This window comes from Schistocerca americana, chromosome 1 (assembly GCF_021461395.2).
Source record: "Schistocerca americana isolate TAMUIC-IGC-003095 chromosome 1, iqSchAmer2.1, whole genome shotgun sequence".
Taxonomy (NCBI): domain Eukaryota; kingdom Metazoa; phylum Arthropoda; class Insecta; order Orthoptera; family Acrididae; genus Schistocerca; species Schistocerca americana.
The window spans coordinates 858071895-858181583 of NC_060119.1; the positions used below are offsets into that span (position 1 = coordinate 858071895).

The 109689-nt window shown below is 39.8% G+C and overlaps 1 protein-coding gene across 5 annotated transcripts; it reads left to right on the forward strand.

The window, feature by feature from the left end:
* Window positions 1–15218: 15218 nt before the first annotated feature.
* On the forward strand, window positions 15219–107685 carry LOC124613648 (glutamine amidotransferase-like class 1 domain-containing protein 1). Of its 5 annotated transcripts, none has more exons than XR_006979640.1 (8): window positions 15281–15415; window positions 29487–29563; window positions 39979–40084; window positions 65207–65314; window positions 65390–65487; window positions 66146–66351; window positions 83074–83196; window positions 107476–107685. XR_006979640.1 is itself a non-coding variant. In XM_047142382.1 (7 exons), the coding sequence occupies exons 1-7, from the start codon at window positions 15233–15235 to the stop codon at window positions 83099–83101; spliced, it is 690 nt and encodes a 229-aa protein (XP_046998338.1). In that variant the 5' UTR covers window positions 15219–15232; the 3' UTR covers window positions 83102–83916. The 5 variants fall into 5 exon arrangements, 3 of the variants coding, with proteins under 3 accessions (XP_046998338.1, XP_046998344.1, XP_046998322.1); XR_006979639.1 differs by lacking the exon at window positions 107476–107685 and adding an exon at window positions 85023–85136; XM_047142382.1 differs by lacking the exon at window positions 107476–107685 and having other exon boundaries at window positions 15219–15299; window positions 83074–83916.
* Window positions 107686–109689: the final 2004 nt, after the last annotated feature.

Consider the following 109689-nt stretch of genomic DNA (forward strand, 5'->3'; position numbering starts at 1 on the left):
CACGTCGTCCCTAAACAGCCCTTTTCAATCCATCCCAGGCATGTTCGATAGGGCTCACGTCTGGAGAACATGCTGGCCACTCTAGTCGAGCGATGTCGTTATCCTGACCGAAGTCGTTCACAAGATGTGATCGATGTGGGTGCGAATTGTCGTCCATGAAGTTGAATGCCTCACCAATATGCTGCCGATATGAATGCACTATCAGTCGGAGGATGGCATTCACGTATCATACAGCCGCTATGGTACCTTCCACGACCACCAGCGGCGTACATCGGCCCCACATAATGCCATCTCAAAACAGCAGGGAATCTCCACCTTGCTGCACTCGCTGACCGTGTGTCTAAGGCGTTCAGCCTGACCGGGTTGCCTCCAAATACGTCTCCAATGGTTGTCTGGCTGAAGGCATATACGACACTCATCAGTAAAGAGACCGTGATGCCAATGTTGAGCGGTCCATTCGGCATGTTGTTGGGTCCATCTGTACCTTGCGGCATGATGTCGTGGTTGTAAAGATGGACCTCGCCACGGACGTTGGGAGTGAAGTTGCGCATCATGCAGCCTATTGCGCGCAGTTTGAATCGTGACACGACGTCCTGTGGCTGCACGAAAAGCATTATTCAACATGGTGGCGTTGCTGTTAGGGTTCCTCCGAGCCATCATCCGTAGGTAGCTGTCATCCACTGCATGAGTAGCCCTTGGGTGGCCTGAGCAAGGCATGTCATCGAGCGTTCCTATCTCACTGTATCTCTTCCATGTCTGAACAACATCGCTTTGGTTCACTCCGAGACGCCTGGACACTTCCCTTGTTGATAGTCTTTCCTGGCACAAAGTAGCAATGCGGACTTAAGAGCAAACAAGGCAGAGGGGATAGATAACATTCCATCAGAATTTCTACAATTATTGGGGGAAGTGGCAACAAAACGACTATTCACGTTGGTGTGTAGAATGTATGAGTCTGGCGACATATCTGACTTTCGGAAAAACATTATCCACACAATTCCGAAGACTGCAAGAGCTGAAAAGTACGAGAATTATCGCACAACCAGCTTAACAGCTCAAGCATCCAAGTTGCTGACAAGAATACACAGAATATATGGAAGAATGGGAAAGAAAATTGAGGGTGAGTTAGATGATGATCAATTTGGCTTTAGGAAAGGCAGCAAAAGTAAAGTCACCAGAGAGGGATTTCTGACGTTGTGGTTGATAATAGAAACAAGACTAAAGAAAAGCTAAGTCATAGTCATAGTATTTGTCAACCTGGAAAAAGCATTCGACAATGTAAACTGGTGCAAGACGTTCGAAATTCTGAGAAAAATAGAGGCAAGCTATAGGGAGATGCGGGTAATATACAATATGTACAAGAACCAAGAGGGAATAATAAGAGTAGATGACCAAGAAGGAAGTGTTCGGATTAAAAGAGTGTAAGACAGGCATGTAGTCTTTCGCCCTTACTGTTCAATCTGTACATCGAAGAAGCAATGATGCTAGTAAAAGAATGGTTCAGGAGTGGAATTAAAATTCCAGGTGAAAGGATATCAATGATGCGATATGCTGATTACATTGCTATCCTGAGTGAAAGTGAAGAAGAGTTACATGATACGCTGAACTGAATGAGCACTGAATATGGATTGAGAATAATTCGAAGAAAGACGATAGCAATGAGAAGCAGCAGAAACGAGAACAGTGAGAAACTTAACATCAGGATTAATGCTCACAAAGTAAATGATGTTAAGGAATTTCACTACCTACTTCCTAGGTAGAAAAATAAACAATGACGGATGGAGCAAGGAGGACGTCAAAAACAGACTAGCAGTGGCAAAAACGGCGTTCCTGGTCAAGAGAAGGCTACTAATATCAAACATAGACCTTAATTTGAGGAACAAATTTCTGAGAATGTACATTTGAAGCACAGCATTGCATGGTAGTGAAACATGGTCTGTGGGATAACTGGAACAGAAGGGAATCAAGCATTTGAGATATGCTGCTACAGACGAATTTTGAAGATTAAGTGGACTGATAAAGTAAAGAATGAGTGGTTCTGCACAGAATCGGAGAGAAAAGGAAAATGTGTGAAACACTGACAAGGAAAAGAGACAAGGTAATAGGACATCTGTTAAGATATTAGGGAATCACTTCCATGGTACAAGGTGGAGCTGTAAAGGGCAAAAACTGTAGAAGAAGACAGAGATTGGAATACATCCACCAAATAACTGAGGACGTACGTTGCAAGTGAAACTCTCAGAAGAAGAGGTTGGCATAGGAGAGGAATTCGTGGCAGGCCTTATCAAACCAGTCACAAGACCAATGACTCAAAAAAAAAAAAAAAGTAGAGGTACAGGCAATGCTGGATGAAAGAAAATCTTTCCTGGGAATCTTCTGCAAAGAGAGATATGCTCTAATTAAATGAGAGTATCACTGCCCTAATAATTTACTGGGTTAAGATTACTATTTTAAATTAATGACTTAGTCAATCCAACGAAAAGATTCTAGAGTGAGATTACTGACATGTAATTCTGTTTATCTTTATAGGTTTAATTTATTAAATGACAACATCTCGTAAAGAATTATACTGCACTTACATTGTGATAACACTAAACATTGTGGGTTTTGTGTGGAGGGAATATCTACTGTTTTGTGTTTACCCAATGATATGGTTTGGTTTGTGTCACTTTTATTAACCTGTTATTTAACATTGCCCCTTATTTCGGACACGAATGTGTTATTTACAGGGCTATTTCAAATGATTGAAGCGATTTCATACATTCACTGTAGCTCCATTCATTGACATATGGTCACGACACACTACAGATACGTAGAATAACTCATAAAGTTTTGTTCGGCTGAAGCCGCACTTCAGGTTTCTGCCGCTCGAGAGCGCAGTGAGACAAAATGGCGACAGGAGCCGAGAAAGCGTATGTCGTGCTTGAAATGCACTCACATCAGTCAGTCATAACAGTGCAACGACACTTCAGGACGAAGTTCAACAAAGATCCACCAACTGCTAACTCCATTCGGCGATGGTATGCGCAGTTTAAAGCTTCTGTAAGGGGAAATCAACGGGTCGGCCTGCAGTGAGCGAAGAAACGGTTGAACGCCTGCGGGCAAGTTTCACGCGTAGCCCGCGGAAGTCGACGAATAAAGCAAGCAGGGAGCTAAACGTACCACTGCCGACGTTTTGGAAAATCTTACGGAAAAGGCTAAAGCAGAAGCCTTACCGTTTACAATTGCTACAAGCCCTGACACCCGATGACAAAGTCAAACGCTTTGAATTTTCGGCGCGGTTGCAACAGCTCATGGAAGAGGATGCGTTCAGTGCGAAACTTGTTTTCAGTGATGAAGCAACATTTTTTCTTAATGGTGAAGTGAACAGACACAATGTGCGAATCTGGACGGTAGAGAATCCTCACGGATTCGTGCAGCAAATTCGCAATTCACCAAAAGTTAACGTGTTTTGTGCAATCTCACGGTTTAAAGTTTACGGCCCGTTTTTCTTCTGCGGAAAAAACGTTACAGGACACGTGTATCTGGACATGCTGGAAAATTGGCTCATGCCACAACTGGAGACTGACAGCGCCGACTTCATCTTTCAACAGGAAGGTGCTCCACCGCACTTCCATCATGATGTTCGGCATTTCTTAAACATGAGATTGGAAAACCGATGGATCGGTCGTGGTGGAGATCATGATCAGCAATTCATGTCATGGCCTCCACGCCCTCCCGACTTAACCCCATGCGATTTCTTTCTGTGGGGTTATGTGAAAGATTCAGTGTTTAAACCTCCTCTACCAAGAAACGTGCCAGAACTGCGAAATCGCATCAACGATGCTTTCGAACTCATTGATGGGGCCATGCTGCGCCGAATCACTAAAGGGGCACATATCGAACATTTGTGAATGCCTAAAAAAACTTTTTGAGTTTTTGTATGTGTGTGCAAGGCATTGTGAAAATATCTCAAATAATAAAGTTATTGTAGAGCTGTGAAATTGCTTCAATCATTTGTAATAACCCTGTATTTCTGCCAAAGCAATGAAACTTTCAGCTTCGATTGTTGTATCTAAAGGTTGAAATGACTGCTGTAATGCCTGCAAATTGTAAAGAAACACTTTTCCTCTAATTAGATTACTTTAAGAACCGAATTAATTTGCCTATTTTCTATATTCGCACTTTGCTGCACTGTACGCCTGCTGGTAGATTCTGCATGACAATGAACAGTGATTTAATTGTCTGGGTGCGTTTGCTATGAATGTACAGATGCCCATGTCCAGTGTATTTCAGATTTCCTGAAGTAAGTGCAATATCAATTTGTTTTATACGTCCCAGTAATGGAACAATGGCATGTTTTATTATCACTTCTATGTAGATGCCCCTATTTGCACACATCTTACATACCAAAATTATTATTTACATTGTTAAGATCTGTTTTCTTTATGTGGTATGACACTTTCTTCAGGCTTAAGTAATAGAATGGAATATACCATTTCCATTTTACAATTTCAGTTGGATACAAAATACGCAGTGTGGACATACAACTGACGAAGTTCTAGCAGAACTGCAGAGCTATGAAGTGAGTGAAGACCATGTTGATGGCTTAAAATTGGTGATTTTTCTACTCAGTGTAGATGAAATAACAGACAAAGGAGACACTGAAGAAAATCCACTGAACTATGACTGTACTGTATGGGATGTAGCAGGTACTTTACAACTTATAACCAGAAGGGATGAAGCTAACGTCACCGATTTACCTCCAGATGCTACGCAATGAAAAACATTAGGACACAGACTGGAAAACACAAAACACACCAAAAAACGCAAATATGAGTGCTATTCATGTGAACCAACGTACACAGATACTAATGATCCAGGTAAGAGCAACGAAAATTACGTTGCAAAATGTCTAGCAAATAAGACATCACCTCAGGAGTTTGAGGATTTTTTCCTCAGCAATTAGTGAATATTATAAGCGACCAATGGAAAATCTATGCATTGTCAAACAGAACAACATAACTTTTCTTCTAGCCAAAGAAGAGCTAGCATCCTTTATAGACATACTATTTCTGAATGGTTATCATAAGCTTTCCCATAAGAGTATGTACTGGGAACATACTTTGATCTACTGGGCAACCAGATATTGCTTTATAGGTTGGGTACAATATCAAAGAAGCTGTGGTGGCCATTATTCACCCAGATGAGTGATAATCGCCGAGTAAACACATCGCACAGATATCAGATTGTTAATTCAGATGAGAAACTCTCACTTTTGGATGTCCAAGGGAGAACAGTGATGCAAAAAGGGCGTTCAAAAATTTTGCACAGTCATCTCCAATTTTTTTATTTTTTGCAGTAGGAGAATGAAATTTTTTGTGAATATACTCGGCCCATTTAGCTATAAGCTGGTATATAATAGTATTTTCTTTTATTAACAGATGAGCCATAATGGACCGTGAAGATGTTTGGTTGCAACAATGGTCTGTGATTGAGTTCCTCTTCAAGGCTGGCGATGAATCTGCCACATCAATTCATAGGAAGTTGCTCCCTGTTTATGGGGAGGACACAGACCACAGCTTCAGGGTCAGCTCATCATACTACACCATCAAAATGCCAAACCCCATACATCCCTTATGACGCCGGAGAAAATCAAGAAAATGTGTTGGAAAATTGTTCCTCATCCTCTCTACAGTCCAGATTTGACTCCGTCTGACGTACCTCTTTGGTCGCCTGAAGGCCCACCTGCGTGGTAAAACATTTCATAGTGAGAAAGACCTTATTTCCTGTGTCAAACGATGGTGTAAAAGTCAATCCCCAGAAGTTTATCAAAGTGCATTTACATCATGAAAAGAACGTTGGGCCAGATGTGTCACAGCTGATGTAAGCTGCAACGAGTGGGTTCAATGTATAGCTATATGTTCCAAGTATGTTCCCAAAACATTTCTTTCTCCTCCTGGAAAAAACAAAAAAAATTGCTAACGACTGTGCAAAACTTTTTGAATGCCTTTTGTACCTTTCAAAGAAAACAGGATAAACACCAAAATGCAGAGGACAACAAGGAAGCTAACTGATGGGAGTACCAGTGAGGAAAGAATTATGTTTAGATTCAGGAAACCACTCTGATGTCCCAATTACAACACAGAATAGACGTGCATACTGCAAGAAAAAAACGACAAAATGTGTAATAGGTATAAAGCTGTGTTTTGTTTTATTTCATACTGAATAGACACTCAATACTATTAAAATAGTACTTTTATTTTGTTTGTAATGTGTTTCATACTTTTCTACACCAACATTAATATTTGCGTTTTGATAGCTAAATTTTCCAATGTTCAAAAAACGGGACAGCCTATAGTTACAGTACTAATATACTGAAATTATATAAAAAACACTATTTTTTAATTTATCATCAGAGTATCACATTAATGTCGAAAAAGTTTAAAAAATAAACTAATAAAGTTTTGGCCACTAATGGATTAAGGGTTGTTAGCTTAACATAATATATGTCATCATGCACATTATTATTTGGCAATACTTAATGAATTTGAGAAGGGATTAAATGAGTGACTGTTTGGAGCAATGTCAAAGTAGCTTCCAGTCGTTATTTTTTTGTTTTTTGGCTCTAAAATGAACTTTTATGGAGGTTTACTGAATACCATACATGAACGAAATGTATAATGCATTAATGTAAATGAAGTGAATCGAGTAAATACACTATGGTATGCTCACTTAAAGGGCAGTAGACACTGTTGTTATAACAAATGGAAGAGTGTCATAAATCAGATCCCTCTCAGTGAAGCCTAGTTGCATTGGCTTACTTTAACGAACACTTTTGAAGCAAGAATAACAGTGCATGAATATATAGAAATATTATAATATTAACAGAAATTACCCCAATATAAAAATATTTTGACATTAACTGAACTGTTTCCATTAATTACCAGAACTGATTTCATTGGAGTCCTTATGGTTATTTGACTTTGAATAAATAAAGAATAATAATGACTATGGACAGTAATACAAAGAAGAATGTTTATGATTACATGAGGTAATTCATAAAATAGTCGTTTTCTAATGCAAAATCAAGCATTTATGAATGTTTTGAGTAGAAGAATAATTAATTAATTAAAGAAAAGTCAAATATGATTTATGTTCAAATATTGTTGTATATACATGAAATGATTGTAATATGTATTATTTGAATTAGAGTACTTAAAAATAGTATCATATTTACTCACTTATATGGCGTGCCTTGTGGGAGGTTACAGAATTTTTGCTGAATTAAATACAGGATATTTCCCTGGAATGCCAGACTGAGAATTTTTCTGTATCCTCTCCATCTGTAAATGAGCACATACATTAGCAGTTAATTTTATGTTAAACATTATAATTTTTAAATCATTTGCATGTGCATTATTTCTAGGTACTGTACACTCCTTGGGTGGAATGTGGCAGTTGGAGTTACCCAGCAGACACCATTATGTTAAACAGCAAATGCAGCATAGAGCTCCCAACACTGTATGGGCTGTTTAAGTAGAGTCATGGGATTGGCAACAACAAGAGTCATCAGTGAAGGACCAAGAAAAGAACAATTTGTAAAAAGACTTTAGTATAAATTCATTTGAATTAAGTCTTCACTCAAAATACATGTCTGTAGTTGGTAAATGTTTGTTGTTAATATGAACTACTTGAAAGTCATTTCAGGAGTAAAGATATATATATATAAGGCAGTGGTATACAGGGAAACAGCTAGCTGTATTAGTCAGCTTCCCTGTCTAACAAGGTATATTATTCGTTCACAATGGAAAATGATACTGAGAACAAACAGACAACATTATCTGTCACGGAAAATAAGTGGATAAGTTATGTATAAATATACGCAGATGGCACCAAAACACCAGAAGGAACAGAGTATATGTTCTATTGCCCATAACAAACACTGTGGAGAGATATTCAATTCCTTGTGAAGCCTCCATTTATACAGCAAAAAAATTAGCAATTCGTGAAGTGGATCAAGGAAAGAATGTCTTGAAGTATATGCCATCGAAATGGAGCTCCACAACACCTCAAATCACAGAAAAGGTGTTGTGTTCTTGTAGAGATCTGGTAGACATGCCTGAGGAGAAACTGAAAGATGAGTGGACTCAAGAAGGGATCATCGATGTGCAGAATATATTGAAAAGGATAAATGGGGATTTGGTAAAATCTGACTCCTTCATTTTTATCTTCAATTGCAGAAAACTCATGTAGAACATCAAGGCAGGTTTCCTTCACGTAAGTGTTTGGCCCTATGTTCCCAACTCAATGTGCTGTTTTAAATTCCAGCATTTGGGGTACGCCACCTTAGAATGTAAGGGTAAAGCTACTTTTGGCAAAGGTAGTAAGGCTGGCCATGATGGAGTTGGTTGCTCCTCACCTGGGAAGTTTGCACTGGGATGACCGTGCCTGCAGTAGTGACTGAAGTGTCTTCCTTGAATAAGGGAAGATGCAGAAAATTAAAACATGAAATTGCATCCCATATGGTGAGGCAAAGAAGATCTAAAAGGCCATACGGCCTCCCACATTCACTACATCTTTTGCATTGGCCTTTAAGAGGACTATTTCTACAGCCAATGCTTCTATGCAAATGGAGGTTGCTAGTGTCAGCAGTAATACCTGCGTTTGTCAATATACTTGTCAGGCTGCAGTTGTTTCAGAGCCTGTAGCTCCTCTGAGAACATCAGAGAAAGCCATAGTTACCATAGTTGTGGAGGTCCCAGTATCTCCAAAGGCAGAGTCTTGTAAAAAATCCACCATAACTTCTGTCACTGCTCCAGCAGTTCCCACAAAGCCATCCCAGGCCAAGAAAGCAAATGGGAAGTTTCCACCACAGACCAAAACAGGCAGTAGACTGTCACACATTGTCGATGTCATGACTGTTCTGGTGTTCCTGCCTCAGAGCCAAAAGAATTCGAAGTCAGCCCAGGGCAACCATGTTGCAGTACGCTAACCCTCGACCTGTTGTGGGCTCCCCACTATAGTGGGAAGACAGGGTGTAGGTGCGACCCCTGTGATAAAGGGCTCCCAGACTACAGAGTAACATGAATGGGTTCAGGGTTCACATGTTGGAGAAACTTCTGGCACAGGCACAAGCCCTGTGCTTGTGTTTACAGGTAACACGTTTTAAAGGAACTGATGCCCCTGTGCTACCCAGAAATACTGTCCACTGTAAGGATGACCTGACTAGCGAAAGAGCCAAGGGAGATGTTGCTGTGTTTGTCAATACCACACACCACCTTCTGCTCTGACCTTGGTTACTGACCTATAAGCTGTAGCCATTGAAGTTCACACGAATCACAGGATCACTATCTGCTCCCTGTACTTACCTCCATCGGATCCAATAAACTCTGAGGCACTTGCAGTCCTTATTGAACAACTTCCCCGCCCATTTATCCTAATGAATGATTTCTGTGCTCAAGCTATACTTTCCCCAGTGGTCGAGTCTTGGAGAACCTCGTGATGTCTCAGGAGCTGTGCACTTACTTTACAAAAGTATGGGAAGTCATCTGGAGGGTTTCCAGTAAACACAGTTGTGTACCAATAGCTGCAATTCTGAACCAGGGGTGTCTCCAATCAATGCCCAGAGACATTGTTCAGATGCTGGGTGGTCATTTTGCAACAACTACAGACAATGAAAGCTAGGCACTGGTGTTTCTTCCAAAAAACGCCCAGGGACATTGCTCAGATGATGGGCAGTCATTTTGCAAAAACTACAGCCAATGAAAGCCAGGCTCTGGCGCTTCTTCGCTACCATGCGACTGAAGATATGGGCAATTCCGAATCTTACGACTACCCTTTCTCCATGTTGGAGCTTGAACTGGAGCTGTCTGAGATTTGTGATACTGCACCTAGTCAAGATCTGATCCAGTACGGCATGCTTCGATATTTGCCAGCAGTGTCAAAGGAAACCCTCCTCGAATGTTTTAATTTAATATGACAAACGGGTAATTTCCCCAGTTCTTGAAGAAAGGCAATTTCAATACCTCTCCTCAAACCTGGAAAGGACCACAGATATCCCAGTAGTTACCAGAGTACTCACTTAACGAGTTGTGTGGGAAAGACCCTGGAGCGAATGGTTCACTGGCGTCTGGTCTGGGTGTTGGAAAACAAACCACTTCTTAGCCACTCTCAGTGTGCGTTCTGGAGACTTTGGTCCACTATCGAGAACCTGAGCCCACTAGAGGCGGCTATTCAACGGTCTTTCCTACGTAAACATCACTGTATTGCCATATTCTTCTTTATCAGTAATGCGTACAGCACTACTTGGAGACATATTTTACTTGTCCAACTGTGGGCTACCGCCTTATCTTCATATGGTTCTTCCCTTTTTAGGACCTGAGTTGGTGACATGCTATCAGATAGATTTGAGCAGGAGAATGGTGTCCTCAAGGCAGTATTTTAACCATAAACAATATCACATCTGCAGTAAGGAGTCCTGTATGGTGGTCCTTGTTTGTGGATGGTTTTGCTGTTTCCTGTTCCTCCTCCAATATTGTAACAGCGACCCATCAGACGCAACTTGCGGTGCAGAGGTTAGAGAAGTGGGCTGCAAAGACGGCTTTTCAGTTTTCTGCTAGTAATTGTGTGTGTGTTCATTTGAATCGTTTTTAATCGTTCTCATCGTATTGCTAATTTACCCGACTTGCATTGGAGGGACTCCGTTCTACATTTTAAACAGTGAGATTTCTGGGCCTCATTTCAAGTTATCATGGTTATCACACCTGAAGGATCCGAAAGCCAGAACCCAGAAGGGGCTGAATAACGTAAAGTGCGTTTTCCACAGGCCTTGGGGGGCAGACAGGGCACGTCTTCTCCAGTTTTATAGGGCTTTTGCGCGTTCACAGCTGGATTATGGATGCACAGTGTAGGGGTAAGTGAGGCCTTCTTACCCTTAAGGGTATTAGGCTGGCTAAGATTGCTTACAGGACCAGTCGCATACCCAGTTTCGGTGCTAAGACTGGGGAACTGGCTCTGACTTCACCCATGTACTGTACTGTTGCTCGTCCATGTCTGGAACGATTTTTCTCCAACAGTCCATGAGCCACAATGCCATTTGGGATCCACTAGCGGTGTGTGCTGGAGACACTCGGTGTGGAGCAAGTACAACCCCAAATCCACAGTTTAACTGTCTGCTGCCCTTGTTTCTGCAAAGGCCCAGAGTAATTTTAAATATGGTGCATTACAGGAGAGATTGCACTCCTTCTTCTGTTTTTAATGCGATATTTTCTGACATTTTATATGAGCACTACAACTATATGGCTTTCTTCAGGATTGGTCTAAACAGGTGGACTTTGCTCGTTGCTCTGCTGTTTTCCCAGATCGTGTCCTCAAAGTTCGACTGCCTCAAGACTTTACTGTCATCGATGCAGAATTACAAGCGATCTTTTGGGCTCTGGAGCTGGTGAGACATTCTTCCAAAGCTAAACTTCTTGTCTGTTTCGATTATCTGAGTGCCATGTCTTTTGTAAGTGATCAGCCACTGACATTTCCATGCGCCTTTCTTTTAGCTCCTTTGTTGTATTACTTGTATTTTATATTATGCATAACTGCTTTTACTCTTTCACCATTGGTTTAGCGCATGTAAGATGGAGTGGTCGTGTGGTCAATTAGAGTGCATGAGTGTGCAACAATTTTAGAGGTTTGATTCACGTTCGTTCGTTTTAATGAGAGTAATGACGCTGATAACCTCGCCACTGAGTGTCCATAAGCTCCAAGCTCCCCAACATAAAACTGTAATGATAGTAACTAGCTCTTGTTTCTTTTAAATTATCAACTGTATTATATTATGTGTGTAATGTTGTCTATTGCTATAATGGCCGAAAGACAATAAAGTTATTGTTATTATGTTCATATGTAATCCAAACTGACACGAAAACCATTGTTTACTGGAGTCAGAATAAGCAGATGGCACCAGAGCTCCATGGTAAAAATGCAGTTAGAACATTGATATTACCCCAGTCATCATTATAACATTAATGTTGTCTATTCCTTAATGCACAGTCAAGACAGTGAAGAAGAAGCCAATTTAAACAGTATAATTTAGGCATGCACCAAATACTGGCCACAGCAAATAAAATTATATCAAAAGTTGAACCAGGTAAAGACTTCCTTTATGACAACCACTACAGTGTTATTAAATATGAATGGTAAAAGGATTTATCACATTACTGGAGCGTATCTCAAAGAGACAGAGCTCAGTATAGGCCAATTCACACTAGCTATCACAGCACTGCCACATCAGATGTATTCGTAATGTCCATCACGTTACATCAATTCAACTTGCATGCCTGACCTCAACCGTTTTTTTTTCCTTGTTTACTGCAGTCTTTGCAAAACGACTGCTAACTATTTTTATGCACACAGTGCACATACACAATGCTGTTACTTATATATGTGGATGCTGGAGACCACATTTGAATGAAAACGACAATTATCTGACTCTTGTGATTTGTAGCTTGCAGGGAGAGCTTGTATATGAGAGAAGGAAGACAAGGATGCAAAACAATGCAAAAATATAGTGTGGGTCCACAAAATGTCATTGCATGATACAGAAGATAATTTCACACACTCTACAAAAATCTTCAGGAGGAGGAATCTGCATTGTATAAATATTTTAGAAAGTAATAGCACTAGTTTTTTCATATATTACATCAAATTACACACATAATTACTAAACTGGCCACAGAATTATGAGCTGCTATCACACCTCACAGAAAATTGTTTTCTGTAAGGTTAAGTTTAGTTGCCAGTCCAGTGCAAATTTTTGTGCGATAGTCATATCTTCCTCAATACCTTGCCCTTCAAGATGTATACGTTTTTAGTACCTTTTGTATTAGGTTTTTGATATTTCGAGTGTCTTATTTGTACTGGGATTAGATAGTGAAACCTCATATACATTGACCACTGGTGCTTGCAAAACTATTTGACACACAATCCAGGCAGCTGCATAACAATAAATAAGTCTGTCACAAATAAACAAACAGTTCCAATATGTTACTTGATGTATACCTTCAAAAGATAACTTGTCACTGTTGCAATGTCTGAATGTTTCTGTCACCTTTTTTTATCAAGCATTACAAATACCTGACAACATATAGATAAGGTCCATTTTCTTGTCAATCTGGTTCTACCCAAGGCACTTTTTTCACTTCAGGTTGGAGCCATGTTGCAATCTATTTCACTCTAAAATATATAATATGGTACTGGTATGTTTAAAAATCCTCTAAAATCCACTTTTAAAAATGTAAAGTACACTAATGCTGTACAGTTCAGACTGCTGCCTCACAGTTTCAATTAATCTTCTGCCATTAAGTATAAAATTATAAATTTTAACAAAAGAAACAATGAAATGAAAGAATTTGTAACACATAACAAAAATAACAAATGATGAAGTATTAGAAAAACAACTGATATCAACTGTGAAAAGCACAATGAAACAAAGTATGAAGATGCGTAGATACGATCAAGGCTGTGTATCAGGAGGGAATGAGCTTGGGGTCACGTGATCAACAATGTATGAAAACGTCAGCCATCAAAACTTTCTTTCCTACAATTCTTGACAGTACTGTGACATGATGTGATGACCAGTGTGAATGCTGACATTTGAAATGCATTGCGAAGTGCTTTAATGGGACGTAACGTGATGTTACAGCCAGACTGAATTGGCTTTATTCGGGTACATTTGACCAGAATGGTTATGTATGTGCATGTTTCGACATATCACATTGAGGCCAATTCATATTGACTGTTACATCACACACATCCCATCCATCAAAATATTCCGGAATGTATTTCAAACAGCTGCATCCACGCATACTGCCACATCACATTACATCACAGCACTCTCAATGTTTCTCGGGAAGAATGTTTTGACAGCTGATATCATTATCCATTGTTGACCACGTGACCCCAAGCTCATTTCCTCTCGATACGCGCGCTCATCCTCCAACTTTGCTTTGTCTTGTTTTTCGTGCTTGATATCAGTTGTTTTTCCGAGTCTTCGTAATTCGAGTATTTGTTGTAAATTGTTTAGCTTCGTTATTCCTTTTGTTAAAATCTATAATAAAATATTAATTGAAGCAGTCTGAATTGTACGACATGAGAGAGAGGAGGTACTCAAATCTGTTAGGAAAGAAGAAGTGTGGTACATACATATTAAACTTTCCCACATAGTGTTGTAATTATCATGTGTCAGACATGGATTTTCAGCAGTACTTGTAAATTACGTTACCTTTACAACATTTATAAAATGGATTTTAATATTTTACAATTAAATGGATTGCAATAGGGCCGTCGTTTTAAGTGAAAAAGGTACTTTTGGTAGAAACACATTGATTAGTAAGTGACAGTTATTTGCATGTTGTCAGGCATTTGTAATGTTTGATAAAGAAATCTTGAAAGGGGGGGGGGGGGAGAAGGATATTGGTTGAGATACGTCTACTGCACAAAAATTTGCCCTGGAATGACAACTAAACTTAAATGAACCCATTATTTATGGGGTGTGATAGCAGTGTGTAATACTGTCTTCCTTTTAGAAATTCTGGGAGCAATTTGACACAACAAATGAAAAAGTTGGTGCTTCTATCTTCTAAAATAATTATTAATGCAGATTCCTCTTTCTATAGCTCCTTGTAGTGTGTGTGAAATTCCCTTCTGGACCATGTAATGTTTTTATTTTCCGGAACCACACTCTTTTTTGCGTTGTTTCGCACTTCTGTCTTCCTCTTGTAATATACAGGCTGTTTCTGCAATCAGTGAACCATATGAGTCAGATAAATATCATTTTCGTGTAAGTATTAACTGCAACATCCCATTATATAATGGTACCACGTAGATGGACGGGACGGGTGTGATGTGACATCAGTGTGTCCTGCCCGCCCAAAAACAGTTAATAATCATATTTCGAAGACCACAGCTCCCCCGTGAGAACGGTTGAGGACAGCAATACGAGTTGAGATCGCGTGACCTGAATTGACTTATTGTGACGTGACGTGACTCGACGGACAGTGGGAATACACTCTGACGTGACAACCTTCGTGAATTGACCTTTAATGAATAATTTCAGTTTTGTTTTAGATAACTGTATCAGAATAGGTGGTTATCATAACAGGTGGATATCATACGAAACCTAATAAACAGAGTCTGCACCACAGTCTAACATAGACTGTGGTCTGCACTCCTTGGACGAAGTGACACTGCCGTCACATTTATGTTAGACTGTGCTGCCGTCTTGCTGCCAACACGCATTTCGATGCAGAATATCTTCCCCGTAGGCCGTAAGTGGTTTGGAGCTAAACAAAATTTAAAACCGTATAAATATTGAAAATGACAAGTACAAGTGCAGGGAGTGGGCGTATAAGTTGTTTAATTGTTTTACCAAGTTGTGCAGGAGGTATTGCCATATTTTGGTTATTTGTTCAAGTGAAACTTACTGCTCAACCGAACTGAACAATATGTGATATTGCAACTTGGTGTTTTAGCGAATATATGTTTGTAAATGTTTATGTGTTTATAGACCTGATGTGTTCTTATACATAATAGTTTGTGCACCTATATTAAACGCCATCAAGTATTACACGATATAATGGAACTGTTGATACGAGTTGCAGTATGTCCTGTAGCATAGCGTGGCAAGACTACAGTAATTTGTATTGGAATACATATCGTCATCTTACCTATTTAATTGATCATTGAACTTAATTAGGGAATATGTATTCAAACCATAACAGCTAAACTTAACATGAAGCTAAACTCAAGAAGGAAAAACCAAATTGGGTTCCAGAAAAGTGGATCTTGTAATAATTATTCTTATTCGGCGCCAACAATATAGAAGAAATTTAGAAAAGATATCAAAATTAGTGAAAAATTCAATCGATGCATGCACCATTGGCCATCTATGAGGGTTTTTTTTTTTTTTTCCCCAGGTTTTGTAGTTCACATAGTTCCGATGAGTCCATTGATGCCACCTTTAGTCAGATCATAAAAATAATAAATAAAATAAAAATAAATTTATACCTTTCCAGTTTAAGGATCAGCCACCTTAGAAGTGTATATAAAAGAATCAAAAATAACAACTTTTGACTTGTTTGGTCTGTATGAAAGTAAAGTTCGCGTTGAACCATACATTCTCTGTATGTACTGTGTTAAGAGAAAACTGTAAGGGATCTCAGTTTTACTTTTCTTCAAAGTTCCTACATCCATATGTGATGAAGCTCATTTACAAGCGAATTTGAACCGAACCATTTGTCTGTAGTGATATTTCAATGTCAGTCTTAATTACTGATTGTGATAGATCACTTTCTCACGTGGAGAAATGTTGTCTATCTCTGTCTTTCCTTGAATGAATGAAGGCACTGTTTAAGTATGAAGTTTTGACATATAACATTTATTCTATACCTTATAAGACCAGAAATCTACATACACTATTAAAAGGTAAAAGTGTTTTGTGAACACGCACACACACACTACAGCCTTGAAAATAACTGTTGATGTTAGAGACTGCATCATTTTGCATTTCCCCCCCTGTCAGATCAGTTTTCAAATTATACTGTTCCTGAAATAAACAACAACATTTTCTTTATCGTAGTGCCACTAAAAATGACCATTTCAGAGTAAAAATTATGATTTGTTGCTAGATTTGAAGATTGCTGTAAATATGAGTGAGCATATAGTGGTTCTCACATGAAGACCATATTTTTATGTGAAAATTGACTTCTTCAAGAGAGAGTAACTCGCATTTGATCATTCACAGTCCAGGAACCTGCAGCGCAATGTTATTTTGTTGCATTCTGGTATTAAGTAGCTCTTCCATTCTACATTAGATGTTACCTCTGCTGTAAGAGTAGCAGTCACTATCGTGGGAATTGCTCTGAGTTTCTCCATCAGATGTTACCAGTGCTGTAAAAGTAGCAGTCAGTGTGATGTGAATTTTCCACATTTAGGCCTTCTTCACCTCTTGTAGTGCCTCTCATCATTATCTTCTGTTTCCTGCTCGGAATCAGTGTCATCATTTTATCTTCTAGAGTCTGGGTCAATATAACTGTCACACAAAACTTCATTTATTTTACAGTAGGCTAATGACTTCTATGTTAGGAATCTCCACTTGCAACTGAATAATGGTAATATTTGTTTTACTGGATGTGTTTTGCCTTAATTTATGGAGCCATTATCAGTGGCTGTTTACACTGATTGATGTTACTTCATTAATAATTTTTCCATATGTTTTTAATAGTTCAGTGTATATGTTCTTGTTCAATCTGTCCTGAATGTGTGTATGGAACAGCACTGTCTATAGTAACAATATTACATTAATTCATAATATACACAAAATATAGATAAATATCTCGGGGTAATGGAAGCGTCCGATTCCACCCCTCTGCTTTGATCAGTGACGTCACCAGTATGGCGGAAACAACCTTTCACAACAACTGCCATACCGCTCCTTTGACGTCATCATGTACACATGACAACAAACACGAAATAGATCGAAAAACCACCAAACTCACTCACTCTCTCTCTCTCTCTCTCTCTCTCTCTCTCTCTCTCTCTCTCTCTCTCTCTCTCTCTCTCTCCCCCCCCCCCCCTTCTCCCCCCCCTCCCCTGCGTGCGTGCAAACAAACAAAAATATACAAACCAACAGAAAAAACTACAACCAAATAAAACTTCCACCCCCCCCCTCCCCCCCACAAGCCACAGCCACTGCCCCCCACTCAACACCTAACTAACCCACAACCTTCGGCCTATACATCCTACTAACCACCGATAAAAAAACACTAAAAATACAATAGCCCTCAGGGACGCTCTGCCGCCAACAGTACTCATCTAGATGAGACTGAAGGTTAGAAGAGCGCCTCTTCCCCCTCCCAATCGCTGACTTAACGGCTGCCCAAAACCCTTCTATAGTATTTATTCGTACGGGCCCCCGTCACATAATTCTTAAACTCAACACTGTGGTTCACTGCTAAATGATTGTACCCCTGCTGACCCAACCCCCTATAAGAAGAAAATGCGTCTGAAACTATAGTGGTACCTTCTTTAATAAAATCCTCAATCAATCCCACTAATTCCCTTTTTGTCCGGCCCTCCAAAACCCTAAATACCCATTCTGAAAACCCCCGATACCACAGCCCCCCCACACCCATAAATCAACCAAAGACTTACCCCTCCTATACTTTCTCTTCCCAAACTGTGACTCATGAATCTTCACAACACCAGGCCCACGCAACGTACCCCTGTACTTAATATGTTCAGAACACACCTGACGACAATAAGAATACCAATCAAGCACCGTTCTCTCACTCGCACCCACCTCATGCGCAGAGAAACTGTGAGAGGATTTATAACAAAAATGATACGTCATTAACACAATTTCTCGCATGCCCAACCTAGACTTCTTGAACCAGGAACCTCGCCTAATGGAGCGCCATAAGTTATCCTTACGACACCCCTGGTCCGAGACGCCGGAACTTTAGTAAGCCTCATTTCTTCATGACACACTGAACACTTCACAACTTCAGCCAATAGGCCGAATAGCTGAAGAAATTTTACTAGAGGTAATGCACTCTCCCCCATTATCGTCGACAACCGAAAACTGTTGACCTTGTCAGTCATATCCGTACCTACCAAGGACATAAACAAAACAATTTACCAAAGTTCACACACGACGAACAGAAAAAAAACCTACAATAATGTTGAAATAACAAAACCAAAATCGCTGAAAAATATTCCGCTGAAAGCACAGTCACCACCGATACCACACACGTGCAATGCTACCATGCAAATGAACCCCATACAGCACATGACACGCTACCTATAAATACACCACCAGAGAGAACCACCGACCGCAACAATATGCCACCTATAAACATGCCACACATGCAAACTAAACCAAAAAATCACCTTACACACAACACATAAACACACCACCAGAGAGCACCACCGATCCATCAAAACTACACCTACAAACACGCCACTCTCACAAACTAAAGTCCATGACGTCAGGCGCCACAACAGCCTTACGTCATAGGTCAAAGCTGACGGGTGGAATTGGACGCTTCCATTGAACCAGTATCTCTCAAGAACCATAACTGCTTAATTAGTGCATCAGTCAGTGTCAGGTTGACCAATTTTAACAACTATCCCCACCTCACTACCCCAGATTTGGCAAATGATATTTTGATGTCAAGAAAATCCTGTTGTACTTTGCTGAGCAAAAGTTACAGCTTTAAACACAATTGCAAAGTACTCTGTTCCACAGGTTATCTTAAAAATTGTTCCCATTATTTTGTGTTAGCTTGTAAATTCAACTCAATCTATCGTAAGCAAGGTTTCGTTGATGATTCTGGAGCTCTCTAAGAGCACCAACTTGAATTTGTCTACTACAGCTGTTTCCTCTTGCACTCTGAAGGGAGAGATAGCAATGCATGTCCACCCACAGTTGGGGAACATTCCCAAGCTACTCAAGCCTGTTATTGGGTTGCTAAAAAGATGTTTCCAAGCCACACAGATGAATTGCCTAATGAATCCAGAGCTGGACCTATATTGTCAGAATAACAATTTTAGCATTTTAAATTTTACCTCACTCTTTTGAATGAGTACATTTGGGGAACTAAAATGTTAATCCAAAGAGAATGCTTCAGGAATTGACAGGTTTCAAGAGTAAATTTTCATAGATCCAGGTATACCTACCGGGAAAAATAAACATCAAGGGTCACAAGTATGGCTGAAACTAATCAAAGCATCATGTTCTTCAAGTGAAATTTCACAAACCTTACCAAAGCAGCAGTTTTTTTTTTTTCATAAATGCAGGCAGTATACTGACCTGACTGTAAAACTGTAGCTTCAAGTTATTGCGTCTGAAACTATAGTGGTACCCTCTTTAATAAAATCCTCAATCAATCCCACTAATTTCCTTTTTGTCCGGCCCTCCAAAACCCTAAATACCCATTCTGAAAACCCCCGATACCACAGCCCCCCACACCCATAAATCAACCAAAGACTTAAGACAGAGTCTTAAATGTTGGCAAACAAAAAACAGCAAGTCTTCCGGGAATTCATGTAATTTGAATCAGTTGGAAGAAACACATGATTTTTGTCTTGTTATAGTGACTTTAAGTACAGAAGAAAACCACCTCCTTGCCCAGTCCCAGACAATTCTGAGACTTGTCAACAAAAATAAATTTGGTTTTTGTCAAGTTTAGGTGGTAAAATGCGTATAGATCAAATTTGGATTTCCATTGGCTGTTGCAAGGTAGCCCTTGCAGCCAGCAGTGTGGGAGTTCCTCCAATCTCATGACAAGCTGATTTACTATGGCTGGTACCAGAGGTTCCGTTGAGCTTTAATACCAGTATTTTAGTGATAATTGCATATACAAATAGAATTTTTGAAGTTTTTGTAGTGGGCAGCAAATCTATCACAAAAATGAACAATGTTTTGCATTTCAGTGATCATCTGTTTCATGAAGTTGACACATTTTGTTGTACCTTCTGTCACTTACAATGCAGGTGCTTCGTCACTATACTGTGTGTTTATTTGCAACAAAATGACTCGCTGTGAAGTACTTATTAGCTTGACTCTTTTGCCCATGAAAACATTGCACTGAATCCTGAAAATTGAATATTTTTTGCAAAATCTAATGGCACAGTTACTTCACTAGATTTCAGGCTTTCTTTTATAGGTTAAGGGTGCCTTCTTTTTTATTTTTATTTTAATGAAATGAAGACCTGTCAAGTTGGAGGTTATTTTGGATGATCTTAATTTTAAATTTTCAATTATATTTGCTTTCTTTTCCCCCCTGGCGTAGCCAAAATACTGGTGCCATTTTTCAATTTTCATGTTTTTTCACCGTTCTCTAAGGAACACCAAACTGATCGTCTACATCTACATACATGTTCCACAAGCTGGTGTGCGGTGCGTTATGGGGGGAACCCAGTACAGTGCCCACAGAATAATGTGGCCGGTGGACGTTAAGTTGTCAGCACACACATGTGTGTTTGTGTGCAGGGAGGAGGGGGGGGGGGGGGTTATGGAGGCGGTTGCGGTCAGATACTGTAAGGGAAATGTGGTGTGCTGGAGAGGAAGTGCCTTTCTAAACTGAAGCCTATGTTCAACTTTCTTTGTGTGTGTGTGTGTGTGTGTGTGTGTGTGTGTAAATATTAAGTGGAGCCCCTCCATGCCCACATTCGCACAGTGACCATCCAAAAAGATCTAGTGCCACCTCTGCTTTGGTTAGTATCTAAGAAGAATTCCACTGAAAATGCAACAAAAGCAATGATTTAGTTTTGCCTCTCTTGTTAACCATTTGTAACTTTCAGAGAAGTGTTGTGAGTGGAGAATTGTGATTGACATCTACACTTTTCTTTTTGCTGTGTTAAAATTTGCTTCTTTTGTCAAAATACAGCAGAATGTATACAGCTCCACCCAACCAACATGTTATACAGACGCAATTCGAGAGAATTCTGTAACAGTGGTTTATTAAATTAAGTGAGGAACTGAGGACGAGTAAGGTCAGTAGCTTATGAAGAAGTATATTCACGGTATAAAAGTAAACATGTAATGTCTTCATTTATGCTGTTCCAAAATTACATCATGTCTCATTTCACTAGTCATTGATGTCCCTTCAAAACTACAATCTTTCTTCAAAAGAGGTTTTAGCTAGTGGAGTAACATGGTAGGTAATGAAGTTTCACATAATAACGATGCGGCAAAATACTCTCCTCTTTGCGTGCTATCATTTGCCAGAATCTCATATTGATATCTCAAACCATTTATGAAATATGAGAAATGTTATGGACATTTCACTCTGGCCTCATCGCTGGTAGGCACGATCGCAAACTAGTGTGTTACATTGGATCAATTTTCTTGAGCTTGGTGCTATGTAGACCTCCACCCAACTCTAAGCAAAAATACAATATGTGAGCTAAATTTTATGTGCAGCAATGTGTGATGTAATATGCATCAGACGCAAAATCATAGTGACCCCTATTTTTCATTTTAAACTTTTTCAAATGTCGCGCAGTGTCTTACTTAATTGCATATATTACAATAACTGTAACCATTAACGAAATGATGAGCACCTGATCATCAAGCTGACACATAAAGCTATGCATAACGCAAAAATGAAATTTTTTTACTGAATAGTTTCTGCAAAATCATTTGAGAAAGATTTTAGGGTGTGCGCCTCGATTCTCACATTGCAGTGCGTCGGAAACAGGCTGAAAGTGGACAATGTCAACCTCCCTTTCTGAAGAAACGAATGAATTCACCCAGCACTTGGGACAAAAATTGGTCACCACACATCTGCCACCATATTCTGCACAGACTATATCACTAGTAGTTATTTTCTTTCCTGTTCCACTTGCAAATAGAGCAAGGGGAATATAACTGTTTATATGCCTCCATATAGGCCCTAATTTGTCGTATCTTATCTTCGTGATCCATACGCGACATGTATGAGGGTCATTTTTAAAGTAAGTACCGAAAGCGCATCATGTCACATGACGTCCATTCACAGTCGGCCACTCTAGGCTAGTCTCTCATTATGCCACCATTACGTTTCACATATCTGCTGCTGTTGGTTGTATGGTTATATTGTTTTGTTTGTCACCATGTTGATGAGTAATCCAACTGAATGTGGAGTGCGCTCAGACATTTGGTTCGTAAATGCAAAACAAGTTGGTCCTGCTGAATGATGGAAATGTGCATAAATGGCATGGGCAGTTTCATGAAGGGCAGACAGATGTTCATGATGAGCGATCTGGATGGCCTACTGTCATGAATGAAGACTTGACACAAAAAGTTGATGCAATTCGCCAAAACAGGCGCTTCGCTATTGACAAGCTGTATCAGAAATTTCCACAAATATCAAGAGCAATAGTTTCTCATTGATACTTACTAAAAAAAAAAGTGTGCGAGATGGATGCCGATAATGTTTTTGGAGTGCTATCACAAGAATGGTGACAAGTTCTTGAGTCACATTGTGTTGTGACGTGATGAAGTGTGGTTTGTGCACTACACTCCAGGGAATAAATGTCAATCCAGTGAGCTGCATCATTCAAACCCTCTGCCGAAACCTCGGAAAATTATGGCCACAGTTTTTTTTTTCAACGGGAAAGACATCCTTCTGCTTGACTACTTGCCAAGAGGAACGACAATAAATGCTAAGTGGTACTGCGAAACTTAGGAGCGCTACGGTACTCAAAATCACTAGTGGGGGCTGCTCTCTAACACCATTGTTCCGCTTCATGACAGTCGTCGGCCTCACGTTGCAGCAAAGATGCAACTGCACAAGTTTCATTTTGGAATTACTGGATCTTTCACCATACAGCCCTGACTTCACCATCAGACTTGTATCTGTTTCCAAAACTGAAGGAATTTCTCAGTGGGAAGTGCTTGGAAAATGATGGCATGTTGAAAGAAAGTGTTACTAACTGGTTGAACGGTCAGGTGGCAGAGTTCTTTATGCTGGGATCCAAAAGCTGGTACCAGAATTTGAGAAATGTTTAAATGTTCATGGTGACTATGTTTAAAAGTGGAAAAACTGTGCATACTGTAGTCTGTGATACAATTTATGTTCATAAATAAAGTTTTCCTTACTCCATTACAAATTGGTTCTTACTTTAAAAATGACCCTCGTATGTTGGCAGCAGCAGAATCGTTCTGCAATCAGCTTCAAATGCTGGTTCTCTACATTTTTTCAATAGTGTTCCTTGAAAAGAACAGCGCCTTCTCTCGAGGGATTTCCATTTGAGTTCTTGAAGCATCTCCATAACGCTTCTGTGTTGTTTGAATGTTTTGGTAACAAATCTAGCAGCCTGCCTCTGAATTGCTTTGATGTCTTCCTTTAATCGGGCTCGGTATGGATACCAAACCTCGAGCAGTGCTCAAGAATAGGTCAGACTACGACCCAATATGCTGTCTCCTTTACAGATAAATCACACTTTCATAACATTCTCCCAATAAACCAAAGTTGACCATTCACCTTCCCTATTACAATCATCGCATGCTTTTCTCATTTTGTATTACATTGCATCGTTGTGCCCAGATATTTAAATGACATGACTGTGTCAAACAGGACACTACCAATGCTGTACTTGAACATTATGGTTTTTTTTGTTACTCATCTGCATTCATTTACATTTTTCTACATTTAGAGCTAGCTGCAATTCATCATACCAACTAGAAATTTTTATCTAAGTCACCTTGCATCCTTGTATAGTCATTCAACTTCACTGCCTTACCATACACAAGCATTATTAGCAATCATAGATTGCGGTCCACTCTGTTCACCAAATCATTTATGTACATAGACTGTTACAGTGGTCCTATCACACTGCCCTGGGGCACTCTAAACGATACCCTTATCTCTAATGAACAGCTGCCGTTAAGGACAATAATGAACAGCTGCCGTTAAGGACAATGCACTGGCTTCTATTACTAAAGAAATCTTTGAGTGACTCGCATATCTGGGAATCTATTCCATATACTCTTACATTTGTTAACAATCTGACATGAGCACCATGTCAAATGCTTTTCAGAATCTAGGAATATGGAATCTGTCTGTTCCCCTTTGTCCATAGTTCCAAGTGTATTGTGAGAAAAGGGCAAGCTGAGTTTCAAACAAATGATACGTTCCAAACCTGTGCTGATTTGTTAACATAAGCTTCTTGGTCTCTAGAAAATTTATTATATTGTCCCATAGAGGAAGGTGTAAGTGGATGAATGACGAACACTAACTTCACTTAACGAAGGTTTATTCAGCACTTACACGTGCAAGAGCGCAAAGCGAACTGCCTCCGGCCAGAACACATACGGTATATATACAGCTACAGAACATTCCAGTACAGTGATTCTTGCTATTTGTGGACACTTCTAGAATGTACTCGAACGGAATATAGAAATTAAAATTTTACAGTTCAGGTGAGTTTAGGACTCTCAACCCTCCATGCAACAATCTTGTATCATAACCACTACACTATGGCAACTGCACTACTTGGCTTCTTTAGAGACAATATTTGAACGGTCTGTTTGGTGCCAATGTTAAGAAAAAAATTAATTATGTTGTTGAAAGAAAACTTATGTTAAACTGACACATTCCACTTAATTATGAAATGTCGTATTCATGATATATGGAATAACTATTAATGTAATCTAATGACCCTTTGAACATGCCGTATAGAGTTTTTGGGATTACCAATAGTGAAGATGGCGAAGACCGCTATTCCAAGTATATACAATTTGACGACCGTGACCTTTCTCATTACACCCACAAACAAGCAAAAGCAACATGCTAAATATTTAACTGCAGCAGTAGATTTATACTAATGGGACAACTGAGGCAAGTACAGGGTTTTGGACATGGACAAACTAAATATACAACAATAAGAATTACACCACCATTCCAAAATGAATTTTAACCCAAAAATCAAGTCACTTGACCTATATTGTTCAAACAGTGTCCACAATACCAGAAAACCACTACTAACAGAAGCAACTGTCATCATAAACAAACCAGACCAAAATGAATATATCACACTTCACTATAGCCACTACGGTAAACAGCTAAATATGAACTACTACGAAACCAAACCACAAAATCATGAACATCTCCAAAATAAATTTCGATAACCACATCTCAAAGAAAATTATGTACTACCACACTACACTTCTTACAATAAAGAACAATGAAAACATAAAAGCTGACAAAAATATTTAGGCTGCCACATCATTTCCACACAAAAAAAAGAGAAGAAATGTAGTGAACCAGGAACAACTCCTAATAACGTCGAGGTATTGTCTTGCCACAGCACCATTACTCTTCCCTGGTTCGCTAAGCATCGGCTTCGCTAGTGTTACACAATGCAACATAGTTATGATGTAGGTCAAAGCCGATGGGTGGTATAGCAACTTTCAGTTGTTTTTGACCAAGTCAAACATGTTTGCCAACATTTCTCAATTTACTTGATACAATGTGGTCAATTGGATTCAAACCTTTGAACATATGCTGATCCTTTATAGAAAATATATTCTGCATAGCCCATGTTTTGAAAGTAGCTTGCCTTCTATTAATTAAGAATATGCCCTTGTGGGGGGGGGGGGGGGGGGGGGCAGGAGAACACAGACTTACACCACAGTCACAGTGTGGACACTTTAATTGTTCCAAGATGACTGGTTTCAACAGTCTTATGCTGCCATCATCTGATCTAAGGGGAGAACATGAAGGTATTTGGGGGACGGGGAGGGGGGGGGCTGCAGTAAATTTCACCGATTATATAAAATACAAAATTTCACATACCTTATGGAACTTGTTATGAAATTCTCACTGTCAGTAAACACACAGTGTGTAATAACTACAAATTTTATATGGAGCATACGCCCATGCTAATTTTAATATGTATTGTCAGGTGGCATTCCTGATTGTTGTATTGGGCACTTTGAAAAATGTACCTTCATTTCTCATGTACCACTATTCATTGCTTGTAACCATGGCATGTTATTATTTAGCTTGCACTACATATGCCATCCAGTGGGGAGATAGGTAACTTTTTAGTGAATGTGCCACCTTTTGAGGTTAACACTCCATTGGCACAGTAGAGCTCTACGGCAAGCTTGGGAGAGTCACAATCATCATTGATATGTATGGATGGTATGTGGATTTTATCAGCTGTGTGCAGTTTACCAACTGGTTTTTTTTATCGAGATATGTGTACGTCTAGAGTGCCCTTTATGCTTTGATGTATGTAATGTAACATGACAGTGTTATAGCAGGTTTCATAAGGTACATGAAATTTTATATTTTTTATGATTCAATGAAATTAATTGTACACCCCCCCCCCCCCCTTCCTTGGTCCCCTCTACCCTCATTATCTTTATAGTTTCCCCTTAGTGATGGCAGTGTAAGACTGTTGAAACTGGTTATATTGTAGTAATAGAACTGTTGACAGTTCTATCGTTGGGTACAAAGTGTGTGCTTCATTTCCAGCCATACAAATTGCTCCATGGCACAGCATGTGTCCCTAACAAAATATGCTCTTTAGTTGATACCTTATTGACATTGTAATTTTTATTGTCATGTAAGTTACATTTGAACTCTGTACAGCTTGACACATTCCACATCCTTGTAATTCACTCACTACCAGAATCTATGGAATGCAAAATAAGTAAAGAAGTATAAAGTAGGGGGTGTCAATCATCTTGATGGCATCACGGGTCAAAGCAGATGGGTGGTACTGCAATCTTCGTTTTTGCCCTGGAATAGTCCTTCAGCTGTTTGCTGCATTCAAATTGAAATATAGTACCAATTAGAGCCTGAGAAAAAGAAAGGAAAAATAACTAAAACCCTAATATTGTGAAATTCGTCATCACAGAATCTCATGACAAACATCTCCCTTCTCATTTATTTGGTCTTTTTTTGTGACCAGGCAGCTAAACTCATGTTCACTACAAAGCTAAAGATATTGATTTGGCAGATTTCTAAAAAGTATAATGTGACAGTATTGTAGGCTTATCTTATAATGCTAGATAATAATAATTGAGCATAATTTCATGAAAAAGAAAGTAATCCTTAAATAGACAACGAAGTCCACTTATTTTGCCAGTTAGGACAATGTGAATGCGAACTTCAAATTAGTTGTCATGCACTTCCGTTATGGAACTACTGAGACAGTAGTATGTCTTTTCATGTAGATAGCTGACTGCAGTGTTGCCAAATGTCTGGTTTTTAAATAAAAACTATGGTATCTGGTCGAATGTCCCGGCCAGACATCAAAAGTCTGGTTTTCAGACCCTCTTAAATTAGGCTAAATTCATATTTACAAATTTTTTTTTTTTACAGAAGTCAGATAATAAAAATGACAACAGTTAAACTTTTCAATTTGATTATTCTTTGGTTTCAGTATTTTGTATCAGATTGTGTCACAACTTGGGAGCATTGTGGACTCGCCACAATGAATTCCAATGTATCTTCGTATAAGTTGGTGCACTCATTTGTTTGACAAGAGAAATGACATCTCATGTTTGCTGCATGTAACCAAACTCCCACTGAAAAGTACACAAAGAGAAAGGGCACATCCTTAGGAGGGGACAGGATGACTCTGGAAAATTTTGCAGCTGTCTCATTGACATGTCATGTCAGTTGAGTGTAAACACAAAACCTCTGCTTGTTTGATAGCATGCCGTTTTCATTGTGAGAAGCAAATGGAAATATAATATGGGATCACAAATAGCTTGTAATGACTGCATCATCAGCTACTGAGTCAGGCCATCATTGGTATAAGCAAAAGTAGTAATCATACACAGTGACACATTCAAGAGTTTTCTGTAGTGTAGTGAGAAAACTTCAAAGATACAAAATCAGAATGGTTGAGCAGGGAAGCAAACAACATTCTTTGAATTTACTGTAACAGTTTTTTGTTTCTGCATCCACTGCCCTCAGCTGAGAGAAGCTTTTCAGCCATGAAAAGACAATAAAAAAAACTATATTTGTAGTTTACATTCTTAAGAACAGCTTCCAAACTTAGCTTTGTTATTAATCCTCAAATGGGCAGGCCATTTTTCATAACACACATGGGTGCGCATTGTACTTTTACTGGGGGTAATCGTGTATGAGCAAAATCGCAGTTTAATCTTAGCTTAATTAAACAGTGATCAAATAAACTTATAATATATGAGTGACATCACTGTTTAGTTAAACAATAACAAAATAAACTTTTGTTATCACTCTGTTGCCACATACAAGTGTTACCCCACACTAATGACCCACATGAATCATTAAACAGAACAGTTGCATCAGATCCCTGCCAACCACTTATTTGATTACTAATTATCTCATAGATAACTGGCTCAGGGTAAGATTGTGCTGATGGCTTGGAATCATGGTCATTTTCATGCATGGATCATAGTTTAGTTTTTTTTTTTTTTCACTGTGCTCGCTCTTTATTTTATATCATTGCTCCTCACTTGGATGTATGACAACACAGCTTATCACTGTGTTAGCGAACCCAGTAATAAAGGAAAAGGTAAGGGCTCACAATTTTAAAACAACAGTGGAATGGTACAAGAAAATGTTTTATGTGATTGGCACACTTTGTACATAGGCACACCCACTCGACACTTAGCTGAAAAGGATCTATTAGGGCAGCTGAGGTCCGAGTTTTGTGACACATTCGTCAAAAATGTAATTTCATGTTTAAAAACAATCTATTCTCTTGTAACTGCTTACCTCAATGAAAAGTTCAGTACACGCCACTAGATCATACAGTTTATTTGCAGCCTGTCAAACAGGTACATTCGCTTTCTAATGCATGTTGCAGCATTAAGTAGAGGTTCATAGTATATTATACTCACTAGGCATTTGGATTGTTGTTTGAGACACCCAAAAATATGTTATTTTGAAAACAGATTTGTGGCCTGTTTATTTCTGGGAAACTTTACAGTTTTCTTCATAGCATCTTACTTTGATTTGCAGGTGTTTCTTCACAGTCGTTCATACAGTGTTTCACACTGACACATTCTGCATTCACAGTCCAGTTGGCTACACCTGGTGTAAGTAATGAAAACTACTTTAGATTTTCATATTCAATTTTGGGAATAAATTGAGTGCATTAGTTAACTAAACATATTGTTGTTATTTCTCCCATAAATTATTCATTTGGTTAGAAATTTAAGTGGTGCATTTCAGAGGATAAACCTTTAAACAAAGGAAGAAGTACATTCATATCATCTTTATTCTTCATATTTGCTTAATGTATGGCTGGTAGTATCATACAGTAATTGCTCTCATAGGTCTACTACGATACAAAATTCATTTCCTTTTCCTGACTTCACAGTGCAATTATTTTTAGGATGAGATGCAGTGTGATAGATGTTAGGGAGTACAACATAAGTTGACTCCTCGATACAAACACATGTACATTGTGCCAGTAGAAATGCCTGTTCTTGTAAATACAGTTGCAAAATTGTACATGTTGAAAATAATCTGTCAAATTCAGAAAGCCTACTTAAGTTACAGGGTGTTTCAGAAGGAATGGTCAGTATTCAGAGATATGACAGGAATGATCATTCGAAGCAAAAATATCTAATAAACAAGGGCTCTAAAATGCATTCCTTAAGAGCCATGAGCACTTGTTCATACTGACCAATCCTCCTCGGACACCCTCTATATTAATAATACACCAGTTGCCATAGTAAATGTAAATAATGGAATGAGAGCATTGCTATCTTTCAGTAAGTGAATCCGGCTTCAGGGGTAATAGTGTGCTACCCCCCCCCCCCCCCCCCCCCCCCCCGCCCACACACACACACACACACACACACAAAGTTTACCTGACGCCTGACGCAACCCCACACCCACACCCAAATATTGCTGCTGTAGTCAGGTGTCAGCTGGGGCAATGTAGCCATGAAGGTAGGTGTGGGTGGTGGGGGGGGGGGGGGGGGGGGGTAGAAGAAGGTAAAGAAAGTAGGCAGTGGGAGGGAGGGTTGGAGACGGGTTCCTAACGATTATAAAGGAGAGGCAGCAGGCACATGGGACAGTCATGAGTGACCTTGTTTGGCCAAAAGCAGCAGTAGTTGTGCACAGTGCACAATGATGTGGAATAATGGATAAGGAGGGGGAAATATGTTGGAGGAAGAGGGGAAACTGTGAAGCGAATGGTGTGTGTACAGGATGAGTAATTTCAGGGATATGGTGCAGAGGTATAGGCAATAGTGAGTGATGAGTCAGGGAATAGTGGAAACGGAGGTATAAAACTGCTAGCCAACTGTTGCCTGATGACTACATCACTGTCGCCAATTGCCACAAGTATTGCTTCAGCATTACATCTCCTATCAGTTCCCAGCATGTTGATATGGCCACTGATTGGCAACCAGGGTTTTACTGAAATTCAGGACTCTGCTTGATCATAGTGTCAGAAGGACTGCATAATGCATGGGATGTCTACATGATGATATGTCTGGTTCCGGCACACGTAAATAGCAGGTGCCCAACTGACAAAGGGCATATAGCTGGAGACTTCTCCTGAGTCGCCAACCATCATGGAGTCTATAGAAGCTTCTTACAGCATCAGCCAACTTCGTTCGTGGACCATTTGCTGTACGGTCCTGCGTCTAACATGCTGGGTGCAAGGGTTGAATTGGAACCCTACTACTCACTTCATGCTTACTAACTGCCATCACTGGTCCTCATGAGCCAGGCAACGGAAGCCTACCAGCAAAAATGTTCCACCCCAAGCCACCCTCCACTGCCAACAGCTGTAGCCAGGATCCTTACAGTGGATTGGGTGGCCATCCTGCCTGCTCTGCCATAACAAAGTCTAATAAATATATGACATTGTAACATGAGTATTGCTAAATTTACTCCTGCTCGCCACCCATAAACTCAACCTTCACATATGATGTGAGCTGCAAAGTACGATATGGTCCCCCATAATGTGGTAAGAATTTCCTGTTTTTTCACCTTTTTAATTGCAGGATTTCTCAATAGAACTCAGTCATCCTGTTGTTGGGGTGGTAATATTGCACCTTTATTACCTCTCTCTATTTGTCTAGCAATTGCCCATGAATCATTGTGACAGACATTTTGCCATATAGTTTTAAGTCTCCTTGTTAATCCTTTGACTTCATTTGAATCAATACCCACTAGTAATTTTTCTAATTCAAATAGAGACCTCATTTTTCACCTGTACATAACATTATAGGGAGTGCGTCCAGTCAACTGATTGATTCATCTGTTTTAGGCAGGTACAGTGTATGGCAAATACCTATCCAGTCATTCCAGGTTTTATTAATTTAGTAAGAAAGCATCATAATTATGCTTTTGTGACTGTGCTCCACATTTCCATTCACTACAAGATGTTGAGTGAGGTGGTTTTCCCCCTGTAGGTCCGGGGGTTAGAATAGTTCTGAGGTATTCGTGCCTGTTGTAAGAGGCAACTAAAAGGAGTCTCACACTGTTCGGCCTTTATGTGATGGTCCCCTGTAGGGTTTGACCTGCATGCTCCAAAATTTTCCCAAAGAGCAAGCCAATTGGGGAAGGGCGCCGTACATGGTGCATTATGTCCATTGTGCATTGAGATCTTTAGCTCTCTTTCTCATTGTCACATTGCAGTCCCACCCAGTCTCCATCTCTTGTGGAAGGACACCTTCCTGGGTGCATTTTCCACCATGCACTATGCAGTGTCACTTTCTGTGCCGACAATGACCATGGACTACTTCGCACCTCACATCCAGCACGTTAGCCAGTCCGTCGTGGTGAGGCCACCATGTTCCCTGTTGGTTGTAGCCCCCTGACAACGCAGGGATTGCTCTGCTTATGCCTGCACTGTTAACTCCCCACGTATGCCAAGGAGTAGATGCCCGTCACCCTGGGGCATCGGGACTCTCGGCAATGACCATCCTGCCAGGTGGCCCTTGCTGCGGCTGGGTGGCGCCCGTGGGGAGGGCCCCTGGTCGGAGTGGGTGGCATCAGGGCGGTTGACACGCCATGAAGCGTAGTACGTCATCTCTTGCTGGTGGTCTGCATACAGCAGTCTCTAAGCGGGCAAAGTCTAAATTCAATGCTAAGGAATATGACCCCAAGTCATTCCCCTCCTTGGCCACACTATGAGAGGATCACCAGGCTAAGGATGGCAGTGAAGCTTATTCGACCCAGTACCTTGTATGTACGAGAGTTGATGGGGAATCTTTCATGTCCATGAAGCCTCAGTTTTTTGTGGAACATTTGGAGAACAAGTCTTGGGAGGTGGAGGCCTTGTTCAAAATGCGCTCTGGGTCAGTTTTGCTAGAAACAACGTTCTCTGCCCAGTCACAGGCATTACTCGCTTGTGGCAAGTTGGGGGATGTTTCTGTTACCATCATGCCTCATAAGAGCTTAAATATGGTCCAGGGTATTATATTCTACAGGGACCTTTTGCAGTCTGACGACAAGCTGCACGCCAATTTAGAGTGTCGAGGTGTTCATTCCACCCAGCGCAGCCATCAGGGTCCGAGGGGTAACCACGTTGCCACCGGTGCCTTCATCTTGGGCTTTGAGAGTGACACATTGCCTGAGAAGGTGAAGGTGATGGTCTGCCGCTGTGACGTCAAGCCATATATACCTCCCCCGATGTGGTGCTTTTAAGTGCTGGAAGTTCAGCCATATCTCTTCCTACTGTACTTCCAGCCCCACCTGTCGAGATTGTGGACATCCATCGCATCCCAATACTCCATGTGTCCCGCCTTCCATTTGTGTCAGCTGCGGAGAGCTCCATTCACCTTGCTCGCCTGACTGCAAGATTTTACAGAAATAGAGGAAAATCATGGAATATAAAACCCTGGACCAACTGACCTACACTGAGGCTAAGAGGAAATTTGAGTGCCTGCATCCTGTGGTTATGACCTCATACGCCGGTGCTATGAGAACAGTTGTCGCCCCATCAGTTCCTCGAATTCCTGTCACCTCTCAGAACCGGGAGACTACACCTGCCCCCTTGATGGTGGGGGGCCACTTCCCTCCCTGTTGCCCTCGCACCACCTATTTCTGGAGCAACAGCCCCCCGCCCTCCCCGCCCCCCTGACCATCGGGGATTTCAGTCCCCACTTCTGAGCCAGAGAAGCGTAAGGCTTCTTCGGCTCTTCTCGCTAGGATGGGGTCACTTGGGTCATTCTCTTGCCGGGTTTCTGCTAGTGGGAAAGATGACATCTGCCAGTGGCTGAAGAGCCCAAAAGCAGCTGGTTGTAGGGCTTCACGCTCATCCTCAGTCCTGGAGACCGATTCAGTGAAGTCCTCCCAGCCAGGGAAACTCGAGGAATAGCGTGAGAAATCGGAATAGAAGGATTCCCCCCCCCCCCCCCCCCCCCCTCCCCGCCCAAGAACAAGGAACTTGCAGTGGCACCCACACCACTGCTACCTACAAGCTCTGCCCCTGAGGATGGGGTGGAGATTCTGGCGTCCACTGATGACATGGATCTCACTTGACCCTTAGACACAATGGATATAGACTGCTCAGGCAATAAGTCGGTGGCAGCAGGTGACCCTGATGCATAAACTGCCTCATTGAATGTTCCATGCCTTCCCAGTCTCATGATGATGTCGTCCTCCAGTGGAATTGCGACAGTTTTTTCCATCACCTGGCTGAGCTACGGCAACTGTTAAGCTTTACACCTGTTTTATGCATTGTCCTCCAGGAAACCTGGTTCCCAGCAATGTGGAACCCTGCCCTCCGAGACCATAAGGTATATTACATGAGTCGTATCGACTATAATCGAGTGTCAGGAGGAGTTTGCATTTATGTCCTAAACTCAGTCTGTAGTGAAACTGTGCCCCTTGAAACCCCTCTACAAGCTGTGGCTGTCAGAATACTGACGATGCAGGCATTAACTATCTGCAGTGTATATCTTCCTCCAGATGGTGCATTACCCTTGAATGTATTAGCTGCAATGATTCATCAACTCCCTAAACTTTTCCTACTTTTGAGAGATTTTAATGCCCATAACCCCTTGTGGGGTGATACCATGCTTACAGGCTCAGGCAGTGATTTCAAAACTTTACTGTCACAGTTCGACCTCTGGCTCTTAAATACTGGGGCCACCACACATTTCAGTCTTGCTTGAGGTAGTTACTCAGCCATTGATTTATCAGTTTGCGTACCAGGACTTCTCCCATCTATCCACTGGTTAGCACATGACGACCTGTGTGGTAGTGACCACTTTCCCATCTTCCTGTCATTGCCCCAGTGTCAGGCCCACAGATGCCTGCCCAGATGGGCTTTAAACAAGGCGGACTGGGAATCTTTCACCTCTGATGTCACCATTGACTCTCACCCACATGGTAACATCGATGCAGTGGTCGATCAGATGACTACTACAATCGTTTCTGCGGCAGAAAATGTGATCCATTGCTTTTTAGGGTGTCCCCGGTGGAAGACAGTCCTTTGGTGGTCGCTGGAAGTCACTGAGGCAATTACAGAGTGTCGGCGAGCTCTACAGCGACATAAGCGGCACCGTCCCCTAGAGCACCTGATAACCTTTAAGCGGCTCCGTGCCTGTGTATGCCAGCTTATAAAATGATGGAAACAGGAGTGTTGGGAGAGGTATGTGTTGACCATTGGGTGCCATATGTCACCTTCCCAAGTCTGGACAAAGATCAGATGTCTTGTTGGGTACCAGACCCTAACATGTGTCCCTGGCGTTACCATCAGTGGCGTGCTATGTACCGACACAAACGCGATTGCTCAACACTATGCTCGAGTCTCTGCACTGGAGAACTACCCCCAGCCTTTCACACCAACAAATGGCGGATGGAAAGGAAAGTCCTCCCGTTCACTACACACCACAGTGAACCCTATAATGCCCCATTTAAGGAGTGGGAGCTCGTCAGCGCACTTGTACATTGCCCCGATGCTGCTCCGGGCAGGATCAGATCAACAATCAGATTATTAAACATCTCTTGTCTGACTACAAGTGCTGTCTCCGTGTCATCTTCAACTAGATTTGTTGCGATGGCACATTTCCATCGCAGTGGTGGGAGAGCACCATCATTACAGTGCTCAAACCCGGGAAAAACCCGCTTGATGTGGATAGATATCGCCCCGTCAGTCTCACCAATGTTGTTTGTAAGCTGCTGGAATGTATGGTGGTGTTGGCGGTTGGGTTGGGTCCTGGAGTCACGTGGCCTACTGGCTCCATGTCAGGGGGGCTTCCCCCAGGGGTGCACCAGTGTGACATTCATCTAGTGTTGGGAGCTTTTAGAACGAGTCTGGTGACCAGTGTCCTGGTGGAGGCCGGAGTCCCTCCATTGCAGATCCAGCGCAAGTTTTGTTGCACACATTAGTAGTTCTCCTGAGCATCCAAATTACTGTCTTCTTTTTTCACCCCTGGCAGTTCATCTCCCACGTCAGCAGCCCAGGTCTGGGCTAACGATTGTGGTTCGCGTGTGATCCCTTCTGTCTGAACTGGAGTCCATCCCTTTACCACCTCCTATCTAGGCCCATCTGCATACACCTCCATGGTGTACATCCAGGCTGCAGATTTGTCTGGACCTTTTGCGTGACCCTAAGGACTCAGTTACTCCTGCCGCTCTCCGCTGTCACTTCCTCTCAGTTCTTGACATGTTCTGGGGTTCTGAAGTGGTTTACACCGATGGCTTGAAGGCTGATGGTCATGTTGGCTTCACCTACGTCCACAGAGGCCATTTTGAACAGCATTCCTTGGCCAGTGGCTGCAGTGTATTCACTGCAGAGCTGGTGGGCATCTCTTGTGAACTTCAGTATATCCGTTCGAGCCCCGGGGAATTGTTTCTTCTGTGTACTGACCCCTTGAGCAGCCTACAAGCTATCGACCAGTGCTACCCTCGCCATCCTTTGGTAGCATCCATCCAGGATGCCCTGGACCAGTATCGTTGTTCAGTGGTGTTTGTGTGAACCCCAGGACACGTCGGCATCCCAAGCAACAAACTTGCCGACAGGCTGGCCAAACAGGCTAGACATACAGTTACCTCTTGCACCATGAAGACCCACCTGAATGTCGATGTGGCACCCGGTTGACAGTGGCCCATATTCTGGTGCACTGTCCCACTTTGACTGCCCAGCGATGAAATCTTGGGTTACCGGACTCATTGCTACTAATTTTATCTGACAACGTCTCATCGACTGATTTAGTTTTACGTTTTATTAATGAGGGTGGGTTTTATCATTTGATCTAAGTTTTAGCGCATATCCTTCGTCCCTCTGTGTCCTCCACCCTAGTGCTTCTAGGGTGGAGGTTTTAATGTGTTGCATAGTTCTGGCTTCTCCTTTTTTATTCTCATGGTCAGCCAGCCACGGTAATCTGCTTTGTTGTTTTAATCTCTTCATCCCATTTCTGATGTTTCTGTGGTTTTCTTGTCCCCTTTTGTTCATTTACATGTTTGTTACCCTTCATCATTCTTGCGATTTTTGTTTTATTCTCACTCTTGCGGCTTTGTTTTATTCAGAGCAAGGGACTGATGACCTCGTAGTTTGGTCCCTTTCCCCGTCTTTTAATCCAACCGACCAACTGAGGTGGTGTAGTGGCTAGCACACTGGACTTGCATTTGGGAGGACAGCGGTTCAAATCTGGGTCCAGTCATGCAGATTTAGGTTTTCTGTGAAGCCCCTAAATCAATCCAGGCAAATCTGGGATGGTTCCTGTGAAGGGGCACAGCTAATTTTCTGCTCCACGCTTGACGTAATCCGAGCCTGTGCTCCATCTCGAATGACCACAATGTTGATGGGACATTAAACTCAGTTTTCCTTCCTTCCTTTGCTGTAGGTTGAAAAGATGTTGTCCTTTATCTGTTGATTCTCAAATGTTTACGAACTTCAATGGACAATGAAAATATGAAACTTGTCGTTTGATCTGTATCAAACTAGGACATTCAAAAGGTGGAACCGAATGTGTAACAAATGTTTTTGCCTTAGTTTCTGCCATCTACATCTACATCTACATCCATACTCCGCAAGCCACCTGACGGTGTGTGGCGGAGGGTACTTTGAGTACCTCTATCAGTTCTCCCTTCTATTCCAGTCTCGTATTGTTCGTGGAAAGAAAGATTGTCATCATGTGAACAATCGATGCCATGACTAGGAAACATGGGTGACCAATAAGACATACTTATTTTCTTGCTGTGTTTGCGGAAGTGGTTCTAGAATGCCCAAAACAGCTATTGCAAGGGGTGTGGAAGCTTTGGGTATTGTTTTCAACCGATTTTTATGCCTAATCAGCTGGAAAGTCATGCACAAGGACTACAGGTGTGTATAATTCTGTGTGTCACACTGTTGTCATGTCCACCAATATTTAGTGGCTGTATAGGCATTTCTTGCCCACATCCTGTTAAGGCAAGAATGAGTACTGTCATGGCATATAAGTCATGCTATTACCATTTGGTTTTCCTGTTGGGTTTTGTGGCATAAAACATCATATCTGAACATAAATTTAGCAGTGTGACAAGTTGCTGGCATTCCTCATCTTTTCCCTGTGCCTCATTCAATTCAGCTGTGAGGACCTTGTCCACTCGCCACTCGCAACACACAGACTTTTCTACTTAGAGCATTTGTTTTTTGGCGATTTGGTGGGCTTATGGGTTTGTAATCATAATCTCTAAGTTTTAGGATCCATAACATTAATAGACTACTCGGGTCTTTTAATTTGATGCCACAGTAGTCCAGCATGGTCAGTGGATACTGTAAAATGTATGCCATAAAGATATAACTTATCAGAGCTAGCAGTTTCTTCTTGAGAGTACTGTAGTTAATTTGAGCTTTGTTAAGCTATCGAGATGCATAACCAATTGGTTTATTTACACTGTCATGTCTCTGGTTTAGAATACAGCCAGTAGCTTAATTGCTGGCATTATGTGACAGAATAAACAGTTTTTCAAAGTACTAATAAGCTAATAGAGGTATTTTTTGTCAAAACATCTTTAAAATGCTGCATTACTCACATATCAGCGCAGATGTGATAAGATTTTTCCCCATTAATACTTTTTTTAGGCACTCTTACAACTGGTACGCTCACAGTGTGGGAGGAGGCTGAATAATTCCCACATATAAATGCTTTTGAATACTTTCTTCTACAATATAGTGTAAATGATAGGGGATTCGATAAGATATCTGAGCTATTGGCCATGTGTCTCCAGTTGGAGTTCCATGATGTGTTAATTTGTGGATGGTAAATACTGAATTTCCTCTAACATTGGATACAACAAGTTCCTGTCCAGTTCTGAAAAATACGTTAGTTTCTCTCTCAAGTTATTTCTGATGGGTAGTTTTGATTGCATATACTTCTTGTTTCAACAGTGTTTTCTGATTCTTCATGGATTACTGTCTGTGTCTTCCAAGACAATGGTCATTCCTCAAAGTTCTTCTACCTGAAACTGTTCAGCATCTACTGCTGTATTTGTTGTACACCATCCAATTTGGTTCATGGAATTGTAACTTCTTGCATTCAAATATTAAATTGTCTGTGTGTACAGGGACACACATTTCTCCATTACTTCAAAATGGCTCTGAGCACTATGGGACTTAACATCTATGGTCATCAGTTCCCTAGAACTTAGAACTACTTAAACCTAACTAACCTAAGGACATCACACACATCCATGCCCGAGGCAGGATTCGAACCTGCGACTGTAGCGGTCACGCGGTTCCGGAATCAAGCGCCCAGAACCGCACGGCCACACTGGCCGGCTTCTCCATTACTACTTTGGGCTAGGAAAATGTCGCTTTTTGCATGTACACTACTTGGAAGTGATGTAGAACTTAATTTCTGGTGAGCAGATCAACCACAAAGATAGTTCCTGTTTTCTTAAAATGCTAATAGTATGCAAAATGAGAGAAAAACCTAGATAACTGTAGGAAACAACAATAAGCCTCATACTGAAAGGTGTTTTGTATGTAATGTGCCGTGTTAACCAGATAAAGTTTATGTATTAAATAGTGAGTATAATATTCCTTGTTAACTACAGCCTTAAAAAATGATATATGCATGAAATGTATTGGAAAGTTTACTTGGTAAACTAATGATAGTTACTGTTACCTTTGAGGAGCCTTCAGTCATTTTGTGCCTCACAAATTTTCAAGTATACTTTTAACAATATTTGTGAATCGGCAAGGGCCCATTCTGAACTTTGCCTCAGTGGCACTACAAAGCCATACAGATCTGCTTTTGAATACCATACAGTAAATCAAAAACTGTCATTTTCACTTATCTCACTGAAACAACCTATTTGTAGAGAAAGAGAAAGAGAGAGAGAGAGAGAGAGAGAGAGAGAGAGAGAACCTTATTGAATCATAGTGTCTGAAATTTCTCATTATTTTAATTGTAATAAATACATTTTGCTGTTTTGTTTATTGAACATCTAGCATCTTGGTTTTCTTCTGAATTTTTGTATGTGACCAAGGATTCAGATTTTCAGAATACATTGTACTTTCTAATTGATGTTGAGCCATGATTTTCCTTTTCAGGGCAGAACACCAGAATTCATAAATCAAGATGAACAGAGTCGAAGATGGTTGAATGATTTCCGTTCAAAACCATTTTCAGTACCACTTTCACTGGAAATAATTGATGGTGAGCTTCAGGTTAATAACACATCATGTAATCATTCCACAGTAAGAGAGTTGCCTTTAATTAATATTAGACTGTTTTAGAGTATTTTGTTAAATTAATTTTAGTTATAAATATAATAGTTATTGACTGACAACACATGTTGCAAGACCTACCAAATCAGGAAACTTTTATGTCTTACTATTTCATATTTATACAGAGAGTTCTTTTATCTTATGACTATTACTGTTGTTTTGAAACATTCAAAGTAAGATTATATTGATTTCAAAATTTACTAAGCCATGACGAATATTTATAGCCGCTAATAACCTTGATGATGAGTGGCATGAATCACCATAGCCAGATAGCTCTGGTTTCTGTTCAGTTAATTATACATATAAATTTACATTTCATCAGTTGCATTTGCAGTTGAAGTCATTTGCTCTAATTGTGTTACATCTGTATTTAGATGTTTATTCTGAACCCCAATACTGTGTATTACGTATAATACGAACAGTCAATAAGGGAGGAGTAATTATCATTTGTGGAGTGGACTGTCACTGCTTGACGTTTGCAATAATTTTTTGAGTGTACGTTTTTATTCTTTGCATAACATAGACCAACAATGAAAAACTTTTTTGCTGAAAATATCTTATTCTTATTGTTGTGACTCGCCGATCTTTCAAAGTGCCGCCCCGCAGTTAAATGCGTCCTCTACATGCGCGTAAAGTGTACACACGTCTTACTCTGTTTACTTGATCTGTGACTTTCATGTATTGCATCTTCCTTGAAATATATTTGTTCAACTTGAAGTTATTACAATTCGCGACGAGGTAGTGATTTTTCTTTTCCATCGTTGACCCACATGTTTCCATGGCTACTTTAGAACAACTATTGCAAGGTCTCATAGAACAGCAAACACTTCTCACAAATATGATTCGTGATTTCGTCGTGGCATCAAATGTGGGGTATCTCTCGTTGTCTCTACCTACTTTTCCTCCTTACGACGAGGCGGCGGAAGACTGGTCTGATTACGAAAAACGCCTTCGACAGCACTTCTTGGCATTTCATGTCGTGGACGAACAGACATGTAAGTCTATGTTCCTTTCATGGATTTCACCTCAAATGTATCGGTTGTTGTCGCAGTTGGCTCCTTTGAAAGATCCTGCGTCTCTGTCCTTTGCTGAAATGTACTCACTTCTATCCATCTATTTTCAAACGCTAACGCATGTGGTAGCCTCTCGTGTTGCCTTTTATTGTTGTCAAAAACAACCGAATCAGTCCTATTGCGCTTGGGCTGCTGACCTTCACGGCCTCGGTAGAAAGTGTCAATTTGTTACTGAAGTTCACAAAGAATCCTACGCCGAATCCATGGTACGGGATGCTATTATCCGATCGGCGCTCGACAAAGAAGTTAGGCAACGTGCCCTTCAGATGGCAAATCCGACTCTAGATGAAGTCCTATCCATCGCTCAGTCTTTCGAAATTTCTCACGCTGCTGGAGCGCAAATAGAAGCATGGGGCGATGTCGGGGAAATACAACCTCTGTGCGATGTTGATGAAGCGTGTGGCGTGTCCCTGCCGGCTGACATGACCGCAGTACGCTCCCAAGTGCAGTCTCGGCCTAACCGTAAACAAACCTCTAAGAAACTGCAGCAAAACCCACGGCAACTTCCTTCATGTCGGCGGTGTTATACGAAACATTCACGAAAAGATTGTCCACAACGTTGGGCCATGTGTCACAAATGCAAAAAAAAAAAAAAAAAAAAAAAGGGGGGGGGGGGTGTCATGTGTCATCCGTTTGCAAATCCGACCGCATACACGATGTTCATGAACATGACGCTGATCTGATTCTGTGTTGTCTGTCAATTGTACTTCTTCCCTTTCACTAGGCAATTACGGACTTACAATAAACAGAAGATTTCTCTCTTGGGACAATTTGATGCTGATGTATCTTACAAATCTGTCGTTCACACTGTTCCCGTATTTGTGGTCGACCATAGTAACGTGGAGAATCTTTTTGGTTTTGATGCCTTTCCCGTTTTTGGGTTCTCCATAGATGACTCTGTCAATATCGTCTCTGATGCTATTCCTTATGCTCAATTGGATTCCTTGTTGATGACATTTTTGTCCCTTTTTTTCTCCTGGGTTAGGCCGTGCAAACGACTTTGAAGCTCATGTCACGCTCAAACCCACTGCTCGGTGTAAATTTTTTCGGGCTCGGCCCATTCCTGTGGCCCTTGGTGATCAGGTCAAACAGGAGCTGGATCGTCTCACTGCTTCAGGGGTCTTGCTTCCTGTCACTTCTAGTGAGTGGTCCTCTCCTGTCATTGTCGTTGCTAAGCCAAATGGTGATATTCGTCTCTGTGGCGATTTCAAAGCCACTGTAAATGCTCAATGCCTTATCGACACTTACCCTATGTCTCGACCTGAAGAATTGTTCACTAAACTTGCTGGCGGGAAATATTTTTCTAAACTTGACCTGTCAGAAGCTTATCATCAACTTACTCTCGACGTTGCTTGGACGTTGCTTCCCCGTAGTTTCTGGTCCTTAACACGCCTTTTGGCCTCTATCAATACCAATGATTGCCATTCGGGGTTGCCAGCACCCCTGCTCTCTTTCAGCGATTCTTGGAACAATTATTGATCACTGTCCCTGGGTGTATAAATTACCAGGACAACATTCTTGTCCCTGGCTCCACCACTGACGAAGATCTTCAGAATCTCCGCACACTTTTCCATGTTTTACAGACTGCTGGTCTTAAGTGTAATGTTCAGAAATCAAAATTTTTTCAGGCATCTATCATGTACTTGGGGTTTCAACTCTCTCGGGATGGTATTCGTCCACTTCAGCAAACTGTCGCTGCGATCGAGGCCCTGCCTCGTCCTACATCTGTTAAGGAACTGCAGACCTTCTTGGGGAAAATAGCATACTATCACAAGTTTTTACCGTCTGCTGCTTCGGTGGCTCAGCCTTTGCATCGCCTGTTGCATAAAAACGTGCCTTTTCACTGGTCCATGTCATGCGATGTGGCATTCCAGAAATTGAAAATTATGCTGAAACAGGCCCCGTGCCTGGCTACTTATCGACCTGGCCAACATCTTGTTCTTGCCTCGGACACCTCTCAATATGGGGTCGGTGCAGTCCTTGCGCGCCGTTTTTCTGACTGTTCTGAACAACCCATTCCTTATGCCTCCAAAACGCTCACGGATGCCCAACAAAAGTATTCTCAAATTGAAAAAGAAGCTTTGGCCATTATTTATACTCTGCATAAGTTTGGTGTTTTTCTCTATGGACCCAAATTTCATCTTGTTACGGATCACAAACCACTTGTTTCCTTGTTTCATCCATCAACGTCACTTCCCGACAAGGCTGCACACCGCCTCCAGTGTTGGGCTCTTTACTTGTCTCATTTCAACTATGAGATTCATTTCCAGTCGATGGCTCAACATGCAAATGCTGATGCACTGTCTCGCCTTCCCATAGGTCCTGATCTGGCATTCGATAGGGACGAACTTTTGTGTTTCCACCTGGATGTTGCCAAGCAGCGGGTTGTGGGCGGGTTCCCCATCACCGGGGACCGGCTGGCGGCTGCTACAGGTTCTCTCCCGGGTTTTACGCTGTATTCAGAAGGGTTGGCCATATCGTCCGTCCGCTAAGACTTCTGATCCGTTGCAGAACTACTACGCTTTGTGTTACCGCCTCACAGCTAGGGATGGTGTTATCCTCCTTTCCACCGAAAATGCTTCGCCACGTGTTGTGGTACCTGCGTCTTTGCGTGCTTCGGTCTTGCGCCTCCTTCACCAAGGGCACTGGGGTGTGTCTCGCAGAAAATCTCTGGCGCGCTGTCGTGTACTGGCCCGGCATTGACTCTGAAATCGCACACATGGCTGCTGCCTGTGGCCCTTGTGCGTCACAGGCCGCCGCCCCGAAGTCATCTTTGTCACCGTGGCCTTTGCCTGAGAAGCCCTGGGAGCATATTCATGCTGACTTCGCGGGACCTTTTTTTGGTACTTATTGGCTTCTCGTTATTGACACCTACTCTAACTTTCCTTTCATTGACCGTTGCACGTCGCCTACCACCGCGGCAACCACCAATGCTCTAGCTCGCATTTTCTCTTTGGAAGGCCTTCTCTCTACTCCTGTTACTGATAATGGTCCACAATTTGCCTCTCCCGATATTGCGGATTTTTGTGCCCGTCACGGAGTCATGCGTGTCACGGACCCTCCGTTCCATCCACAGTCAAACGGTGAGGCTGAATGAGTGGTCCGCACATTTAAGGGTCAGATGAGGAAACTCCTGACTTCTTCTTCTGCTGATGATGCGCTTCTCCAATTTCTGGCTTCTTACTGTTTCACCCCGAAGGGCAACCACAGCCCGGCTGAGCTCTTACATGGCCGACAGCCCCACACGCTACTTCATCATTTACGGCCTTCCACCTCACAGCCGCGGGTGCCTTCGCTTGGCTGGTTCACTGCCGACGACCTTGTATGGGTACGGGGATATGACAGGTGACCAAAATGGAGTCCTGGCCGCATCTTACGACACCGTGGCCGATGCCTGTATGAAATCCAGATGGACCCGGGTGTTGCAGTGCATCATTCGGACCAGCTTCGGCCTTGTGTGCCGGCAACGCCTGTTCTGGATGCCGCTACACCACCTTCGGCTCTACGTGATGCTTGGCATACTGGAATCTCTCATTACTCACAACGCAGTCCTCTCACCATCATACCGGCGCCAGCACAAGAACTGACGCCACCAGGAGATGTGCCTATGCAGGAACCAGACGACCATCATCTGTCGGAGCAACTCTACTTGCCTCCTTCTCCTATGGATGCGGACACATTGCCCATGTCTCCTGTTATAACAACCGAACTTGCCGCAACAGGTAGATTGGTGCACGGGGCCCCAGCAGATTTGACCCCCACGTCTCCTGTCATCTCGACCCGTTACCATCGAGGACACTTCCGTCCGTACGGGAAGCCTCCTCCTCGAGACTTTACGGCCAGTCAAACAACACCTATGGACGTTAGCAATCTACAGGCCACCTCCATCAAGACCTGTGCAAAAAATTCAAAGGGGGGAAAAGTGTTGTGACTCGCTGATCTTTCAAAGTGCCTCCGCGCAGTTACGCACATCCTCTACATGCGGTGCTGTCTGCCAGCCATGCAGCAGCAGCGCCACCTAAGCGGCCAGCCACCCAGCGGCCGCTAGACTTGGACTCAGTTATGATTTGACTGTTAAAGTGTACACACGTCTTACTCTGTTTACTTGATCTGTGACTTTCGTGTATTGCATCTTCCTTGAAATATATTTGTTCAACTTGAAGTTATTACACTTATGTTTTTTAGGGTGGGAAATCCAAATATGCTCAGTACAATATACAATCGTGGTTGTAAAAATTCTGCTGGCAGTTTTTGCTATATTTGTGGTGAATTTGTGATTAAAAAACACCAAAGTAACATTACAGACTTTGTGAAAAAGGTTTATCTATCTTACTTTAGATTTAAACTTGGTGATCAAGGTAAATCTTGGGCGCCGCATAAGGTGTGTTATGTGTGTGTTGAAGATCTGAGAAAATGGTCCAAAAAGGAGAAAAAAGCCTTTAGATTTGCTGTTCCTATGATATGGAGGGAGCCAAGAAGTCATTCTGATGATTGCTACTTTTGCAGTTTTGATATTATTGGTCATAATTTGAAAAACAAGAAGGTAATAAGCTACCCTAACCTTCCGTCTGCCATCCAACCAGTAGGGCATTGTGTAAATTTGCCGGTTCCTGAACCACCAGACGATTTAAATTCTATTCCAACAGAAGTATTTTCTGATGTACAATCTGACTTAGATGAACCAGATGATGACAAATTCCATTGCAATACAGAAACTCTAGAGCCCAAATTGTTTGCTCAGGCTGAGCTTAACGATTTGGTTAGGGATCTGGACTTAACGCAAGAAAAAGCTGAACTGCTTGGCTCTAGATTAAAAGAAAAGAACTTATTGGCAGTTGGAACCAGCATATACATGTATAGAAAGAGGGAGCAGCAATTTTCCAAGCTTTTTCAACAAGAAGGTGATTTAGTGTACTGCTCAGACATTCCTGGTCTGGTGAATGAGTTTCGTATTGAATACAAAAAGGAAGACTGGAGGCTGTTTATTGATTCATCCAAAACTAGTTTAAAGGCTGTTTTAATACACAATGTTAACATGTATGCATCTATACCTGTTGGACATTCTGTACATATGAAAGAAAGCTATGAAACCCTAGAAATAGTGCTAAATAAAATAGGCTATTTTGCTCATGGTTTGGTTGATATGTGGTGATCTAAAAGTAACATGTATGCTCCTTGGTCAGCAAGGTGGCTGTACGAAATTTCCATGTGTCTCGTGTGAATGGGGCAGTAGGGCTTGGGACTCAACACTGGTGCAGAAAGAACTGGCCTGTGAAGGAAGCCTTTAAAACCTGGTGAGAAGAACATTCTATGCAAAAACCTTGAAGATCCAAAAAACGTACTCCTACCACCTCTACATATAAAGTTAGGCCTAATGAAACAGTTTCTGAAGGCTTTGCCTAAAGATGAACCATGTTTTAAGTATCTCTGCCAAAAGTTTCCATGCCTTTCAAAAGCTAAACTAAAAGAAGACGTCTTTGTAGGACTGACATTATAAAATTGACATTTGGTGTTAACTTTGAATCCACAATGACCTTAAATGAGAAAGAAGCATGAGTATCATTCAAGCAAGCCTTTACAAAGTTCTTAGGGCATGAAGAAGACCCAGAATATGTGTTGAAGAAGTTTAAAACTTTAGGATGTTCAATAAGCCTGAAAGTTCACTTTTTGAACAGTCAACTTGATTACTTCCTGGACAATATGGGAGATGTTAGTGAGGAGCAAGGAGAGCGTTTCCACCAGGACATTAAAGTGATGGAAAAACCCTACCAAGGCCCCTGGAACACCAACATTAAGGGGGGTTACTGTTGGTCACTTCACTGAGAAGTTTAGCAGGCAACTCAGCATAGAAAAAGCTACACAAGAACTTTCAAAGAAAAAAGAGAAAGAAAATACAAACCAATTCCAGCTGACAAGTGAAACCTCTATTGACACACATCATTGTTTTAAGTAGCTTACTGTAAATACGAACCATGCTTATGTTGTAACAAAGCATTTCATTAATTTCCCCATTTACCGTATAGCATAGGATTTTTATACCATATAATTAAAAGCATATTGCTCAAAAACTATGTGTGATACAAAAAAAAAAAAAAAAAAAAAAAAAAAATTCAGGCTAGTTTTGGATTCAGCTCATAAAAATTTATAAATATCAGCTATCAAAGTAAAAAACGTTTTTTTAAAAAAATTTTTCGTTGGCCTGTGTAATCTCTGTGCTTCTGTAAGAACTCAGTATATTGCTTTGCAATGCTGCAATACAGTTTCTTTTGTTTACTGCGGTTGATTCATTTGAACTCTAAATTTTTTTCTTTTACACGTTTAGATTATCTCACAAGATTACATTAATGTGACCATTTGACCATCATGTTTTGTTTACCACATGGTTTCTTCTTTTACCTCACTGTAAACTTATGAATAAAAGGTCACAACCCTTAAGTTTTTAATAATGACCGGAGTAAATCCTGTGTGCTTACAGAAATGTTACTGTAGGTAACATGCCACATCAATAATTCCAAAGGTCGGTCTCTCTCTCTCTCTCTCTCTCTCTCTCTCTCTCTCTCTCTCTCTCTCATTTAAAAAGTGAATGCACAAGTATTCACATATTGATGGAGGAGGGGGAGGGGGATGATGGGAAACACAAGGGAAATGAAGTTGAGAATGAAAATGGAAGGAGACCAGTCTAGTGTGACAATAAAAAACAGCAAGAGGAAAGCTGAAGTTTTAAATTTTGCATTTAAACAATCAGTCATGGCAGAGAATCATAGAGACCTATCATCATTTGATTGCTGCACAAACTTGTGTTTGGAGGACATAGAAATAGACATTCCTGGCATTGAAAAGTAAATGAAGGAGTTTAAAACAAGTAACTCACCAGATCCACATGGGATTCCAGTTTGGTTTTACACATTGAGTTCTTCAGTATGGACCCCATACTCGGATTGCATTTACTGCAAATCTCTCACCCAGGAAGTCCTGAGCAACTGCATAAAATGTGTAGGTGACTTCTGTGTATAAGAAGAGTAAAGAAATGACTCCACAAAGCTAGAGATCAATATCCTAAACGTTAGTTTGCTGCAGGATTCAAGATCTCATTCTAAGTTCAAATATAATATATTTCAATAAGAGAGAGAACAGTAATGATTGACAAATCAACAAGGATTTAGAAAGCATCACTCATGTGAAAGTCAGTTTGCCCTTTTCTGCGTGATATCATGTAAACCATGGGTGATAGTGAACAGGCAGGGCCTGTATTCCAGATTTACAGAAAACATTTGATGCAGTGCCACACTGCAGAATGTTAACAGAAGCCTGAGAATACATAAAATCAATTACCAGAAGATACTTAACACAATGTCACATTGCACATTGCTAACAAAGGCCAAGAGCATACAGAATAGGTTCTCAGATATGTGAGTGACTCAAAGACTTAAGTAATAGAATCCATATGTTGTCCTGGGCGGTGCGTGTTTGCTACAGGCAAATGTATCATTATGAGTGGCCCAGGAAACTGTGATAGGGAAGCTCTTATTCTCTATATACATAAATGTGATGGATAGGGTGAGCAGCAATCTGCGACTAATTGCCATTGATGATGATGATGATGATGATGATGATGTAGTGTGCAGGACAGTGTCATCTCTAAGTGAACATAAGAGGATACTGGATGACTTGTATAGAATTTCTGTTTGGTGTGATAAGTGACAACAGACATGTAGATGTAAAGTTGCAAAGTAATATGAAATGGATGGACCATTTAAAGTCAATTGTAAATAAGACAAATGATCGACTTTGTTTTACACTTGTTTGACACGTTCTTGAGTACTGCTCTAGTGTTTGGACTCCCCATGTGTTTCAGGTAAGGAAGACGTGGAAGCAATTTGGTTGCATGCTAGTAGATTCATTACTGACAGATTCTGTCAATATGCAAGTGCTACAGAAATGTTATGTAAAGACAAGATAAGAGAAACTAGGGCTCACATGGAAGCAAATAGACAGGAAAGGGAATGACTAGCAGTTGTACAAGGTACTCTCTTGGATGTGTTTTATGGTGGCTTGCAGGGTATTTGAATAGATGCAGATGTAGATGGACCAGTGGGCAGAAGTGGTATGAGATGGGGGAGCAACAGGATGTGAGACTGAGGCGAGAGAGATACGGGTGGGTTGGAGGTTGCAGAGAATTTGAAATTGGGATGGGCGAGAGGTTGGAGATGGTGCACAGGATAAAACTAGATCATTTGGAGTATGTGGTAGTGGAGGAAGAGGAGGAGGAGAAGGAGGTGAAAAGAGAAAGGTGAGGGAAGCCTTGGGGACTAGTAGTAAAAGAGGGAAGAGGGTTTGCAAATAAGAAATTCTTTCACCCGAAGAAAAGTTGAATATGAGAGGAAAAACTCAAAATACAGAGGATTCTAAAAATGTAAAATGTACACTACTGGCCATTACAATTGCTACACCAAGAAGAAATGCAGATGATAAACGGGTATTTATTGGACAAATATATTATACTAGAACTGTCATGTGAATACATTTTCATGCAATTTGGGTGCATAGATCCTGAGAAATCAGAACCCAGAACAACAACTTCTGGCCATAATAACGGCCTTGATACGCCTGGTCATTGAGTCAGACAGACCTTGAATGGCGGTACAGGTACAGCCGCCCATGCAGCTTCAACACGATACCACAGTTCATCAAGAGTAGTGACTGGCGTATTGTGATGAGCCAGTTGCTCAGCCACCATTGACCAGACATTTTCAATTGGTGGGAGATCTGGAGAATGTGCTGGCCAGAGCAGCAGTCGAACATTTTCTGTATCCAGAAAGGCCCGTACAGGACCTGCAACATGCGGTCGTGCATTATCCTGCTGAAATGTAGGGTTTTGCTGGGAGCAAATGAAGGGTAGAGCCACGGGTCATAACACATCTTAAATGTAACGTCCACTGTTCAAAGTGCCGTCAATGCGAACAAGAGGTGACCGAGACGTGTAACCAATGGCACCCCATACCATCACGCTGGGTGATACGCTAGTATGGCGATGACGAATACGCACTTCCAATGTGCGTTCACTGTGATGTCGCCAAACGCAGATGTGACCATCATGACGCTGTAAACAGAACCTGGATTCATCCAAAAAAATGATGTTTTGCCATTCGTGCACCCAGGTTCGTCGTTGAGTACACCATCGCAGGCGCTCCTGCCTGTGATGCAGCGTCAAGGGTAACCACAGCCTAGCTGATAGTCCATGCTGCTGCAAACGTCGTCGAACTGATCGTGCAGATGGTTATCATCTTGCAAATGTCCCCACCTGTTGACCCAGGGATCGAGACGTCGCTGCACAATCCGTTACAGCCATGCAGATAAGATGCCTGTTATCTCAAGTGCTAGTGATACGAGGCCATTGGGATCCAGCACGGTGTTATGCATTACCCTCCTGAACCCACCGATTCCATATTCTGCTAACAGTCATTGGATCTCGACCAATGCGAGCAGAAATGTCGCAATCGCGATGGGTTACAATCCGACCTTTATCAAAGTCGGAAACGCGATGGTATGCATTTCTCCTCCTTACACGAGGCATCACAACAACGTTTCACCAGACAATGCCGGACAACTGCTGTTTGTGTATGAGAAGTCAGTTGGAAACATTCCTCATGTCAGCACGTTGTAGGTGTCGCCACTGGTGCCAACCTTGTGTGAATGCTCTGTTAAAGCTAATCATTTTCATATCACAGCATCTTCTTCCTGTCAGTTAAATTTTGCGTCTGTAGCACGTCATCTTCGTGGTGTAGCAATTTTAATGGCCAGTAGTGTAATTATTCTTTGATAATTAATATCTTTGGGAAACAATTAAATTTCATTACCATTCTTGCCTCACTATACTCAATACGATTGCCATCTGTGAATATATAGTCTAACCTGCTGAACTACTGAGTAAACTGTAATTGTTAATGTGATGACAGAGTACATAATTTTTGTAGTTTTAGATAAAATCTCTCATCTACCAACAACTCTTAAATGACAGGGAAATTGATGTTGTATAGGTGTATTGAGGTACTTTTGATAAACCAGGATGATCCTTTTAGAATAATAACATGTTATGTTTCACATTAACGCCTGGCAAGTTTCCTTCCTCTTCCATGTAAATATGTAGACTTACATGGTAACAATGTAGTCTGTTCTGGTCGAATAGAACTTTACGAGGTCAGGTAACTTTCCCTGTGAACTCCTCATCCTCACTAACCTTGACTTCAAACCAAGCACAGTACTGCAATCTTCAAACCTTGTTGCCCTTTTTCATAGCAGGTATTAGTCATGGAATGTACACTCTTTTGACATAAAACCTGGACAGAAAGCTGCCACAGAGCCTAAGTATGTGCTGTTCGTGATTTGGGACAGATAACCTGGCCAGATAAATGTTCTAAGTCTAGCCATCTGCATGATCTGACAACACTGTATGCTGCGGCACTTCCTGGAGGAAGTCATGCCTCCACTTTGAGCGATTTTGTTCCAACTGTGCCTGTGGTCTAGCAGTGAAACACATGATGACTGCATGTGAGGTCTTGCGGTCGAGACCACTAGCTGCTTAATGTCATGAATGAAATTGTAATGCAGCTGCAATGTGTTTAATCTTCTGACACACCAGTAATAACAATTGCGCCCAATGAAGGTTTTGCGACAGATTGCTTTGTGGACTGTCTGCTTCTGAATGCTACATGTGCCAGTGCTGTCTGGGACCCATTGGTTAGGTACCTACTGCCAACGGTTGCTGCGGCACTGCTTTGCCCCTTGTCAAAGGCACCTGCCGCTGATCATCACTTTGTAGAGTACAAAATGCTTAACTGGTGTTGAGTGATGCTCCACAGAAAAGCATATGATCAGCGTTTCACTCTCAATACCAACAGAGGCAGATGATCCATTTTAGTATGGCACAACATTATTTTTATAATTTGTACTTTAATTAAAATGCCTCACTACATTGTTTAATTTTATTAATGATATATTTGTCACTTTTTTCCTTTTAGAGGCGATTCTTCATGCAAATTATTTTGTCAGAAATTCATCTGCTTCTGTCGAGCCGCAGTGAGTAATTGTGGAGCACAGTGTGTTGCTATTGTTCTTTGATTCCTTACTTTAAATGTTTGTGATAAACTCTGTGCATACTTTGCAGTGCATGGTCTTTAGCAACGCAGGCATGTTGCACATTTTGAGGACCACATATGGAAATTGATATTTAAGGTATTCAGTTATATTTAACGCTAGAACTGTCGGAACATATTGTATACCTAGAATAGCCGATGCAATCATTTTGACCGCTATATGAAAATTATTATTTTCGTTCTCATTATCATCATTTCAAATGTGTATTTAGGTTTATAAAACTAAAATAAGATGAATTGTATAATTTTTTAAAATTTAATATTTTTCCATTTATTACGAACAAGAATGAGTTTTTAGAAACATTTTATCTAATTAACAAACACAGTTTTTCCTTAAAATTCTTTTCGTCAAGAAGCTGATGTATTTATTGTGCACTCATTATTTTAAAATTAATTATGCAATATTTCAGGTAGTGCACTTATAATCATGAAATCTGTTTGCCAAATCCACATACCACAAAATATTTGTAAAACACTGCCTGACTTATTTTTTTCAGTTTATTTGCACTCACTGGTGTGAATTGCATATCTTTAGCAGCAGGAACTACATACCACATCCTTAGTTATGTCTTTTGAACAAGAACCACACACTCGCCATTTGCACTTTTTGCAGATATAATTGTGTTATTCCTACACTTCTTCATTTGAAGAGTTTCCAGATTCAGCTTCTGTTTCCTTCAAGTTACTTTTTGAGTCCATGTGCCCCATACAAAGCTCCTCTGCTAGCTTCAGGATATAATTTTGATGAGTGCTCTTCATCCATGTTACTTTCTTGAAAATGATCCATGAACTGACACTCGCCAAGTCAAGAATATTATAAAATACATGAACTGGCCATCTACCAATACCAGCTCGAATAGTGTATTTTCTTGCCATTTGATCCACCACATCAATTTTGTATTGTTGTAAAAATCAATTGTTTCTAGAATTTTTTTCAGAACAGTTTGAAGTTCAACTTCTGAATGGAAAGTGCTATACCGAAGCACATTCTTGTTTCGTTTGCCTTGGTATACAGTAGTAGTGCCACTGGAATGTTTGAAGAGACCTGAGTTGTAACGATTAACCTACATTGCCTTCACAGCATTAGAGATTTCTCTTCTTGGTAGTCTAATTGTTCCAACAATGCTAGTACAAGTAGTTCTCAACTTCTCGCCCAGTTTCACTGTTGTAAAAAAAATTGCCCGTAGTCATGTTTTGCCCCTTCTTTTGAAACAGCTCCATCAACTCCATTACTACACTTTCAGGAAGAGTCTGGTCACATGATCTGTGGCCATCTTTTCCTAAATAAGGGAACTCATTGCACAGAAACTTTGAGTCAATGTTGACAAGAAGCCAAAATTTTATGCCAAATTTGTCTGGTTTGTTTGGCATATGCTGCAAGAATGGACACATTTTGCTTAGAAAAAGCTGTTCATCAGCAGTCAAATTTTCACCCGGAACATGGTCAAATGGCAATTTTCAATGAATTTGTTCCAAACTTTTGATACTAAAGCAAATTTATCTATCTTCAAACGTTCTGATCTTGTGTTTCTAATGTCAAAGCACAAAAATCTTAGAATTTCTCAAAAGCAGTTTCTCCCCAAGTGTCACTGAACATGGGTGGGCCCCATTTTTTAGGCCACAGTTCATCAATTTCAGTACTGTTGGCTCCAAGAACACAACAAGCATTCAGTAAAGCAATAAAAGCCTCCAGTTCTCCAAACTTACACTCCATAATTCATTTCCTAGAACATGTTTTGCCTCCATTTCCGTACAGTGTTTTATATCTTTCAGTATTGATTCATCAGTAAACAGACGCGATGCACCTACTACACTGGCGTCAGAAACATACCGCTTTGAATCTGGTGTAGGTTCTGGATTTTCTCTCATGATGTTATGATTCACCAATCTGCCAGATGTGGTCTTTCCAATCTCTGCTACAGTCCATTCCGTGATGTCATCAGTACCCAGCAACATATAACATGGTCGTGGGAGGCATGTGTTGCTCTGTCCCTTCTGACATCTTCTTTTATGTACATTTTCTGCTGCTGTAGTAGAACAATAGAAAACTTCAAATTACAAGTGTCCACTCAGACTAATTATCTAAATCCTGAATTTTATATGAAAGTTGAATTTTGACGTGTAAATAACACATTTCATAATTATTACTAACCTGGCTGAACAACTACGTTTTCAGCATAATCTGAATCACTGCATCCAGAGTGATTGTTTAGTTGACAGTAATCTTCATCCTGATCTTCTCTTAGGTCTTCTGCATCTAGGTCACATTCTCCTTCAGCCTTATTATCTGGAATATCAAGTAAGAGAGTGAACAATTCTGCATTGTTAAGTGATGGAGATCTACAAGCCATGATTACTATGTTGCTACGAGCTAACGAATGACAATATGACTGGAGACACAGAGACAAACAGTGGACTTAAGTAAATTAAGAGTTTCATTATTGTGGGTATTATTGCTGTTTTGAGACTGATTGTTAACAGATTTAATCTCAACCTGAGGAAGAAGGACATGTTGTAAACTATTTTATTACAATAATCAATACAGCGGTCAAAATTACCGCTCTCGTGGTTCTAGGTATCCTTGTTAACAACATCCTAACCATTTTTCAAAAAATAAATACATTTAGTATGGGTGATTCTGATCTTTAACCAGCAAAAGTCATTGAAGCTCATTGCAACACAACAAAAACTGCAGTCAAAATAACGTTTTGAAAATGTGTTGCAGTCATTTTGACCACTCTGATAGTTCTAGTGTGAAACCAACAGATCTGCTCATATTTTAAGCCACACATAATGGAAAGAAGTTACTAACACCTAACTGCTACTACAGAAAATTAGCACAGAGGAACTATATTAATCAGCATGTTCTCTTTATAACTATTCCCCTTGACATGTTGATTCTATGTGATGAACAAAACACAAATTAGTATCGTTGACAGTTGATTCACCTCTCTATAGAGATGTTTGGGTATTGATGGAGCTTGATATTCACAAAGCGGACATCTATGATCTTCAAAACAGCTTACGGAATTGAGAGTGCAAAAAGGGTGATTGTGTAAAGGTTTTCTTTTGGTTTCAGTAAAGAATTTCTTCCAACAGTTTTCAGCTCCATGAAGTGAAACGGAAAAAAATAACTTTGTGTGCCTTTGTACCCACCGTGATTTGAACTTACAACCCACAACCCTGACGCATGGTAATGTGTGCAAACCTCTGAGCTAATGAGGTGGAGCTTGCAGCAGCATCCTCATATTGCAGCCTCGTAATGCACCATCAGACATAAGAATGGTTGTGACTTGTAAAGTATAGAATATTTGGAGTCCAAAAATGAAATTTTACTTCCCAGTGTTCCATCTTATGTGAAGATTATGTAAAATAAATCATTGAGGTGGAAGGTGAATGTCTAGTGAAGTTACTGTGTCTAGTCAGTGACATACATGAAAGTATATGCACTCTTTCAGTGTTGCCAAATATTTGTGACAATGTTGCCAGTTCTTAGCTGTTCAAGGAGAAGCTATGTAGCGAAATGCTCAAAGTGCTCGTCATGTATTGTTATCTCCTGATGCATTCTAATGTTATTTTTAGACTATCTATATGTAAGTCAGTCAATTACATTTAATCCAAAATTTCTCACTTTTTAAGCTTTCCAGCTTGGAAGGGGGCTGTTAATCCCAGTGTTGTATATCATCAGCTTAGGGATATCTAAGCTAGTAGCAGTTAGACTCATTGGGGATATGGCATGTGAAATGTTGAGGTGTATGATATTCCAACATGATTACACATTTTAAAAGTCAAAAAACGAATAAAACCTGTTAATAGCTTACATCAAAAGCTTATTTCAATTGAGTAAAAAGTAATTGTAAATAAAACTTACCCCACATCATGAAACAATAAGACATCAAAAACATTGAACGTTGAAATCGACTATGTATGTTGGTGGGGATGGAAGCAAGAAGAACCACAGTTAACTAATTATTTGAAGCCATGCTGTTATAAATTAATTGCAGCATTCAGAGGAAAAGAAACTGAGAAATATGGTCATTAACACGGAAACAAAACTGCAGATATGGGCAAGGTGTGTCATTTCAGCTCCTTCATACAGTTATACTTTGAATCGTCCAAGCGACATTTGTTTGTGTATTTTAAATATTTCTTATTATCACTACTGCTTCTTGGCCTTGCCCATTCCCAAATACATATATAGAGACAAATGTGGAGACATCATTGGCATTATTTGAAAAAATCATGTGCCATGCATATTTGTGCAGAGATATACATGACACATGATTTTTGAACAATGCCAAGATGTGTCCACATCTGTCACTACAGATGCACTTGAGAATGGACAGTGTCTGAAACTAGTAGTACAAATAAAAAATATAGAAAACACAGCTTGGTGGAACAATGTTGTTTTTCAAATTTATGTATGTTGTTGCTTGCTTGTTGCAGAACGCTATGCCTGCACCCAATGAGATATTGGATCAAGATTGCCAGAAGGCTTATGAACTGTAGGTGAAATGTAAAGTCACAAGTGAAACATGCACTTGATTACCTGGAATTTAAATGATACTTTACTTAGCCGTGTAAACAAAAGCAGTAGGAAACTTTAATTTATCCACTGTCATAACCCATTTGAATAGCAGCACAAACATCGTCTTCCAATTACAGTTGTTACACTGCAGCCAGCAGCTTTGCCAAGGGTAAAGAACGGTCATGGTCACAAATTCACAGGTATCTGTAGCAGGCGCAGAGACCACGCTGAGTATTCGATTGTTAAGTAATATACTATGAAAGTTGCGGAGTTCTGCTTGCTTCATCAGCCTTCTGGTTTCATCTTTGCTTATTGGGCTACTCCTATTAACCTAAACATGAGATAACAAGGTAAATGTGTGTATTCTGGGTGGCGAAATATTCAACATTCCATTCTTCCAGATTCACCAGTCATACGGATCGGCACAAAGTAAGGATATGAAAGTTCTTGTGAGCTAAGAAATAATCATAGTAACAATAATAAACTGATAATGAATGGAGTTTATTGCATTACAGAGAAAGGTTGTTGATTTAAAATAAAAATTGGCTGATTGTTAGTTAGAACAACACAAATTTTTCTTCACATTTTGTTATTGAACTCTGTTCTGGCTATCTGCAGAGATAGAAGAAGAAAGTGAAGTGTTACACATCAGTAATCCAACGAGATTTTAACTGACAACCACCCTTGCCTGAGATTGTAAAACACGGCTGGCATAATGGTGCTAATGTGATACTGCTGTATTACACTCTTTGCCATTGCTCTGGTGCTAGTCAATGCAGACAAGTCACAACATGAAATAAAGAACCAGTTGCAACTTAACCATAGATTGACCTTCCAAGAGACAAAAAATATGACTATAAGATTTAAAACAGATGCTATATATTCTCCGGTCTCATTGCACATTTTCAATGATTGTGCAACTGAGACTGGAGCACATATAAGACTTGTTTTAAATATAAGTATCGATGTTGTTCTCTCACAGTAAACAGAGAGGCAATTGTGACTAATCAGAATACTTCATCAGTATGAAAAGAGACGTCGAGAAATTAGCATACTTAGCACCAATCCCGAAAGTGAGTGAGTGATCACAGAGGTGCCAGATGTCATCAGCAGTATTTTCACATCGCATCTGCATTATCACTAGGAAGAACTTCAGGATCAGCTCAGAATGTCCTGACTGCTATTCACAGCCTGCTCCAGTCAGCCCTGCACTATCAGTGTAATCAAGGAGGTTGGTAGCTGTTACCAAAAGTGAAAGTAGAACAAGAGTAAAGAAAGAGATAAATGAAACACAAATTTCACATAGGACAGGAATCAAACCCACATACCAGTGCTAGTGTGGGACATTACTGATACTGCTATCTCACCTCTTTCCAAGCGGAATATCTTCTGATCAATGTCCACTAGGGTGAATGGTTTATGGTGAGATATCTGGCATCTGAAACTAGATCACCGTTCTTTCCACTCTGATCCCAGTTCCTGACTTCACACGCTTCCCCTGTCAGAGAGGCTGGTGGTAGGTAGTACATATGACCTGGGATTGGTTACATCAAAACTATATCAGAATCTGACAAGATAGTTAACGGTATAAAATTCAGGCCAGTACCCATACATCCACAGCTTCAAGAAACACAAATCTCATAAATAATTATTTAAACAATAAAATTTTTAATATAATATGTTTTAGGCTGGAATAAAAGACACAAAATAATTTCTCCTAGACATATACAAATTCCTTACCCAATAAAGATAGTCCAGAAACTTTGAGCTAGTGAATTTTCAATAGCTATGACAAAATACTTGCCAAAATTTAAAACAAAAAAAGTTGGATGCAAGCAATTCTTCCTCTTAGTCAAGCTTTTTTTAAATAATTGTTTTATATTTTTTAGTCTTGTGTGTTTGAAATATTTCAATCACTGTCAAACATTTTCCTGAGGTTACAACAGAGACATGGCATATTTCAATTGCCCTTCACCTGAGTCAACCAGTGTATTGCTTGATCCTACTTATATCTTATGACAGGGTGGTGAAGGTAAAAATTAGAGAGAGTTCACCTTACACAGAGGCTTACCAGCACTCGTTATTACCGCGAAACATCCGGGACAGGAACGGGAAACGGGGGACATAATAGTGGTATACATACTACCCTCAAACACGCACCAGCCAAGAAAGCAAATTAATATTTGATTGTCATCCATCTCTGAGATATGTTGTAAATTTCTTGTCTGTAGCTCATCAGGCAGTTAGTTTAAAATCAATTGGAAAATTTTTACCGAACACACAGAAAAACAAAGGATCATCCATCATATACCACACAGGAAAGTGAGTTAATAATGTATTGTCATCTAGTTCTGAGCTGCAATGAAACTTCCAGATTTCAAGAACAGGCAGACACAAGAAGGTGACCTAATACAAATGTATTACAAAACATGAATAAAAGGAGAAATTGATTGGTGCTTTGAGACCGATTGAAAAATTTTACCAAACAGGCAGACATAAGGAAGTGACCCAATAAAAACATGTTAAATACACAGAAAAGGAGAAATCAGTCAGTGTATTGGGAGTGTGTTTAAAGTGGGAACAATACAGACTTGTGTGTGGTGCTTGTTAAAAACACTGATGGATGTGTCTCGCCTTCATTGATTTAGAAGTGGTGCCAACTAGAATCTGTAATTTGAACAGTATAAAAAACATTAGGCTGGCATGAGTATGGAAGATTAGTTGCAATTTGTGCATAAATAAGAATACAATAATTGTAAATTGAGTAAAAGAGAAATATGAAGTAGGAAATGAGTAAGGGATGGATGTCCTGTGCCTACATATATGCTTGAAATACAGGGTGTTAATAAAAGTACTCTCATATTTTGAGAGGTGATTGTATGAATCAAAACAAGATGATGTCTACATCTACATGGATACTCTGCAAATCACATTTAAGTGCCTGGCGGAGTATTCATCGAACCACCTTCACAATTCTCTATTATTCCAATTTTGTACAGCACACAGAAAGAACACACACCTAGATCTTTCCGTACGAGCTCTGATTTCCCTTATTTTATCATGCTGATCATTTCTCCCTATGTAGGTTGGTGTCAACAAAATATTTTCGCATTCAGAGGAGAAAGTTGGTGATTGGAATTTCATGAGAAGATTCCGTCCAGACAAAATCCTGTATCCTTTCTGTGACATTCTCCCCATATTTCATGATAATACAAAATGTGCTGCCCTTCTTCGAACTTTTTCGGTGTACTCCATCAGTCCTATCTGGTAAGGATCCCACACCACGCTGCAGTACTCTAAAAGAGGACAGACAAGCGTAGTCCCCCATAGTAGATCTGTTACATTTTCTAAGTGTCCTGCCAGTAAAATGCAGCCTTTGGTTAGCCTTCCCCACAACATTTTCTGTGTGTTCCTTCCAATTTAAGTTGTTCGTAATTGTAATACCAAGGTATTTAGTTGAATTTATGGCTTTTAGATTAGACTGATTTATCGTGTAAATGAAGTTTAATGAATCCCTTTTAGCACTCATGTGGATGACCTCACACTTTTCGTTATTTAGGGTTAACTGCCAATTTCCACACCATTCAGAAATTTTTTGTAAATCGCTTTGCAATTTGTTTTGATCTTCTGATGACTTTTAGTTGATAAACAACAGCTTCATCTGTAAACAACCGAAGACAGCTGCTCAGATTGTCTCCCAAATCGTTTATATAGATAAGGAACCGCAAAGGGGAATGCCACAAATCACTTCTGTTTTCGATGACTTTCCGTCAATTACTACGAACTGTGATCTCTCTGACAGGAAATCACAAATCCAGTCACATAACTGAGACAATATTCCATAAGCACACAATTTCACTACAAGCCACTTGTGTGGTACAGTGTCAAATGCCTTCCAGAAATACGGAATTGATCTGAAATCCCTTGTCAATGGCACTCAACACTTCATGTGAATAAAGAGCTAGTTTTTTTTTCACAGGAATGATGTTTTCTAAATCTATGTTGACTGTGTGTTAATAGACAGTTTTCTTCAAGGTAATTCGTGATGTTTGAACACAATATATGTTCCAGAATCTGCTGCATATCGATGTTAACAGTATGGGCCTGTAACTTAGTGGATTACTCCTACTACCTTTCTTGAATATTGGTGTGACCTGTGCAACTTTGCAGTCAGATCTTTCGTCGAGCGAACTGTTGTGTATGATTGTCAAGTATGGAGCTAAAGCATCAGCATACTCCGATAGGAACCTAACTGGTATACAGTCTGGACCAGAGGACTTGCTTTTATTAAGTGATTTAAGTTGCTTCACTACTCCGAGGATATTTACTTCGTCTTCTTTTGCGAAGGCATTTCAGAAGGTTGTGTGTAGTAATGTCAAGTATACATTGGCTCTAAAGTTCATATCTTAAGATGTATGAGCAGTTGTTCACCTTCACTCCTGTGAAACATCTCTTCTACCAAACATTGACATTAAGAAACAGTGAGCAGGTGTGTGTGTGTGTGTGTGTGTGTGTGTGTGTGTGTGTGTGTGCGCGTGCGTGCGTGCGTGCGTGCGCGTGCATGAAGTTTCTCTGTTAACGAACATATTTGCAGTTTCTTCTCTACTAAATCCTCAAATGAATTGATTACTGTGTGGCATTGAATAATGAGCAAATTGTGTTTCTTCTTGCTTCTATCCCGCCAATATATATATATATATGAGTGCACCCAGACAGTCTATTTCAAGGCATAAAGAGTTTGGCTTCTTACTGTCTCATGATGTGTGAGGCAAGGTTGATTTTCCAATATCTTTTTATTCCGTGGAAATAAGCCTCCATTGCAAATTATTAATGTAAGCATTTTATTCCTTTGTATTTTGGAGGAATTTTATTCATGATGGAAAATTATATACCTCAATACCTCACATGAGCGAAACTAATATCACTGCCTTTGATATCCCTATGTTGTTAGTATATAACTTCCACGCTGGACAGGTTGCAAAATGAAGAATTCTGGTTAGATGTAGTACATTGACTTAAATACATATAGCCTAAAAGTCAATGTTAGAAAGTGTCAGGAAATAAGACAGTATAAATCCAAACGCAAGTGTGCCTCCCCTCCAAGAACTGTACAAGATGAACACGTCAAGCATTTCACTACATAGTTGTTTCTAGCACAGATAAGAATTGCCAACATCACCACAAACATCTGACAACCCTGTGAGAGGGCATATACTTCTACATTTGTCATTGAGTAGACCTGCTAAATTCACTGGATGTTCGCCTTCCACCTCGATGGCTTATGCTGTATAATCTTCATGTAAGATGAGACACTGAGAGCGATCATTTCATTTTTGCTTTAGGTATTCTGGTATTAGGTTTATTGCTGTGTTATCAGGATCAGCGACGAATCTTGTGATATGAGAGGGCTGCTGCTAGCAACTTTTCATTAGGTCAGTGGTCCTGCACGTGTGTTATGATGCGACAGTGGTCTGTGTTGTAAGTTCAAATCACAGTAGGTACTAAAGCACTGAAACTTCTATTTTCCATTTTACTTCATGGAGCTGAAAATTGCTGGCAGAAATTCTTTAACAAAACTGAAGAAAATCTTTACACAGTAAGTCAGATCAGTTTCTTGGCTCTGTAAGCTGTTTCCTTCGCATCAGTGTAGCACTGAATATGGACAGTTTTGTTGGTTTAAGTCTAATTGAATACCTCAAAAGTCACTTTCTGTTAGTGTTAAGTTTTCCATGAATCCATACATGGTCCTCAAAATGTGCGGTGTGCCTCCTTGCTGTAGATCATGCGCAGTATTCACTGTGGCTTTACAGAAATACATGGATTCCTGGTTAAATAATTGCATGAAGAATTGCCTCTAAAAGGAATCGAAGTAGATATAAAGCATTAATAATAATATTAAATGGATCACAAACCATAGAAATAGTTTTGTTATATTAGTGTAATAGAAAAGTCATCATTGTAAAACCAGTTGTATGCTTCCATTGCTGTTGAGTGTGAAACATAAATCATGGACATTTTTGTGGGAGCATCACTCAAAAACATTAAAGCATTTTGTACCACCCAAAGCAATTAGCCGTATCAGGTGCCTTTGACAAGGGGGAGGGAACATAGCATCACCGCTGCAGCCGCTGCCAGGAACTAGTAAATGGACCTCATATACTGTGGAGGAGGTATTGAATAGAATAGGGGAAAAGAGGAGTTTGTGGCACAACTTGACAAGAAGAAGGGACCGATTGGTAGGGAATGTTCTGAGGCATCAAGGGATCAAAAATTTAGCATTGGAGGGGAGCATGGAGGGTAAAAATCGTAGAGGGAGATCAAGATAGGAATACACTAAGCAGATTCAGAAGGATGTAGGTTGCAGTAAGTACTGGGAGATGAAGAAGCTTGCACAGGATAGAGTAGCATGGAGAGCTGCATCAAACCAGTCTCAGGACTGAAGACCACAACAACAACAACATACTGTGGAGTGTGTGGTATTCAGAGGCAAGCAGTTGGTTACTGTTGTTGGATGAAATCGTCATTACCAATATGTCAGAAAGTGAAATAAATTGTAGCTTTGCTATTGTTTCTTTCATGACTTCAGCATTCAGACAAAAGGCACTATAAAAATATAGCCAAGGACAAGTCTCGAGCGTGAGACCTCGCATTTGGACATCATGCACTTTATTGTCAGACAATGGCGATAACTGGAACAAACTCACTCAAACTGGAAGAAAGACTTCCTCCAGGAAGTGCCGCTGCATAAGTGTTGCCAGATCCTGCAGATAGCCTTGCTTAGAATATTTATCAGGGTGGCAAGGTTATTTGTCACAACTTGCAATTGGCATGGACTTAAGCTCCTTGGGGGCCAGTGACCGGACATGTTTTATGTAAAAGGGTGTAAGTCTCAGCTTACAACCCTCTGAAAACACTGTGCACAGGACCAGCTTACCCTGCCTTTTCATGTATATCAGTTCAAAGCTTTTTATGATGTTTGTGTAAAGTGAGGCTACACCTTAGCATTGGCATTTGGTGATCTGTTTCTCCACTTATGCGTGTCATGAACAACACTGACTGTTTCTTGGTGTCTTGGTTGCCAGATCCCTAACTGATTGTGGCATTCTCATTGTATCTCTTTTTTGTGTATTACAATTATTAATCCTGTGTAGTTTTACGCTGTTCAAAGGATAATTTGACATCAGCCATTCTTGCTGCACTGTCTTGGGCTCATTGCTTATTCATAACTTGTGTGACTTTCACCAGTGGTTATACCACTGGTTTTAGACAACACTGCTACACAGGACTGGTAACTATGTAGATATAATTTTATTCCAAAGATATTTATTATTAAAGAGTGAATTTTTTGGTGCCACTAAATGTAAGCAGTGCTACAGGAATTACTCTGTTGCTTGGTACTTAAAGAGTGCCACTTATGAAAGGGATGTCTCTAAGGAGTGGCTAGAAATAGAAATTGAATAATGCACCGCAAATGGTGATATATGATATTTGAGGTCTTGCAAAGTCAGTGAAGGGGAATCTCCCAGGTAAAAACTAGTTGAAGACAGTAGAAGGAACAGAGCAGGGTAAAACACACGACAGACATTGAGGAGGATTGTGATTCAAATCTGCGTCCCGCCATCTAGATTTAGGGTTTCCATGATTTCCCTAAATTGTTTAGGGCAGATGCTGAGATGACTCCGTTGAAAGGACAGGGCCAGTTTCCTTTCTTTCCTTTTCTAATCCTAGCATGTGCTTTATGTCTAATAATGTAGTCATTGACAGGATGTTAAATTACAATTTTCCTCTTTTTATGCATTAGAAGAGAGATCACTCAAGAAAATAATAAAAAAGATGGATGTCGAGAGAGGGGGGGGGAGAGGGTTGTAGAGAAAAGGCTATAAGCAATGTCTGTTGTGAGTTAAAGGGGTGATTGGTAGCAGAAACAGAATTAGGATTGACACCCATGAATTTCTGAAACATGGACAGTAAGAGGGTGAAAATCGTTCGTTCAGTTCCTGCAGAAGTTTCCCTGGGCATGGTTTGTAGCAGGTCTCACTACATTATATTTTATAGTAGCAGGTAGCAACTGTGAAGTGTAGTGGTGTGAAACTTATGTGATATATGTACATAACACTGTGTGGAGAATTTTTCATTGTCACATTTTACTGTAATTGTTTTATGTCTTGAGAGTCATTAGTTCACTATTTAGATAAACAGTACTGTGAGGTGAAGATTTCTTAAGAAATTAAATTGGCTATAATTAATGTGGAAACTATAGTTCATATTGTTGTCCTTATACTTTGTGTTGATTTCAGCTAACAGATACATGTGCCTGTTGATACCACATGCTCCAGGAGCAGTCACAGACCTCGCCACTAATGCAGATCTGGGACAGATTCTTATGCACTTCATAAAAGAGAAAAGTATGTTTGCATTTCTGTACTAATATTGGAGTCCCGTTAGTGATGAATATATACTTGAGTGACTGTTTGTTTCAGAGCTCATATGTGCCATTGGGACAGGAGTAGCAGGCCTTTTGTCAGCAAAGAATGAAGAAAATTCTAGCTGGGGTTTCAAGTCATACTCAATCACAGGGGTATGATAAATAATAATTTTAAGTGAGAGTGTGTAGAACTTCTTTTATTTAGCTTGTGAACTAGATTAATGTTCTGTGTTACATATTCATATTTTTTACATAGAAAGAAAAATTCTGCTGTATTGATCACTAACTTATCAGTCTTATTCTTCATTATCTGTCAGTTACTTTACTTAAAAAAAAAAAAAAAAGCATTAAGCCTTAAATCAAATGTTTCTCTTGGAATGTGCAGTTTTAAAGGTATAAATGTTTCCAAGCAAATAGAAAAATTCTCCTACATTCACAGTGATATGGGAAGATTTGTTGGCTTGGTGTTAATTCAACTTTTGGTTCAAATATCAAATTTTGCACCCCATGAATTTGCTCTTCTAACTATAGCGCACACACACACACACACACACACACACACACACACACACATTCTCTTTCACTTTACCTCAACATCTGTAGTGTATGTGTGTGGGTGGGTGGACAGACAGGTGTGTGTGTGTACCTAAAAGAAAAGAAATAATTTTAAAAAATCTGAATGGGAATGAAATGTTCTTCCCTTTGAGGTTTTTTTCAGTTGTGTATTTTAATGCTGAAGTTTTTAAATCATATAACAATGTGCTGCCAGTGCGTCATGCAAGTTATTTTTTGTCTGTCTTTTTATTTGCAGTCTTCAATATGTGAACTAGCGCGCCGGTCAGATTTTGCTGACATGCCACTTCTTGTAGAGGATGCCGTCAGAGATGCTGGAGCAACATTCTCTCTATCAGAACCAAATTGTGTGCATGTGGTTGTGGATAGGCACCTTGTAACTGGACAGAATGAAGCTTCCACACTGACAGCTGTCCAGAATCTTGTACTGCTCTCCAATCAGAGGTATTCTTATAAATAATTGTTTTGAAGGGGTATCTTCACTAACAGAGCAGCTGACAGTAGCACAGAAATTGAATTTTCTAGTATCCACAAAATGTGTATTCTTGTTGTGATATGACTGAAATTTTAAGACGACATGCTGTGAGTGAAGGTGGATCAAGAGTGCAATTTACCATGACCACCAGTCTTTGTTTTTTAAGTCAGTTTGTTTTGAATTTCAATTATCTAGTCATAGGATAGAGAAAAGTTGAATAATTCAGAAAGAGAAGTATATGCACGTACTATGTTTGAGAAGATACAAAATGTGAATGAAAGAGGAATTGTTAAGGATGAAAGATAATAAAGAATAAACAAAAAGTGGATAAATAATAAAAAAAGGATGTTGGGAAAGCAAAGTGCAGAGTAGTATACCATGTAAGTAGATGCTATGGAGAAGAGTGTGCTAGTGACCTAAATTTCATTTGTAACAGCACTGGAGTAAAACATGGAGAAGTTTTTTTCAGTGATGACAGTCACAAGTGGAAAAATCCTGCGCAGGGTAGGCTAACAGTGGTAGAGTTCAAGGAGGCTGCGGAATAAGATGATTTGTGGAAAGAATAGTTCTCACCGCCAGAGTTCAGAAAAACTGGCCCTAGATGAGAGTATTCAAATAGCCTATGTGGCATACAACTACCATTTAGGTCTCTTCAGTCATGCCATAGAGCATGCCCTTCAGCTGAGTATTGGGTGTCCCTGATACAAACAATTACCTGTGACCAGTGGTGCATTCTACCATTTCCTGTGTAGAAACCCATACAGTGCCACAAAAAATCCTGGGAGCCATATTGTCATCACCAGATCTCACCACTACCTCCATACAACTCATTAATTCATCTGATCTGTGTGTTCCTGGCTTCTGCCTCCTATCTAAAAATCATTGACAACCTTCCTGACCATCCCATTTTGATGGGGATTAAAGCTCTTAATGATCACTTCTCAGCTCTGATGGATCAGCACTACATTCAATGTCCACTTTTCTTTCATGATTTCGACCAAGATGTGATGGAAATATGCTTCTGTTAAAAACTATGAGGTTCATCCAAGTGAAACCTGGTCAGTGCATCTACCTTTGCCTCTCATTTAAGGTGGTGCCACATAACTGCTGGTATGGTGGCGCCATCTATTGGTAGAGAGTATGACGTGTGTGCACTGTTTGGTGTTGCATAGCACCAGTGTGGTTTCACGACAAAGAGATGGTGGTCACACAAGTTATCGTCCACTACCAAACATGCAGGCGAGTAAGCAGGAACAATGAGGAGCGATTCGATTTTTGGCGGCGGAGGGAGTTGGAGACCGTGAAATGTATCAATGGATGAAGGCTGTGTACAGTGAGGACAGTCAGAGTTGTTCAAGTGTTGTGGAATGGCGCAAACAATTCCTTGAGGGGCACGAGTCACTGGAAGACGATGCTCGTCCTGGACAGGGTCATCATGTCGTCATGCCGGAAAAGGTTGCGGAAGTGAATGCTTTAGTCTTGGACAACCGCAGAATCACCATGGACGAGATCCATTGGTTACTGGGTATTAGCCCACACCATAATGCATCAACACTTGAACTTTAGAAAAATCTGTGCTCATTGGGTTCCCCACCAGTTGATCACCGAACAGCACAATACTTGAATGGTTTCGGTGGGAAATGCAGGAACATCCACCATACAGTCCCGACCTTTCACTGTGTCACTTTCATATGTTCCGACCTCTAAAACAAGCTATTTGCAGGCTTCGATTCCCAACGGATGATAAAGTGTGTGACTGGGCCCAGGCCTGGATCCGACAGCAGCCTACTAGCTGTTTCAAGGATGGAATCGACCAGCTAGTGTTGCAATGGTATAAATGTGCCAACAGTTTTGGTGACTATTTTTGAGTATGTGTACTGTGTATTACTACACTTTTGAGTTACTAGTAACCGGGTTTCATTTGAATGCCCCTCAGAAAGCAGAATGTTGCAGAACAGTGATACGTGTTGTACTGGTAACACTGCCATCTTAAAACTGTGTCATCACAGCAGCAGCACAGAGTGTCAGCATGCTCACCTAGCTTTCTGTACATAGAAGCACCACACACTTTTTTTTCCAGTTACTCAATTCCCACATTGACCATTAGACTGTACTGTCAGTCAATGGTGATATGCATCCAAAAACATAAAATTATTCAAATACAGCTTTACAGATACAGATATATTACATTCACATAATTTTAGAATCTCATTCAGTATTAAATTGCCTTAAATGTAAAATCAATTCTCAGCTTGTGGGCCATAGAAAAGCAGCAGTGGGATGTATCTGGCACCCGGGTCATAGTTTGCTACCACCTGTTCTAGGACTGCTCCCCCCCCCCTCCCCTCCCCTCCCCACCCCTCATCTCCCACATCTTTACTGGAAGCCATCGATGCCACTTCCAGTTTGACCTATGTTTAAAACAGTATCACACACACACACACACACACACACACACACACACACATATATATATATATATAAAAACAAAGATGATGTGACTTACCAAACGAAAGCACTGGCACATCGATAGACACACAAACATACACACAAAATTCAAGCTTTCGCAACACACTGTTGCCTCATCAGGAAAGAGGGAAGGAGAGGGAAAGACGAAAGGATGTGGTTTTTAAGGGAGAGGGTAAGGAGTCATTCCAATCCCGGGAGCGGAAAGACTTACCTTAGGGGGAAAAAAGGACGGGTATACACTCGCACACACAGAATATGTCTGCTTGTGTCTGTATGTGTGGATGGATATGTGTGTGTGTGCGAGTGTATACCTGTCCTTTTTTCCCCCTAAGGTAAGTCTTTCCGCTCCCGGGATTGGAATGACTCCTTACCCTCTCCCATAAAACCCACATCCTTTCGTCTTTCCCTCTCCTTTCCTCTTTCCTGATGAGGCAACCGTTGGTTGCGAAAGCTAGAATTTTGTGTGTATGTTTGTGTTTGTTTGTGTGTCCATCGACCTGCCAGTGCTTTCGTTCGGTAAGTCACCTCATCTTTGTTTTTATATATATTTTTTCCCACGTGGAATGTTTCCCTCTATATATATATATATACTTTTTATCCGTAAATATTACCTCTCCCAATGTCCCCTTCAAAGTTTCCCAAAAACCTTGTTCATTGTCACACTAAGCAGCTTCACACTCACACACAACTTCTTCGGGCTCTGAGAATGAGGATGGTGCCTTCATATACCAACTTTTTTGAGGGCTGCATAAAATAGGCCATCCTTCACTATCAGAGGCTGGAGCTGCTGTCTTGGTTCAGGGTCGTTGATGGTATCTCCATGTCCTGGAGTCATGATGGACAACTGCTTCATTTTTAACAGCTCAACTCCTTTCTCCAACTCAAATGTATCCCATTTCTCTTCAAATCCCAAGCTACCTTCTTGGTCATGAGGGAGAGGGGGTTTGCATCCAAATTTCATTGCATTGTTTCTATACAGGGATCAAATGAATGGCTGCATATGACCTGTCTACTTTAGGGATAATAAGGATGCTGTTGCCCTACCTTGAGTGCCTGCAGTACCACACAAGTTGTTAGGGTCCTTGCACCCAGCACTAGTTTTCATGAAATTTGAAGATGGAAACTTACTCTAAACATATCTTCTCTTCCAGCCACTCTCCCAAACTTGACCTACATCAGCTTAGCTTCTCATCCTTCCTTCCGACATTAATTTTTGCTAGAATTTATATTATTTTCATTGCTACTTTTCTTTGCCCTCTTTTAGGCCCCCCCCCCCCCCCCCTTATGTCTGTTGTTTTGCTCAGTTTGTTTTATTGTCTCCACTTGCCATGTTCTTCTCTTCTATATATGTCATTGCATCCTGCTCTAGAACTACCTCTCATGCTATTTTAATTGAATCTAACACATTGCTTTCTGATGTAGTGTGTCTGGCCTCCTGTGCTCTGACACCTTCATTTTTGTTTTGTTTTGTTTCTTTAAGTAGAATGGTGCATCCCTCTTAAGGTTGATTTCTGAGTGATTTGTATCCTCCCCATCTCTCTCCAGATTCCCTCACAATTTCTACATTTTTTTTTTTCTGAAGGAGGAAATAGTGGTTTTGAAAGTTAAGGGCACTAGCTTCATTTATTCTTGTATGTGTCTTTTATTGATTCTGGTAGTTAAGCCTTCTGACCAGTTCTTCTGTCTCTTTGTGGGATTGGATTTTTTTTTGTTTATACCAGGGCCAGTTCTACCATTAGGCAAGACTAGGTGACAGCCTAGTGCAGAAAGGGTGGAAAAAATAATTTCAAATCAGTGAAAAAATTTAGCAAAAGAGGAGAAAAAATGAAAAAGAGGAAAAATTAAAACATTGAATTGTTTTCAAAAGCATATGGAACAGTTATTTTGACAAAAGTAAACAGATTGCCTCTATGTACTTCAAAACTAAAGCATCTGCTACTGAGTATGAAATGGAGACAAACATAACCTTGATTCATTTCTGTTGAGGACTGGATCGGGGCACATGCACTGGCTGAAATAGCAGATATGCATTGTTCTGCCATTTGATGTTGGTGTAGTGGAGTGGAGATATCAGAGAGACTGATGGTAGTGAAAAGGAGAGGGCATTATTTTTCAGTTCTTGTCTAGGGTGGCAAAACACCTAGTAATCCCAGGTTATTTGCCTTCCTCTCCCAAAAATGTTGATATAGCAGACATTAGGTGTGATGCTTTTCTTAATCTCACAGTTTTAGATCTGCTTCTTGCTGTTCAGTTCTATTTTGTTCCATACAGACTTGCTTGATCATGGTTTTCTTTTCTTTGTGAACTTTCAAATAATTTAATTATGAAATTTAGTTATGCTTCATAATGTTTAACTTGTGTCAAATTTTTGATCTGTCAAGAACAACAAACAAAAGCAGTTAAACTAGTATGCAGCATAGATTGGAAATTTCAAAGAACTGATGAGTAATGTCTTAGGATTCATTCAAAGGACACTGCGGAGGCTTCAGACGTGTAGTATGGCTGTCACACATAAAGGATGGTCAGAAAGAGTCCGAAAAGATTGTTGCAGGGCAGATTGTGCAGAGTAATAATCGTTAAGAAAAAAATTGATACATTGCGTCATTTCTGAATTGGCCAATCAGACAGTTGTGCATGCAAATTCAAGCAGCCCAACAGAGGCAGTGTCACCAGATGTGTTCTTTATTTGGTTTCCTAAAACTGAACATAAGACGGTAGTAAAGATTGAACCTGACCAAAAGGCTGTACAATCTTGTGCACTATTGTCTACACTCTGAGAAGAACTGACACTAATTGTATCCGGCAGGCCACTTGAATCTGTGTGTGCAACGGCCTGATTGGCCAACTTCAATGCTAATTAACTGGGAAATTGTAAAATGTGTTGAATCATTTCTTAACAATTATTTCTCAGCACAACCTGCCCTGCAACACCCTTACAAGCTTTACAGTCTGTTTCTGACCGCTCTGTATAACTTACATTGATATAGCAGAGAGCCTCACTTCCACTTAGCACACTGCAACAAATGCAGGCTGTTTGAAAACATGTTCAAATAACGTGACTATAAAACTTTATCACCTTGGGCAAATAGTGCAACATTCAGTACTCCAATAAATGAGATGTTAAAGTGAACTTTGTGTGTCATTTGGAAAGGAATTGTGCTATTTCAGCAACAAGATTTAGAGAAAGGAAGTTTTTGGCAGCCCTCGGACCCTTTTACTTAAATCATATGGTATCTCATAACCTGTCCCATTGTCCTAGGCAGACTTAATAGACCATACCAAATACAATAACCTTCTACATTATATCAAACATACACACAGCATTCTATCCTGCCTGCTCTGTTTCATGGATTTGAAGCTCTGTCTTGACTGAGTCTTTGGTTTGGTTGATTATCATCTGCAGTTTGTTAGTAAATAGTTTCATTCATGTATTAAAGATACTTACATACTCACTGCACTGCCAGACAATCTGCTGCTGAAAATTTTCTCTGCCAATGATTGACTGAAAGAAAACCTGTGATCTCCTTCATCACATTAATCATTTTGACACTTAAATGTAACTAGTCTCTCTCTCTGTTACACCAACATTTAGTGTTAACTTTCCTGAAGTCTAAATGTTCTTGGCTGGTCTGGGTCTGATATATAAAAAATCTTTACAGTACCTTCAAATCCTTGCATCAGTCTCAAGCAACCCTTCTTTGCCTTCATCTTGTTGATGGTCCTTTCCATAATTCATTGCAGTCAAATCCTCCAATACACAACAGTAGTTCCACTTTCACTGTTACCTTTATATTTCACAATTACCCCATTAGATCGCACACTGTAGTTCCTCCATAATCCCATCAATAACACAACTGTTGCCTCCTCTCAAAAAACTCCAGGAAAGTTTACATCTAATCACACACTACTGTCATCATCACGAATGCATCAGCCACCTTATCTGCCAGAGCTATGTCTCTTGAAGTTGTGCTCAGAAATAAGGCCATTGACTCACTGAGTGCTGTGGCTTCCTGCTCCATCTTCTGCAACATCTTAGTCAAATATATGTTCCTTATTAACCTGTTTTCAAGTAAGTCTTATGTTCATATGCTTTTGACTGCTCCAGCTTCCCTACATACTGCAACCTTGTTGTTGGTAACCCTTACCTCAGTAGTGAGTGATAGAGGACCTTTCTAACATGCCAACTGCTTATTGACCTCTGTTTAGCTTCCCATACCGGCGTGTAGGTGATAGACACAGTGTCTATACTACTAACACACAATATCCTATCACAATACACTCTCTGCAGCGCAATAGGCATGACCTTCATGCAATTTATATCATATAAGCGCTTCAGGTTCTCCCTTCAGATAGGAGTATCTTCAGGTCTTTACAGATGGGGCCTTTGTTTTACAGTATGTGTCTGTTTCTAGCATTTGTTCTTGGCTTAAAGCAGCAGTTCTTTTCATTACCCAACTCTTGCTCTCATCTCCCCCTCCCCTCCCATCCCTCTCATGTTATGCATCTGACACAGCTTTCCCTCTTTCACATTTTGGGACGTAGCATGTCTTTTTTTCTATGGTTGTTGGAGCATTAACATATGCTGTGTCATTTCTCCATTTTCTCTGTTGCTAGACATTTTTGCTTTATTTCTACACCTGTCTTTCTTTTCTGTATCGCCAACTTTTTGGAGGTCCTTTTAGCTATCTCTATTTTTCAGAGGTGCAAGCCTTACCTGTTGGTTGCATTTCAGAGTTAATTTTTGTCTTGTCATATCTTGCTGCATCTTTCGTTATGATAGGGTCTTGGTGGAGGTGGGGAAAGTTTCTTTCTTAACAAGTTCCTGATACTCATTTTCTTACTCTTACCTCTATAACTCTGAGAGCAAGGGTTACTGTGACATAATATTTAGATGTGTGTCTGATATGCCTCAATAAGTAAATTGTTTTTGTGATACTTCCTTCTAATTATAAGCTCTTTGCTTTAATTTCATTTTTAGATGGCTTTTAACCTATTTTTTGTTGAGTCTCCATTTCTTTCGTTGTGCAACTTCTACTGTGTGTGTCTGCTACTGGATCACATACTTGAATGAAGTTCTTACTGTAAATTTTGAATTGTTATTTCTAAACAGTTTGAAGCAAACTACTTTTTAATAATTATATATTGGCTAATATGTTGTGAAAAGAGTAAAGGTCACCATTGACCATATAATTCAGTTGACAGTAGATTGGAACTAGTACCTCAGCTTTCAAATAATGTCCTTTAGAACTAAGAACACACACACACACACACACACACACACACACACACACACACACACACACAATACTACATTGTCCAGGCATTGTGGTGTGACTTTGGTAAGGTGCAATATTGCCCGAGTGGATCAGAGGAACAATGAAGATAGGGCAGGAAAAGAGTAGTGATGTAAAGGAACAGTGAGTACTAGGGAAGGAAGGGACAGCAAAGAAACAGGATGGGGTACAATACCAGCTAGCTCAATCTGGTGTAGGGAGGGAAAGTCATGTGTAATACAGTAAGGGATACGAGTTGGTAGGAAGGGCGAAAGCACCATAGAACAAAACACTACTTTCCCCAAAGTCCTCCAAACACTAAACCCATCTCTCATACAGACAGTCAACTATATTATTACCATGTTTGAGCAGAAGAGGAATACAAACAAATCCATGTCACAGCCAAGAACACTAATGTGGTGTCCTCATATACTAACCTGTTTATGGGCTCCTGAAAGGAATCCTCTTTAGCCATCTAAGAGCCCCTTGTCTGGCTAAAGTTCATTGACAATATCTTCATGGTCTGGACCCAAGGCCAAGACACACACCCTCTCCTTTCCTATATGGACTTATCACATTTTTCATATACATATCACCTTGTCTGCTTTAGCCCTGTTTACCAATTTTTCATATTTCGATCTCCATTTCCTTGATGGTTCCATGTTGTTGTTGTTGTGGTGTTCAGTCCTGAGACTGGTTTGATGCAGCTCTCCATGCTACTCTATCCTGCGCAAGCTTCTTCATCTCCCAGTACCTACTGCAACCTACATCCTTCTGAATCTGCTTGGTGTATTCATCTCTTGGCCTCCCTCTACAATTTTTACCCTCCACGCTGCCCTCCAATGCTAAATTTGTGATCCCTTGATGCCTCAGAACATATCGTACCAACCGGTCCCTTCTTCTAGTCAAGTTGTCCCACAAACTCCTCTTCTCCCAATCCTATTCAATACCTCCTCATTAGTTATGTGATCTACCCATATAATCTTCAGCATTCTTCTGTAGCACCACATTTCGAAAGCTTCTATTCTCCTTTTGTCCGAACTATTTATGGTCCATGTTTCACTTCCATACATGGCTACACTCCATACAAATACTTTCAGAAACGACTTCCTGACACTTATATCTATACTCGATGGTTGGTGGTCATGTCAACATAAAAAGCTGTTCAGAATCTGCAGTGGACTTGATTGATGGCTTTGCTAGTTTCATCAATGTCTGTACCCTGACAAAGAACTGACGTAGGATGTGCTGCATTGGTGCATGGGAGTGGTTCAGCACCTGGGGCTTTCAAAAAGTTATGACTCATGTGGCAAATTGTTGCAGAGATGCAAATATACCATAGCTTCAACTATCTTTCACTATGCCCTCAAATGAGGAATGTCCATCCTTCCAATAACCATCTTTTCCTCCTTTCTTGAAGTGCCATTTTGTAACCAACAAAACTATGACATTTCTTTGTCCTTCCTTATACCACACCTACTCCCAACCATTTGCCACATGAGTCATAACTTTTGGAAAGCCCCAGGTGCTGAACCACTCCCATGCACCAATGCAGCACATCCTACTTCAGTTCTTTGTCAGGGTACAGACATTGATGAAACTAGCCAAGGCATCAATCAAGTCCACTGCTGATTCTGAACAGCTTTTTATGTTGACATGACCACCAACCATCTGTCCAGTCACATGGATGTCCACCACCAAAGTCTGACCAGAAATGAAGTTGAACATCCTGTGGGAGAGGATGTTACTAAGCAGGAGATATTTCCCACATTGTACCATGCAAATTACCGTCCTCCCCACAACACTGCTTTCTCAGAATTGCAAAGACAAGAATTATCCCTAAAATTGCCACTGCCTTGCTTGTATATATACAAAATACTAATTTTCACAAAAGGGAGCATCTTAAAAAAGGAAAATCTCTTCAAACACAACTATGATATACACACATATGAAACTAGACAGAAGATGAACCTACACAGGTACACAATAAATATAAGCATATGCAAAAGAGGAGTGTATCATTCCGGAGCTACGTTATATAACCATATGCCTTCTTACCTAAAATGCATACCAATATTAAATGCATTTAAAGTAAAGTTAAAACAGTTCTTGCTTGACCACTGCTTCTATTCTTTGAGTTTATGGAACATCATAATAAGTAAACCTCATTTACCAAATTTCACTAATTGTCAATTCATAATATAGTTTACATTGTGCTTATCATGTCATCTCACTTAATAACTGCTATTATCACATGTAGAAGCAATGTAGTACACCAACCTACATTATTATGCATTTTTATTATGTCAACAATGTAGTCAAAATGACTACTGTATTGTAAACTAACTAGGTTTACCACTGTCCTATATCACATGTACAAACAATGTATGAAACTGATTCTTGGACCAATAAATAAATAAATAAACTAATTCTTCTTTCCTACAGACACTCTGGCCTCCATCTCTTCTAGCCCCAGAGGTCACCTCTGCATCTAGTCTTGTGCATATCCTCTGGTATTCTGCCACCCCCCCCCCCCCCCTCCCTCTCTCCAACACCATATCCTCTCTTCATTTATTCACTTATGTCTAACTTATTTCTCTATTAATCTAAACCCATATTTCTCTTTGTGGTTATCATCTTCCCACATTCTGTTCTGCTTCTTCCGCCCTCCCACCACTCTCCCCACTTTCATGCAACTTCCTTAACCCAAGCCTTATCTTTCATCAGGTACTACATACAACTTCCTCTGCCTGGATCAGAGTTAATTTACTGATGCACACTTATATCCCATTTCCTTGTTGGCCCCCCTTCTTTCTGTAGTCTTTAACCTCCTTTCCTACATACCTCCCCTCTTTGTTTTCTCCCTCATTATCAAATCAAGTCAATTTTACAAGTGCTGTCAGACTTCCCACAATCACATACACACAATAAGAGAATTCAGAAAATGCTATGGAAGCAAAAACTGTTGCACTTGCAGTTCAAAAGAGAATGCACAAATGAAGACAGGCAAATTTTAGTAGAGATTTGGGCATCAGTAAAAAGATCAATGCGCGAAGCACACATCTATCACCACTGTCATACCTTAGCAAGGGACCTAGCTGGGAACCACAGAAAAAGTAAAATCACTAAGTGGGTTGACAGCTTCTATCCAGTCACTGATTGCAATAGAAGACAGCAAAAGGAAAGCTAAAGTTTTAAATCTTGTGTTTAAGAAATCGTTCATGCAGGAGGATCATTCAGGCACACCATCATTTGGACATTGCACAGACTCCCATATGGAGGACATAGTAAGAGCAATCCCTGGCATGGATGAAGAGTAATCTGTGGTGTTTGACCCCTTACTTAGCTTGCATTTTGTCATGAATCTCTTACCCAGCACAAAGTCCCAAACAACTGGGAAAAATGCATAAATGTATGTTGTTGTTGTGGTCTTCAGTCCTGAGACTGGTTTGATGCAGCTCTCCATGCTACTCTATCCTGTGCAAGCTTCATCATCTCCCAGTACCTACTGCAACCTACATCCTTCTGAATCTGCTTGGTGTATTCATCTCTTGGTCTCCCTCTACGATTTTTACCCTCCACACTGCCCTCCAATACTAAATTGGTGATCCCTTTATGCCTCAGAACATGTCCTACCAACCGATCCCTTCTTCTAGTCAAGTTGTGCCACAAACTTCTCTTCTCCCCAATCCTATTCAATACCTCCTCATTAGTTATATGATCTACCCATCTAATCTTCAGCATTCTTCTGTAGCACCACATTTCGAAAGCTTCTATTCTCTTCTTATCTAAGCTTTTTATCGTCCATGTTTCACTTCCATACATGGCTACACTCCATACAAATACTTTCAGAAACGACTTCCTGACACTTAAATCTATACTCAATGTTAACAAATTTCTCTTCTTCAGAAACGCTTTCCTTCCCATTGCCAGTCTACATTTTATATCCTCTCTACTTCAACCATCATCAGTTATTTTGCTCCCCAAATAGCAAAACTCCTTTACTACTTTAAGTGTCTCATTTCCTAATCTAATACCCTCGACATCACCCGACTTAATTCGTCTACATTCCATTATCCTCGAAATGTATATAATAAGAGTAAAAGAACTGATGTATGTAATAAGAATAAAAGAACTGACCTACAAAATTACAGACCAACATCCTTAACATCAGTTTGCTCCAGAATTCATGAACAATTTCTCAGTTCTAATGTAATAAATTTCCTTGTGATGATAAAGCTTCTGTCCAAAAATTGGCATGATTTTAGAAAGCATCACTTGTGGAAATTCTCAGCTTGCCCTTTACTCACATATAAGTTGTGAAATATGGATGAAGGGCAACAAGCAGATTCCATATTCCTAGATATTGAAAATGCATTTGACACGGTGCCCCACTGCAGACTATTAACAAAGGTATGAGCATACAGAATAGGTTCCCAGATATGCGAGTGGCTTGAAGACTTCTTAAGTAATAGGAACCAGTATACAGTTCTTGATAGGGAATGTTCATCAGAGACAAGTGTATCATCAGGAGTTCTACAGGGAAGTGTTATAGAACTGTTTTTATTCTCTGTATACAAAAATGATCTGATGACAGGATGAGCAACAATCTGCAGCTGTTAGCTGATGACGCTGTGGTGTATGGGCATGTGTCGTTGTTGAGTGACCGTAGTGGATACAAAATCACTTATACAAAATTTCTAATTGGTGTCTGGGAAGTAAGGACAAATTTATATTTTGCGCCATTTTGTCATATGATGGTTGACAGCCGTCGTTTTTTCATGTTTATTATCTGCAATCCCCATTAGTAGCCTGATACCTTTTGTATGGTGAGCATTGTTGTTTGATGTTTATTTTCATCATGGAGCAGGTGAGAACTGAGCAATGTATCCAAGTGATAAAAAGTTATTACAGAAACAATTACAGTCCCATGGCAGTCGTTCATGAATGGCGTGTGACACTCAAACGTAATGCTACTCCAATGGAATCATTAGTTTGGAAGTTGATCCGGAAGTTTGAGACCGTGGGTTCTGTTTCAAATGTTAAGGAAACAGGATGACTGCATTCTGTTCGAACACAAGACAACATTGCTGTCATGCATGACAGTGTGACTGTTAGCCCCAGAAAATTGGTTCACTGACGAGCTCAACAATTCAATTTATCACCAAATTCGCTGCATGAAATACTTTCAAAAAATCTGAAAATACATGCTTCAAGATTCAACTTCCACAAGAGTTGAAGCTTGCACAGCGTAGAAAGAGAGACAGTTTTGCTCAGTGGGTCTTAGCTCGACATGTGGAGAATGAGAACTTCATAAAAAGAATAATTTTCTCAGATGAGGTGCACTCCATGCCAGTGGGTACGTCAGTAAGCAGAACTGCAGAATTTGGGGCAATGAAAATCTGTGAGTCCACAGTGCACAACTGCATGGTGTGGGTTCCAGGCAGGAGGAGTGATTGGCCCATATTTTTTTGGAAATGACGAGGGAGCTGCTGTCATTGTGAACAGCAACCATTACTGAAGCATCCTTTCTGATTGGTTTTTCCCTCTTATTAATGAAAATAACAATTTTTGGTTTGAGCAGTTTGGTGCGACATGTTACAGGTTCCGTGAAACGATTGCTCTTCTGAATGAAAAGTTTTCTTAAAAAAATTCTCTCTTTGCATGGCAACGAGGAATGGCCTGCCAGATCATGTGATCTTACACCTTGTAACTTGTTTTTGTGGGGATTTGTGAAATTGAAAGGGTATGTGAACAGACCACAAACATTACACCAACGGAAGGAAAAGAGTTATTAACAGCATCCCACCAGATGTTTGTGAATGCATCATTGACAACTTCAATAAACAGATTGCTCATTGCCGCACTGCCTTGGGTGATTGTATGGAGAATATAATTTTGCATATATAAATGGGAGAAGTTACTAAATGTGTTTGTAAAAAAGAAAAAAAACACAGTTTCAATAAATTTTGTGTGTTCTATATCACCTTATTATTGAGCAGTTTGGTGCGACATGAGAAAAATATTAAGAAAAATTCTAGGTCCTGAGAAAAACAAGGAAAACAGGTGGATTAAAAGGAGAAATGAAGACTTATACAAAAATACAGAAAAGATCACAGATACAATGAGGAAGAGACGGCTAAAATTTTATGGACATTTAAAAAGAATGGAAGAAACACGAATTACAAAGAAAATTTTTAATTACGTTAGTAAGCTGAAAAACACCGTAGGATGGATAGAAGCAGTAAAGAAAGACGCCAACAAAATAGGTGCTACAGAAGAAATAATACGTGACAGGAATAACTTTAGGCTACTTATAGAAAACGCAAACTATGAAGAAGATGCGCCAAAACCTCGACCCAAGAGAGTGTGGACAGATGAGCAGAGACGAGCAGTTGGCGAGAAAATGAAGTAGTACTGGGAAAAACGGAAGAAAAAGAAACACCATAAGTCTTAAGTTGTATGCGGTCCGTAGCTGGCCAAATTCATAATTTTTTTTAAAAAAAAAAAAAATCCCATAATGTTAGAATGCAGAATTAGTAATTTGCTACTTGACACAGTCATATTGATTAAATATTTAGATGTAACATTGCAAAGTAATGTGAAATAGAACAAGCGTGTTTCAAGGATTGTAGTGGGGAAGGTGAATGGTCAACTTTGGTTTATTGGGAGATTTTTAGAAAAGGGTGGTTCATCTGTAAAGGAGACCACATATAGAACACAAGTGTGACCCACTTTGGAGTCGTTCTCGAAAGTTTGGCATTTGAAGCTGACTGCAGAACAGTCCTACTGCTGCCAACATAAATTTCACAAAAGGACAATGAACATAAGAGAAATTAGGGCTCATACAGAGGCATATAAACATTTGTTTTCCCCTAGTGAGTGGAACAGGAAGGGTATGACATACTCTCTGCCAAGTACTGTACAGTGGCTTGCGGAGTATGTATACAGCTGTAGATGTAGGTTACCACCAGCTGTGACTTGAAGTCATACCTGATAGCTTCCCACACCATGACACTAGGAGGAACATTACTGTACCTCTCCAAAACAATGAATATTGGGACCTCTCCCCAGGTTGCTGCTATATTTGTGAGTGATGGCCATCTGGGGTTGTGCAGAACTGTAATTCTTTGCTGAAGATATGCGATGCCGTTCATCAGCAGTCCATGATTCTCAGTCATGATGCTACTCCAAATGCAGCCTATGTACGGGACGATAATTCCGTAGCCCTGCGACTAGTAGCCTCCGAGGAATGGTGCAAGGTGATACAAAATGTTGCAAAGAGTGAAGGTGTTACCAAGTACTTGGTGCACAATATGGCTAATCTCACTTGTGGTGGTCAAATATCGCCGACCAGAATGTTGATGACAAAGTTTGCCTGCCATCATTTTCCAATGCAGGCCAACATCAGCAGTCCGTAACATCCAAATACCCTTATGAATCTGTATATTGCACTATTTGACCAGCTGGTCTCATGGAAAAGCACAATGAGGCTACTTTCAGACTACGTCAGGTGCTGATAACATTGTCTTTCACAAATACATGATATCTTCACTTCCTTCACAGTGACTACTCAACATCTGATACTGTTTACACCCCTTCTGCATCTACCTCTACATTTACACTTAGTATGCCAACAGACACTGTGCTGAAGAGGATCCTTTGAGTACAAATGTCACTTTCCCCTATTCCATTTCTAGTCGCAAATGTCTCGCAGGAAAAAAAATTGCTGATAGTACTCCACGTGGACTCAAATCTCTGAAATTTTTTTTCATCGTCTTTTTAAATGATTTATGTTGGGGAAGCAATATGTTTGTTGACTCTTGTAAGAATGTACACTGGCAGAACTTTAACAGTAAACAATACCGTGATGCAGAACTTATCTCTTGCAGTGTGTGCCACTGGAGTTGGCTGAGCTTCTCCATGGTGTGCTTTCATGCTTACTAAATTAACCAGTAACGAAACTCACTACTCTTCTTTGGATCTTCTCTATTTCCTGTATCAATCTTATCTGGTATGGATCCTAAACTCATGAGCAATTTTGGTCGAAATGGGGGGGGGGGAGTTTATAAGCTACTTCCTTTGTTGATAGTCTACGTTTCCTGAGATTCATCCAGTGACTGTCAGCCTGTCATCCACATTACATCCAATTAGTTTTACATGGCTGTACTACTTTAAATTGCTCCATACACATGCTCTTAGATATTTTGTGTTTGTAACTGCCTCCAGTAATTGTTCTAAAATCCTGTAATCATACAATAATGGGCCTTTCTGCCTATTTGTGTGTGTTACATTGCAGTTGTTTATATTGAGGATCGATTGCCAGTCTCTGCATTTCTCTACAATTTTCTCACATGCTGCCTTCTCTGTATACAACAGCATCATGCACGAAAAGCCTCATGGTATTTCCTACATTACTCACTTGTTCATTTATATATATTGTGAGGAGTAATGATCATACAAAGCCCCCTTAGGTAAACCTGAAGTTACTGTTATTTCTGAAGATTTCTCTCTGTTGAAAATGACATGCTGTGTTCTGTTTGTTAGAAACACTTCAACCAGTCACATAACAGGTCTGATGTTCCATACACTCATATCAGGCAGCAGTGAAGAACTTATATGCCCTACCAGGCCTGGTAACAACACTAAACATGAACAATGCTAATGCACTCTTGTAGCCATTCAACCTGCCAGATAAAATTATCCAACCACATCTTCAGGGCACTTCACCTTTTTTTGTCTGTGTGTGTGTGTGTGTGTGTGTGTGTGTGTGTGTGTGTGTGTTGGGGGGGGGGGGGGGGAGGCACTTACTGTTTTAGCTGTAAGATGGATGGTTATCTTTGCTCTTTACATTATTTGCATGCCGTGCATATTATTAGTTTTAATGTAAAGTGATTGGAATTGAAGTGTGTGTTTACTATTAAGAAATATTTTATTATTATTTGCCAGCCGCCAAGGTAAAGGATCCAGCAAGTAGAACTTTATTTATCCAGTATGAGGAGACTATATTCAGAACCAAGAAACAACAGTGCAGCTTCAAGTTTTTGCTGCTGGAATTGTAATTTGTCCATTGTAAGTATGTTTTCGTGTTATAAGAAGGCTTGGTACGGAGATGGACAGATGCTTCAAGAACAAGAAGAAATCAGGGCAGTCATTTTGTATATTATTGTTTATTTGCTTTTTTATTGTGCGTAAGATGGTTAATGAGGCAACATATTTGCAGTGCAATGTAACACAATTTATCTTACCAATTTTAATTATTTTATCTCACAATTTTAATTTTATGGTGTGATGAAATGTAATGGGTTATGGCATGAAAAAGTATGTCTCAGTGTATATTTTTATAAATTTATTAACGATGTAGCCATCGTATACCTTCTTGTGGTTCTACACCAAGTACAGACAAAAGATAGCCATAAAATTCTAAAGATAATACTCCTAACTTTTGGAACCACAGCTCCATTCTGCATAACATTAAAGCTGTTGTAGGTGTATGGTTGAAGGAGGAGGACATGTTTGCAATACCCAAATTACAGACCACTCACTGTATTTGCGTAGGACAAATTGGATGACTGTTAACATACTTGTGCACATTTACAGTCAGTAATTAAAATGGCAACACATTATTCTGAATGACAGAGTCCTAATCCACAGCAGCAGTCACGGGTTAAGGTTGGTTGGGATCCTGGAAGCAGAAAAAATTGTTGCTGCTTTTCTCCCCACACCAAAAAGATCATAAAAATAAGAGTACCTATTAACCACATTTTTAAATAAATAAACAATATTATTTGAGATTTGTGTTTTATTTCCATTAGAATTTGAATATGGTATGTGTATAATGTAATTACGTTCTTCTCATACTCTGTCACATTTAAAGCAGCATCCACTTGTCTGCATTGGCTTCTATCTTAAGTGAGCATTGTCATCTTGAGTGACAACTTTCACATTTAACATATTATTCCATACGGCATCAAGCCAATGTTTCCTTAATGATAGTTTGTCTTCCAGTCACATTAATGTGACCACCTATAAAAGGCCTGAATAACCAACCACCTTTTGCAGTGCTAGATATGCAGGAAGAGAACCAGTGAGGTTCTAGTTGTTACCAACAGGAATGTGGAACCATGCTGAATCCGGTGCCACGTTCAGATGTACTAGGTTTTTTGGTAGAGGATCCATGGTGCAAATAGCCCGGTCAAAGTGGCCCTACAGATTTTTGTTTGCGCTTAAATCTGAGGCGTTTGGTAGTCAAGGGAGTACAGTAAGCTCACCCTGGTGCTCTTTGAACCATGCACATATGCTGCAGCTGTGTGACACATTGCATTGCCCTTGTGGCAGATGTCACCAGTATGAGGAAGAACGAACTGCATGTAGTGAAGTGTTACATACTGTTTAGGAAACAACATTTCACACACCTTGGTAGTACAAGGAAAGATGATAGTGATATAATGAATTAAGTAGCAAACAAGTCACGGAACATATACTGTGTGTGTGGCTGTTTGTTTTTGTATGTGTAGACATTAAACAGGAGGTGTAGACTACGAAAAAATGGCAAGATGTGACAACAAATTAAACAGCTTCACCTACTGCGGGTGGGACCTTTTACATTTTGAGGTTGCAAATCGATGGTGGCATGACCGTCAAAAAGCAGTCATGCTCTCCAAGAATGAAAACAAAAGACAAGATGGTTTTGTGACAAATGAAATATACTGTAATCTTGAGTGTCATGGTGAGCCTATTTAGTTTGGCATATTTAGTTTGAAAAGTTGTGTTCTATTCAAATTCATGAGTTACTTTAATGATCTGTACACTCATTCAAGGCAATATATGTTTGTGAAATGAAAGGAGTGGACATGTTTCTTCATGATATGAGTAGAAGTTACCTTCCTTTGTTCCAGTAACAGCTGCAGAACATGAAGAAGTCTGGCCTTTCCTCAACTACATATGGGATTTCAGAAGCACTGATTAGCAGGACAGCTACTTCAACATCATCAGTTATGATGACCTGATTGGAAAAAAAAGTAAATATGTCATATGTTACATCGGGTGACAAATCTCATGAAGTGTTCTGACTCAGCTTCAATTACAAGGTTCAAGCCAGTAGCTACATAAAACCCTAAACCAACAATAAAAACACTTAACATGGCTCCCAGTGTACAGAACGTGGAGTATTGGAGCAAAAGGAAGAAAATAAAGAGCTATACATTTTCAAAATCTTGAAAGTCCACAAGTGATAAATCATCCCACTGCCAAGAGCAACAAGGATTAAACAAAAGGAGAAACTATAAGTGAACGGATGTAACTATATTGTCTAAACTCAGTAACAGCTTGTTAAGAAGAAATCAGTAGGAAATATTGGAACAATTCATGAAATCTGAAGACCGACCGTATTTGTACAATTGTGGTACAAGTATCATGTTAACTTCAAATTAAATTTACATATCAAGTAAAAAATGTCTTTATATGAATAAAAGAATTTTTTAACAACAACAGAGTAATTCTTGGTGGGTTTAGAGGAAAATAATTTTTAATCAGGTTCAGAGAAGAAGATTTCAAATCGTGACATTGATACAGTAGTAACTTAACAATGCTCAGGGGTGCTGCTATATGACACAGTGCAGTCCACCTATCACTATTATTTGAAACATCGGCTATGCCGGGCGGTGAAAATCATCGTGGTACATCACCACATCCACGCGGTTGCATCAGCTACACAAAGAGAGAGTGCAGTTCATAAAAAAGGGTAAGCTGTTGAGAAAAGACAGAAATTCACTTTCAAAACCTTTTTTCTCTTTTCGTCTAGACAGTGACACCGTGTTTCAGTGTTATCACTTCTAAGGAAACTGTGCAGTAACAATTTATTACAGTAATAGAGGGTACATACTAGAGAATATTTGCAATGTATGCCAGTCATTCCTAGCAAAACGGCCATGGAGGCTCTAGAGTTGTTTAAAGGTTTATTACAATAAATGTCTGATGAAATTAATTCTGATTTTAAGAAATTATCTGACAAAGTAGACGCAACATTAGGAAGGAATTATCTGATAAAATTGAATTTCAAATCAAAAGTCTCCACCAGGAACAACCAACTGAGAAAACTGGGCAGATCAAATTGGGGCAGCCAAGCTGGAACCATTTGAACTTCTGCAATGGCACTTTGCTGCTCTGCTGCAGAGTATACCTGTCCTGTTTGGTATGAGTCAGCACATGCTAAACGAGTGGATATTGCCCTAAACGACACAGGAGAATTATAACACGCTGCTTGTAGTCACCTCCAGTTGAATGGCTCTACCACCTTACCCGAATTGCACCACTCCTGTTCGAAGAGAAATAGCAGCAAGCAGGAAGAGAGCGAAACTGGAGCAGGAAAAATGCTTACCATGCATGGGCAACAACCCTACCCACGATGACTAAGGTCAAGGAAAAGCTTCCTTAGAACCACTGATGAGGAAGCCAGGCTGCAACTACGAAGGGCTGAGATATCCCAGCCTCCTGGTTGGAGAAGATTTTCAGAATCTTTACCCTCTGTTCATGATGAGAACTGGTCATTCTGGAAGTCTCTGAATAGGCTGAGGTCAAGCGTGGGCAAATCAAGGGCTAACCTGGCAAAATGGGGATAGGTTGAAGAAAACAAAACCCAATGTGACTGTGCAGGCTGTTCAACATATACTTCTGTGTTGATTGTTCCAGCTACCTGCACTGATGATGACCTTCACCGGACAGTGAGAACTGCACTGGAAGTGGCCAAATTTTGGTCAAATATCATATAAACTGTGTTGCTCTGTCAATAATCGTATAAACTGTGTTTTATGTGTGTTTCTGACAATAATAATAATAATAATAATAATAATAATAATAATCTGGCAAAATATATTTTAATATTGAGGAACTACCTGAAAAAGTAGAGTCTAAAAGTAATGAACTGTCTGTCAAGGTAGAAAAAATGAAAGAAAAACTGAAACTAGAGACAACAGAACACATCCAATAGGAAATAGAAGCTAAATTAATTAGCATTGCAAGTACTTTGACCCCATTGCCTAGGGAGTTGAAGGATGAGATCAGTAAACAATGCAATTTAGTTCACAAGGAACTAATACAACAATTCAAAGAATTAGATGTAAAAAATCAACAGAGTAGGTAAACTTGCCGTTAGCATTCATCCAGGTTCAAAAGCAAACCTCAGAGGCAAATGAGATTGTAACTGTTTTAGAACAATGCAAAGAATTTAGAGAAATAGTTAACACACCTGAAACACTATGTAATTTGGAGGAACCATTACATGAATTTGTAAATTCTACTTTACAAGAGAAAGAAGAATTACTTAATACTAATACTCGAGGGAAGTGAAGAAGAAAAAAAAATTAACAAGATTATGGGAGGCTATTGAGAGTACTAAGGAGGAAATCAATAAGAAGGCAGATGTATGTAACAGTGGGTTATGAAGTAGTTTATTTGAGGATTTACAAGTGGGGAAGTAATATGAATTTATCAAAGCAGTTTCTGAAATTAAACCAGGCAGGGAAGTTCACTCCACCTATTTTTCAGAGTATTTTGTAGATCTTTACCAAAGACCTGGGAGGATAGCAGAAAGATAGATTTTGCCTTGAGTTATTTGATAGTGATGCAGCAGAATAGGGTACTGCTCATTCCGAGGATTTTTAGCTTGGGAGGATTTTAACCCTTACACAGGTACATTTTTTGTAGCAACTCAGTGAAGATAATTTTTTTGATGTCTTATTATACATGTGATCAACTGACTATATTTAGTCTTTGATAATTTTATTTTTGTGATTTAGGACCAAAATCTATGGTGGTACAATATATCATCATGGCGCCTTTGTGAGATATCAAAACTGATGGCAAATGGATTTCCCACGTCCCTTTTGTGTGGTGTTGTGTGCTGCCGTTACACATAAAAAAAATAATGAACACTGTTTTGTTTTCTTTTACTTTATTTAAAAATATTTGTTAGTGATATTAAAGTTTACGTACCACAAACTTTACCACACAGTAAAGGTATGAGTTGATACATGCCGCAATAACACATATTGCAGAAGCAAATCAGTGTTTTCCGACAACAGTAGTGATCCCACGACAAACAGAAACTGATTGTTGTAGCAGTTTTCATACACTTGGTGCAGTCGACCACCACAAGATGTCAGTCGTAGACAGAGATGGTAAAATGTATTCCCAAAAGCTCTGGGATACCACTGCGTTGATGGTAAGCAAGCTTCTGAAGGACCACAAATGACAGATTAATTTTGTGGTGAGTATACTTCCCAAGCCCATTCCAGAAACTACATTTGTGGTAACCCTACTTCCTAATAACTTAGAACACTGTTGTTTGGTGGGATATATACTTCCCATGGTCCTAAAGACTATATTTTACAACAAAGAGAAACTACATCTGGTGCAGCGGACTGCCACTAGATGCCAGGAGCGTACAGAAGTGGTAACACATATTCCATTAAACACTGTAAAGAAATATGTTTCGAAGGAACTATATCCTCCACAGGCTGCAAAGGGTTAAGGGAAAATTTAGGAGAAAATATTGGTCTGATAGCACACAAGAGAAATTGACATTAGAGTTAGTTATTAGAACCAACATGCTGTAACAACTCCTGGCGAAGTCTTAACAAGTCCATAGAATGGCACCTGACTCGGTCTAAATATTTAGATGAGCCAATAGAGGAGTCCCATTTAGTCAAAATATTGGTATGAATGTTACCATATTATGTACAATAAGAATGACAATGGTTAATGACCTGTTAACTTTTGTTGATAGGATAAATACACTAAACAAAGAAAGGAATGAACATATGCTAGAGGATAACAGGGAACTTAATAGCATGGATAATAAGACATTCCCAGTGAAGTTCATTAAGAAACAAAATATTACTCATTGCCAAGTCATCATCATCATCATTTAAGACTGATTATGCCTTTCAGCGTTCAGTCTGGAGCATAGCCCCATTATAAAATTCCTCCACGATCCCCTGTTCAGTGCTAACATTGGTGCCTCTTCTGATGTTAAACCTATTACTTCAAAATCATTCTTAACCGAATCCAGGTAGCTTGTCCTTGGTCTGCCCCGACTCCTCCTACCCTCTACTGCTGAACCCATGAGTCTCTTGGGTAACCTTGCTTCTCCCATGCGTGTAACATGACCCCACCATCTAAGCCTGTTCGCCCTGACTGCTACATCTATAGAGTTCATTCCCAGTTTTTCTTTGATTTCCTCATTGTGGACACCCTCCTGCCATTGTTCCCATCTACTAGTACCTGCAATCATCCTAGCTACTTTCATATCCGTAACCTCAACCTTATTGATAAGGTAACCTGAATCCACCCAGCTTTGGCTCCCATACAACAAAGTTGGTCGAAAGATTGAACGGTGCACAGATAACTTAGTCTTGGTACTGACTTCCTTCTTGCAGAAGAGAGTAGATCGTAGCTGAGCGCTCACTGCATTAGCTTTGCTACATCTCGCTTCCAATTCTTTCACTATGTTGCCATCCTGTGAGAATATGCATCCTAAGTACTTGAAACTGTCCACCTGTTCTAACTTTGTTCCTCCTATTTGGCACTCAATCCGTGTATATTTCTTTCCCACTGACATTACTTTCGTTTTGGAGATGCTAATCTTCATACCATAGTCCTTACATTTCTGATCTAGCTCTGAAATATTACTTTGCAAACTTTCAATCAAATCTGCCATCACAACTAAGTAATCCGCATATGCAAGACTGCTTATTTTGTGTTCACATATCTTAATCTCACCCAGCCAGTCTATTGTTTTCAACATATGATCCATAAATAATATGAACAACAGTGGAGACAGGTTGCAACCTTGTCTTACCCCTGAAACTACTCTGAACCATGAACTTAATTTACAGTCAACTCTAACTGCTGCCTGACTATCCATGTAAAGGCCTTTAATTGCTTGCAAAAGTTTGCCTCCTATTCCATAATCTCATAGAACAGACAATAACTTCCTCCTAGGAACCCAGTCATATGCCTTTTCTAGATCTATAAAGCATAGATACAATTCCCTGTTCCACTCATAACACTTCTCCATTATTTGCCGTAAGCTAAAGATCTGGTCCTGACAACCTCTAAGAGGCCTAAACCCACACTGATTTTCATCCAATTGGTCCTCAACTAATACTCGCACTTTCCTTCCAACAATACCAGAGAAGATTTTACCCACAATGCTGATTAAAGAGATACCTCTGTAGTTGTTACAATCTTTTCTGTTTCCATGTTAAAAGATTGGTGTGATTACTGCTTTTGTCCAGTCTGATGGAACCTGTCCCGACTCCCAGTCCATTTCAATTATCCTGTGTAGCCATTTAAGACCTGACATTCCATAGTATTTGATGAGTTCCGATTTAATTCCATCCACCCCAGCTGCTTTATTGCACTGCAATGTATTGACCATTTTCTCCACTTCCTCAAATGTGATCCTATTTCCATCATCATTCCTATCCCATTCTACCTCGAATCTGAAACATTACTGATCGTATTTTCACCTACACTGAGCAACTCTTCAAAATATTCCCTCCATCTGCCCAAGGCATCCACAGGATTCACCTGACCTGTCCAAAATACTTGTCATTTCCTTCTTACCTCCCTTTCGAAGACTGCTAATTACACTCCAGAATGGTTTTCCAGCAGCTTGACCCATAGTCTCCAACCTGTTTCCAAAGTTTTCCCAAGATTTCTTCTTGGATGCTGCAATTATCTGTTTGGCTTTGTTTCTTTCTTCAACATAACTTTCTCTGTCTACCTGAGTTCTAGTATGTAGCCATTTTTGATACGCCTTCTTTTTCCTTTTACAGGCTGCCTTGACTGTGTCATCCCACCAAGCTGTTTGCTTCATCTTACTTTTACACACTACTGTTTATAATGAATTCTACTCTGCTTTTGTAAATGATGAAAGTCTATGTGAATGCAGCTTGCCGCTAACTTGGTGTAATGTTTTGTCTGTACAGAAGTGTATCTGTCGCCTTTATCGCTCTTTCCCTCTCACACATAAATCGGTATAATAAAGTCAGGGCTTCGTGTTTTCTAGTTAGGCTGATCCGTGAAAAGACAGAGAAACAATTATGCTAATGGAGGATTCTCTCACTCTCTCTCTCTCTCTCTCTCTCTGTCCTTTATCTGTGTACAGTTCAAATATATTATTTACGTGAAATCAGCCTAGTAGAATCTCTGGTGGAGCCCTTCGTCTTAATATTCAGCGGCTGGCTTGCTAGAAAAGATCTTTACATTTTTTATTATTATTAAGCGCTGCATTCAGTTGGGAAAATCGATCGTTTGAACAATTCGTTCAGTTTACGACAGATCTAAAATTTCAGATGTGGACGAAGCCTTTTTGGACGATTTCAAAAAACTCGGAGATTGCAGGCTCTCTTCGTCACAGCTGAAACTTCCCAATTAATTACAGGGCCCAGACAATCATCAATGGTTCAGACAGAGAACTCATTCGTCATTCACTCTAGAATAAAATGGTCAAAAACCTTATTTCTGAGGAAAATTGTATATTGAGTCCATTTCCGTACATGTTCCGTTTTCTGTTGGTTCCAAGTCTCATGTAATTTTCTTTTACAGGTTTTTCTTTCTCTTTATCTATCACGCTAGCGGCACAAACTTTCCTAGCTCGCTTTAGCGCGAAGAAGAGTAAATAAATCTCCTTTAGCAATCCGACAATCTTCCAACCGATACTTCCGAAGCTGTTCCCCTCTCTCTCTCTATAATAACCATGGAGCATACATTTCTGTACCTCTGTTGTTCCAAAGAATAAACGTACTAGAAAAATACCTTGGGGTCGACGAGCTGTCGGCGCATATATTACTAGAAAATCTGATCAGATACTTTTCAAACGTAAATACATGTGGATGATTTGGTTGACCATTATTAATTATTGCGTGGTAGAGGGTAATTTTCCGTGGGGAGATTACAATGCCCCTCACAGCGAGCGAAGTTTGTGAGCTCAATTTTGATTCACCGAACACACTTCGCAAGCTATCTATTAGCGTGGATAACCCGGAAGTGATGATTGTCAGTCCTCCGACTGAAAAAGAATATTATATTTGAGACAGACGAAGAAAGGAAATGTTGAAGACAGAAGAAATGAAGAGACCGGTACCGCGGCTGTATTGCTTTTACGTGCATCTAGGTGTTATATTTGCTGTGCACAACCAAGGAAGATGATCTTTCATGAACTGATGTCAGTGTCTACCCATTCGGGAACTTTCTTAAGCAGGGAAACCTTGGAAAACCTCTTAAGCCTAGACCCCCAGCCTACGGTACATAGAAGATAGGAAAGCCTATAGAAGAAAAAAAAATATAATTTTGAAATAGATCTCTAAAGGAAAGACAGGGATCAATTTGTATCACAATTTGGAGAAGAGTGGTTTGTGCCTCTAGCAAAAAAAACGTTTTACAATAAATAACGTGAATTCTCGTTTTACAATCTTGCTCCCTTTTGAATACTCCTTTTGACTTTGCCTCCCCACTTGTGCTTATAAGTCCAAAAGTTCTAACACATTTTCTATCACTGATTTGTTCTTCGTAATTTAAAGGATTCATGTAACTTACTATAGATTTTGGATTCAAATCATCGAATAATGGAAAGTGTAATTCATTTTATACCAAGACATCATCCATATTTCCTTGATAAGTCTTATAATTTAGCTATACTCAAAACTTTTTATTCTAAATACATATATTTCTTCGCTTGAGTGCTGAAATGTAAAAGTTATTAGCATTGAGGAATGCGGATTCGCTTCTTTCAATTACTCTCTGATTCATACGGTGTTCATCCATGCTCATGTATGGAAATGGATTTTTCACACAAAATTCCCAAACGAACACGAACCATTAAATTACTACTGAATCTATGAATATTACTTTCTTTAATCATTCATTAATAAATTAAAAACTCTTAACTTCTAATTATAACACCTATTCCTTTTAGAGTTCAACATGAATCAGTTTATCCTCGCGTTTGGTGCGAGTCTCTTACAAAGCATATCTGTATCGTCTATATCGATTTTAATTCTCGCGCCGACGTCAACTGTTTTGCGCAGGAAATTATCTTTGCGGCGTTAACCGTCACTCACGATTCACTACCACAACACATCCCTTCACACATTTACACATGTAAGCGTTCACATGAGATTATGTATGAATATTCACTCGGAACCTCTTTTGATTATTCCGCGTCATTTGCGGGAAACATTTCATTCTTCTTGAAGGTCAGTTAGATCCTTAATCATTCTTGATGACATTAGCAATGCTAAAGCTCTATGTTCACCCAAACCACAGGTGAAGCCTATCTCCACTATCTTCTTTACAACACTCGATAATAATAGTTAGTCACTATTTCTATACTCTATGTCACTGATTAACTATTTCAATTTAAAGGTTTCTATCACTACACACACAGTTTATTGTTATGTTTTTTACGAGCATTCATTTCTGTCACTCGGAACACCATTCCTCCCTATCTTCTAATCTTCATTATACTTTTTTAAGTCGTTATGAGAAAATAACCCTTTTATTTTGTTCGATCCCGGGTATGCTAACAGATAAGCCCCCGGATTCGGAATTTGTAGGATAATGTATGGTCCAGTATATAGTAACTCCCATTTCTTTATACTTTTCTTTATTACGGATGATTTGGTATGTCGTTTAACTAGTACCTTCTCTCTGACATGGTATGTCTGTACCCTTTTGATTAATTTGTCATATCGTTGTTTTCTTTGATCAGCCTTTTTTGTCATATTTATGATAGCTTGTCTTATTTTTTCTTCCCAAGGCATCTCAGTTTCCTGAGTTTTGGGGATATGGTCAGTCCAGAAGTTTTCCTCTTTTGCTCCGAACATCAATTCACAAGGTGTATATCCAGTTGAGGAGTGGGGCATGTTATTATATATCTGCTCAAACTCTTCCACATAATTTGCCCACGCAGTTTGCTTATTATGGCAATACGTCCTCATAAATCGATTGAATTCTCTAAAAATCCTCTCAACCAAATTGCCTTGTGGGTGGTAAAATGATGTTAGTATATGTTTCACACCGACTTGAGACAAAGTCTGCTTCCATCGGAGTCCCGTGAATATTTTAGCATTGTCTGTTATGATCGCCTTACGTGTACCAACATGTGGAAGATAATCCCTTATCAATCTTAATACAATTACTTTGGCTGTAGCCGCCTTTATCGGGTATAGCTTTACGTATTTCGTACACACATCGAGAAATGCCAACACATATTTAACACCACCTCTTGAAGTAGGTAACGGTCCACACAGATCGCATGAAATTAATTCTTTTGGTTCTTGTACTAATATTGAGCATAATGGGTGCTTAGTCCCTTTTGAATCCGGCTTTGTTTTTTTGACATATTATGCATCTCTTTAAGACCTCATGCACTCTGCGCTTTATGTTGGGAAAATAACAGTACCCACTTATTTTGTCTGCACATTTTGTCGCACCGAAATGTCCCCAGGTTAAATGAGTGAACCATACAAGTTTCTCTATTTGTGCCTCAGGTATACAAACACACCAACGGACTTTGTTTGGCCTTCCACAGCGGAAAAATAATACGCCATTTACCAGCTTGTAATAGTTTGCCATCTGATCCGAAGGTTGCTGTTGTAACCTTTGAATGACACTTCCCCATTGAGCATCCTTTTTCTGTAACTGGGCCATATGCACACACAAATTGACGTAGTATGTCTTAAATGGATTTTCCTGCAGCAGCAATACAGGGAATTCTGAGGAATTATTTACTTCAATCTCTTTTGTTAAACCCTGCGGTGACCTTGATAGAGCGTCAGCAATAATGTTTTGCTGCCCTGAGACATGTATGATCTTAAACTGGTATTGTTGCAGAGCGAGCGTCCATCTAGCCAGCCTGGGGTGTAACAGTTTACACGTTTGTAAAAACGTTAATGATTGGTGATCGCAATATACGATAGTCTTTGACCCATATAAATAATAATGAAATTTTTTAAATCCCCAGACGACCGCAAGAGCCTCTAATTCTGTTGTCGTGTACGTTCGTTCACAGTTGGACAAAACACGACTAGCAAACGCAATAGGACAAAAGGTAAGCTGTCCATTTATCTTGCGTACTTGGAAAAGGCACACTCCAAGACCCACATTTGACGAATCTGTTGACAAGTAGAATTCCTCTTGCATGTCCGGATGGTACAAAAGCGGTGCATTTACTAATTGCTTCTTTATCTCTTCAAATGCTTCTTGACACTCTAATGTCCAGAGCCAGGGCACATCCTTCTTCAGCAAACTATTTAGAGCTGCTGCATTCATGGCCTGATTCGTTATAAATCTTCTAAAAAATGAGACAAGACCCTTAAACCCTTTTAATTGCCTCCTATTTCTCGGTGTTGGAAACTTACTAATCGCAATTAGCTTCTCCTTGGTCGGTAAAATTCCCTTTGCGTCAACTATATGCCCCAGGAACTTGCTTCTGTTTAGTGCAAAATGGGATTTCTGTAGGTTAGCAGTTATTCCCATGGTTTTGAACACGTCCAACACCCGACTCAGTAAGGTAATATGCTCCTCCCAGGTCTTCGATGCAATAAGCATATCATCAACAAATACTGTTATCCTGCTTCTTAGTTCTGGGCCTAGAGCATAATCTAGAGCTGCTATAAAGATTCCAGCACTAATGTTGAGTCCGAAAGGAACTACAGTAAATTGGTAACTTCTTCCGGCATAAATGAAAGCTGTATATTTCCGTGATAACTCATCCAGCTTGACCTGCCAATATGAACTCCGCAAATCGATGCTCGTCAAATATTGGACATCCTGGAACCGTTGTATCAGTTCGTCTATGTTTTCCGGATGTGTTCTCACTGGAATTATGATTTTATTTATTTCCCTGGCGTCGAGTACCAGTCTCACAGTTCCATTTGCTTTTGGCACGACCAACAACAGGGAGCAGTATGGGCTTGTAGAGGGTTCGATCAAACCCCATTTCAACATGCGATCTATTTCTTTTTGAACTTGAGCCTTTAACCTCCAGGGAACAGGATAGAAAGTTCTACAATACGTTTCGTGTGGCTTAACGTAGAGATGGCATATGTATCCTTTAATAACTCCTGGCCTTTCGTCAAACACGTTTTCATACACTAATAATAATTCTTTGAGCTGCTTCTTCTGCTCTTCAATAATGCAGTCGGATTCCTTTAACTTCTCTTACACTAATTGACCGAAGTCTCCTTTGACTTGAAACTCATTATTTACGTGCTGTTTAGAATTTTGTGCAGTCCTGATTACTTGCACACTGATCCCACTATTATATTTTCTGGTAAGGCTTTCCTTTTTCAACAAGTCCAACTCAATTTCTTGTTTATTTACATTTAACCAAATTTTTCCTGTTTTAAAATCTATTCTGCATCCGTATTGACGTAGGCTGTCGACTCCTATAATGCAGTCTACCACCAAATTTTTTACAACAAGGAATGTGCTTAATATTGCTACATTTCCGACTTCTACACTAAGTAGTGACTGCACTTTTACATTAGCCGATCTAGCCCCAACGGCGCCTATTATTCTGCAATTTTGAACTGGAAAAATTGGTACTCGTCTTATATTTCTGATCTTGTTGAATAGAGCCTCGGAAATAACATTCGTGGTTGCAGCTGTGTCCAAAACCGCCACTATAGGTACAGTCTCCAAAATGACTTGCACTTCGGCTACTGCCACCTGTTCCTTATCCTCATCTTGGAGTTCTAAGTCCTCGGTCAATTCATCTGCCAGTAATCGTCCATCATTATACGTTAGCATGGGTACACATATCCTGTTGCCCCTCAACCAATTGTTGACCGCTCCTCCGGGGCACGAGTGGGTCCTTACAAGTTTGTTGGATTTTGATTCGCCTGGTGGTTGACATCGTCCATCACTTCGGTAATTACCGGTTGATTCGTAGATGTCCGTCCCCACTGATGTTGGTTATTTGAATCTATTCCCCCCGGTTGATTCCACTTTCTATTACTGTTATTGTTCCAGGCTTGCGGGCTGAAATTCCTTTCGTTCCCCCATACGGGATTGTATCGTTTCCCATTCCTGTTGTTCCTTGGATAGCCCCTCGCAAGACTATTGCCGGTATTATTATTGAGATTTTGAGGGGTTTCTCCACTATTTATCGATCTCTGTGCGTTCCCTTGCCTACCATTTGGCGGAGGTTCTATTTCCCTATATTGGAATCTGTTGTTACGGGCTTTCTGGTTGCTCTCTTCTATAATGTCTGTATGATCTAACGTCGTGAGGAACGACTCCAAGTCTTTATCGTTCCCGTAAATTAATTGATTCCGTATACTAGTTGGTAGTCTTGCCTTAAGTATGTTTATTATGTCTGGCAAAGGCATAGGTCTGTCCCAATATCTAGTTTTGTTTATATATTTTTCAAAATACTTCCTAAGGCTTCCTTTTGAAAAAGAGAAAGACTCTGGATAGAGCACCTCCTGCCTTAGGCGTTCCTGTACCCCTTCTGACCAGAATTTTGCTAAAAACGCTTTCTCAAAATCGTCATATGTCGAGCAAACAGAAGTCATGTCCGAGGCCCAGATCGCCCCCGAACCTTGTATATACCCAGTCACGAAACTGATTTTCTGCCACTCCGACCAATTTCTGGGTAGCACTCCTCTAAAACTTCGGATAAAAACAATCGGATGGACCCCCCTTTTGTCAGTGTTAAAAATCTGAAATTGCCGATGCTTTATCATTTTTTCTTCGGCATGGCAAAGGCTTTCGTAATCTCCGTCAGATAAAACTTCACGCGAACAACTAGCTCGTGGCAATTTTATATTCGAGTTACTCACACAAGTCGGTGTCGTGTGCGAATGTGCAGTAACTGGCTCTACAGACGCTGCCAACTTCTGCTGCTGGCCAGTATTCATTTGTTCTGAGCCTTGTTGTGAAACGCGTATCGACTCTTCTATCGTTTGTTTCCAATGCTCGAAATCAGCACCTAACTGCTGTCGCACTTTCTCAAGTCCTTTCGCAAACAAATTCTCTTCCTGTTTGCCGCATAGACTCTGGAATGCTGCTTTAACATTTTGCTCAACGTTTTCACACATTAGCCTTTTGTTTTCTAATGTGATTTCGGATAATTTACCTGTTAATACATTAATTTGGTGGTCTATAACGTCTTGACGTTCGGTCAGATGTTCAACACTTTCCTTTAGGTTCGTCCGCGTACGTGCCAATTCAGGAAGTTGCGCAATTGCACATGACATGGCATCTTGCTTTTGTACTAATTGCGGAACCATTTCCACCTGTTCTCGTACGGTATCTATCTTAATAGCCACATACTCCTTCATTTCTACACGTACGCGTTGAGTAGATTCCTCACATTGAGCTTTAACCAATTCTATTTGTGCAGTTAATTTTCGTTCCGTCTCTTCGGCCTGATCTTTAAGTTCCTTTGTCTGTGCCTCTATCCGCTGCTCTAATTCGGAAAAACTGTCATATAACTGCTGCTTAATCTCAGCTTTCAGATTTTCCTGCCCCTCAGTAACTGAGGCTAATTTCGCATTCAAATCATTTTGCCCCTCGGTAACTGAGGCTAACTTCGCATTAATGTCGGTTTTCATATTATTCATGCTCTCGGTTATCATCTGCATCTGTCTCATGATAATTACTAATGGATCTAATCCATGTTGCATACTTGCTGTTACATCTCCAGCCGTGTCTACCGGGCGTTCTATTGCACTATCTGTAGCGATCGGTTCTACAACACTTCTTACTACTACACTATTATCCGTGCTCACAGCTGAAGGCTGTTGCGTGTTGCTCTGCTCTGCTTGACTCATCTTAAACATTCCCCTAGTTAAAACCATATAAATGTTCTACAGTCAATATGTATATATCTCCCTTCACACAAGAATACTTCTGTGGCTACTTTCTTATAGTACTTATACAGGTAAATGCAACTAGGGCAGGTCAATCAAACTACGTCTGGCATGAACACAATTAGTAAATGTTCAAATCTACGTCTACTTCCTCAATACTAGCAAGCTTTAATAAAAAATTATAGATCTGGCCTTTTTTCTGCGCCCAGTGTGCTGCTTTTATTTGTAGATCCACTTAATTTGCCTGCGAGTATTTCTTCTCTTTTCCAAGTTAAGTTGTCTCGTCGTAGTTCACATGAAACAGAGAACAAAATTATTTTAACAACGTACAAAAACGTGTCCTGTCACGGATTGGCCATTATAATGAATTCTACTCTGCTTTTGCAAATGATGAAAGTCTATGTGAATGCAGCTTGCCGCTAACTTGGTGTAATGTTTTGTCTGTACAGAAGTGTATCTGTCGCCTTTATCGCTCTTTCCCTCTCACACATAAATCGGTATAATAAAGTCAGGGCTTCGTGTTTTCTAGTTAGGCTGATCCGTGAAAAGACAGAGAAACAATTATGCTAATGGAGGATTCTCTCACTCTCTCTCTCTCTCTCTCTCTCTCTCTCTGTCCTTTATCTGTGTACAGTTCAAATATATTATTTACGTGAAATCAGCCTAGTAGAATCTCTGGTGGAGCCCTTCGTCTTAATATTCAGCGGCTGGCTTGCTAGAAAAGATCTTTACATTTTTTATTATTATTAAGCGCTGCATTCAGTTGGGAAAATCGATCGTTTGAACAATTCGTTCAGTTTACGACAGATCTAAAATTTCAGATGTGGACGAAGCCTTTTTGGACGATTTCAAAAAACTCGGAGATTGCAGGCTCTCTTCGTCACAGCTGAAACTTCCCAATTAATTACAGGGCCCAGACAATCATCAATGGTTCAGACAGAGAACTCATTCGTCATTCACTCTAGAATAAAATGGTCAAAAACCTTATTTCTGAGGAAAATTGTATATTGAGTCCATTTCCGTACATGTTCCGTTTTCTGTTGGTTCCAAGTCTCATGTAATTTTCTTTTACAGGTTTTTCTTTCTCTTTATCTATCACGCTAGCGGCACAAACTTTCCTAGCTCGCTTTAGCGCGAAGAAGAGTAAATAAATCTCCTTTAGCAATCCGACAATCTTCCAACCGATACTTCCGAAGCTGTTCCCCTCTCTCTCTCTATAATAACCATGGAGCATACATTTCTGTACCTCTGTTGTTCCAAAGAATAAACGTACTAGAAAAATACCTTGGCGTCGACGAGCTGTCGGCGCATATATTACTAGAAAATCTGATCAGATACTTTTCAAACGTAAATACATGTGGATGATTTGGTTGACCATTATTAATTATTGCATGGTAGAGGGTAATTTTCCGTGGGGAGATTACATGTTCCAAGACATTCTTTGGCCACTTCTAGTACTGTGTCCCTGTACCTTGTCCATTCCTTTTCCAATGACTGTAATTGACTACATTCAACTAACTGGTATCTTTCTGAGATCGCTGTTATGTACTTGTGCCTGATTTCCTTATCCTGAAGTTTCTCCACTCTTATCCTCCTACATACGGACCTGACCTCCTGCACTTTCGGCCTCACAATCCCAATTTCACTGCAGATTAAATAATGATCAGTGTCATCAAAGAATCCCCCGAATACACGTGTGTCCCTCACAGCCTTCCTGAATTCCTAATCTGTTATTATATAGTCAATGACTGATCTGGTTCCCCTGCCTTCCCAAGTATACGGGTGAATGTTCTTATGTTTAAAAAAGGAGTTTGTGATTACTAAGCCCATACTGGCACTGAAATCCAAGAGTTGTTTTCCATTCCTGTTGGCCTCCATATCCTCTCCAAATTTACCCATAACCTTTTCATACCTTTCTGTTCGATTTCCAATCCTGGCGTTAAAATCACCCATGAGCAGAACACTGTCCTTGTCCTTTACTCTAACAACTACATCACTGAGTGCCTCATAAAAACTATCCATCTTATCTTGATCTGTCCCTTCACAATGCGAATATACTGACACAATCCTAATTTTCTTGCTAGACACTGTCAAATCTATCCACATCAGTTGTTCGTTTACATACCTTATTGCAACTACGCTGGGTTCCATTTCTTTCCTGATGTAAAGCCCTACACCCCATTGTGCTATTCCTGCTTTTACTCCTGACAGGTAGACCTTGTATTCTCCCACTTCCTCTTCTTTCTCACCCCTTACCCGAATGTCACTAACAGCTAAAATGTCCAGCCCCATCTTACTTGCAGCCTCTGCCAGCTCTACCTTCTTTCCAGAGTAGCCCCCATTGATATTAATAGCTCCCCATCTCATTACCATTTGTTTGCCAAGTCGTATCTTAGGAGTCCCTGGTTTGTCAGTTAGAGGTGGGACTCCGTCACCTCCAAAGGTCCGAGGCATTTTGCTCTGATTGTTGCCAGCATCATATTTAAAGAACCAGGGAAGCAGGTTGCTAGCCTTACTTGCCCCGAGTCCCATTTGGTTTTACCCCTAACGATTGAGGGACTAACCGGTGGATTTGGTAGTCTTTGCCGTATGAGCACAAAGGTGACCACGACTCAGAATATGTCCGAGATGCCCAGCCTTATTCCAAAGTAACTGGTATCCTGACTGTCGCGACCACTTACTTGGCCACTCATACGTTGCCCGTGGTTCATGAACTAGGACATGACTACAGGAACCCACACCATGAACCATTCATTAGCAAGTACGAAGAGAAAACAAAAATAGAAATACACCTATGAGTGGGCGAAATGTGTCCTACCACCACCTCAATAAAGAGTGTCAAAATAGCAATGTATAAAGCAGCTGTAAATTTTGATATGAAAACCTTATTTTGTGATTTCAATGGAAGCAATAGTGAAATATTATTTAAGTAAGATGCGGAGACAAATCCAACCCTTATCTTAATCATGGAAATACATTTAATTGCAACTGCTCAGTTAGTTTTGCAAGATGAAATGGCAAATGATGTACTAACTAGTGAAAGGCTGATATTTAACAAAGCTTATGAATCACCATTGTTAACTGCTGAGCAAAAGCAAGAGTTGTATAAAATTCTGACTAAGTATAGTGATGTATTTTCTGACAAACCAGGCATCATAGAAAATTATATATGTAAATTTAGGGTAAAGAATTCAGACCCTTTCTTTTGTAAACCATATCCAGTAACTATAAGCTTGAGAGCAGCATTTCAAGAGGAAATCATCAAAATGGTAGGTAACCAACTCAACGAATGAAGTTTGAGCCTATATAATAATGCATTACTTATAGTGAAAAAGGCTACAGGGGATGGTTTGTTTGGTGTTGAATGCCCGTACATTAAGTAAATGTATAGAAACCGAAAGGAACAGACCCCTTTGTATAGAGGAATTATTAACCAAATTCGAACAGGCCAAATATTTCACCTCCATGGGTCTCACAAGTAGTTATTGGCAGATCAAGCTACACAGTGACTCTAAAACGTATACCACATTTTTATTTGCTGAAAATCTTACCAATTTAGGATATTACTATTTGGGTTAAATATTTCAGTGTCTTTGTTCACACAGGTGTTCAATGAAGCATTAGACAAATAACTGTTATAAGAACTCATTATTTATGTAGATGTCCATGGCTCGTGGTCCTGCGGTAGTGTTCTCGCTTCCCGCGCATGGGGTCCCGGGTTTGATTCCCGGTGGGGTCAGGGATTTTCTCTGCCTCGAGATGACTGGGTGTTGTGTGTCTTTCATCATCATTTCATCCTCATTCACTCGCAAGTCGCCGTAGTGGTGTTAAAGAACTTGTGGAGCAGCGGGCGAACCGCCCGCGAGGGGTCTCCCGGCCACCGATGCCATACGCTCGTTATTATTATTATTATTATTATTATTATTTATGTAGATGACATTTTGCTAGTATCAGAAACTTGGGAAGACCATCATCATTTACTCAGAAATCTTTGCAAAGGTTGAATGAAAAGGGGATAACCATAAAATTGTCAAAATCACATTTTGCAAGGGGAGAATTAAAATTTTTGGGACATTTAGTTAGGGTTAAGGATATAAAACCAGACCCAGATAGAATAAGAGTTACACAAGAGTGTCTGTAACCTAAAAATCAGAAAAAAAATTGGGTTCGTTTTTAGAATTAGCAGGATTTTACCATCGATACATTCAGGGACAAGTCCTGAATGATCCACAGTTACTGCATCTTTTAAAGGTACAGTCTTTATGGTCATGGGGTGAGGGGCCTGCAGAAGCATTTACAAATATTAAACAGGTGCTGGTAGATGCCCCTATTCTCAGTCATCCTGTAATGGATGAACCATTTCAGCTGGCCACATATGCACCGGAGTACAGAACTGCAGCAGAATTATTGCAAGGGGAGTAGAATCCTGAAGTGGGGAAACACAGAACAATAGCCTTTGCTAGCAGAAGTTTAACAAAGCATGAAATGAATTACACAGGCACAGAGACAGAACTGTTAGCAGTAGTGTGGAGTATTAAAAACTAACAGATAGCAATATGGGGATCACACATTGTTACCATCAAGCATTGTTACTTTTGGTGGAAAGCAGGTTATTACTTCACAGACTCATGCACTGGGCTGTTTTTAAAAGAATATCGTATAAAAATTAACTATTTGAAAGGGTCACAGAATATAGTTTCCAATGCATTATCACGATTACCATTAGGTACGAGTAATGTGAAATGAACTGAAGGACCGGGAGTGATTTTTCCCATCAATTTTTTGGGTTTAAGATACATGAACAAGGATGTAAGTGCATTTGTAAAGAACTATCATTGCTCCGGTCAGAAAAATCTGAATGGATTATAATAAAAGATGTGTTGTTTTGGAAAGCACCGTCAGATCAGTCAAGCAGGAGACTATGTATTCCATGTAGTGTAGAAACAGATCTGATATGGTTCTTACACAAAGGATATGGTCATTTTGGAATAAGGAAGTGTATCAAACACGTGTATAAATTTTATTATTTCAAGAATATGAGTCAGAAGGTAGTTACTGTGTTGAGATTGTGTATGACTGTTAACTCGTTAAAGAGGATAATAGTCAAGTGCACTTTAAACTATATCCGATAATTCCAAAAGGTTTGCATGATCTAACAGCAGCAGACTTCTTTGGACAATTACCCACAGGCAGGGGAAAAGTAAATAAGATATTGGTGTTGGCCGTCTGTTGGTCAAAGTAACTTTATCCCATTGAACAAGCAAATACTAATATAGTAATGCATTGTTTGCAAGAGTATTTTCGAGATGTGGGTAAATCACAACGTCTATTAACTGATAATGGCTCACAATTTATTGGCCATAATTTTAAGGAATTCTTGACTTGGGAAGAGGTAAGACACACAACTATATCCAAGTATAGTCCACAAACCAATCCTTGTGAACATGTTATGAAGGAATTAGGATGATTGTGTAAAACATTTTCTTCTACAAGGCACACAACCTGGGCACAAGTAGTGTCAGAATTTCTAGTAATCCTTAATGAATTGCAACATATGTCAACAGGACTAGCTCCTGTAGAAACTATGAATAAAACCTTTATAGGAGAGCCCTTGTTATAATTGTTTGTGGCTGAATTCGCTGGCGATTGACTTTGAAAAATTTGCAAGAGAAGGTACAAGAGAAACAGATTACACAGTCACAAAAGAGAGTTGGAACTTTTAATGATAAAGCTGTTGTACCAAGCTTTCAAATAAATGATTTGGTATTAGTACAGAGTTTTCATCATAGATTGAATTTCAAGAAGGGAACGAGCAAATTTTTTTCAGCGTTACAGTGTACTTTTTTAAGTTCAGAATATACTGCATCCAAAAGCAGTGTATCTAAGAGACCCTGATACAGGGCAAGCTAAAGAATTATACAATATAGATATGATTAAAAGACTTAAGGCACCAAGACAGTATGCGCCTTTTGCGAATTCGGTGTATTGATGGCCATTGGCCGTCTGAGTTAAATTGTTTCCGTATTTCTGTCTTAGTTTTCTCAGGAACAGTTTATATCTTCTTTGACTACTCTGTTAGCTTTTAGTAATATTATACCTTCTACCACCCTTTCTTTCAGATATAGAACTAAAAATACAACCCCAACTCCTCTATGCATACTGTCTATACTTTATCCAATAATAATTGTATCAATTCATTCATGAGATAACCATGAGCTTAAATAATAAACTTAATTATAAATTAACATTTCAAGGGAAATTTTGAAGCCGTGTGATTTGCATGTAGGACAAGAAATGCCAAGCATAAGAACGCTATTAGATCTATTATCATATGATAGTAATAGAAAGTGGAGGAAGTTATGGCACTATGAAAATTCCAGAGAAATGCTTTAACTCACCTTGTCTTTGCATCAGCTATGAATATAGTAAGCTGAATATTCTAGAATTTAGAATAAGAAGTTATTTGTTTTGTACATTTTTTAGACTTAAGGAAAGAAAAATAGAATGGTTGGGTTTGTATTTTAATTTTTTTAGAGGAGGTTAATCATGGGTAGTGATGTCAACTGTATCGAGTAGTGTCCAATAAATAGACCAATAATAGAAATCATATTGACTGTTGATGATGACTTATGTGACTATACTTGCCTATTCCAGTGCATTTCATAGGGGTTAGTTAGGTTCAATATTTGGGGTGTCTATGATGGTGAAGCCATGGCAAGTCTGTTGTGTAGGGAGTGCCGAACAACTTCTCTCTCTGGCTCCACAGTGAAGTACATTAGCAAATGGGGTCCCTGGGGTGGGTGGGGGCAGTGGTAAGGGAGTCCATCTGTGGGGTACTGTCATCTTTTGTTCTTCAATCCTAACACATGTCTCTCTATTCTCTTTTCTTACTTCTCCATTAGGAGTACCAAATCTATCTTCCCTCTGTTGATATGCAAGATCACAGGATCACTTCTTTTCACAGTCTGTGTTGTAGAATTTACAACCTACAACAGTAATATTGCACTGGTGGATATTTCGCGTATGATGATGACAATAGACGAACAGGATCTTTCTTTAGAGTGACACATATTAGTCACGCCACATGTTGTAGGGGAGAAGAGTCCATGTAGGAGATGGAAGGCAAGGCAAACTGATGGAGTGCTAACAAGTGTAGCCAAATAAGAAGCAAGATCTTAAGAGTTAACAAAAGAATTAGAAGGTTTGATAACTGGTATTCAACAAGGAGTAGGTCCACCAGGAACAAATCTTAATAACAGGAGATGAAGTGCTAATGCTATCCTGGTCTGTTCACAAGAAATACTTGGAATAAAATATTTTGTATTGTCTAAATCTAGTAATTATATGAAAGTAAAGGATAAGCTATATGGATCAGTAAGTATAAGCGAGAGAGTGGGAAGTATGTGTACATAGTGATATCATAAACAAGAATAAGGAAAAAAAGGGTTAAAAGATAGTTGAGCAATCTGGTAATGTCAGCAGAAAGCAATTATTGAGAAACTTTTAATTTAGAGTGAGAAAAGATAATATAAGGGGGCTAATAACTGTGTTTACTGATGAAGTTAAGATAGGCAAACCCAAATAGTGGATAAAGTGTAGGAGAGGAGAAAGGCAGGCAGATGTGTAGGGCCTATACCTTGGTCAGGTGAATCCATAGGTGGAATGACCTGTACATTTAATACAGGTAGGAGAGAGGTAAGGTTAGATGGATCCAAAGACGGGTTGTTCTATACCTTGGTCAGGTGAATTAATTTAGAGAATAACCTGTACTTTTTTTGAGGGGGGGGGGAAGGTGGGGTGCTGGGATAAGGATACACCCACATCTACAATGGTATAGAGATTTGACACAGTGACTGCCCTTAGAAAGAGTTTAAGTGGAGTGAATACAAAAGTATGAAGCTGTATTATGACTGGTGGTCACGATATGAAAGTTTTCTCCAAACTGGTTCTATAATCAAATAGACTTATATGATAGTAGAGACGAAAATGATTGCTACAAGAATGTTCCATGCTTGTCGACTTGAGCCTGTACTGAGATTTGACGCTAGAGAACAAATAGTAGGCATGTACCTGACAATTATCTTCTCAGGTAATAATAATGTGAGGAAGAGTGAAAGGTAGGCAACTATGTATAGATACAAGAGGTAAACATGAAACACTAGAGTATACTGACATGAAGGCAATGCAATACTGTTAAATAAATGTACAAATATGTTTAAGTAATTACCTTGTTTGCAGTTACATGTTAATGAGAAATCCATTTATTTTATTTTACTGTACTTTATTTATTTGAGATTATGAGAGATCCTGACATCTCTCTGTTAAGTGGGGGAAATGATGTATTACATGCTCTTTCCCATTCCTTGTGTAATACAGAGAAAGATGATCATGATAGAATAATATTAAGTAGGGAGTAAGTCGTAGATCATATACTGTGTGCAGGCATTTGTTTTCATAATTGCAGACATTAAACAGGAGGTGTGGAATACAAGAAAATGGCCAGGTGTGATGACAAATGAATGGCATTAACTGCTTTGGGCGGGGCTTTTTATGTTGCGACATCATGGCTTGGCGATGGCGTGGCTGTCGCAGAGCAACCACACTCTTCAAGAATAAAATCAAAAGACAAGATGGTTTTGTGGCAAATGAAATATTGTAGTCTTGAATGTCATGTTGAGCCGTTGAGGTGTATCTCGTATGTAAAGTTGTCTTCTACTCAAATTCACAAGTCACTCTAATGATCTGTACACTTTTTTGAAGAAATATATGTTTTTAAAAGGAAAGTGGTGGACATACTTTTTCATGATATGAGTAGAAGTTATCTTCTTTTGCTTCAATAACAGCTGCAGAATGTGAAGAAGTCAAGCCTTTCCTTGGCTACACATGGGATGTCAGAGGCACTGATTAGCAGGACCTCTACTTCAAGAGAATCAACTACAGTGACCGGATTAAAAGAGAAAGGTAAATACATCTGATGTTGGGTGACAGATCTTGTGAAGTGTTCTGACTCAGCTTGTAATCTTATCCTCCCAAATGTCACCATTAAATTTTCCAGTCTCTTCATTAGTTTCAAAATCTTTGAGAGGCGTAAGATATACAAAAAAAAAAAAAAAAACTTTTTTACTTAGCTTTATTTTCTCATTCTTGGCTGCAGTCACGTCTAGGGGTAGATTCTCGAGGCTGAAATTTCTTTAACTTTGTGGGTTCCAGTTGACATAATAATGTTTCAATATTTGCCTGTTTTGCTCTTGAATTTTATTTTCTTGTCACAAATTTTCAATATCACACCATATTTACAATTTCCACTTCCATAGTACCACAAATTACATTATTATTGCCAATCATAAAAATACGTCCGATTCCATCAGAGGTCTGCCCACTCCTACTTATATTCTGCGGTACTAACATTATTCCAAAGAGTATATGAAACAGAGAGTTTACAAACTTTCTCGGCAAAAGGAAAACCTTCACCAAGTTATATCATTATTTTGTAAATGAATCCAGAAATAAATTTAATAATTAGCATTAGATTGTACAATTAATAACATGAATTTTAAGTATGCCAAATATTTCATAATTTCAAATGTTCCTAAAAGAAGAAGAATTTTAGCAGTATCGATTGTAACAAATTAATTTCTTTTTATATATTTTAGCTTGAAGTATAATACATTCTTTTAGTGTAGCAGCTTAGGTAATTTTAACCTATACAAGATTGAAAAGTGCTTTTTGGTATTGCCTATTTCTATGTATAAAAAAAGGTATTGTTAGTGAAGGGTGTCTCACTACAAGTTTCAACTACAAGGAGCTATATAAAAGCCTAAACCAACAAGAAAAACACTTCAAGATGCATTTGAATATTTACCAAATGGTAGAGGTGGTGTTATATCCTTTTATAATAGTTGAGTGTTGGTCAGAATATGTTGAATTATATCCAATTAAGATAACAAGTTCTATCAATGTAATAGATAGTTAAAAATACTGTTTTACAGATGTTGGAGAACCTAGTTAAGGCATTTGTAGCATGTGAGGAAGTATATCATTTCACAATTTCTAAATACCATGCACAGGACATCTGTCAAAAAGAGTACTGAAGGTAACTGGATGAGTTAGTCTTACAAATAGTGTGTGTCAACAATCAACCTGGACACAGTTTATATCTGAATTCAAAGTAACCTCAAACAAGTCTGATATATCTACTTCATTTTCACCCGAGGAGGTATTAAACAAGAATTTCATTGAAAAATCTTTATGAAAATTATTTAAATGGTCAGAGGGGTTATAAGCATAATATTCATGAATATTTAGATGATGGATTAAATAAAAAGACTCAGAGTAAAACAGAATAAACCTAAGGCTTATAATGCCTAATTTCAAGGTGGATGATATGGTGTTAGTCAACGCTTACCATCCAAGCTCTAATATAAATAAAGATACTTGTAAGTTTTTCCATAGATGTGAAAATCCTTACAGGGTGGTAGACCTGTTAAATGAAAAAGATAAGGGAGTAGATGAGTGCGTGTTGAAAAGTAATGCCTCCAATTTTTTTATGTGAAAACTCTTAACTCTCAAGCAGGCATGCCTATGTACAAAGTGCACCATCCATAAATAACATTGTCTTTTACTATTCCATTGTTGTTATACAATTGCAAGCACATATCTATTCCTTCGGTATTCCTTC

Coding starts and splice junctions, on each gene's coding strand:
- LOC124613648 (XM_047142382.1), top strand. CDS start 15,233: ATGTTAGACTGTGCTGCCGTCTTGCTGCCAACACGCATTTCGATGCAG. Junction 65,315..65,389: donor GCACTTCATAAAAGAGAAAA/GTATGTTTGCAT, acceptor TGTTTGTTTCAG/AGCTCATATGTGCCATTGGG. Junction 66,352..83,073: donor GTACTGCTCTCCAATCAGAG/GTATTCTTATAA, acceptor ATTATTTGCCAG/CCGCCAAGGTAAAGGATCCA.